At 37.4% G+C, this 144,179-nt stretch overlaps 1 protein-coding gene across 7 annotated transcripts; it reads right to left on the bottom strand.

The window, feature by feature from the left end:
* Positions 1 to 74,274: 74,274 nt before the first annotated feature.
* Positions 74,275 to 143,553, bottom strand: ZDHHC21 (zinc finger DHHC-type palmitoyltransferase 21). 7 transcript variants are annotated; one of them, XM_036021586.1, is made up of 10 exons: positions 143,392 to 143,485; positions 140,664 to 140,809; positions 137,214 to 137,344; positions 130,735 to 130,933; positions 122,942 to 123,040; positions 113,624 to 113,735; positions 110,251 to 110,389; positions 93,633 to 93,749; positions 82,804 to 82,847; positions 74,275 to 82,255 (listed from the first exon to the last, which is right to left on the bottom strand). In XM_036021586.1, the coding sequence occupies exons 4-10, from the start codon at positions 130,886 to 130,888 to the stop codon at positions 82,123 to 82,125; spliced, it is 798 nt and encodes a 265-aa protein (XP_035877479.1). In that variant the 5' UTR covers positions 130,889 to 130,933; positions 137,214 to 137,344; positions 140,664 to 140,809; positions 143,392 to 143,485; the 3' UTR covers positions 74,275 to 82,122. The 7 variants fall into 7 exon arrangements, with proteins under 7 accessions (XP_035877479.1, XP_035877478.1, XP_035877480.1 ...); XM_036021585.1 differs by lacking the exon at positions 143,392 to 143,485 and adding an exon at positions 143,106 to 143,351; XM_036021587.1 differs by lacking the exons at positions 140,664 to 140,809; positions 143,392 to 143,485 and adding exons at positions 139,579 to 139,672; positions 143,106 to 143,351.
* Positions 143,554 to 144,179: the final 626 nt, after the last annotated feature.

Raw genomic sequence — 144,179 nt, 5'->3', positions numbered from 1 at the left:
TGAGCACCAGATTGCTTTGGGTTTCTGAGGAAAATTACATTAGCCTGCCAGATGTACAAAACATGATAGAGTAGAAATCTGAGCAAATAATCAAGATTACATTAGTTTTGTTTCTTAATGAACAACTGTTGGCATTAGGGATTACAGACAAATTATGGTTTTCCTCTCTGAGCTCAAGCAGCTAAGCAGCTGTTGTGAAGGTCCCCTTCTCCTGACTACCCCTAAATAGATTGGGAGCCACTGGGGCAGGGGAAAAGCATCTAAAATTTCACATAATTTAATTTGTTCCATTACAAAGTAATCATCACTCCGAGGCCCCACAGCTAACCTCCAAATTCCCCCCCCCCACCTCTCTCTGGAATGTGGGAGCAACTCAAGTGAGTATCTGGAGCAGAAACTCAATGTGTTTTTCTTCTCTCCGGGCCTGGAGGGCTGTGGGTTACACGCCTCCCAGGCGAACCTGCGTTCTGTACCCTTCGGGCCACTTGCCAAAAGGGTGCCTGCCTAATTCCTGCTACTTGGGTGACACAGATGGAATGCTGCTGATAAGGATTATGTAGGTAACACAGTACATCTGGCTGCAGCCTAATAGGCTGGGTAAACCAGAAACTTGCAGAGCGGCAGCCATCTGAGCTTAGACCCTTGTCCTGTGTCATTTGATCTCTGTCTGTGAAGTTTCACTATAATGAAATCCTTGTCCTGCAGTGGGTATGTGGAGTGTGGCAGGGTGCTGGTGCTGGTGGAGGTATTGGTGGTGTGTAGGTTGGGGTGTTTTAAAAGCCCATGGCCCTGTTCCTGCACATTTTTTCTTTACATCAATCAGCAAAACGCAGGGCTTGACTGTGGATTTTTCTGCTCAGTGTAAGTGCCCTCACTTACAGCATGACACATTTTCCTGTTCTCTCTTGCTGCTGGGCCTTTGCACTTACTGACCTCTCTGCAGAAATTAATATTCTCCCCTCTTATTTAAATCTGGAGAAAGTATACCAGCTCCAAGATAGATGTGGTGCCTCTCTTGTGAAGTTTCACAACAGCCAATAACTCACCAACAAAGGACTTGTCACACTGTACTCTTCACTAGAGCTAGCCCCATGAGGAAGGAAATGAAGTTTGCCTTGTTCATACGCAGCACTTTTTTGTAAATGCTCTATAAAAATTTGTTGACAGAATGAGTAGATTTATGCATTTGTAAATGTGAATAGGAAGGAAAAGGTTTGGGTCTATATAAAACATTGTAAAGATGGATGATCTAAATAAGACATAGCAACAGGGTCATCAATGAAGACATTTATGTTTTGTATAAAGGCTAAGGACCTGTCCATCCATGGTCTTATGTTTTGGGGCAAGATAAGTAACAAAGGGCAGGTGTTTATGTTTATGGACACACAGCTCTTGGCTTGCTCTAGCTGGCTGAGCACAGCTGCCTTCAAAACGGAACTTCTCCACCTGCCTCCTGTCCCCACTTCTAATGATCATTCCCTACCAACTGAGAGGCCCATGGCTGGTAAGAATCTTAGCGAGCAACACCAGCCATTATTCAATCTATAGTCTAGACTCCCTAGCTCTCATCATGATCTAGTGTACAGCAGTGGGATCAGGGATGAACTGGTGGAACGGAAGACATAGGCTAGGGAGAAAGGGGAAAAGGACAAACGTGTCTGTGGAGGTCTGCTTCAGTGCTGTGGTGGTCTGCTTCAACCACCATACTCTGTCCTGCAGTTTCCAGGCTTAAGAGAGTGATGAAAAGAAATCCAAGAGAGAGAGAGTTGGAGAGAAGGGGAAACCAAGTCACAGATGAAGGAAGTTGCAGGACCACTTCCTCTCTTCCTTGCCAATGCTAGGAAAATGACAGAGAAAGGAGCTGGGGAGGAGGGAGGAGTAAATGTTACCACTGTCCCTCTTCCATACTCTTTGCACTCTCCAGGGACCTCAGGCCATATTGCTGATTATCGACCACATCCCCCCACCCCCACCTCCAATTCCTGGACTAAAGCAGTGGGGTCTACTCTCAGTCTGTGGGAGATGAGGAAGTCCTTCTCCTTCCTGAGAAAGGGGCTAGTGGAAGGAGAAAGGGCCTTCTCCTGCGTGGAAAGGTACCGTGTGTTCCTGTCTCTGGTTGCCTGGACCCATTACTGCACCTGGTGATTGTGGTTGAAATCATCTCTGTTGGGTTCTTTGAGGACCTTCTGCACATGTTATAAAATTCCCAATGGTTGTGTGACCTTTGGGATGACAACTCAGTTGTAAATTGTGTGTGTGTCTGGGGTACATCAGTGAAAAGCAGGTCCAACTTTATTTAAAATATATATATTTTTAATTAATTAATTATTCAATATATTGCCATTACATATTTATATAATTTATAAATGTTGCATACAAAGCACTAATGATGGGCTGAGAAGCTGGAACTTAAGACAAGGTCAATCCCATTCGACAAGTCTTACAGAGACACCACTGAACAACGGTATTGGAGGCATGGTTGGGAAGGGAAATCGAGATGGGAAAGGGAAGGCTAAGTAAGATCTCATGTGTTCTCCAGAAATTTACCATTGAGTTCAGAGAGAGAAAATGAAATAAATGATAATTGTAGTACATAGACAAAAATGGACAGGGGGCCAGAATCTGGGAGAATCTTCTTTGTCAGAGCAAATGATAAGTGAAGGATTTCTGGAGCTCAGTTGGCTTAGGTGGCCCTAAAGCCACTGACTTCACTGCTAAGGATCATTTCCCTAACATGCAGTTTCTTGGTGGGTGGGTGTGTGTGTGCGTGTGTGTGTGTGTGTGTGTGTTTTGTGGGCGCGGGGGAGATGCAGGAAGGAGTTGTTTAACCTTTTTTGTGTTTGTTTTTTCCTTACTTTTATATATAACTCATTTACTCATAAAACAGACCCTGCTACTCTCCCTGTATATAAAAGTGAAGGAAACTGAGGCACAGAGAAGTTGTCACTTGTCTAAGTTTATCTAGCTGGTCAATAGAATATTGGTGATATGAACCCAGGTTGTCTGGCCTTTGAAGTCCAGATTGTTAACCATGATGCAATTCTGACTGGTAATATAATCTAAGACACCCTCCAAAGGCTATTTTTATATCCTATGTTCTCTTCTATTTTAATTTTAGCTTCTCTTCAGTTCTCTAGTTTATAAACAGTATAAAATACAGGTTAGTAAGAATATAATGTTTCCATATTCTACTTTTCAGTATTGTTGCAAGAATTAAATAGGATACTATATACAAAGTCCCTAGCAGAGAACCTGGCACATAGGAGTACTTATTAGATGGTTGTGTCTGAAAAATACAATAACCCACAGATCATTAAACACAACTTGTTCAGTTAATGAAATCTTTCAAAATATAGCATGGGGTGGAAACATAACCAAAGAAGCATATTTTTGAAAAATGTTGAGAACTGTTACCTTAGTGATCCCTAAATGCTACCTATTGGCTGAGAGATTGGGATGCTATTTTTCTATTCCTTGTTTGAGGAAATGGCTTTGGCCAAAAACTTTTAAATGCTCGATGATTGTTTGCTTTACCCATTGACAGTCCTTTGGCCAAGAGTTACAAGAATATTAATCAATTCATCAGCAGTGTTTCCTTACACCCATGCTATTGTTTGGAATTCCCTGACAGAGCTTAGGGAAAAGCCAATCTGTCGCAAGCAAATGTTTTCACAGCATCTGATAAGAAAAGCACATGTGAGGGAGATAAAGTGAAGAGACGCATCCCAAACCAACCAGTGTGGCTGGGCTGCTGGGTCTGAACTGATTGATTGATTCGTTAATTAATTTATGATGGCACAAAAATAATTACAAGCTACTGTTTGTCAGCCAAATCACTTGTGATAAAGTCAAAGGTTCACATCTGCGTGCATGTCCCAAGGATCAATGCATCAAATTAGCTCTGTTGGCTCTTTTCCCACTAAAAGCTAACATGTGTCATCAATATTCCAGCATTTGCGTGTATAAACTAATTGATTGAACATTCATGCTACATTAACATGTGGTTTGTATTATATGGGGTACCATTTATAAACATCTTCAGTGCCAGAAAAATGAATAGACTCACCTAAGATAATTAATATCTTATTGGAAAAATAAAATGGCAATTTAGTGTTATTCCTTCTACTTATGGATAAAAAAGCATTGCTGTGTCTTCAAAAGTCTTGGTCATTACTGTATTGCACAGTACATACAGTAAGTCCTCACTTAACATCCTCTGGAGGGTCTTAGAAACTGTGACATAAGCGAAATGAGGAATAATGAAACCAATTTCACCAAAGGTTAATTGAGATAAACAAGAGTTAAGTTCCTGGGGTATGTTTCATCACCGAACTTCTAAATAAAGACCCAACACACTTCTAATATTCAACATTGAAATAAATGTGAGCTGTATAGACATTTAAGAAAGATGAATAAAAGAACAAGTAAGATAATTTTTCTAACCCTATTACTCTAGTTCAGGGTTGCAGCAGGTTAGAGACTGTCCTGGCAGTTCAGGGCACCAGGCGGGAACCCACCCTGGACAGGACGCCCTTCCTTCGCAGGGCGCATCACACCCACGCCCACTCAGACCCGGGCAGTTAGGCACGCACATTCACCGCGCATGCGCATCTTTGGGGGAAAACCAGAGTACCCGGAGAAAACCTGTGCAGACTTGGAGAGGACATGCCAACTCCACAGTAGCCCTGGGAGGGAATCAGTTTTTCCCTTCGTCAACATCATAATGAAACAACGTTGAACAAAATGACATTATTCAAGGATGTGCTGTATTCTATAATTCCACCAAAGCGCAAATCTGAGGAAATTTTTTGCAGAGGTTTGTGTGAGGTTGTTCAGGGCTATCAAGTACAGCAAACTACCTGTGATTCTAGAAAAATCAGTGTTTATTGTCTTTTGCAAGGAATGCTACAATGTATATGATGTGATTTTTAGTCTCAAACCACCCCCACCTGTATCCACCCAAATCTGAGACGTAAGTCCAGTTCCCTCTGCGTAATGTCCACCAGGTTAGCTGTCAGCCTCAGCATTAACCTTGAAATCAGGTGAGGGCAGTTGTAGACACCTTCAAGCCAGGGGCTCTGCTTGGGAGGGAGAACAGTTTTCCTGGTTGTAGCAGTGACTGGAGTTTTGGGAAGCAAAAGTAATGATACACAATCCATTTTTTTTGTCTCATGTCCCTCCCCAAGGGAAAGGGGACATAGAGGTAGGGGCAGGTGGCCGTCCACACTCTAAAGACTAGGCTGCATTCAGTGCTGGCATCGGCAGCCATGGTCTCAGTTTTCCTTTTGACACCAACTTAATACTGGTTGAAACAGGACCTAGTCCAAACAGATGATTTTTTTTCATTTTACATCCTTCTCAAAATCATTTAGAAGCAAATACTTCTTAACAAGAGCTTGAGTACTTTCTTGTCCACTTTCCCAAAGACCCATGTTTCTCCACATTCCACCCACTTCATCTCAGGCTTTCAGTGTTCTCAGCATGTTCCGCGATGCCCTCACCCGGACACTGAGGGTGAAAATGCCAGTCCACACCGAGGTCTTTCCTGTCATCACAGTAAAAGTAACACATGTGGAAAAATAATCAAAACCTTGAGGAGAAATAACCTCTTACATGAAATTCATTTCATCAAAATTAAGAAATTAAACCAAAATGTCACTTATTTCACCTTGCTTTGGTCACTTATCCCCAAAGATACATCAGCCTTTCCCAGATTCTCTACTTTATCAGACCCAGAGTGCAGGCACCATAACACAGTCACTACACCACAAGTGGGATTAAGAAAGTAGGAGCGGATGGTTGCCAATGAACACAGTCCATTTGTCTGCTGCCTTGCCTCATGGTCATGACCATGAGCCAGTTTACTTGAAGGGAAATACCACTTTGCTGCTTTTGCTTCAGGGCCTTCATCCCACTCTCAGCCTCAGCTTTAAAACTGGCTGCTAATTTCACCCTGATTCCTACATGCTTCCAACTCACTTAGGTGTTACCTTGGAAAGGGCAGCATGGTGATGGCTAACCTGGGCTGCAAATCAGGGTCCTGTCACCACTGATCGACTCAGGACTTGGACATCCATTGAAATCATTGTCCCCTTCAGTAAAAAGGAGTAGCAACAGCCTAGACTCAATTTAACAGTAATTCGTTCAGGGCCTTTTATGTGCAAAATGCTGTCTAACTTGGTAAACAAGACCTGGTCCCCATTCTCCTGAGGCTTATAATTTTTTCAGTTGCACACCTTAGCAACTAAATAACACAAGACAAATCTTATATCCATACATACTAAATGTCATATGATAAGGTAGGTTCATTTGTACCCGAACATGTATACAGCCTATATGCCACACAAAAACATACCACATGTGCTAGGATGCTTTAATTCAAATACTTGCTAATGATACTGTTCCTTCTAACAATCCTGAAAATAAGAGGAAAAAATCCTACTTAGAGTATAATGTGCTGTCCATCATATTATGTGAGAAGCTGAATCTTTCTCATTATAATACGTGCTAAGTGTGAGTTAAAATAATAACTTCATCAAAAATTATTATAATTTGAGTCTTCTGAGGGACAAGTAAATGAGCAAACTTACATCAGTGAAAAATCAGAGACAAACTGCAAGATGGTAAGATGGCATTTTGGAAATTTTCCTTATTTCATGACTTCCCATTAAATGTACAAAAGGCAGAGGTGGGTACTGTTATCACTACAATTGCATGGGATGTTGGTGAGCTGGTAGTGCACTGTTATCTGAAGGATTAATCCCTCGGAGTTTAGCAGGGGAATTTGCAAAGAGCATCATGTGACAGTTGAGACAGCCAGCATTTTCTTCTGTGCCTGATAGAAATTTACCATTATCTCATGCTCCAAAACACTGGCAAAATTCTGGGAAGCTTTCCTTCACCCACCCATGTTTAACACCACCAGATAATAATATGTGTACCTTCAATTCGTTTTGCATTTTACAGTTTTCAAGTCATTTATTATGTATTATCTCATTGGAGCTTCACAAGAGCCCCATGAGGTAAACAGATATCATCAAAACCTGAAAATGGAAACGCTTTGCTTGCCAATTTCTTTCCAAAAAATTTCCCCCAGATGGCTTATGACTATAGCGAGTCTAATTGTCTCGAGAAAAGATGCATGGAATCACATTTCCAAAGAATCCAGCCACCTCCAATCCCAGAGCTGCCCCATTCTCAGACAGAGCTCGAGGGTGAGCAAACCGGCCCATTGAACACACAGGGAGGGCTGGGCCTCCCAAAGAGGTCCTGCTTGATGCTGGAGGGGGAGGCAGGTGCAGAGCAGACCACGGCAAAACACCTGACCGTGGTCACAAATCATGTCATAACCCAGGTCATTGAATGAGTCTATTGCTGGGTCCTAGGGGAGGAGCAGACAACTTTTGGGCTTTGCAGATTTCAGGGTTCTTGCATCCCCTTCCCGTTTTACTAGGGAGTCCACTTCATCAAGTTGCTTTAGCTGAATCCAGTGTCCTCATCTGTAAAGTGGAGCTGGTAATTCTTATTTTACTGATACAGATTGCCTCCCAAAGTACCTGGCAAACACCTGGCAAATAGGAAGACCTCATAACCATTGATTTCTTTTACTCTTATAATCATCGTATTTAATGTTTAAAACGCAGCTAACAAGTAACATTAGCCACCGAATCTCACTAAGCACAAGGAGATACTTCTGGAGGCTTGGCTTTAAAGAAATCTGCTACAATTTGAAATGGAAAATACTGAATCTTTAGGAGTCATTTAATGTATGCAGTTCTCACAAAACAATGTATCAATTCATAAAGTCAATATGATTATGAAAGCCCCATAGAAAATGCTAGTTACATTCACTTAACCCATCCCATGTATGTTTGGAGTACCTACTAAGTGCTCAGGTCCCAGCCTGTAGACACAGCTTGTTTTAGCCCCCTTGGGTATGTGTCCTGAACTTGGTATTTACACTGCATTCACCAGGTGCCTCACCAACTCCATCTCATTCATCCTCACGACAGGTTGGAGCGACAAGTAATGAGTACGATTATCTACACTCTACAGCTGGCTCTAGCAGCCGCGAGAGGAGCAAATTCATTTGCCAGAGGTCACCAAATCTACATTTCCCAGGATTCAGCCCTGTGCTCATAAACATATCCATTATGTTATAACCTCAGAAAATGAACATAGTGGCGAGAAGTTAAAAAAATAATTGCTTTGTGAGTAAAGTCATTTTTAAGAGAGGTGCCCGATTAAAATTTATGTTAGAAAGTGAGAAATAAAAACTGTTATTAAAGCTGTCCACTACATGATATGCTAAATCTGTCCCATTATAAAGCATACTAAATATAAATTGAAATCATAATTATCATAACTAACATTTATCAAGTACTTTTTATACTCATGGGCCTTTGCTAGGCATTTAAAATGCAATAAAACTTAAAATGCATAAAGTTAATGAAATATATATTATAGCCACACATATTCCTTAACAGAACCTCTTCTGAAAAGAATTTTTGAACTGAAGGTGCATTACCCTGTCTAATTTACACATTAAAATGCAGCAGAAGAAAGTAATTCACTTTCACTAGCCTGGTATATTTTTCTATAACCAAGCTCATTTTCTCAACCCCTCAAAATACATATTACAAATCATCATACACAAAATGTCACAAAATAATCTCAAGGAATTAAAAAATTCCTAAAGGTGGTAATTGACATCATTCAGCTATGTTCCAGAAATACCCTGTCCATGACGCGTGAGCCCCACGTCTCTCTTTGTTGACTAGTCTCAACCCTGGAAACTCAACACCGTCTTTCCCATAGATAGCAGAGATAACAGTCCTTGAGAACATGACCCTTCGTGTCCAAAAAAGAACTGGAAAAGAGGATAGATGGGTGCTTGTGTTTCCTTACCCTATGATTAAATTAACAACCATCTAATCACTACTGAGACATAATCCAAAGGATATTAACTTATCCAAAGTTTATGTGTTGCATTTGTTTTGCAAACATGTAAGTGAAAATAAATCATGGAAAATTAAATAAAAATCATTCACAGGTCAGAAGGTATCTTAGAAGAACATTGATGTATTTAACCATATTTTCCATACTGCTCATTTTTATTTAAATATGCTAAAATAATATTACAAATGAAAATGCATCACTAAAGAATATAGGTATGGAAGATGTGTAATTTAAAAAAGTGCAATCTATGAGAAAACTTAAAATGTTAAAAAAAGTGTTAATGTTATTTACAAATGTCAAAGTCATTTTTTTCACTCAGACATCATCATCACTGCTGTTGTTTCTTTACACAAGGACAGATAGTAAGTTATTAGTTTTATCCACATCATTCATTGTACAGGAAATGTCTTAAGTAATGGTAAGGTTAACATTCACCTATGAATGAGGCTGAGAGTAATGGAAAGGTGCATTAACTACCTTAGACAATGAGTGACAAATCTGCAAATGTAAAATCTACATATTTACCAACATTACAGAGAGAAAAGAAATCACTCAGAAGCCTTCATTAGTATGAGTGTTCCCTGCCTCCACCAGTGGGAGCTGGGTGTGATTCCAGAACGAACAGAGAGCCTGGGGTGTCCCTGTACCTAGAACACTACATGGAATATAGTAAGTTCTTGATAAATATCTGTTGAATGAAACAAATTTTATAGTTTCTAATTCTGGAAACAGGGGCCATGTACAGACATCTCAGGAAATTAGCTGATGTGGTTGCTATCTGTATGGGGTCCATCGGCTTCAATTACATTCCTACATTCAATTATACTTCTATTGGAAATAAAATTTGAAATTAAATATAGAATTTTGAGTTTTAGACACATTTTCGCCTGGCTGGTTGATTACCATAAAAGTCTAAACATGTTTGTTAGTCTAGGCAAGGGTTTTCTCACATATGTTTTTGGCATATTAACCAGACTGTTTAGGACCCCTTTGGCTTTTAGTAATGTAAAATATAGATAAAATATTCTAATAGCAGCATTTGTAAGAAAAAACATTAGTTTTAGGATTTGGGGTTGAAAATAGTTAATAATAAACCTAAGTTCACCTCAATTTCTCAAATACTTTAGAGAAATATTTGCCATAAAAAGTCTGTTCAGTGTTTTCATACCTATATTGAAATTTGTTGTTAAATTATTTACTTAAGATTGGTAAAGGTATAGTATTTGACTTTTTTAAATACAGTAAAAAAAGGGATGAATTTGTCACCTTTTTAATATTGTGTTAAACCAAATAATAAAATTGCATAAGGTACCCGTTTAATATTTTAACACTCCAACTTCTCAAAAAGTAAATTTTTTTCAAGAAAAATAAAAAGTACATTAAAATTGGGTAGATTAATTGGTGCTCAATCAAGACTCACCTTTGTGCCTTAGATAATACGAGCTCCAGTTCAGTTTTTATGTTTACAGACCCATTTGCTTTTACTAACATTTACAAGACTATGAGAATTTCAAGTCTCATAGACCGACAACTTGTTTTTCAAATTAATTTTATGGCTTAACATCTAAATAATTACTCTTTATGACTAAGGTAAATTCACAAGAGTTCTCGCCTGCTTCTGATGGGATCGAAGGGTTAGACTCAGGAAACTCAGAGAAAAAGTGTCCGACGTGCACTGGGCACCTGGTGTTCCCAGCAGCTAACAAAGAAGTTCTAATAAGTCTCACGGAGAGCTTTAAAAAGCAGTAAAAAATAGAATGGAGGACACAAACAAATTTTTAAATTTTATTTTCCAGTAGTTCAAAAGGAAACTATGGCATCATTGATAACCATTAATGAAACAGTGCTATTTATCTGATACATCATTAATACTTATAAGTGGTGTTTTAAATAATGTGAAAGAACATTAGCACAATTCTAAAAATAGCCAACCAACTGAACTTAAACTGTTCACATGATTTTTCCCTAAAAATAGTTACATGCGAAATAATCTAAAGAAGTAAAACATATGCATTATTTTAAAAACTGCATGTATGTAGATGATATTTAACATACACACACATACACAAAAGAGTTTACTCTTCTTGTACTTGTTTATTTTTAGCTGTCTCAATAAAATGGTTTTCCTCCCTCTGTTTTACTAAAACATGCCTATCTAGGAAGGAAAACAGATGTAGAATTGGACAACTATGTCTTGTTTGGGTTTTTTCCCTGTCAAGTAGAATTTATGATCATTGTCACACAGTAAGAGAATCTAAATGAAACAGACAATAAGTCAGGAAGCAATTGCCGGGTCCTTTAACACTGCAGCTTTGGAATTCAGGATTTGGTTACTAAAATTTCATTTGATTAAACCAAATGAGGATACGATATCCTTTCTTACACAAAAACCCCAGAGTAACTGTAAAAATAAAAGAAGCAGTGTCATGGCGAGAGAAGAGTCACAATAAACTAGTTTGTAAGAACCTTAAAACACCTTTTAAAATGATTCCTTAAATCCAAACTAGGGGAGTATCGGCAAAGCAGCCACCACACACCTCCCTCTCTCTCCCAGTGTATTATTAGTGATAAACAATCATTTAGTTTAGTTAATCATGTTTTCCACGAAGCATCTGTCATTCCAAGTTTGCGATGACACATTAAATATCAATCTCTCAGACGTTTTCCCCAAATTAACAAAATTTATTACAACTAAATTGTCCTTAATAAGAAACTTACATATCATTCATGTAACCTAATAAAGACTAAATATAAAAATAATTCATCCAAAACTTTGTACTTAACATTTTATCTCTAAACCCGTCCCTGTACATATTCTGCATCCTCTCAGACAATAAAATAATGTAATTTTAACCTATAAATAATCAGCTTACACAAAGCCTTAACAGAAATATTCACAACACACCTCTTCAGAAGCTATGACCTCTCTGTGCAAAACTAGAATGATGAAATTTCAACAGTAAAATATTTACAGTGATCATCTCACTGTACCCATATGGACCCCAATTTTAAAGTAAAAAATTTTAGTGTAAAACCATACCTTTTCCAACAGAAAAATGTTTCAGTTAGTAAAAATACTGATTTTAAACTCACTTCTGGCAACAGCCTAGAATAATAATAGTTAAGACACACAGTAACTATTAAAACATCACTTCCAGGTCTTGGTACAGTCACATCAAGCAAATCTGTTACATAAACATTTTGCAATATCTGTCAGTTGTTCCAAGAGTTCATTGCACCCACAGACACACACAGTGCTAAGTCTAGTGGGAGATACAACCACAAATGAAAATCTGCCACTGTAGAGTTTGACATCGCTTTGGAATAAAATGATTGAGAGAAAGAGAAATGAAGGGAGGCAGGCTTCTGTCTCTCCTTGAGGAACTGGCCCTTCTTTCTGAGACAGTGCTCAAAACAGCAACAAGTAGCAGCGGCAGAAAAGTTTCCCTGCAGCTCACACATCGCACGCTAATGAGAACACGCACGAGGAGTGCTGCAGTGTGCAGTGCCGCCTCTCTGTACACTGGGCTCTCAGGAAGATCCTAGCAGTAACAGCGTAACATCCACTTTTCGGGAAACTCAAACACATTAGTGAGAAACCCTCTTGCCCAGCTAGCAGTGCCAGGAGCCAGGACTACTCAGAAGGCGCTCCCTTCCCTCTGGGCACTGGGGGTGGGCTGACCACAGGGCTGGCCATACCCCTCCCCACCTAGAATAAAGTGCCCATTGTCTCACACTGTACTAATTGTGAGAAAACAGCCCGTGCAGTAAGCATAATAATTATCAAAGCAAGCAAGCAAGCAAAAGGACTCAAGACATAAATGAAAGGGGCATAAGGAAACAGAGAAAGAAAGAAGAAAAAAGAAAAGGAAAGAAAGACAGAAAGAAAGAAAGAAAGAAAGAAAGAAAGAAAGAAAGAAAGAAAGAAAGAAAGAAAGAAAGAAAGAAAGAAAGAAAGAAAGAGAAAAGAAATGTTCAGATGAATTAACCCCAGAATGAATTTAATATTCATACTGGAATTGTTGCCTGCAGATTTCCCCATTCATGTCACGACTATTGTGTGCGAGAGACCATTGTCCACACACCAGAAATCAGTAGATTGAAATTTTTCATGTAGCACTTTTTTTTTGATGTGAAAGGTTTTCTTTCCCAAAACTGCCTCTTATCCCAACATTCTGATTAAAGTAAGTTACGACTTCTCTCCTCCCAATATTATTTTTAAAGTTGAATCACAGGATTCATCAATATCCTGAATTTTCATGCTTTTTTTCCCTCTTCCCCAAGTTTGCAGCTGAACAAATATGGGAATAAAAAAAAAGCAACAACAAACCCACACACATTTGCCCAACCAAAGAAAAATAATGAACTGAATATGCATATCCTCATTAACTAAATTTAATTACGCTGAGTGGCATAGTAATCAGTGGTTGCTCCAGTTACAGTATTCATTGAAAGGGAGGTGGATTCCAAATTAAGGCGAAGCGTGGGGGACAGTCGCATACTGATGAGGGAACCGCACACAACATGATACAATACACTATCAAAATCGTTATTCAGAGCAGCCGAAGAAAGGAGTACATTACTCTGTTTTAAGACTAATACAAGAACAATTAGCCAAGAAGGCTCCAGTCTCCCGCTGACTGCCCCACCTCCATACATTTCACACTGGCCAGCCTGGGGCCGAGACTGTACCGTTTGCATTTTTCTTTTTTTAAAAAAGTGAACAAAAACTCACACTGCCTTTCTTTTCAAAAAGAAGGCCTATGTCCCTGGCCACAATAGCAGGGAAATCCTATCTAGCACACTGGTGTGCAGAAGCACCCCAGGCTCCCACAACTTGAGCTTGAACTTTCCGCAGGCAGCGAACTTTATAACACGTGCATGGAACAATAAAGGAGGAGCTCAAAAGAAAGGAGGGGGGCAGTTTTGGGGGTGGGTGGAAAAAATGTTATCAGGCTAAACTTACCATCCACCAGGTCCTGGCTGACATGTCATAACATAGCTGCCATTTTATGGAGCTGTCCGATGTTTTCCCAGCCATTATGCTGTCAGCAATCTTCATCAGATGCAGCTCAATGGAAGATAAGACACCTAATCAAGGAAACATCGGCGGTTGCTTTCTGGACTACATGTAGGCCAATCCTTATCACACTGCATCATGGGAAAGCTCCTGTATTAGCAGGAGGAACTGCAACCTCACAGATAGAAAGACAAGGATCAGTTCTTTTAGCTTTTTTTTTTTTTTTTTTTTGGTCTGAAGGGATTGGTGAAAGTAGCTAGCGTTCTTTGTGTATCATGTGTACAAGAGTTAAGTATCTTGCAAGTGGGCGGCTAACTGCTTTGCTGGGCTATGCAGACTAAAGTTTATTTGCATTCTTCTCTGTTGTATATTGTTTGACATGGTCCATGGTCCTTGCTGAGCAGATGAAGGGAGGGGAGGGGTGGGAAGGACTGAGGGGAGAGGGAGCTGTAATTGCTCAGAATTAATATCTCCCCCAACAAAGACATAACAGTTTCATTGACACAGTCAGAACATGGTTCAGATGTCACTGCACACATGGGTGCGCGGGTGTGCGTGCACACACTCACACACACTCACACACAGAGTAGAACACACAGGTAGCAGCTGCAGCTGGATTCAGCCGAGGTTGCCAAAGGCTACAAACTCCATTCTCATGCTGGACATATGGAAGCAGTTTAACTCTTTGAAATCACTGTTCAAGAAGAGCCCTGCCGTCTGCAAGGGGAAATCAGCCTGGAGAAGAGTTTCTTAGTCTGGAGGCATTGGGCTTGATGCTCTCTGCCTTCTGAAGATGGCCTAGAAATATTATTTGCTTCACCTAGAGAAGACCTATTAAAAATGAGAATGGAAGGGTCAGGTTTGCCCATAATCCCAACTCTAGACTTCATTCTTCACTTAGTCTGCCTCTGTCCTATTGGAGGGGGTTCACTTTCTCCTCGGCTCTGAACATTTTTGCTTCATCCTGGGCTTTGAACTAGGTTTTCCAACCAACATACACAGAAAGCAGGAACTAACATTTGCTAATGAAGCAACTTGCTCTGAATAATCTTTCTTCCTTCCTAGCAGGTAAAAATCTTTAGGAGGAATCTTAAAGAGTCACACCACTGCAATCAGAAATTCAGGCTAGGACAAGCAGATGGATAATTCCTGATCTTTCTTTTGTTAAAATATAAAAAGGCAAGGACACCTGTATGATTAGAGATATCAACTTTCAGGGCCCCTAGAGCTCACTCCCAAAACCGATCAACCCCTCTCATGGTATTTTTTTTTACTTCAGTTTTTCTTCATTTTTTCATCAGTGTGCACTGCCAGTAGTCTCTTAATAACTTATAGTTAGAAATTACATTTGCTGCAGACAATTTAAAAGGACAAATGCCTAGCTGATTTGGTCAAAGTGAAGGGGAAAAAATTGCTGTTATTACCGGCGTTTTCTCTTCTCTGCATGCTGTTTGTGTGAGGCTGCAAAGGCAACTTTCTCCGCCTGTGAACTCCGAACTTGAATAGCAACTGCTGGGAAGAGCCGCTCCTCCGAGTATTTTTATATTCACTGGGGAGACGAGTCAGCCAGTGTCAGACAGGATAGGAGCTTACGGTGGCCTGACTCTGTGCCGGCAGCAAAACAACCTGCCTTTCTTTGCACAACCCGCTGATCCCCTCATGGCCTGGATTCTGGTTTCTCCCTCCTCGTGGATGTCTTGTTTATTCTTGGGCGAGTGGGCGGGGGAACTGGAATGCCCCACCCAGGCCTCTGCCTTTGAAGTACCCCATGGGCCCAGTGCCTCCTTTTTTTCTCTTTCCCTACTCCATTCTTCAGTCCTTACTTGTATTTTTTTCTTTTGGGCAAGGATTGGATAATAAATTCATTAATGGTAATCATAATCTGTTTTCATGTTCTCAGACAATCGCAACACCGCTGAATGCCTACTGTGTGCCAGAGATCCCATGGTAGACACTGGGGCTGCAGGGATGAATAGGGTACAGGCTCTGCCTCATTCATTTCACAACTGTCTTCACCCACAGTTGTGACAGGCAGGAGGGGGTCCAGCTGCTGTGGCAGGGCTAGGGGAAGCAATGGGCTCAGGCAGGTGTTCCTCTGGCTACCCAGGACCTCACTCCACATGCATTTCCAGAGAACTCTTAGGACAGCTCGTGGGCCAGTGTGGCTTCCACATTTCTTCCTTCTCCCCAGCCACAGTCCACCTCTCAGGTGCTCTGTGTAGAAGGAAGACCGCCCCCCCCCCATCTACCTTTCTCTGCTGCAAAGGGCTCTTTCAGGGCATAGCCTGGCTTTGGGGTGCTGGTTGGAGAACACTGTTTGAGAACCCACCAACACTTTGCTGCCTGCCTCAGAATCCAGTAATAATCTTGGCACACTGCATGGCTAATACACAGGTGTACCTGATGAGATATCCGTTGTCACTGTTGCTGTGGGGACACCTCCGTTGAGTGGCTGACAATGCAAGTAGGAAATGATGGAAGACGAGAAAGGAAGCAATCAGAAAGTCAAACCAGTGGCGGAGAGGCCACAGCATTTATGTACAAATGTGTGAACCCGGGGGGGAACAAAGGGCCAGAGTAGAAATGACAGGTCTGTGCACTTCACTCGCTCGGCTAGGGAACGCCAGCGAAATGGTGACTGGGGATCCCTGGCAGAGCTAGAAAGGAGACAAACTCAGAATTGGGGAGGTGGTCACAAGATACATGCCCAGGGGCTGGCCACTCACCAAGCGGAGTCCTGCTGGATGCCTTTCAATGAGGGCGGAGCTTCTGAGCTTGCCGATATACAGCCATACCGCAGAGGCTGTGAGTTCAGTTCCAGACCACGACAACCGCAGCAAAGCGAGCTGTAATCTTTTTGCTGGTGGAGGATCCTGCCTTCAGTTTGTAAAAAGCACAACACCTGTGAAGTGCAATAAAGCAAAGTGCAATACAACAAGGTGGTCTGTAACTGAAGAGACAGGCAAGCTGGGCTCCCAGCTGGAAGCCAGTGTGACTGGACGCGGTAGCTGAACCCATCACACCTGACACAGGCCTAAATGCCAATAGATGTTTAAAAACAGCACATGAATTAGAAACTCCCAAAGCACTAATGACAAATGAGGAAGCTTTGCAGGGAAGTTGGTAGAATATTGCTAAACCCACCTGGCTTAAATCCCTAAAACACCCCAAATCTCGGTTTTTCACCAAAATTCTTTTTTCTGTTTGCCTCTGCCCAGTGTTCTCTCCCCAGTTCCCAGTCTCCTCCCTCCACCCCCGCCAGGTTTTCAACCGTGCACCTCCAGTGCCCTGCCCCTGATCTCTGCACCTCACTGGGCAGAGTAAAAGCTTGGGAAAAGCCAGATCTTTAGCCCAAAGCAATCATCAATTATTACTTAATTATGCCCTGGGACTGCTTTGATTCTTCTCTCATTGGCAAATAAACTGGGAATCATCCTAGAGCTGAGTCAGAAGACACTAACACTCCCAGACAGGCCACCAGGGGCCACACACTGCTCTCGGTGGTTCGCAGTTGTCCCCTCTTTGAGAAGCAGCACAGGCGGTGGTCCCGGGCTCTGACTCAGAAGCTATGGGGCCGGGATTCACATCACAGTGTTTACACCTACCAGCCAGGTGTCTTGAGGTAGGTCATTTAACCTTCGTGCCTCAGTTTTCTCATCTGGAAAATGGAATTGGGAATAATGAAGTACATGTAACTGAGATGAGGTTTATAGCAGTTACTGTAAGTAAAGTGCTTAACATGGTGTCTGGTGGACAACAGCTGTGCATGTGGTTGTTACCCTCATACTTTATCTACAGATAAGGAAATAGAGGCCCACAGTCTGATCCAAATCATACAGCTAATGTTTAAGAGAGAATGAAAGCAGGAAAGGAAAAAACAACTCCCTCTCCCTGCAAAAGAGAGAGATTCAAAAACTTATTAAAAACAGATAAAGATAATCAGAGAAAAGAAAAAGTCATAAAGAGATTATGGAAAGAGAAAGAGAAAGGGGCAGAGAATAATGAGCAAAATGAAGCCCTTGGGGTACACCTGCAGCCTTTGGTAGGGACCCCCAAGCCCAGTTTGCTGGCACTGACCCTGCTCAGGGCCTTTGCTGGCTTCCTGTCCATCCCCAGGCTGTGGGGTTGGCCTTCCTCCCTCAGAGATCCCTGAACCATGAGTAGTCACTAGTCAGGGCTCCTGACCCATGGAAGCCCATAAGATTAGATGCTATTTGGAGAATCATTTTATTAAACTATTTTATTGTGATGTATGTTATTTTTAGCCTTTTAGCCCTGATGCTCTATTCTAATCTGATGTGATACTGCGCCGAGTGTGTGAACCCCATGCTCACGTGTATAGTAATAGAATATAGTGCAGCATGCAGAGCAAACAGCTCCCCTTTGGGGAGTTAGTCCTGGTTCTGGTCTACCACTTGCTAGCTGTATAATTTGGAACTAGTTACTTCAGGTTTGTGTGCCTCAGTTTCTTTACCCATTAAAGGAGATTGAAAATAGCATCCTTCAAAGATCAGTCTGAGGATTAACTAAGACCATGTAAAGCTCCATCCCAAGCTTTAGTTATTACTAAAATTTGTAAGTATTTCCAAGGTTAGGAATGGAGGCTTCCCAGAAGCCACACAGATGAACAATGGAGGAGCTAAAATTCAGCCTTTTCTCTCTCACCTCTTCATCCAGTGCTTCTTTTCTACTACCAGGGAGAGATGGGATTAAGAGTCAGTTTTGGGTTTTGATTGTTTTTGTTTTTTTTTAATATGCTGGAGACTCCGTGGGGAATAAACTGGGTTACCAAAGCTCAGAGAATACAGAAGCTCAGTGAGAAAACAGGAAAAACTGTTAATGACTAATTTCCTAAACCATATGTTCTAAGAGGGCAGGGATGACAAGGTCTGTGTCTGTTCACCCTCCAGGTCCAGGGACTGGTGCACAAACACTCAGGTACTTGTCAAAGGAATGGCTGAACTCAGGCAGTGGTGACAGGGGTCCAGAGTTGACTGTGGAGAACAGAGGGGTTGGGTGTGCAGCTGAGAGAGAGGAGTCAACAATGGCTCCTGGGTCCCAGGCATGGGGTGGGGAGGGGCGGGTCAGTCTGGTGGATCCAAAACAGAAAAATAATGGGAGAGTGGCAAATCCAGCTAATAGCAGGAAGTGAATCTTTTCCAATAGTCGGACAAAAAATCCAGTCATTTACCCAGACCTGGCAGAAAGACTGGGCTCACTCAGGTCAGGAAAGTGCAGTGAGCTCTCCACTGGGAGTAGGGTCAGCATGAGGGTAACTGAGAAGAGAATGTGTGGAATGGAAGGTGGAATGGGGCACAGAAGCAGTAAGTCATTCTGATTCTCCTCTGGGGAAGGTAGCCCCAGTTTTCCCTCTCCCTGAGGATTCCAGAGGATACCTGTGGCTATTTTATGGGCTATTTTCCCTCCCCTGCTGGTGCTGTCATATACTGAAATCCCCTCAAGTCAGAGCCCTCCTGACCGGAGCTCAGAGGAGAAGAGAGGGATTCAAAGTGTGGACCTCGAGGGTTTCCAGCCCTTAGGCCTGCACCTCCAGGACCCGCACCCATCAGAACAGCCAGCTACAATCAGCAGCGCTGTACCTTCTCCATCCTCTCTGGGTGATGCTGTCCAAAGGGGGTCTGTGACCCTGTGGCGTCTCCTCTGGAAGGAAATCCAGACTGAGCACAGGTGGTGCCTGCCCACTAGGGAGCACCCTACTCCCCACCACCCACTGCAGTGGCTTCCCGTCACCTTCCCACTGCCATGCTCCTCACCTGATTTGACTGATGCGACCTATCCCTACCGGCTCCCAAAGGAACACTCTGAGTCATGTCCAGCATGCTGGGAAAAAGGCCATTCTTGAAACAAGTAGCAAACAAGGGGATTAAGCAGTTAAAAGAATGGAAACACTGGTTATTAAAGATGGAGACACACCGATTGTGACCCACCTGCAGCTTGTCTCAAAGGCTTGTCTTCCAGAGAAAGACAATTTGATTGAAACTGGGAACAGAGTCTGAGCTTCCCCTAGAGTATGGCTTTTTTGTTTGTTTTAAGATAGGTCTAGATTTGAAGTGTGCTCATTCTAAAATTATACTAACATTTTTTAGTAAGTTTATAAAAATTGCCACATTTTCTGAACATACTCATGTTTGAAATATTTTCTTTGATGTAGCTATTTACAAGAATGTGTGGTGGCTATGGCCGCTGACATGGGAAGACTTTTTTACTTAGATTCTGGGTAGAGAAAGGGCTACTGGATAGCATGACCCCATTTCTGATGAAATACTCAACCATATTCATACATTTGTTTATGCATAGAATAAATATTAGGAGGATATCCGCTCTATTAATGTAGAGGAACCTGCATTTTATATGCCTTTGTACTTTGAAATTTTATAATGCTCATGCATTACATTTATAAATAAAAATAAAAAGTAAGGTGCAGGGTACATGGGATCTCCCTGTATAATTGTTTTGCAACTACTGGTGAATGTACAGTTATTTCAAAATAACACACTGAAAAGAAGAAAGTAAATACATTTCCGCCTAAATGTTTAAAGTTCTGAATACTAAAACCATGGATAGATCCTCTTGGAGGAGCCTGCTGCCATGAGCATGCCCAGCCCATGAGATCTTAACAGCTCGCTCTCTTCACGCTTTCAGAAGGCAGAGAAAAGATAAAAAAGCAGCAGTGAAGGTAGCGTAACAATATATTGCCATGTTGCCCCTTTTTAACAAGGCAAATCTTGCCAAAAGATAGGCGGGTTTCACAACTCAGGCTCCCCAGAACACTCAGGAAGGCGGTGCAAGACCAACACATGAGTAACACAGATAAACATGAAACCCCCGAGCCGCGATGGAAAGCAGTGATAGGCGGCCTTGAGTGCCCTCCAGTGTAAAAGTTCCTAGGGAGGAATAAAGACGGCTGCAGCTCTCTGAATCGCTGAGTCCAAGACTCCTATGCTGGGCTCCTTCAGGTCAGGGTTATCTCCCTGAGGCTGCCATTAACAGATAAATCTTTCCTCGAGTCCCCAACACCTGACCCCCTCTACTCCCCTTCTCTATTTTTTTTTACCACACACATTGTAAGACAAGTAAAAAGTGGCAATGACAAACTAACAAATGACAAAAGGCAGTCTGGAGGAAAAGAGGTGGGGGGAGTGGTGTGTATCTGGAACTAGAGGAGGGTTCACTTGCTTTTGCCAGTCATCATTTTTTCAGGAAACATTTACTGCTTACCTGCCATGTGCAAAGCACGGTACTAGGTGCTGCTGGGCAAAATTACACAGGTCCCTCACTCTGGAGTTGCCTATCATCTGTGGGGTGTGGGGAGGGTGGGGGCAGAATGACACCAGTCACATATTCACACAAGTAAATACAAAATTGCATCTACGATGAGTGCTTTGAAGGAAAAGTACAGTAGTAAGAGCTGTGGGGTAGGGAAAGCCAGAGTCAGGAAAACTGGGAAAGATTTCACAGAAAGAACCAAGGGGAGAACTGGGCACTAATCCTCTCAATGACATTAAAGGCAAGATAATTCTCTTCATTTCACAAAAGTGGATGGGTGTCAAGGCTAAGAAGAAACTAAGTCCTCTGCCCCAGAGTCAGTGTTGGAGCTTGGAATCTAAACCAGGTCTGTTTCTGTAGGTCACACCGTTATTGTCTTAGAAGCTGGCTTCATGTCCTGGGTGCTGGTCTCCCTTAGAAGCAGCTGGCAGAGTGATCACATTCCAAGATTGGAAGGTGGTGGGATGACAGCACTTCCAATTCACCATGTTCTACAGATAGTTCCTTCTTTTAAAAAAATGAAGATGAGAACTGAAAAGTTCCTCTAAGTGTCTTCCAAAACTACTTTTACAATGCACTCAGGAGGATAGAACCATAAAGATAGAACCCCTGCTACCATTTGTTATATTAATAAAGTTTCAGTGAGGTATAATTTGCCTACAGAGTCCTGTTCAAATCCTAAGTGTTGAGTTTCTACAAATGCATTCTCCTGTATAATCCACATTCCTATTAAGATGTAGAACATTTTCAATGCCCTTAGTTCCCTATGAAACTCTCCAAGGCATATCCACTTTCCCTCAGGCCAGGGACCAAACCTTTTCTAATTTCTATCACTGCATATGTGTGCCTTTTCTAGAAATGTATACTCATGGAATCACACAGTAGCTATTTTTTTGTGTCTGGCTTCTTTCACTCAACCTACTGTTTTTGAGCTTTATCCATGCTGTGTGCCATGGTTAGCTTGTTACTTTTACTGCTGAATTGTATTCTATTGTATGAGTACATCACAATTTGTTTATCTATTCTCCTTGTTGATGGACATTTGGGTTGATCCCAGTTTGGGCTATTGTGAGAAAAACTGTGAACACTCATGACAAATTCTTTTGTGGGCCTGCTTTTATTTCTCTTGAGTAAATAAACAATGGAATCGCATGGTCATGAGAGAGATGTATAATTCATAACAAGTTGCCATACAGTTTTCCAGAAGGCTTGTACCATTTTACATGCTCACCAGTAATATGTGAAAATTCTGGTCGTTCCATATTCTCGCTACCTCTTGGTGTGAGCCTTTTTCACTCCACAGTTTTGGTGAGTGTGTAAAGGTATCTCAAAGTGGCTTACTATGCATTTGCTAATGACTAATCATTTTGAGGCCTTTTTCATGTGGACATTCACATATCTTCCTTTATGAAGTATCTATTTAATTCTAATGTCTATTTTTAAGTTGACTTCTCTTTTTATTATTGAGATATAGATGTCCTTTGAAAACTCTGGATACAAGTCCTTTGTTAAATATCTATATTGTGAATACTTTTCACAGTCCATAGCATTTTATTCATTTCATAATAATGCTTTTAATTTTGATGAAATCCAATTTATCAATATTTTCTTTTTATAGTTATTTCTTTCTATATTCTATCTAAGGAGTCTTTGTGTATACAAAGCCAAAAACACATTCTTCTACTTTGTCATAGAAGCATTATACTATTATTTTTTATGTTTAGGTCTATGATCCACCTCAAATTAATTTTGCATATGCTGTGAGGTAAAAATCAGTGTTTTTGTTTTTCATATGGATATCCTATTGTTCCAGAACCAATTGTCAAATAGACTTTCTATTCTCCATTGCATTGCCTTTATAACTTTGGCAAAAATTATTTGACCTTATTTATGTGAATCAATGTCTGGACTATCTATTTGTCTGTGTGTTCTATTGCTAGATTTGTCTTTCCTTTTACAAATCCCACACTGTTTGATCACTATTTTGTTGATCACTATTTGCACATTTATCTTATAAGTAGTGTTTGTTTTGATCACTATTTACAAATCCAAACTGTCTTGATCATAACTTTGTTGATGGTGTCATTTGCACAAAGAAACCATCAATGAAATAAAAAGGGAACCCAAGGGAAAACATATTGCTAATGATACACCTGATAAGAGGTTAATTTCCAAAATATATAAAGAACTTATACAACTCAACACCAGGAAGACAATCCAATTTAAAAAAGGGTAGTGTCTTATAATTTTCCACGTGTAGGTGTTTTACATCTTTGGTTAGGTTTATTCCTAGGTATTTTATTCTTTTTGAAGAAATTGTGGATTGGATTATTTTCTTAATTTCCTTTTCTGTTACTTTATTTTTGGCATATAAAAATGCAACTGATTTCTGGATATTAATTCTGTGTCCTGCCACTTTTCTGAATTTGTTTATTAGTTCTAATAGTTTCTCAGTGAAATCTTTGGGGTTCTCTAGGTACAGTATCATGTCACCTGCAAATAAAGACAATTTTTCTGCTTCCTTTCCAATTTGTATGCCTTGTATTTCTTTTTCTTGTCTGATTGCTGTGGCTAGGATTTTGCATACTCTGTTGAGTAAGAGAGGTGAAAGCAGACATCCCTGTCTTGTTCCCAATCTTATAGAGAATGCTTATAGCTTTTGCCCATTGAGTATGATGCTGTCAGTGAGTTTGTCATATGTGGCCTTTATTATATTTAGGTATGTTCCCTCTATTCTCACTTTGCTGAGAGTTTTTATCATAAATGTATGCTAGATTTTATGGAATGCTTTTTCTGCATTTATTGATATGATCATGTGGTTTTTATCCTTTATTTTTTTCCTGTGGTGAATCACAGATAGTGATTTGTGAATGGTGTACCAGCCTTGCATTCCCAAAATAAATCCCACTTGATCATGGTGTATGATCTTTTTGATGCATTGCTGTATTCAGTTTGCTAATATTTTGTTGAGGATTTTAGCATCTATGTTCATCAGGGATATTGGCCTATAATTTTCTTTCTTTGTGGTGTCTTTATCTAGTTTTGGAATTAGGATAATGCTGGCCTCATGAAATGAGTTTGGGAGCCTTCCATACACTTGAATTTTATGAAATAGTGTGAGAAGGAGAGGAGTTAGTTCTTGGAATGTTTGATAAAATTCTCTTTTGAAGCCATCCAGTCCAGGGCTTTTGTTTGTTGAAAGTTTTTTTTTTATTACTGCTTCAATTTCACTAGGTAAAATCTGTCTATTCAGATTATCTAATTCTTCCTGATTTATATGGGAGGATTGTATGTTTCTAGGAATTTATCCATTTCATCCAGTTCTCTAGTTTGTTTGAAAGAAACTGAAGAAGATCTAAATAAGTGGAACCACATACTGTGTTCATGTATAGAAAGAATTAACATCATTAAAAGTCTATATTGCCCAAAGCAACCTATAGATTCAATGCAATTCTTATCAAGATTCTAATGACATATTTCAACTAGAACTAGAACAAATATTTTAAAAATGTAAATGGAACCACAAATAGCCCCATATAGCAACAGCAATCTTGAGAAAGAAAAACCAAGTTGGAGGAGGCATACGACCTAATATCAAACTATACTGTAAAGCCATAGTAATCAAAACAGCATGGTAGTGGCATAAAAACACATAGTAAATCAATGGAACAGAATAGAGAGCCCAGAAATAAACCTACACCTTTATAGTTAATTAATATTCAACAGAGGAAGCAAGCACATACAATGGACTAAACACAGTCTATTCAATAATTGGCACTAGGAAAATTGGACAGACACATGCAAAAAAAAATGAAAATAGACCATCTTCTTACACCACATACAAGAATAAATTCAAAATGGATCAAAGACTTAAATGTTAGATCTGAAACCATAGAAATCCTAGAAGAAAGCATAGGTAGCAAAATCTTGGACATTGCTCGTAGCAATTTTTTATTGGATATATCTACCCAGGTAAGGGAAACAAAAGGAAAAAAACAAACAAATGGGACTACATCAAACTAAAAATTTTTTGCACAACAAAGGAAATCATCAACAAAATAAAAAGACAACCCACAGAATGAGAGAACACATTCACTGATACATCTGATAAGGGGTTAATACCAAAAATTTATAAAGTAGTTACAAAACTCAATACCAAAAAAAAATCAAACAACCCAATTAAACAGTAGACAAAGGACCTGAATAGACACTTGTCCAAAAAGGACCTACAGATGGCCAATAGACATATGAAAAGATGCTCAACATCACTAATGACCAGAAAAATGCAAATTAAAACCACAATGAGATACCATCTCACACCTGTCAGAATGGCCATCATCAATAAGTAAACAAACAACTAGTTCTGGCAAGGATGTAGAGAAAGGGGAACCCTTTTGCACTGTTGGTAGGAATACAAACGGATGCAGCCACTATGGAAAGCATTGTGGATATACCTCAAAAAGTTAAAAATTTATCTGCCTTTTGACCCAGTGATTCCACTTCTGGGAATATATCTGAAGGAACCCAAAACACTAATTTGAAAGAACATAAGCACCCCTACATTCATTGCAACATTATTTACAATCACTAAGGTATGGAAGCAGCCCAAGTGTCCATCAATAGATGAGTGGATAAAACAACTATGGAACATTTACACAATGGAATGCTACTGGAAAAAAAGAAAAAAATTTTACCCTTTACCCATCCATGCAACAGCATGGATGGACCTGGAGAACATCATGCTAAGTGAAATAAGCCAGCCAGAGAAAGAAAAATACCATATAATTTCACTCATATATGGAATCTAATGAACAAACTGAACTAACAAAGAAAGTGAGGATGGACTCATAGACGGAGAGCAGGATGAGAGCTGGCAGGGGGCAAGTTAGGAGTGGAAGAATTGAGCAAAAAGGAAGAAGGACTCGTGGACATGGACAACAGTATGGTGATTGCTGGGGGGAAGGGGGTATATGGGGACTAAGGGGTAATGGAAAAAAATACAATAAAGATTGTTTTTAAAAAAGGAAAAAGGTCCTAAATAGGCACTTCTGCAAAGAGGGCATACAGATGACCAATAGGCATATGAAAAGATGGTCAATGTCACGAATCACCAGAGAGATGCAAATTGATACCACAAGGAGATATCACCTCACACCTGTCAGAATGGCCATCATCAATAAGTAAAAAACAAGTGCTGGCAAGGATATGGAGAAAAGGGAACCCTCATGTACTATTGGTGGGAATGCAGATTGGTTTAGAAACTGTGGAAAATACTATGGCATTTCCTCAAAAAATTAAAAATGGAACTAACTGTCTTTTGACCCAATGACCCCACTTCTGGGAATATAAACTTGGAATCCTAAAACACTAGTTCAAAAGAATATACGCACCTCTACATTCACTGCAGCATTATTTACAATAGCTAAGATCTGGAAACAGCCCAAGTGCCCATCTGTAGATGAGTGGTTAAAAAAACTGTGGTACATTTACACAATGGGATACTACATAGCCATCAAAAGAAGGAAATCTTACCTTTTGCAACAGCATGGATGGACCTGGAGATTATTATGCTAAGTGAAATAAGCCAGTCAGAGAAAGACAAATATCATATGATGTCACTTATATGTGGAATCTAATAAATAAAATAGGCTGATGAGCAAAACAGAAACAGAGGCATAGAAACATGGAACAGACTGACAGCTGTCAGAGGCAAGGGACAGGGTAGGGACTGGATGAAAAAAGAAGGGGTTAGCAAAAGACATGTACACATAATGCAGAGACATAGACAACAGTGTGGTGATGGCCAGAGGGAAATGGGGGTGGGGGCTGGGTAGAGGTGGGCAAGGGGGTGGAAATGGGATGGAAAGAGACTACTTGGAGTGATGGGCACACGATACAAGGGGCAGATGATGTTTTATTGAGATGTACACTTGAAACCTGTATGGTTTTGCGAACCAATGTCACTTCAACACATTCAATTAAAAATTTTTGGAAAAAATAAAGAAGTATAAGTCTATCAACTTTGTTTTTCTTAAATAAATTCAAGGTGGATAAAAGACTTAAATATAAGTCATGACACCATAAAAGCCCTAGAGGAGAACATAGGCAGGAAAATCTCAGATATTCCACACAGGAATATTTTCACTGATATGTCCCCTAGAGCAAGGGACAGAAAGAAAAGAATAAACAAGTGGGATCTCATCAAAATAAAAAGTTTCTGCATGTCTAAAGAAAACATCAGCAAAATGAAAAGAGGACCAACCGTATGGGAAAACATATTTGTCAATGATACCTCTGACAAGGGTTTGATCTCCAAAATGTATAAAGAACTCACAACACTCAACTCCACTCCACTCCACTCCACTCCATGAAGACAAACAAACCAATTAAAAAAGGAGCAAAGGACCTGAACAGACACTTCTCCAAGGAGGACATACAGAGGATCCAGAAACATATGAAAGGATGCTCAGCATCACTAGCCATCAGAGAGATACAAATTAAAACCACAATGATATACCACTTCACACTGGTCAGAATGGCTATAGTAACCAAATCAACAAACAACAAGTGTTGGAGATGATATGGAGAAAAGAAAACCCTAGTACATTGTTGGTGGGAATGCAGACTGGTGCGGCCACTGTGGAAAACAGTATGGAATTTCCTCAGAAAACTAAAAATGGAACTACCTCTGACTGGTAATATCACTGCTGGGATTATACCCTAAGAACCCTGAAACACTAATCCAAAAGAACCTATGCACCCCAATGTTCATAGCAGCACAATTTACAATAGCCAAGTGCTGGAAGCAACCTAGGTGCCCATCAGCAAATGAGTGGATAAAAAAACTGTGGTACATTTACACAGTGGAATACTCTCTCCCTCTTTTTCTCCCTCCCTTCTTCTCTAAAAATAAATAAAATCTTTTAAAAATCATAAATGAGTCAAATTTTGTCAAATGCTTTTTTCTGCATCTATTGAATTGATCACAGGACTTTTCTCTGTTAATCTCCTAATGCTGTGAATTAATAATTAGTTTTGAAAACAAAGAAATTTTGCATTCTTGTGATAAATCCATTGGTGAAATATTATATTGTTAAATTTGATTTGCTACTCTTTTAGGACTTTTGTATCTGTGTTCATAAGAGACATTCATTATAATTTTATTTTCTTGTAATCACCTGGCCTGTTTTTTAGATCAGCATGATGCTAGACTCGTTAAATGAGCTGAGAAGAGTTCTCTTTCTATGTTTTCTGGAAAATATTGTGTGAGAGTGGTGTTATTTCTTCCTTAACTGTTTTATAGAATTCACCAGTGAAGCCATCTGAGCCAGAGTTTTCTTTCAGGAAAAGGATTAAATTAAATTCAATGTCTTTAGCAGCTACAGGTTATTCAGATATCCTATTTTTTATTGTATCAGTTTTAATAAAATATGTTCTAAAAATGTATCCATTTTATCTAAGTTGTTAAATTAATTGGCATAAAGTTATTTATAATAGCCCCTTATTATTGTTTTAATGTCTGTGGGGATCTGTCAAAATGACTCTTCTTTAATTCCTGAATTAGTAGCTCCTTTTCTCTCATTTCCTTCTTTAATCAGTCTACCTGATCATTTTTATTAATTTTTTTATTAATCTTCTCAATCAACCAAATTTGATGTTTTTTATTTCCTCTATTGCTTGTATGTTTTCTATTTCCATGTGTTTCCACTCTTATTTTTAGAATATCCTTTTTAAAAATTAATTTTGGGTTTACTTTTCTCTTCTTCTCCTACGTCCTTTTTTTTTCTTTTTTTTTATTGTTGTTCAAGTACAGTTAAAGTTGACCAGAGATCATTGATTTTGTGATTTATTCTTTCACACACAGTCACTGAAATTTACCAATTTCCCTTAATTTTAATCACTGCTCTAGCTATACCCAACAAATGTAAATATATTGCCTTTTATTATCACTTATTCGAAAATATTTTCTAATGCTCCTTGTGATTAACTTTTTTAATTTCATAGATTATATACTGTGTTTTTAACTTTGAAACTATTTGGATATTTTCTAGATAGCTTAATTTTATTGATTCCTAATTTAATACTGTATGGTCACAGAACATTCTTTATGTAATTTCATTCCTTTTAACTTGCTGAGACTTGCTTCATGGTCTGAAGTAGAATACCATGACTCCTGATTTTAGAGAGGAGACTTTACAAAGCAGTATCGAAACCTCTTGCCCATCCCATCCTGTTCCCACCGTTTCCACATTCTGGTCTCTAAGGTTTTCATCTTGCAGAGACACCTGCAAGAGCAAAACTCCAATCCTTGTCTTCCTTCCAGGATTCTCTTTCTTTTATGTAAACTAGACTTTATAGTTCCTCAAAGATGTGCAATCAGCTCGATCCACTGAAAGACAGTTTTTAGAAATATATTCTAAACCTGTAAGGAAATGGTATCTGGTAGTAAGTTTATGTTTCAAAATATCATAGAAGAATACATGGACTAAGAATAATAATTATTTCTTTAACATTTCCACCAGTGATTTGCATCTTGAATAGCCCCTGAAAGAGGCCATCCCACAACAAAGAGAGTCTTGAATAATTTTGTGAGGACGTAGGTTTTGTTCACAACCCCAAATATCAGTTTACAACATAACATTTAGTGGGTTTAAGGTAAAAATACTACCATTCCATTTTCTCAAAAGTATGTTTCTGTTCCTACTTAGCTGGATAACAGTAAAATGTCTAAAAGGCTAAAATCGGAATGAAATGTAAAAATCACTAGATCCCACTGATTCCAGGTCTATTCTAATTTCTGGGCACAAGGAAGATGGCACTTCCAAGACTTCCTACAGTTAGGCAAGGCCATATAACTAGTCTGGCCAATGACATACAAGCAGAAGTTACATACATCACTTCATACTAAGGTAATAATGAATAGTTCACAGGCAGCCTTTCAACAACTTCTTTCCCTGACTTGGTGACAAATGACACTCCAGGTAATGGAGCCATTGCAATTTTAAGTTCCTGAATGGCTATGCGAATGCCCTCACCCAAGTCCAGCCACATTAGATATATAGCAAGAAGTAAACTTTATTTTGCTAAGCCACTGTGATTTCAGGGTAAAATTGTTGCAACATAACCCAGCTCCTTGCTACTCCAAGTGTCATCCCTGGACCAGCGGGCTCAGTATCACCTGGAAGCTTATGAGAAATGTAAATACAGATTATACTCCAGACCTACTGAATCAGAATTTGCATATTAAGAAGACCTCCAGGTAATTCATCTATTAGCTTGCTAGGACTTTCATAACAAAGTACAACAGTGTAAGGAGATTAAAACACAGAAAGTTACTTTCTCCCAGTTCAGAGGTCTGGAAGTCCAACATCAAGATGTTGGCATAATTGATTTCTCCTGAGGCCTCTCTTTTTGGTTTGCATGTGGCAGCCTCCTTATTGTCCCTTCATGTGGCATTTTCCTTGTGTGCATGCATCTCTGAGATCTCTTGGTTATCCTAATCTCCTTTTCTCTTAAGGACACTAGTCATATTAAATTAGAGCCTGCTCTAAGAGCCTCAGTTGAACTAAATTATTTCCTTAAAGGTGCTATTTCCAAATACAGACACATTCTGAGGCATTGCAGTTTAGGGCCTCAATATATGGATTTGGGATGACACAATTCAGCCTATAAAGATTTGTATGCACATTAAAGTTTAAGAAACACAGAACTAACCTATCTGAAATGTACAGCAAGTCCTCCTGAGACTATAAAATGACTACTGTGGTCTGATTTGTCCTTAACATGGAAATAACAAGGCTCCTTCTGACTTTGGATCTCTTACCATCCTTTAGACTCACCTTCTGCCATTTTTTTAAGAAAATAATCCTCAGATTGCCATCATATTCTGCTTCCAAGATTTGATAACAAATCAGTGGCACATCTTCTGAAATGCAGATTTCATTTTGGTAGTATGGTTTTGACATCACAACATCAATTCAAAGGCTAAAGAATCCTTATTGGATGTTTCCAAAATAAACCAAGAAGGCACATTATTTTCTTTTGCAAAAATCCAAGCTCTACCGAATGGCAGGCCTCACACAAGCTAGCTTACTGCCTGAATGTTAGTCATCCAGACTAGACAGACATCTTCACTCTGGTGCCAAAATCTACATGCTGAGGCCTAAATTTAGATTTAGAAGGTGACTATACAAAGTTTAAAAACATACTTTGCCATTCCAAACTCACAGACTCTTGGGGAATGTAAGAATGTAGTCCAATTATGTCCCAGGGCATGGGCTGGCTTCACAACACGCCCTTCAAGCAGATGCTTGGACTAGATGCACGAACAGCTCTAAGGTGAGGAGTCCACTGCATTCCAAGCCAGCCCCCTTCCCCTTCCCCTTCCCGCAGAGCTGACTTCATCTATTGTCATCCTTGTGGTCATCTCCACTGTTTCCCGTTCTTCCTCTTGGGTCATACAGATTTAGTCCTTTTTCATAGAATTGCCTTTTGTATAGTTGAACTTTGCTATTATAATATCTTGCAGTTTTCTGTTTCCCCGGTTAACCACATCTATGTAGTCTTAGAAGGGAAAAAAAGGGAAAAAATCAAATACTTTAAAAAATCTTAACACTATACTTCATTAAAATGTGAACAAAACAGGGGATCCCTTATAAAACAACCATTCTATGACTCTGAGCATCGATTCTGCATTTTCAATTGACAGGTAATTTGGCCTTATTTTAAAATGTCACAAATTGCAAGTCCAGAATGCCACTAAACTCAGAGCACTGACCACGGGTGCAAAGCGCAATGGTCTAGAGCTGTACTGTCCAGGATGGCAGCCGCCAGCCACACGTCCGACTGCAGTCAGGCAGCCCTTGGCTTTGACTCAAATTCTGCCACTTGGAAATGTTACTACTTTAACCTCTCAGAGTCTCAGTTTTCTCTTCTGTAAAATTGGAATAATAATAAAACTCACTGTATATTACCAATTCTTGTGATGAGTTCCTGTAATAATGTATATACTGTGTGTAATAGAATGAAGACATGTTCCTCATGAGGAGCAGAGAGATCAAGTTACAGGACTAACATGAAGCATAAGGTTAGGGGCAGACGATTCAAAACCTATGCAATTTCGTAACCAGAGGACCATCAGACTCGATGATCACTGATAGCCAGGGAGATAACTTGGACTCGCCAGGAGGCACCTCGGCATAGCTGGAAGCTGTCATCTAAGATACTAAAAAAATGCACAAAATAATAGAGTGGAAATGATAGAAAAGAGAGCCAAGCTGATAAGAGATGAAACAATGCAATTACAAGTGGAGTTGTAAGCCAGTGAAGGTGGGCCTAGGATGCATACAAACCTGCCATGAGCTGGAGGCCATGCAAGCAAAAGGTGGAAGTCCAGGGGTCAGTTTCCATTGTGAATATTTAAGAAGATAGCTGATAGGGCCCCTGCTGCCAGTGCAATGGCAAGCTAAGGGTTTTTCTCACTTGCACTGAAGATTAGCAGTCTGCTCTCATTATTCCAGGTCCCTTTGCTAAGGATGAATTGTGTGTGAACAGACGTAATCTCCCCACTATACCAATATCATTTCCCTTTGCCCAACTGTGCCTGAGCTAATCCACATTTACAGAAACATGCCTCATAGCAGAGAAGACCACAGGGGAAAGGGAACTAGGTTCAGAATCAGAAGAACCCAAAGTCAAGTCCTGGCCTTGCCACAAACTAGCTTGTCAACTGCATATATCGTTCAGCCTCTCTGAGCCACAAGGCCCTCGCCTGGAGGAGAATGATGTCATTCCACAGCCGTTGGCTGCATGGAGTGTTAGGAGGGCCAGATAAGCTGCACAAGTCAAAAGTTCCTGGGAGGATGGAGTTTGGATGAGGTCAGTTTGTCTCCTCTGTGAGGGAGATGGGGAGACACGGGTGTCACTAGCTGTGGCTCAGCTCTCCAAGTTCCAATGTAATTCAGGAGGCAGAGGGTCCACCTCTGCTCCCTTCTCCTGGCATCGCCAAAAACCCCAACCCCAACCATGCCTCCGTTCTTGCTGTCCCCCAGGGGACTCTGGAACCTTGAACAGGTGTAAGGATCTCTATCAAAGGACTCCACAGAAATATGGGCCCATGGAGGCTCATTTTATTTATTCATTTTACCGTAATCTTACACATGGAGCAACTCTTGGAAAAAGTCTCCTTCCCTCCCTGTCTTTATTGTGCCCCCCCCCAGGTCAAATCCATTCATGAGGCCCAGCTGGGGCCCCTGACTCCAGACATAACTCCTCCCCCATCGACTGTTAAGGTCAGCGTTTCAGAAGGGACCCATTTCCTCTGCTTTGTTTCATCCCAACGCAAAGACATGGCAGAGGAGAAAAGTGACTCAATACTGCTCCAACTAAAGTGTTTTTGGAGACAAGAGGCCAATTTTCCACTAGTTTTTTTAATGTCCATGGCTTGAGAAAGGAGCCTTTTTTCTGGTACCACTGCCCTTCAGCATTCCATCCTTCATTCTCCTCCACCTAATTTCCCCGCTTGGCTCACCTCAGACCAAATCCACAGACAGAGAATAGCAACCTCCTGCCCTGCCAGGGAAACGTCATTCCCACAGGTACAAAGGAAACACGCCCATCAGCTTGCTGTTACACAGAAGGTCACAGCCCGGACAGAGAAACTAAAAGATGCCAGAAGGCTGGCTTCTCGGTACTCTTTGTTTCCCGGGTGTCACTGTGGAGGGGAAGACACATGAGGGTCCGAAAACATGGGTCTGCCCCTACACCTACCAGCAGCTGTGTGAACTGGGGTAACACAGGTCTCCATCTAAGCTCCTCATACAAAAAGTGAGGGTGGTAATGATAATGACAATAATGATAACTATCATTTAATGGAAACTGACAACATACCAGGGACTGTGCTATGCTTTCTACACATATTTCCTCACTGATGTTATTTATCCCATTTTCACAGATACTGAAACTAAAGCTAATTGCATATGAGTAAGTCCACCCAAGGTCATGAGTTTCTTTGGAGAAGTTCAATTTGCATTCAGCTCCGTCTGCCCTGATACCTGTGTTGGAACCCTCTGTGTCTATAATCATCATTTCTTCTCTGAAGAAAGACTCCTTTGGCCTTCTCTAACCAAATTTGACCAAGTAACTGTAATGCATACTTTCCTCTGTCATTTTCACTTTTCACACTGCAGGTATGTTTGCTGGCCTGTGTCTCCTGTGAGACCTCAATCACATCCTCCTCAGGTCAGAGTCTCAACAACATATAGCCAGAGAAGCTAGCAGAGTTCTTGGTACATAATAGGTAATAAAGATTTAATGAGTTAGCAAATAGGTTGTGCACATCATATTTCAGAGTGTAAACTTGGAGTTTAAGTACTGACACCCACCATCCCTGCATAGTGGCAATGAAGCAAAACCATTCTGGGCTCTATTCCTCTGGGTTCAATTGCCCACCACCAATGAAAAAAATAAAAATAAGAACACCGTGACTACCAATGACAGCATCTTATGAAAAGGGAAGGAACTATTTATTCAAAAGTTATACAGGATTAAAGTAAGGGCAGAATTTTTCCATTAAATCCCACTCCCTTAAAAACAAAAGAAACACCCACAAACATGCACAGTCCTGCCTCCCCTTGCCAAACCAGGCCAGTCAGAGGTACTCTCTCAGGAAAAGAAACAGAAGTCTGTACCTCAGCATTCCCCCAGTCTCAGTTCAGCATTTCCGGCTTTTCCCAGTAATCTGTGCTTGGCTAGGCTCCTGCTCTTATTCTGAAACCACATGGCCCCTCCTCACAGTGGGCCAGTGGCGGTCCTTCTGCATCCTTTCAAACCTCATGGCCAAGCCCGCTCCCAAGCCACATGGTCCAGAGCTTCTCCTTCCCAAGTCACATGGTTCAGGGGGCATGGCTGTCCCACACTCAGGTTTAAACCCCAGCGCAGATCTTCCTCTGTAACCCCATTTCCAACTGCTCCCACAAAGGGTTACACCTGGCCATTCCCGACTGCCATTGTTAGTCCAGGCAGGCTCGGTCCTGTGATGTGGGAAGTCTCCTACTGGCTCAGGTGCAGTCACTGGGGGCCACCTCCCAGCTGCATCATGGGTTAGAGTCGTGTCCATCTCCCTGACTCTGAGCACAGCACGAAAAGGCACAGCTATTAGCATTACTAAAACACTGGCCAAGTTCTTTAGCTATGCAAAGTAACTCTCAATGGCCCTGCTCTTCTTCCCCTTCCTCAACCAGGTTAGTGGGGAACTTCCCATTTGGGGGGAACCTCTAGCTCAGTACCCTGTTAGTTATTCAGCCCCTAACCTTTGCTGATGGGGAAGGGTGGGCAATAAGTGGCACTCAATAATTTCTGTGTGATTAAAAAGAGAATGGTTAGTTAAAACACTGATTCAAAAGAACATAAGCACACCTGTGTTCACTGCAGTGTTATTTATAATCTCCAAGATATGGAAGCAGCCTAAGTGTTCATCAGTAGATGAGCAGATAAAACAACTATGGGACATTTACACAATGGAATGCTACTGGGCCATAATAATTTTTTTACCCTTTGTGACAGTATAGATGGACCTGAAGAACATTATGCTAAATGAAATAAGCCAGTCAGAGAAAGACAAATATTGTATGATTTCACTCATATGTGGAATCTAATGAACAAACTGAACTAACATGCAACACAGAGCCAGACTCATAGACGGAGAATACATGACAGCCAGTTGCAGGGGTGGGAGGTTAGGCTGTGGAGGGAATGAGCAAAAAAGAAAAAAGACTCCTGGACAAGGACAACAGTGTGTGATTGCTGGGGGGAGGGGATATACAGAGGCTGAATGGTAATGGAAAAAAAATTATAAAGATTACATTTTTAAAAAATGAAAAAAAGAAAAAAAGAATGTTTAGTTCAAACCACATTATTTTAGGTCACTGCTATGCACTTCTTCAATATATTTCGACTTAAAGGTGGTAAGTTATAAAGAAAAACACCCAGAAAAAATGCATAGCTGAATAAGATATGGATTTCCAATAAAAGGATAGAGAGTTAGATACAGATTGTAGAGAGCACTTCTATGAAAAATGTGCTTTAATCTGATTTTATGCGGCTTGAGGAATTTATTTCCATATTACTGCATGGTATTAAAATACCCCAAATAGACAAATCTTTGGTTACACCAAGAAAGCAGTTCAGTGGTAACTATGGGCTAACACACATCCACAGCCAGTGCAGCCATGTACACTGAGAATATAAGAAGCGTTCCTTCCCCCCCCCCCCCACCGCCGCTCCCCCTAGGCACAGTGAATGTCTACCAGGGTAGGATCACCTTCCTCTAAGCAGATTTCATAGCTCCAAACCTCAAATCATGTGTAACCATTAGGGAAAATATAGGGCAGAGCCAATTAAAAAATAAAAAGTATCCTCAAGCTCACAAAAATCACATAACTATCCTGCAACACTTAACCTTTTGATCATTTGGAAAACCTGATACCAAGGCTCAGAAACTGCCCCAAGTGCATTATAAACACGGTGCCTTTACTTGTATAAACTCTCTCTTTGAGAACGTGTTTCCACAATACCTGCATAGGGAGAGACGGGTGCAGGGAGAGGTAGAAATGCAGCAACAAATATTACTGTTATTGTCTTGATCTGAGTTCATTAACTGTTACTTTTACATTCATTGGTTTTAAAGTTGTTAAGGGAAAATTATTGTTTTACTTGTAGAAATGCCCAGCAGTATTGCGACACTTTTCCTTTTGGAGTGCCTACCTGCGGAAGCGTCAAGCACGCAAACCACTAGTAGTAATCCGAGGACCAAGTTAACACCAGACTGCCCTCTGGCCCCAAGGCATATCACTTAGTCATTTTGATGCTCAATATTCCATCCGTAAAAGGGGCTGTGTGCCTACGTCGGGATTAGCCAGAATTTGAAAATCACTCTGAAAAAGATATTTAGCTCCTTAGTCAAAACCATAATATAAATACTAATAGGTATTTGGGAGAGTTAACACTGAGCCTGGAAACATTTTCCCCATTCACTCTTTTCCCATCTCCCAACTCCCATATCAGTGCCATCCCTGTGCACTTGGTAGCATCCGCTCCTTCCGTGGACTTCTCACGTTACTTACCGAGAAAGCACGTGTCTCCTGCCAAGTGCTCTCAGGTTTCATCCCCAAACACAGATCCAGCATGGGAACCCAAGTAGAGAGAGAAGGGCGCTTTGACAGAAGTAAAGAATGAAATTGTAATGAATGTTTCATGGAGGCTGACAACCACAGGGAGAAAGGCAGCAAAGGAGAGAGACATGGAAAGGGACCCACCAGTGGAGACATGAAGGACGGTCCACACAGCAGAGGTGAGGAGAGGAGATGGAGGAGCTCAGTGCTAGGGACCGGGGCCTGCATGTGAACAATGGCTTTCGAAAAGTTAGTTCATAAAATATTACTTACAGAAATCAGACTGCATTCAGCATCTCTTCTACAAAAGCAAAACCTTTTTATTATTTCTTTCAATCCAAGTAGAGAAATGAGACAAAAGAGATAAGCAAATAATTAATAATCACCAGAAATAACCACTAGAGTATAACCTGCCAGACATATTCTTAGTTTGTTTAGGTTTTTGTCTTTTACACAAAAAGAGATCATGTTTTACCTACTGTCTTATTTTTTCACTTAACAGCACATCAAGAAGAGCTTCCCATATCAGTAAACATACATCAAGATAATCATTCTTAATGGTAGTCTCATTTTTCACTGCGTAAATGAATGAGATTTCATTTAACCAGTCTCCTGTTGGACATATAAGTGGATTGCTTTTATGGCAATTATAAATAACACCTTATCGATTAGCTTTCACTATGTAACAAATTAACCCAAGACTTCATAACTTAAAATAAAAACCATTTTTTATGTTCATGTTTCTTTGAGGAAACCTGGAGTCGTGGCAAGGCTGAAAGGACGGGGCCTCTCTCCATGGGGTCCCTCCTCCCGTCGTGGGCAAGGCTGGGCTCCTTCACCCAGCGGCCTCCGGCTCCCTGACAGCAACTCCAGTGCACGCGTGCTTTTCACACCTCTACCTCCAACACATGCATGAATGTCTCATGAGCCCATCCAGGTCACATGTTCAGCCCAGTCTGAAGGGATGGAGAAACAGATCCCACTGCTTGTGGTAGGAGAACTTGCAATGTCCCATTCCAAGAAGTGCACACATAAGGATGGAGAAATTTTTGCCCATTTCATGATCCTCCCCAGCTGCTATTAAATATCCTCTCAAATACTGCCAGGCACACTTACCTGATTATTGATATGGCATACATTCCTAAAAGATGAATTAATTATTCCATAGAGTAGGAACATTTTATTTTTAAAATATATTTTATTAATCATGCTATTACAGTCATCCCAATTTTCTCCCTGTGCTCCCCTCTGCCCAGTACCTCCATTCCCTCCAGCAACGCCCTCTTAGTTCATGTCCATCCGTTGTGCATGTAAGTTCTTTGGGTTCTCCATTTCCTATACTATTCTTGACATCCTCTGTCTATTTTGTATCTATCAATTATGCTTCTTAATCCTTGTACCTTTTCCCTGTTCTCCCCCTCCCCACTTCCAGCTGATAACCCTCTGAATGATCTCCATGTCTATGACTCTGTTCCTGTTCTGGCTGTTTGCTTACTTTGTTTTTTTAGATTCAGTTATTGATAGTTGTGAGTTTGTTGTCATTTTAATGTTCATAGTTTTGATCTTATTTTTCTTAAATAAATCCTTTTAACATTTCATGTAATAAGGGCTTGCTAATGATGAACTCCTTTAGCTTTACCTTCTCTGGGAAGCACTTTATCTGCCCTTCCATTCTAAATGAAGGCTTTGCTGGATAGAGTAATCTTGGATGTAGGTCCTTGCTTTTTATGACTGAATACATCTTGCCAGTCCCTTCTAGCCTGCAAAGTTTCTTTTGAGAAATCATCTGATGGTTTCATGGGAACTCCTTTGTAGGCAACTATCTCATTTTCTCTTGCTGCTTTTAACATTCCCTCTTTATCTTTAACCTTTGGCATTTTAATTATGTTTGCTTGGTGTGGTCCTCTTTGGGTCCAACTTGTTTGGGATTCTTTGTACTTCCTGGACTTGTATGTCTATTTCCTTCACCAAATTAGAAAAGTTTTCTTTCATTATTTTTGCAACTAAATTTTCAATTTCTTGTTCTTCCTCTTGTCCTGGCATCCCTATAATTCAGATTTTGATACATTTGGAGATGTCCCTGAGGCTCCTTATACTATGCTCATTTTTTAAAAAATTCTTTTTCTTCTTGATGTTACTTATGGCTTTCATAGAACTACAAAACTAACACTTAAAAATAAAATGCGAACCCCATGAAAGTCAAATGAACACACTAATATAACAGGTGATATTCTTTGGTTGATGCCAAATGACTGGTTTACCTCAGATGGTCCTGATGGCATGGGCAGGTGCCTTTGAGCTCCCCACGGCAACACTGGAAGGGCCTGGTGATGTCTCTGCCATCATCATTCCAAAGCCTGATGCAGTGTTGTTGGCATAAGCTCAGCACATACATATTACTACACATTTAGTTGCCTAGTTTTCTTTTCTAATTAGCCTGGACCATTTGCCACAAGCATAGTCTTAAACACTAACAAAAACATGCAGCAAAACATTAATGCACACACATGCACCAAAGTACCATGTTGATCTCAAGACAATTATAATTTTTCACTTTTTATAGGGTCATTGAAAGAAAACCAGGGATGCTAAGATTCCTGTAGAGAACTCACTTAACCAATGATGAGGAGTCACTGGGCCCCAGGCAGTTGCAGATGCTGTAGACACAGTGATGAACTAGACAGTGCACTGCCACCCACAGGTGGAACCGAGGGTTTGCTTCTCCACTGCAGAAGACATGGAACTGGGAGGGAGAAACACGTGAAAACACGACCTGGATTCTAAAGGATCTTTATACATTTTTCGCATGATAATACTTTGAAATTCTTAAATCAACTACATGCTTATTGTTAAAGAATTGCAAGTGATACAGAATTCTATAAAGTATTTTAACTGAAAGCAACCCCTCTCTCAATACTCTCTAGGCCCCCTCCCCAGTGGCTACAACTGTGTTAACATGAACCTTCCAGACTTTTCTATGAACTTGGAAAACTGAAAAATTTCATTCTATAAGCACCATTCTGTATTTAGCCTCTGGCCTTCTCCACACAGTGGTGTTTTCTAAAAGGTGTCCTTCTTACATGAGAGAATCCTCAAAGACTCAAGTTAACAGGGATCACAGAGACAGAATTGGGCAAAACTCATGTGTGGTATAGCATCATTACCATGTCCTAAGTTGTATGAAAAGGGCTAAACACACTATGTGTAAAACACCTGGCATACAGTAGGCACTTAATAAATACTGACTGCTATTATTATAATTTAAAATAGTGGTTGTTCTTGAACCCTCACTGGCTTTTCTAGGTGTCATATACTATGTTGTGATTATGATGTGTTGGCAGTTCTTTTTCTGACAATCCTGAAAAGAATGTCCTTTCATGTGGCTGCCCATTAGGGATTATATCTTTTCATAATCTTTGGAACACCACTCTCAGTCACCCTTCCATTTCACATAATATCCCCCTTGTCCTTGTAGAGGAGATGTCGGAGGGGAGGTGGAGGTTTGGCCATTTGAATTTTGAGACAGGGTGTTAGTGTCAGGACCATATTTCTTTTCCAACTCTAAAATCTAATTTCCTCAGAACTGCGTTTAACAGTTCTACGTTTACAGCTCGAGTTCCTGGCGTCCCATCCACTCACATATACTACATCACTTAGGTAATGCTTGGAAAGTACACTGAAGGAAATGGGCCCAGAAGTGCTAAGTAGAATTACATGATACGAGTCGACAGTGGGGAGCCACACGAATAGATAAAATCTCCTGTCTGCACTACATTTCATTTTCTCTGGTAGATTTTATGGACCCTTCACATGTTACACTGGAAATAAAGCAGGAAGTCACATTTTTATGAGTAATATGTATATTGAATATTGAAAAAAATAACACAGTAATGGAATGGAATATTTGCCTTCAGTTAGGTACAATAAAAATAGTCAGGAATTAAGGGTCAGTCACTTTCCATTATGTAATATTTTTAATAAATGACAAAGATGAAAATAGGAGAAGGTAGCCATGGGGGGAAACAGTTTTAGAAAACTTTCTTATTCAGGGAAAATGGTTCTGAAGCATTTTAATGTCTCTTGGTTGATGAAGAAAGTCTACTTAAAAGTATCCATCCATTTATTCATTTGTTCATTAATTAAACTTTTGCTAAATACCTTCAGAGAGGCAAATGCTGGTGTAAAGAGCATGGGACATGCCATACAGGAAGCAAGATAAATTGTGTCCTTGCAGAACACGGACAAGAGAAGTTTATGGAAAGTGTCCCTCAAGGAGGTGCTATCTAAACTGGCATATGGGTGAGTAAGTGTTCTCTATATGGAATAGGAAGGAAGGGATTTATTTCACAGCAGTGGCACAGCATTAACAAAAGCACAGAGGTGCCAAAGACATGAGAGGGTGAGGGAATGACAAGGTTTAATAACCTGGAAGACATATGTTAAGTCTGGAGGTGAGACCAGAGGAAAAAGAGCTACCCATGCTTTTGCAGAACCTTACAGGCATTGCTAAATACATGCGTACTTTGTCCCTTCTTCATAGAAACAACATATGCTAATATATATGTGAAAATGGTGTGTTCTACTCAATTAAATTCAGCAAATATACCCATGGCAATCCTGAGAACACCGAGAGGAATATTAAAAGACTCCAATGGTCTAACACTCACAATGTAGTTGGCACACTGTTCTTGCACACACCTTGGTATTCATTTCAATTACTGTTACTCTGTAGTTGGTGCCACCACTTATAAATCACTTGTAAGGTCAGGAGCAGCACAGTACATAGTCAGGTATGGGGTTCTAGAGTCAGACATCCTGAGATCAACTCCTGAGTCCCCTAAATACTAATTATGTGACTTTGGGCAAGCTAACAGGGTTTTCTCCTCTGTAAAATGGGAGTCCTAATAATTCAGTCTCACAGGGCTATTGTGCAGATGGAGTGAGACAATTCAGGCACCACACTCAGCAACTGGGAAGTTGTACACACTGGAGAAATGTAAGCCCTCCTAACAGGCACATCCAATGTGCATCGATGTTCCACTGAAAATCCATGTGGTTCCTCAGAGCATCACATGCAGCCCCATAGGAAAAAAAAACACCACTGCCCATTGTTCCTGTTCTGTGACTGCTCTGTGCTCTGAAAGATGAAAATGTATGTATAGCTTGGACATGTGTGTTCATTATCTTCTGGAGAGCCATTGTCATCCTCAGCACCCCCCATATATTGATGGAGAAGGCTACACTTTACAAGTGCCTTCCAGCTATATGTGGCTGGACATGAACCAGATACAGAGCAAATCCCAGGCCATACAGCCCAAGGATACATGTGATACCTTGACAGAAGAAATAAATTAATTTTTAAAATAAAGTAACTGGATATTACATCTGGAAGAAAGTGTTTTCTCTTCCCCCCAAATGTATTTTGCTTCTGAGTGCCTTTCCCCAATTCCATCTCTATTCTACCAAAATTGAAAGATCAGATGAGAAGACAGAGTGATTTGGGAAGATAAAGATGAAGAATATAAATAAAAGAGATGGAAAAACACTGGTGAGGGCTGTCCTTGGCCTGTACCACTGGGGAAACCCAAGGGCCAGCACACCCAGTGAAGAACTACAGAGCTCATCAGAGCAACACTACCCTGCTTCTGCACAGCTGGTGCTCCACAAGGGCAAAGGTTGGTGGTAAGTGGTTACAGCCAATCCTTGCAGCTGACTGGCCTGGGTAAATCTCTCCTATTGATCTGCCAACAGCAACCAAGGCTCTACTACAAGAGAAGGGTATACTATGCCCACACAGAATGCACACATCGAGTACCCCACTTAGGTGATAGGGGAGGCTGTGCCACTGGAACCTACAGGACACCTACTACATTAGGTCATTCTACCAAGACACAAAATCAAAGCAGCTCTACCTAATACGTAGAAACAAACACAGGGAGGCTGCTAAAATGCAGAGACAAAGAAACATGGCTCAAATGAAAGAGCAGATCAAAATACCAGAAAAAGAGCTAAATGAAATGGAGATAAGCAATCTATCAGATGTAGAGTTCAAAACTACGGTTACAAGGATGCTCAAGGAACTCAGTGAGTACCCCAGCAGCATAAAAAAGATCCAGTCAGAAATGAAGGATTCACTAATAGAAATAAATAACAATTTACAGGGAAACAACAGTAGAGTAGGTGAAGCCTAGATTCAAATCAATGATATGAAACATAAGGAAGCAAAAAAGAAGAGGAAAAAAGAATTTTAAAAATGAGGAAAGTATAAACAGCCTCTGGGACAACTTCAAGGGGTCCAACATTTGCATGATAGGGGTGCCAAAACTAAAAAAGAAAGAGACAGAAATTGGAAATCTATTTGAAAAAAATAATGAAAGAAAACTTCCCTAATTTGGTGAAGGAAATAGACATGCAAGTCCAGGAAGCACAGAGTCCCAAACAAGATGGATGCAAAGAGACTCACTTGAAGGCACACCATGACTAAAATGCCCAAGGTTAAAGATAAAGAGAGAATCTTAAGAGCACCAAGAGAAAAGCAGAGAATTACCTACAAAGGAGTTCCCATAAGACTGTCAGCTGATTTCTCAGATGAAACTTTGCAGGCAGAAGGGACTGGCAACTGGTATTCAAAGTGATGAAAAGCAACAACCTACAACCTAGATCACTCTACCCAACAAAGCTATCATTTAGAGTGGAAGGGCAGATAAAGAGCTTCCCAGATAAGAAAAAATTAAAGGAGTTCATCATCATCAAACCACTATTAAATGAAATGTTAAAGGGACTTATTTAAGACAAATAAGACTGTGCCCTGGCTGGTATAGCTCAGTGGATTGAGCACAGGCTGTGAACCAAAGTGTTGCAGGTTCAATTCCCAGTCAGGGTACATGCCTGGGTTGCAGGCCATGACCCCCAGCAACCGCACATTGATGTTTCTCTCTCTCTCCCTCCCTTCCCTCTCTAAAAATAAATAAATAAAATCTAAAAAAAAAATAAAATCAACACTATGAACAGTAAAATGGCAAAAAAATCTATCATATTTGAATCTAAGAAAACAAACTAAGCAAACAAGAAGAATAGCAACAGAATCATGGATACAGAGAGCATTTTGTTGGTTGCCAGACAGGAGGGATGTATGGGGGAGTGGATGAAGAGGTGAGGGGATTAAGAAGCACAAGTAGGTAGTTACAGAATAGCCATGCAGATGTAAAGTACATATAGGAATGGAGTAGCCAAAGAACTTAGATACGAATGGCCCATGGACATGAAAAATGGTGGGGAAATTGCCTGAGATAGTGGGGGGGGGGGGCAGAATTGGAACAACTGTAATAGCATAATCAATAAAATATAATTTTGGTGGTTGTTCAAGTATGGTTGCCTCCATTTCTCTGCCACCACTTTCCCCCACCTCACCCACACCCACCTCCCACCCTCAGTCCTACCCCTCTTGTTTTTAATTGTATTTTTTTAAAGATTTTATTTATTTATTTTTAGGGAGGGAAGGGAGAGAGAGAGAGAGAGAGAGAGAGAGAGAGAAACATCAATGTGTGGTTGCTGGGGGTTATGACCTGCAACCCAGGAATGTACCCTGGCTGGGAATCGAACCTGGGACACTTTGGTTCCCAGCCCGCGCTCAATTAATTGTATTTTTAAATATAGTTTTTAAAAAATAGATGGATCAACAGATGTATGTGACTATACCAAGAGCAAAATTTAACGGCTGGCAATGAGCTTAGGACTGAATCATTGATTCATATATAGAAAAGTAAACAATTAAAAAATCATGGCAATTGCCATGGCTGGTATGGCCCAGTGGATTGAGCACCAGCCTGTGAACCAAAGGGTCACCAGTTCAATCCCCAGTCAGGGCACAGGCCTGGGTTGCAGGCCAGGTCCCTAGTAGGGGGCACATGAGAAGCAGCCATACGTTGATATTTCTCTCCCTCTCTCTCCTTTCCTTCCCCTCTCTCTAAAAATAAATGACAAAATCTTTTTTTTTTAAATTATGGCAATTATTAACTCCAAAACAAATAAGAAGTTGTTCAAGAAAGAAAATGTAGTCATAATATACAATATGCCTCAGTGGTGGGAAACTATTTACCTACTTATATTAAAATCAGCATCAAACTTGTAACTACAATGAGAGGATATAGAATATGTGTGTTTTTCAGTCAAGAAGGAAGAAGAAAGTAAAGAATGTTTTCTTTAAAAAAATCAAAATAGGACACTTAGTTATTTTTAACTATAGGGACAAACACAAAATAAACAGCTAGCAGAGTTAAAAATTGACACTTTGAGGAAAAGCACAGGTAGCAGTTAGTTTTTCAAATAAACCTTGTAAAGTAACATTTTTTCACTATGCAAACTATAGACATGTATTAATTTGATATGAAATTATCAAATTAATAAGTGTTAAATACATTGAAATGCATGAAGAGAATTGTGTTCAGTTTGAAATGTCTGAATCAATGGTTGCACAGAGTGGTGAGGCTGGTTGAGCCCGCTGTGCAGGGCTTCAGAAGGCAAGAAAGGCAAGACACACCTTTTTAAGCAAAGGAAGGGCATGATCAGGTTGTACTCTGGAAAAACACATTTTTATACATATATAGGGCCTTTGCAGTTATAATGTGGAAAACAGATATACACAATATGTAAATGAATGGGCCAGGGGGTGTTCCAATAAAACTTCATTTCCACAAAGACACCACTGGCACAACCTGATTAAAAATGAGCAAAGGATCTGAATACACATTCCTGCAAAAAAGATATACAAATGGTCAATAAGCACACGAAAAACCCAACATTAGGAAAATATAAATCAAAACCATCATGAGATACCACCTCACAGATTAGGATGGCTGCTATAAAAAATACAGAAAATAGTAAGTGTTGGCAAGGATATAGAGAAAGTGGAATCCTTGTGCACTGTTGGTGGGGTTGTAAAATGGTACAGCCACTGTAGGAAACAGTACAGAGTTTCCTCAAAAAAATTAAACATACATTTAACATATAGTACAATCCAGCAATCCCAGTTATGGAGATAACACAAAAGAATTGAAAGCAGTGTCTCAAAGAGATATCTGTACACACAAGTTTACAGCAGCACTATTCACAATAAAAAAGTGGAAGCAACCCAAGTGTCCACTGATGGATGAATGGATAAACAAAAGGTGGTATGTGTACATACAATGGAATATTATTTAGCCCTAAACAAGGAAGGAAATTTTGACACATGCTACAACATGGTTGAAACTTTGAGGACATTATGCTGAGTGAAATAAGCAGTCAGAAAAAGACAAATACTGTATTATTCCACTTACTTGAGGCACCTACTGTAGGGAAATTCATAGAAACAAGAAAGTGGTATGGTGGTTACCAGGAACTAGGGGCAGGAGGAAGGAAGAGTTGTTGTATAATGGGCGTACAGTTCACGCTGTGCAAGATGAAAAGAGCTCTGGGGATGGCAATGATGTGAATACACAGGTCTGGCAGAAGTAGCGCCTGCTTGAGTGTGGTTAGCAGGGTAACAATACGGGTGTAATAATTTGCAGTTTTAATTTGAACAACTTCACCTCAAATGTCATATGGTATGCTTGAGTGTGATATTGTTTTTGTACAGAATCACATGCTTATGATTTCGTAATAAAAGATTTTATAGTAAAAAAGGACCATTATTTGTGCCAGACCAAGTTGTACACTTAGGAATAGGAAAGATGGTAGATTTTATGTTATATGTATTTTACCATAATTCTTTAGAAATAAATTTAAAAAACAAATAAACAGGTCAATGGCCAAACTTGTACTTCAGGCCTTAGTTTGCCACCCCCTGGTCTAGAGGTTCAGGAGGTAATGCTTCTTAGAGTAGAAATACAACATTTGCCTTGAGAGCTGGCGAAGGCAGGGCGTTTCCTAGGCCTCACTGCATCTCCAGCACTGAGTCATAGCTACCCAGTATGTATTCACTGCACTGAACTGCAGTTTCTCTAAGGCAAACTCCGGGGGAGGACTGAGTCTGGAGTGAATTAAATGGGGAGGGACAGAAGGAAAGGAGTACCAAACTTCATTCCTGTCGGAGGAAAACTGGTTTCAGTAACAGCAAGGCTCTTCTCCAAAGGTGAAAGTTGCAGTCGCCCACATAAAAAGTATCCTATGTCCAAGGACTCTGTACCAAGCCTCTGAAAAGCCATCTTGTCTGTATCCTCCACAGAGCTGCTTTGTTTTCAGCCGTTTCTTTTTTTTTTTTAAGGTGAACCTAAGAAAAATCTTTTGATAGGATTTCCAACTGTCCTGCTGTGTGGCAAATGTAAGGTTTCTTGGTTTAAAATAAGAGGACAAAGTTATCTGTGACTTGCAGGCCCACATTATGCCCACCCTCTTGGGAGCAGGTCACCTAAGGTGGTGACTGTGAGGTGAGGCGCTGGCTCGATTTTCGATTTTCGAATGTACGAACACGAGCAGCTATCATCCTTGGAGTTGGCATTCACGGCCCTCCACCCACGCCCAGGCTTCTGGATTCTCTCTGACCTCTGTAGCTGCCCACTCCTTTAAAGGCCATCTCCCACTGCAGTTTGGGAAAGATTTTACTAAGAAAAAGAGGGTGACACAGAGTCACCAAATTATCAAGAGGCATCACAGAAAGTCACTTCTGGAGGCTTCTTAGCCTTCAGTTCTTAGCCTTCCTCTCAGAAAGCCAAAGCCCAGGCAGGAGCTGGGAAACTCTCAAGTCCGTTGCCAACATCGAAACCTGCTCATATTTTATAAGGTTTAATGTTGAAAGTGAAGGTTTGCTTGTTGGCTCTCTAAAAATGGGAAAGGAAGAAAGGGGACAAAAACTGTGGCTTTTCAGGGTAAAGACTTTTATCGAAAGCAGGTACATTGTACAACTCCAAGCCACGAAACAAAGGAAGCCTTGTCTAACTGCCTCCACAGGTCGTTTTAGTGCTGCAGTGGAAGTAAGAGGAGTCAGGGAAATGGTTTTTGTGCACCCTGGAAAAGAAAGGGCAATTCATGAGAGCTGCAAACAGGGGGCTGCTCTGAGGCGTGCCTGCAGGCCTGGCGTGGCCAGCGGTCATGTTTCACGGTAAGGAGAGGAGGCCTGCTGGGAGCTGGAACCTGAGGGAGGCTAAGGTCTCCCCGTGGCCAATCGACCATTGACAGGAGAGACGAAGCAGCCTCCTTGAAAACAGAATCAGAGCAGCAGTCCAGGGGGTCCCTGTCCAGAACTAGCTGCAGTGGCGTGCCCAGCAGGAAGGCACAGGTGAGGAAAGACTGGCCACATTGCTGAACAGTCTGGTCTCTGAGGCAAACCCAGTGGAGCGCACACTCTACCAGCGCAGCCACTAGCCAAGGGCGGCTACTGAGGCGGTGCAAATGGCTGGTCTGAAATGAGGTGTGCTGAAAATGTAATAGACACACTGTAATCTGAAGAAAGGTGTGTACAAAAAATAAAAAAAAAGGAATGGAAAATGTCTCAATTTTTAAATTAATGTTGAATTTTTTAACTGTTATGACAGGCTAAAATTTTGGATATACTGAGTTAAATGAAACATATTGATTGTATCTGCTTCTTTTTACTTCTAAAAATGTGACTACTGGAAAATTTTGGATTACATTTATGGCTTGCACTGTAGTTCCTTTGGACTGAGCTACCTTGGAGAACACAGTCCGAACAGTTCTGACATTCTTGACTAATTTTCTGTTGGCGTTGGATAAAGGAGAGGCTGAGAGGAGGAGAAAATTCAAGTGAAGAATGTATTTATGGTCCCACAGCCTGTAGCGCCTGACTGGAGGTAGCTAATTCCTATAGCACTATCCATCCCCTTCCCTTCTTTGCCATTGAACAGCTGTGTCCGGTCCACACTGTGGTCCTGACACGCAGTCTGGCATGGAGAGGGACCTGCGTTTTTCTGAGGAAGGGGTGCTTTTTCTGGTCTCACCTAAGCCCCCTTATGTGTGTGGTCAGTTGCAGGTCAGCTAGATGGCTGCTTTAGGGGACTGGCTGGCTATCACCTGCAACAGTAGGGAAGACTGGGTCACATGATTCTCCTCCTCCAGAAGGCTAGCTGAACTTGTTCTTATGGCACCTGGGCAGGCTCCAAAGCAGCGAGTGGAAAATGCAAGCCCCTATGGCTTAGCCAGAACTGTACACCGCCACTTCTGCCACATTCTGTTGGCCAGCACCATCACTAGGCCATCCCAGCTTCTGCCTCTGATGGAGGAAGTTGCAAAGTCTCACTGCAAGGCATGTGCGAGGGAGGGAAATAATTTGGGTCATTTTGACAACCAATCTATCACAGGGGCCTTGTCTACTTCCCTTAGTTTTCGCTGTCCATTACAGTCTATGCACCAGCCAAACTGTAATCCCCATTTCCCAAACACGATACAAGATCCTTTCAGAAATGTACATTTTTGGACTTGCTATTTCCTTGACCTAAAATGTCTTTTTCATTCCCTTAAGCCTTCACCCATAAATTACCCTTTAAAGTATAACTTACAACTCCATGTTAAAGCGGCCAACTGAAGATGTTTCCTCCTCTGCTTCCTCATGAAAACCCAGTAATGAAGAATACTTTTTATAAAGATGCATAAACCTACAAGGGCAAAAAGAAAAGAAGAGGACAAGTGATAAAGTATTTCAACAAAGTTTGGGATACGGAAAGCGGACACACAGTGATTGACGTAGTAGACCAGAAAAGGATTGTGTCGGAAGGTGTTGGGGAGTCAAGCAACAAAGGGCATCCTATCGCAGAACCCAGGACTCAGGAACCAGGGGCTGGATGCCTGGGAGGGAGGGTGGGAAGAGCTGAAAACAGGACTGGTTGAATGTACAAGAAGCCATTCATCCCTTGATTTTCTCAGCTTCTCCACACAGCTAGGTGAATACCCTTCTTGACCAGGAGCCTGGAGATTGAATCTCGAAAAGTCTAAGCCTGAGGAACTCTAGAGCTGGAAGGACCAGGCATAGCTCATGGCAGAGCACCATTCCGGGAACAGGGATTAAAGGGAAGTCTACACACAAGAAGGTGAGAAACTCCCAGCAGTCTGCCTGGCTCATCTCTAAGAAAGCTGGCAAACAGATGTATGCATCCTAAGCAAGAAACTATAGGGTTTCTCCTTGGGAAATTGACCAACTCAAAAGACATACAAATATTGACATTTGTGAGCTGCCCAGTAAAATGTTAAGGTATCTGCCTCAGTCCCCCATTGGGAAGCCTCCAGCCACAGGATCAATCTGCCAAGGTCAAGAGGCCTTTGAAGGAAACCTCCACTATGACAAACAGCAACACAACCAACATCCAATCAAAGAGATGGGCAGTAGGGGTGAGGCAATAAGAAAGCCAAGTCCACACTTCCATAGATATGAGCGAACACACAATACTTACCTTTGAAAAAATAAGTGGCATCAAGAGCATAGTATTTAGAAATAGATATGTGGCAGAACTAAAACTAAAAAGTGCTAGAAATCATTGGCTCTGGGTGTGGGACTCTAGGGAGGAGAGAGCAGGGCTTGGCTGGTTTACATACTAAACTATATGCATGTATTACTTCGTTAGGATAGAAAATTAGTATTTTTCAATAAACAAAACCTACTTAAAATGCCATCTCTTATTGAAAGACTTCTTCACTTCCCAAACAAGTCTACTGCTCTACCTGATGTTTCCACACGACTGTGTCGTAGGACTAGCTTATTGGAACATTCATGAAATAATACATTGTTGAGAACACATTCATGACATTAACCATATTTTATCTGGAATGTATCTGTTTGCTTGTCCATCTTCCTTCCAGGCTATGCTTCTGAGGTCAGTGCTAAATCTTAATTCAATCCCGGGCAGTCAAAAGCCATGCCCCACCTGTGAGGGGTGGCAGTCGTGATTAAATCACAGTCAATTCATAAGGCAAAATTTTCTCTCTTTATTCACTGTATTTTTACTTTATTTATTATTAATTTATGTATTCACAGTTACATTGTTCCCAAAAAAGATTTTGGGAACAAGGGTAATTCCCAAAATTTAAGTTGACTTATTAAAACATATCCAATTATAAAAGAAATAAATGAGGATATCAGGGCAAATGGAAGCCTGTTTTTAACAGAGTCACACCATCATATTATTTAAAACAAGAAAGACAAAAGGCAGAATGGAGAGATTAGAAAGGAAAGGAGGGAGGGAGGGAGGGAGGGAGGGAGGGAAGAAGGGAAGAATGGAGGGAGGGAAAGGAAAGAAGGAAATTTAAGTAACTCAAATGACCGAAAGAATCTGCACGATGCTTCCTTGTTCCCAGCTCCACCCTCTACCCCTGAAATCTCACGGCCACATCTTCACTCAGGCTGTCCTCTTGGCTGATGAGTGTCCTGTAAGACGAGGCCACTCAAAGTGTGGCCTGTGGATTTATGCCAGTCTGTGAACTGTTCCATTTCCATCCATGTTGGGGAAAATTATAGTATTTTCTTTTTTAAGGCTGCATAATATCCTATATGTTCACATTTTCTTCATCCATTGGTCTGAACACTTGAGTTGTTTCCATATATTAGCTATTGTGAATAATGTCACAATGAACATAGGAAGGCAGATATCTCCTTGAGGATCTGATTTAAATTCTTTCAGATACAAACCCAGGAATGAGATCGCTGGATCTTAGGACAGTGCTATTTTTAACGCTGGAGGGTAATTCTCACACTGTCTGTCCACAGTGGCTACACCATTTTATCTTTCTACCAAATGCACATGAAATATAAGTTCTGCACATTCTCCCCAACACTTATCTTTAGTTTTGTTTCATTTAGTATAGTTTAGTTTTGTTTTTTTTTAAATAGTAGCCATCCTAATAGGTCTGAGGTGATATCTCACTCTGGTATTGATTTGCACGTCCCTGGTAAGAGACGGTGAGCACCTTTTTACATACCTGTTGGCCGTTTGTATGTCTTTGTTTTCCAGCATAAAATTTTAAATCCCTTTTCTGTGTTTCATTTTGTGTTGATTTCACAGCTTAACCGTGTAAGGTAATGTTACTTTCCTGATTTTTGAGTTTGGATGAGCACCTCACTTTCGCCCTCCTGTACTAGGATATCCATTTCCTAGTATCGCTCTGAGGAATGTATCATACAACATATGTAGAGTACCTGGCATACAGTAGGCTTTAAATATATAGCTTGTTTAAGGGATGACAATATTAGGTTTGTGTGCTGTAACTTCCTCTTTCTGTGTCTGAGGCAGACACTGCTAAACAAGACCCTTAACAACACTTTCCTACTGATGGAAACACACTGGAGGTTCCTGTTCAGCCACCTCCATTGCTGAGAAATGGAAATACACACCTTATTTTTCATCCTCAGTACAAACCCTGTAACCCCATGATTTAGGCTAATGCTGGAGTGATAACCTCAGTTCCACTAGTGAGCGTAGTGAGCAGACATTAGATGGTATGGAAAAGTAAGGACATACTTCTCTTCGGATTTTAGGTGAAAGAACTGTCACATTACTGAAAGAGAGGCAAGTAGGCCTTCCAGATGGTGATGTAGCCTCTTCGTCTTTAAGGCACTAGAAGAAATGTAAACAGATCTAACCAACAAATGCATTTCCCTCAAGAGGGAAGACTTGGTAAATACCCGTCTCCCAGCAGCTTTGCTTGACAAGGCAGGAAATCTTTGTGTTGGTCCTTAGGACGAGGCCTGGAGACTCAGTGGGTGTTTCTAGTATAAGTTAAGTGAAAAAATACAAAATTACATTAGGCTGTGAGTACAATTATATAGTAAATATGCATAGAAAAAAATGGGTGGGAATACGTCAAAATAAAGACCATGTTCTCTCATAGGAGTAAAAAAGTTCTAAGAGGATTTTCTTGGATATAGTAGGAAAATGAAGAAATACAAAGTAATTTAAATATCCAAAAAGATAGACATTCCAGTCTAAAATTTATCTTACTAGGAATAAAGATTCATTTAGTCAGAAAAAAAATATTGTAGTCTCCCTTAGAACACAGTTATGCTTTCTTTTCTTTATTTTTTGGATCTTCTATCATGTGATTTGGTTAAAGATAACATTAAAAATTAATGAAGTGACTGTTTCACATTTTACACTTTTGTAACTAAAAGGCACATGTAGGAATAGAGCAAACGGGGGCTGCTCACCTTGCAAGGGCCTGGTGGAGGAAGAGTGGCTCCCAGGCAAGGAGCCCTTGGTTGGTTTCTGGTTCTTGGTCTGCAGAGATGTGAACCCGCCAAAATCATAAAAAACTGAGGCTTCCACATCTCCAGGAAAGAGAGGTCGTGGTGCCTCCAGGAGAGAACCGCGTGCGGACTGACTCACTCTGCACCCCACTCTAGCTCCGGCACGTGTGTGTGTGTGTGAGTGTGTGTGTCACTGGAGGTCAGAGGAAAGTGTGGGTCATCTGGAATCAGAGTCTCTTCTTTGCTTAACCTGCTTTCATTCCAGAAGCATATGATAGAGATCCCGCCTCCATACAGCTTACGAACTGTTTGTGTATCTTCTCCAGATATTCCAATATTGCTCTGAGTGTTTTTGAAAGGACCCATTTTAATCTACCATCACTGTAACATGTTATGAAGACAACAGCTTGAAAAATATAAAAAGGGAAAACCTTTTGTTGTAATCTGTTGGAAGAGATGAGCTGAATGCTTTGAAATGAAGCATTCAATAAGAAAATATTGAATACTGTGTCCCTATAAGGAAGCTGTCTTGTTTATCTACCAGATAAGGACCATGTGGAACCAGGTGCATTATTAACTATTTCCAGAAACTTAGTGTCTGGGTTGAAAATGACTTGAGCATTTTTCCTCCCAGAGGCTGTAGTTTTCTCCTCTCTAATTATTAGTGGAACGTTGTATGAAAGCCAAAGCTGTGATCTTAAGTTGCAAGTTGATCTCCAGCCCATGGTATTGAATTTTTCTTGCAACCTCTTTATAATAACCACCTTACACATCTCCTTCACACTAATTCCTAACACTTTTTAAAAAAATTTCTCCAAATCTCCTGAAAATGCAGATTCATACATTAAAGTGACTTCTATACCCTTTGGCTTGCGTGCAGTATGCCATTTCACACTGAAAAAATAAAATTAAATCCATCTTGTCCCCTGAATTTAATGACAGACTTGAGAAAGTTAGCAGCCAGTTCAGTCTGCCTGGTCGGGCTCATTCACCACCAAGCCCTCCTCACTCACCACCACTCCAGAACCGAGCTCGCTCTTGAGACCTTTTCTCGGATTTCAACCTCCTTGACTGTCCATTTTCTAATGTTAGCCATTTTTCCCCCTAGAAACTCTTTTTGGTTTTCATCATTGTATTTTCTTGGCTCTCCCTCTACCTTTCTACTTACTTACTGACCTCTTTCTTGTAAGATCTCCTCATCACCTGCCTGCCCTCTAAAAGTAGGAATTTCCAAAGGTTATGGCCTCTCCCCTCTTTTGCGCCCGCGTCTTTGATGGCCCAACCCATTGTCACCTTCATTTGAATGCCTCCTCAAAGTATGTATTCAATAGCATCATTTTCCACTCAACTTGACATATTTCAGCTTTCATAACCTGTCCACACCTCAAAGTTACCCTGTTCCAAACTGAGATCAGTATCTCTCTTCCTAAATTAACTCTTCTTTCTTAATTCCCTCTTTTTATTTATGACAACACAATTCTTTTAGGAACCTAGGCTCAAACCCAGAACTGCATTTGACACCTCACTCTCTGGGGTCCTCACCATCTAGACAGTTGTGAGGTTCTGCCAACTGTATGTTGTAATGTTCTTTTGAATTCTCCTCTTCTACACCTTTGACACTGGTTCCGATCCTCCTACTGTCCTAAGAACCACTGCAATGGCCACCTCCTTGTCTCCCTGTCCCTGCCACAATGATCTTCCTTAAAGGGTAGCTTTGATCATGACACACTCCTTGCTCAAAAACACTCAGTGGTCCCTGTTGTTCAACAATGTAGGGACAAACTTCATACTTGCCTTCAAGCACACATCACTCTCTAGCCCAGGCTCCTACAGCCCCTGTGTTCACCTCACGCTGTGGTGGATTTACAGGAGGGGACCTATTGCTTTCAGAACTCTCTGTCTCCTACTTGTGCTCATTCCCTTACATTCATCTGAAATATCTTTACTGCATATTTCTGTTTCTAGAAATCTTATTCATTCTATTAGGCCCAGTTTACTTCCATTTCTATTTTCTTTCCTATTCTGCCTATGAGTACAGTTGTCTGGATACTTGTTTACTAAGCTGGTCTTTCCTAGACTGACTAGAAACACATCATCAGCAGAGAGGGGCTTGATTCTCAGTTTAGCTGTGATACCAAGGGCAAGTCCACACCTTTTTGAGCCTGGGCTTCCTCGTTTATAACGTGCAGATAAGGACAACAGTGATTAAGACTTTGGGCTCTGGAGAAAGGCAGAGGTGAACTTTGACCCTAGCATTGCAATGTAGGTCGCAGCAGTTTGCAGCAGTTTGCAGCAGCCTCATCTGCAAAATATGGGTGTGCATAGGACCTACCAGCTATTTTAAGGATTAAGTGAGACAATAGGAAAAGCTCTTGGTATGATGCTTGGCACATGCTAAGTACTTCTTAAATATTGCTCATATGATTGTTATCAATTCCTTCAAAATATTGTTGTGACAATTATGTGCAAAATAAAAGTACTTCCTTAGTTACCATCAAGGTGCCCACAAACACAGGTTATTTGTAAGCTCTGTAAAAGTAACATAGGCTACAAGACAGAGAGCAGCTCTGGAATCTATGCTGCCAGATAGGATGTAGACGTACGTGTAATTACAAACCACAATATGCTGTACAAATCAGGTCAGATCTTGGTCCACCTTTGCCTTCATACCTTCTGAGGTGGCGTGGCAGTGAAAAGAGTAGAGCCTTGGATTTTTTAAAATACTAAGACAATGAATTCTAGGTGTCTCAGTTTCATATTTGTAAAAGACAGCTAACTGCATCAATCACAGAAATTAAAAAAGCAAGTATAAAGTTTTTATTTTGGTATTTAGTATAAAGTAGCTGCTGAATAAATGTCAGGTTTCTTTCTCTTACTTCTTCCCTTTCTCAAAGTGCCTCACACTTAGTATAAACTTACCAAATATTTTTTAAAGCTAATTGAAGTGAAAAAATACAAGAGTAAGTGCCTAGAATGTGTGTGTTTGTCACAGGGACATTGGTGCCCTGGCTGGTTAACAGGCTGACTCCCACAGAAGCCAAAAGTAATCACTTTAGAGTTTGTTGAAAAATAAAATTTCTCTTTCATTAAAACTGGCTTCTGGAAGAAAGTGTTTGAGAGAGATACACAGCACAGTGAGAGTTAAAGGAAACAGCCGGCCCTGGAGGGAGGAGCCCCAGGCCCTTTCTGTGCCTAGATTTTGTGACGGCTGGTTGTAGAGCAAGGCAGTCTCCTGTGTCCCCGCAGGATTCAACAAAACAAGCCCCTCATCAATATGGTCATCTTTTATTTCTTTTAAATAAGTTTAGACTTTCAACATTTTATTGAGAGACTGCTAAGTGTTTTATATGGACTATTCCATGTCATCCTCGAACTGCCATGAGGTAGAGCCTATGATCATCCAGCCCCACATGAGAGATTATGGAAATAAGGCACAGAGAGGTAATGTGTCCAAGTCATACAGCTAATGAGTGGCAGAGCCAGAATTGGGCTCTATCTGGGGACCTTTCTTGTAACTGTTAGATACAAAGAATGCACTTAGTGTCCCATTTTAGAAAGCACTAAGGAGTAGTTCTCAGCCCCACTGCACATCGGAGTCACCTGTAGACTGACTGATACAGGGATGCGGATTCCCAAGCTCCCACAACACCTACTGAATCACACTCCCCAGTACCGTGGAGATCTGGAGGCATCACTGGGAAATTTTTAAGGGTGGTTCTAACACGTGGCATGCTGAGTCTGGGGCAGAAAAAGTCTGGGGCTATAGACAGCATTGAAGGTGGCTCTTTACAGCCTCATTTCCCGTCATGGGCCCCACTCAGGACTGGCAATACAACGGGAACCTAGACCAACTGTTACACGCCATGTCCTCTAAGGTGCAACTGTCGGGGACTCTGCAACGTGTGTAAGATGAGTTTCACACACACAGCGTGAAAGGCCATGCTGGACACTCTCACTGTGCCCACATAGCTTCCCATGAGTGCTTATGCCAGACATAAGGCAATGCCAGGTGCCTGAGAAATTCCCAGAATTCAGACACTGGCACCTGCAGACGCCGTAAGACGTGCTGCTGGGAAGGGCTGCTGCCAGGTGAGCCTCCACCTCCTTGACTGTATTTTTACCTTAATAGGTTGTGAATGCTTTTCTGCTAGTAGGTTTTTTGTTTTGTTTTGTTTTGAGGGGCTGAGGAGAAGGATGGAAAAGGGTATTTATTGTTGTATTGCTGCTGCTACCAAGAGGCAAAGCTGACCGTGACTGCCAACAGCTTCTGCCTTTTCCTCTTTTTGTTCGCTTGATCTGTGTGGACCAATGCACAAGGAAAAAAGACAGACAGTAGGGCCCTCCAAAGTTGTGCTCTGTTTTAAAGCTGATAAAGGATGTGTTTCCCACAGCTTAGGAGAAAAATATATTACAAAGTGCCTGAGCAGTTAAACAAATGGTATTTGCAAACATGTGCCGTCCAGCACTGTTGCCTGTGTTCAAACAAAGCCTCACAGCGTCTTTGGCAAACCAGGGTGAGAAAAGCTGGGTGCCATTTGCTCAATGAACTCATCCAGATTACAATTCTGTGGCCTGAGGGAATTCATTCAAATCCACATGAGGAAACTAATTCCCAAAGAGGTAGTCATTCCCTAAGAGAGCCAAAGAAACTAGGACCTAGAGTAAAGTTGGCAGTGAGTCAATCAGTGTTTTGTTAACCTCTACTAGGTCATATTTATTATTTATGTCTGAATCACAGAATCCTAAAATTAAAAAGACTCCCAAGGGGAAAACAAGACCTCTGCCTGAGAATGGTTCCTAACAGCACCACCACTTCCCCTGCAATTTCTCCCACTGATACCCATGAACATACACACACCTGAAGATGAAAACTAAATAGCATCACTGAGACTGAGCCAAATGTACAGTCTGGGAAAATATAGCACTAGTAGTTTAAAATGTGGACTCTAGGTCTGGATTTGGCTCCACTATTTAGTAGCTGAGTAGCCTTAATATTCTCACCTGTAAAATAGGATAATGGGGACAATTTCGTAGGCTTGTTCTGAGGATTAGAGAGGCTAATGCCTATAAATGTCCCAGCACCATGCATGCACACAGCAAGTAGTCAGTAAGGGTTCATTACTAGTAGCACAGGTTCTTGGTTAATATTGTTGTCATTGTAAAACACTATTGCCCCCTCCCCATCATCCTAGAATTGTAGCAAATGCAAAAAGTAATGGCACAAAATGTTCTAGGTTTACTGAGAAGTGCGGTTTGAGTCTTCCTAACCCTTAGCCCTAGGCCCCCAACTAAGTTTGGGGGTTCCCAAGACTCCATTTTTTTCATTAACCAAGCAGTTAATGACCATCCTTCCTCAGAAGGTGTCTGATGAGGCTCCAGGCCAGGTGAGTGTCTAATGTGTTCCTTGGGCTTAGGGAAACGCATGGGAAAGAGATCGTGCAGTTGAAGAGTGGCTAGAAGTGCTCACGTTTCCACTGTGTTCATGTCAAGGCCGCAAGAAGTTTCCACAGTTGGGCAGGGTGGACACCATCTAGAGGTAGCCGGACTTTTTTTATTTCATCTGTATCTCAGTGAGGAGCTCCATCTACCTAATGCAAAGGCATTCCAGCTACAAGAGGTTGCTGGGACTGTCTTTCAGTGATATCAAAAGAGAGAAAAGAGGCCAAGCTGAACCCTGATCCCTCCAATCAAGGGCTCTGTGGAAAAGTATCCTTTGTCTTTCCCACAGTCCTCCAAAGAGACCCTAGAGAGCAAGCAAGTGGAAGTGACCACATGGAAGAGTGGCCAGGCAGCCGAAGCCAGAGAGGCACGAACAGACAATAGCAGAAGGCCAGCCTGTGTCTGTCCTTATTTGCCACTAGAGTCTCTGGGTGGGAAGCAGCTCTAGGGTCCAACTCTAGCTGGATTTGGGGTAGGGATATAGAAAGAAAAGGCAAAATGTCATTAAGGGAGTAACCACTTAGTGGTGGAAATGACCATTAACAGAGCACATTTTTTTAGGAAAACTTGTAGGGTGTTTTTTTTTTTTTGCTTCGATGTGTTTTAGAGACTTCACTTCACAGCCAACCCTGGCTTGGTTTCATAAAACAGAAATAGGCTAAGTAAAGGGTTCCACATGGTTCTGTCATGAGTCCACTCCACCCACTAGGAATTGCTCTATGAAAACAATTTTCCCTGCAGTCCTCATCAGCATCATCTTGCAACCAAGTAGGCAATGAATAAAAAAGAAAAAAAGCCTGGCTTAGAAATCAGAGGGCCAACTGTGGTGCTGCCTAACACCTGCAGCCCGCATTCACAAGGCACTGGGAAGAGGGGTCCGTGGAAAGAGCCTTGACAGAAATGCACCCTGGTCCTTGCACGTCTCCACACCTCCTCTGCCTTCTCTGGGTTCAGAGTACTGGAGAAACACGTGCAGAAAGAAGCAACTTTGAGAGCAGGAGTTCACTAGCTCATGTCTCCTGGCAAGGAAGAATTGGAATGGAAACAATATATACTAATATATATATTAGTATATACTAATACACTAATACAATATATACTAATTTGTCTTTCAGATAAAGAAGATCATGTCAGTGAGTCAAGTGAAGACTCTGAGTGGTCGAAATAGAGATATATCTAAAGAATGAATTCTATTAAAAATAGAAAATTTCAAGTGATTTAAAAGCCACTCGATTCAAGTGTGATTAGCACATAAAAGAAGGTTCATATTTAATGTTCAGAACTCAATGAGTCTGAGGATTAGGATATACCTGTGAAACCACCACCACCCTGAAGGCCATAAACAAAGAAATTTCACCATTTGTGACAACATGGATAGACTGGAAGGATATTATACTAAGTGAAACAAGTCAGATAAAGAAACACAAATATTGTATGATCTCACTTATACGTGAAATCTGAAACAGTCAAAGTCATAAAAGTAGGCTAGAATGGTGGTTGCCAGGGACTGGGGCTGGGGGAAAGGAGAGGTGATGTTAAAATAGTACAAAGTTTGAGATTGCAAGATATATAAGTTCTGGAAGGATTTGTACGGCACAGTTCCTGTATCTAACAATACTGTATTTCATACTTAAAATTTGCTAGAAGGGTAGATCTTATGTTAACTGTTTTTACCACAAACACACGCATAACACACAAAATAATAAATAGTGGATGTGTTCGTGGCCTTAATGGTGAAGATTTTAAATACTTAAAAAGTAACACTGGTCCTCATTACAACTAAAAACCTGGACAAAATGTATGAAACAACAGTTCTCAGACACTGGCTAACAGGCAATATAGGACTGTGACCCTTAAAAAAGGGAAAACAGATGAGGCACGTCTTAAAAAGTCCCCTGAGATTTCTGCTTTGCGGTTGTTTTATAGACTGCAGTTTAAGGAGGACAATCCCAAGCAGAGCATGGTTGTCTCACTGAATCAAGGAGACAAGAGATGGGAATTTGGGGAGGCAGAGAAAGCTAGCACTTGCAGGTCAGTGTACACAAGTAAAAGTATCACACAGAACACTCCATGGGGATTTCTGAGACTGTTGCTGAACAATGAGCCACACCTATGCAGGGTGAGACTTTGCAAGGCTGAGCAAAAAAAAAAAAAAAAAAAATGACTGGGAAATCATGAGTGGAACAGATTTTCAGAACTCACATAGGATTGGAGATGTTGAAGTGGAAAACTCAGGCATTAGTACTATGATCAAATTAGCCTTTTTAAAAAGGTTAAAAACAGCCCTGGATGGCATGGCTCAGTGGATAGAGCACTGGCCTACAAACCAAAGTGTCACCAATTCAATTCCCAGTCAAGCCACATGCCTGGGTAGTGAGCCAGATCCCCAGCAGGGGGTGCATGAGAGGCAACCACACAATGATGTTTCTCTCCCTGTGTTTATCCCTCCCTCTCCCTCTGTCTAAAGACCTTTAAAAAATTAAAAAGGTTAAAAACAAGCCTCAAGGGTCAAGCTGACCTGAAAGTAATAAATAGCCTGTCAACAAAATCCTACACTCTTAAGGACAAAAATACGCATTGCTCAAGAATGCCGAATTCAAAAAGTCCAGCATCCAACCAAACATAACTAGACATAGAAAGAAGCAACCTCACAAGATGAAGAAAGTTAGTCAATAAAAATAGATGTAAAAATGACAGAAATGATGGAATTAGCAGACCAAAACCTAAACCTAAAACCTATGTTTTAGGTTTAAAACATAGTTGCTATAATCATGAATAATTACTTAAAATGAATGATATAAAGAATTTAATAAAACTTCTAGAAATGAAAACTATAGCATCTAAAATGAAAATCTCACTGTATGGGACTAACAGATTACTATTAATAATGTAGAAACACTGTATAAGAAAAAATACTGAACCTAAAACATCAAATAAACTATCCCTTCAAGAGGACAGAGACAAAGAAAAAAAGATTAAAAATATCAACAGAATCTCAGTAACCTGTGGAATAATACCAAGTGGTATAGCATATGTTGAAAGTAATGAGGTGGACCAAATATGTAAAGACACAACAGCCGAAGTCTTCAAAATCTGATGAAAAGAATAAACCCATAATTAAATGTATTCAATAACCCCAAGCTGAGTAAACAGAAAGAAAACTACACCAAGATACATTATAGTTAAACTGCCAAAAATCACAAAGGGACCATTCTAACAAACATAAAAATGACACACTGGGTACAGGTGAAAAAAATAAGGAATAATAACAGACTTCTCACCAGAAAATATGCATGCCAGGAAACAATGGAATAAAAAGGCCTGAATCCAAGGGGGGAAGCCCCCAGTGACCAAGAAGTCTATATTCAATAAAAATATCCTTCAATAATGACAGTGAAATAAAACTTTTCCAGACAAACACAACCTGAGTGAATTCATTACCAGCAGACTTGAATCACAAGGAAATTCTCAGACAGAAAAGATATATATGGAAACCAAGGTCTACAAAAGGCAAGAAAAGTACCAGAAATGATATACAGATGGGTAAATTTAAAAAATATTTTTCCACTTTGTTTGCTAGCTTATTTCTTTCATTAGCTTCCACATGAGTGAAATCATATGGTATCTGTCTATCTCTGACTGGTTTATTTCCCTTGGCATAATGTTCTCCATGCTATCACAAGGGGTAAGATTTTCTTCATTTTTATGGCTAAGTAGTATTCCATTGTATAAATGTACTACAAAATGTTGTATGATTTTTATATTATGCATGAAGTAGAATGATAATATTTAAAAGTAGAGTGATAAATGGAACTGGCATCTTGTAATTCTGAGGAAAACTATTAAAAAAGTAAAAGAAGTATAGTTTTCTTCATTTTTATGAAGTAATTTTCTTCATTTTATGGCTGAGTAGTATTCCACTGTATAAACAGCTGTCAGAGGGATGGCTGTGGGGCTGAGTGAGAAAGGTGAAGAGATTAAGCAAAACAAACAGAAAAACTCGTAGACACGTTAACAGTATGGTGATCCCCAGAGGGAAAGGGAGGAGTGGGGTGGTTGAAGAGGGTGTAGAGGTGATATTGGTGATAGAAGATGACTCAGTTTGGGGTGGTGAACACACAATACAATATACAGGTGATGTATTATAAAATTGTACACCTAAAGTGTATGTAATTTTATTAACCAATGTCACCCCCAATAAATTTAATTTAAAAAAATGAAAAAATGAAAATAAAAATAATAAATATTTTTTCTATTTTTGAACTTCTTTAAAAGATAATATACCAATAAAAGGAATAACAATGCAAACAAATATTTGAAAAAAGAGTGATACATGAAACTGGCATCTTGTAATTCTGAGGAAAACCATTAAAACAGTAAAAGAAGTACAGTTAAACCAGTAGAGGAGATGGAGTGGAGTAGTGAGGATACATTAATTAATCACTAATTAATCCCCCCAAAACACAAGAAACAGAACAAAGACAGGACAAATAAGAAATGTAAAGATAATAGATTCTAAGACAACCATAACAATAATTAGATCAAGTGTAAATATATTAAATCAGCAGTTCTAAAACTGGTCAAATCAACACAGAAGATCAAACTATACTAATAATCACTGTACATTATTCCTCATTACTAAGTGTGTAGGAAAAAAGTTAGTTTCACTTAAGAAAATCCTTCATGAAGCAATAAAGATTATTGATACTATTAAATTACGACCCTTTAGTACACCTCTTTTAGAAAATATCCCTCTTTGTATATCCCTGTAGTACATTTCTTGACATAAAATCTATTTTGTCTGATATCATTACAGCTATTCTAGTTCTCTTATGATTACTTCTTACATGTGTATCTTTTGTAATCCTTTCTTTTCAATCTATTGATGTTTTGAACATAAATTTTGTCTCTTATAGACAGCTGCATCTTGCTTCTGTATCCAGTCTTATGATCTGTACCTTTTGATTGGAGTTGTTATTCCATTTAAAATGCTGTTGATGCAGCTAAATTTACATGTGCCTTTTCACTGTTTGTTTTCCATGACTCATTCTTTTCTCCTCTGGTCCTTCCCTACTGTTCTCTTTTGTCTTAAATATTTATTTTTAGTTTACCACTTTAATTTAACTACTGATTTTAAACTATATTTTATGAAATTATATTCTTAGTGGTTAGTCCAGTGATCACAATACCCACTGTAACTCAACACAATCTATTATGAATTAATGTTAACTTACTCCAGTAAAATACAGAAACTTCATTTTAATACAGGTCTATTTCCTTTCCTCCTTTGTGTTACTTTATTATATATTATACAATTATATGTAATGCATATATAGCTATTTATAACAAAACATAAAGGAGAGAAAATGGTTTACATACATATAAAAATTTATATATAATTATATATGTGCATATATATAATTTTATGTGTGTATGTATATATATATATATAATCTAGACCAAACATCATGGCATATAATCAGAAAGAGATAGCAATTATAAATCCATACTAATCTAACAATACAGCCATAAAATAAATGAAACAAAAACTGAAACGGTTAAAAGGAGACATACACAATTCAACAATATCTGGAGATTTCAATACCCTAATCTCAATGACTGGTAGAAGAACTAGAGACAGACCTACTAAGGCATAGAGAAGACTTGAGCAAACACACCAGCCAACTTGCCACGACTGACGTATTTATAGAACACGTGCCCCAAACCGGCAGAATGCACATTCTTTTCGAACACATTGGGAACATTCTTTACGAAATATCATGTGCTAGGCCACAAATAAATCTCCATAAAGTGAAAGGTTGGACATCACACAAAGTGCGTTTTCCAACCACAACAAAATTAAATTCGAAATCAGCAGTAGAAACAAATTTGGGAAATTGTCATAGTCTTGCAAATTAAACAACACATTTCTTAATAATCTATGTTCAAAAAATAAATCTCAAGGAAAATTAAAATATTTTGAAATGAATAAAAACAGAATACAGCATATCAAACTTATGGGGTACGGCTAAAGCAGCACTAAGAAACTCACTGCTCTGAAAGTCTCTATTGGAAAAAAGTCAAGGTTTCAAATCAGTTAATTTAAGCTTTCACCTCAAGAATCTAGAAAAAGATAAGCAAATAACTCAAAACAAGCAGAAGAAAAGAAATAGAGGAAATAAGATATTTTGGTACAAGTCAATGAAATAGGAAACAAAAATAGAGAAAAACCAATGAAAACAAAACATGTCTTCTAAAATGATCACCAAGTTGACACAGTTTTAAGTAGACTAACAAAACATCAAAAAAAAGAAGGCAGGTTATCAAAATTTGGAATTAAAGAGGGGCCATCACTACTGACACTACAAAAACTAAAAAGCTTCTAAGTAAATACTGTAAACCAGGGGTCCCCAATCCCTGGCCGCGGATCCAAGCGGGCCAGGAGGGAAGCTCACTTGAGCTCCGCTGTCCGCCCTGCTCAGGGAAGCTCAGCCCGCCTCCCATCTCCCCTGCCTCACACACAGGGGGCGAGCTTGAGTTCTGTGCCTGCTCCGTCGTCCACAAAGCAGGTCCCTGGTGCCAAAAAGGTTGGGAACCGCTGCTATAAACAACCTTATGCTAACAAGTTGCATAAATTGAATAAAACAGATTCCAAGAAAGACATAAATTCTCAAACTTAAGAAGAAATATAAAATCCAAATAGAGCTAATTTTTAATGAAATTAGTAATTAAGAATCTTCCAGCAAAGAAAAGCCCAGGTCCACTTAGCTTCACTAGTGAAACCTACTAAATATTTAAAGAAATAATACAAATCCTTAATAAATTTCAGGAATAGAATAGATAAAAAGCAGAACAATTCATACCGGAGAATACCACTCAGCAACAAAAAGAAACAAATTGATACAATGTGAATGAATCTCAGAAACATATTGAACAGAAACCTGTCCAAAAAAAAAAAAAGGACATACCATATAATTCCATTTAAGTGGAGATCTGGGAAAGGCGAATCTAATCTATAGTGAAAGAAAGCTGGTCAGTGTTTCCTAGAGTAGGCAGTAAGCTGTCCCACAGAACATTCAGGAGTGACTGAGTATTCTATATCCTGGTGGTTTTGGTAGATACAGAGGTGCATGTATTTGTAAGAACTAATTAAAATATACACTTAAAATGAGTACATTTTGTCGTATGTAAGGTATACGTCAATAAAATTTATTTTAAATGGAAGATAGAAAATAATGATCTGACTATAAAATTTTAAAATATATGCATAAAATAGAGGGGAACAGGGAATAAAAACATAAAAATATATTTCAAATGGGTGAAGGTATTTAAAAACTCCATTTCTTACATGAAGGTTACAATTAGAAAAATAAGGTGAATGCTTCTCAAGTTCTCACCAATAATTAATAGAATTAAATACATATTATGTACCTTAAGAACATAGTAACATTATAAATCAGATGTGAAAAAAATGAACTTTGCAGAAAATGTGTTGGTGATATGTTGTATATCTAAAAAAATTTAGTTTCCCACTATGCACTTATTGCAAAAATAAAATTTTATAGAAATACACAAAACATTGGAGTTTAGTAAATTAAGGTTGCATTGGGGTTTATAAAGATAAATTCCAAATGGATCCAGCAACAAAGAAAAAAGAACAAAACTATCAAAAGATTTTTGAAAAAAAGAGAAACTACATAATCTGGATTTAGGAAAGGCCTTTTTTAAAACAAGATAAAACCCAGAAGTCTTACATAAAATAATTAAAATTTTAAAAAATATATTTTATTGATTACGCTATTACAGTCATCCCAATTTTCCCCCTGGCTCCCCCTGGGCCATACCTCCATCCCCTCCACTATTCCCCCTACTTAGTTCATGTCCATGGGTCGTGCATAAAGTTCTTTGGCTTCTCCATTTCCTATACTATTCTTAAAATCCCAGTCTATTTTGTACCTACCAGTTATGCTTCTTAATCCCTGCACTTTTCCCCCCATTCTTCTGCTTCCCCATCCCAGCTGATAACCCTCCAAATGATCTCCATATCTATGATTATGCTCCTGTTCTTGTTGTTTGCTTAGTTTTTGGTTTTTGTGTGTGTGTGTGTGTGTGTGTGTGTGTGTGTGTTTAGATTCAGTTGCTGATAGTTGTGAATTTGTTGTCATTTTAATGTTCATAGTTTTGATCTTAAAGGAGTATGATGAACTCCTGTAGCTTTACCTTGTCAGGGAAACACTTCATCTGCCCTTCCATTCAAAATGATAGCTTTGTGGGATAGAGAGATCTAAGTTGTAGGTCCTTGTTTTTCATCACTTTGAATACTGCCTGCCAGTCCCTTCTTGCCTGCAAAGTTTCTTTTGAAAAATCAGCTGATAGCCTTATGGGAACTCCTTTGTAGGTAACTGTCTCCTTTTCTCTTGCTGCTTTTAACATTCTCTCTTTATCTTTAACCTTTGGCATTTTAACTATGATGTGTCTTGGTGTAGTCCTCTTTGGGTTCAACTTGTTTGGGACTCTCTGTGCTTCCTGGACTTGTATATTTCCTTTGCCAAATTAGGGAAGTTTTTCTTTCATTATTTTTTTCAACTAAGTTTTCAATTTCTTGCTCTTCCTTTTCTCCTTCTAGCACCCCTATGATTTAGATGTTGGTGCGTTTGGAGGTGTCCCAGAGGCACCTTATATTATCCTTGTTTTTTAAAATTATTTTTCTTCTTGCTGGCTGGTTGAATGCTTATTTCTTATGTTCCAAAATTGCTGATCTGAATACTGGCTTCATCCCCTCCATTGTTAGTTCCCTGTAGATTTCCCTTTATTTCATTTAGTGTAATCTTCATTTCTTCCTGGGTCTTTTTATTTTGTTGCACTGCTCAATGAGTTCTGTGAGCATCCTAATCACCAGTTTTGAACTCTGCATCTGATAGATTGATTGGTCATCTCCATTTTGTTTAGTTCTTTTACCAGAGTTTTGTTCTGTTCTTTCATTTGGGCCATACTTCTTCATCTCCTCAGTTTGGCTGCCTCCCTGTGTTTGTTTCTGTGTATTAGGTAGAGCTTCTTTGACTCCCTGTCTTAGTAGTGTGGCCTATTGTGGAAAAGGCACCCATCAATTGTGTGGGGTAGAGCCTTAGGTAATTGTCAGGGATGGGCAACCCGCTTTACCACTTTGTGACTCTTAGTGGGGAGACTCCTCAGAGAGGGGCCAATGCTGTGGCTCGGCTTCTGGAGGATTTCCCAGCACTCACCCTGCACAACAGGCACCATTCCAGCTGTTGCCCTGGTGCAGAATCCCAGAGGGGGTGGGTTTGCGTACATTCTAAACCCATACAGGCCCTTTAAATGGAGATTCCTGAATATCCAGTAGTTCCTTCTGCCATCTCCACTCCCACTTGCTTTTTACAGCCAGAAGTTAATGGGAATTTATCTTCCTGGCACTAGAACCCTTTGCTGTGCTGTCCAGACTGGGCCTGGGATCACTTGCTCCCTAGGTATCCCTCCCAGCGTTTATCCACCACATGCGAATGTGGGACAGCCCGTTCCACTGCTGCCACTTCTCCACACCACACTGCATCTCTGTGCCTCTTCGCCCGTCTCTGCCCCTCCTACCTGTCTGGATGAATGTGGTTTCTTTTGTAAATCCTTGGTTGTCAGACTTCCATAAAACTCAATTTTCTGATGGTTCTGGGTGTTATTTGTTTTGAGATCTAGTTGTAATTCTTTTTGTGGTTGCGTGAAGTGTCCAAATTACCTACACCTCAATCTTGACCAGAATTCCTTAAATAATTAAGATTTAAGATAACTTAATTCTTCCTTAAAACATAACAGTTGTCGTGAATTTTATTTTCCATAGACATCCTCAACAATACCTCCCTTGCCCCATGCTTTTCTCTTGAAGGTGCCTTGACATTCACCTCAAGGAGTGGACTCTCCAGGCTCTTTCAGGGAATCTGGGCTGGCTCATGATTATAGCAGGCTTGAGATTTCTGAGCCCAGGTCACAGACGGTGATAGAGATTCTGCCTGGTTCTCTCGGGCCAGCCACTCTTTCCTGGAAGCCCAAAAAGACACATGGGAAGGCCCATGTAGGTGTTCTTGCTGACAGCCCCCGCTGAGGTCCCAGCTGACAGACAGCCAGTATCAACCATCAGACATGTGAGTGAACGAGGCTTCAGCTAATGGCAGTCTGTAGTAACCGCTCCGTCAGCCTTCCAGTATTTTTAGCTGAGGCCTCAGACACCACGGAACAGACAACAACTGTTGTGCCCTTTCTGAATTCCTGACCCATAAAATCTGTGACCATAAAAGAATAGGGCTGGTTGTTTTATGTCACTAAGTTTGGGGTTATTTGTTACACAGCAATATTTACCAGAAATAAAAAATCACCATAAAGAAAAATAAGAAACCTGAGCTAAAATTTAGAAACATACTGAATAAAAAAACATAATATCCAGAAACTACAGAATTAGTAACATTGAACACAGAGAAGTGAATAACCCAAACAACTTAAATAAGGAATTTAGAGAAGACAAAAAAAATGAACAGATGCTCACTTCTATTAGACTGACACAAAGTTTTAAAATTAATAGTATCAAGTGAGACTGTGTGCAAATTAAAGAGTTTTGAGGACAGTCTGGCATTTCCTATCAAAATTAAAATGTACAGATCCTTTGATTTATCAACTTCACCTCTAGAAATCTATCTACAGAAATATTAGCAAGTGGCCATAAAGATTTTCGTATGAGTGTTTACTATAGCAATATTACTAATAGAAAAAAATTAATAAATCTATTTGATGTGTTGTTAGAGTGCCATGGTTAAATAAATCATAGCCTATTGATATGATGACATCTACAAAAAGTTAAAAAAGAATGGGGTAGACTATTATTTCTTGATATGGATGATCACCAAGATATATTAAGTTAAAAATGCAAACCACAGAAAAGTTAGTAGTTTCCCTAGAAAACCAAACAACTACGCATGTCATATATAGAATAGTAGATGCCAAATTAATGCCAGCAGCTACCTTTGGGAAGGACAGTGGGAGTGGGGGCTTTTCACATTTTATTCAAGATGGTAAGTGCTATGGAGGGGGAAAAATAATCAGGAACTACTGTGAGGAGGTTTATATAAAATGTTTGTCATATTTATACACAACACATAAAAGTATAAAAACACGTATGTGATGGTAAGTCCTAATTTCAGAATAGCGTTCAATCCAGGGAGGGAAGGGGAGAGGATGCTACAAGGGTGCGCACACCATGAGGTGGGGATCACTGAAGGCCCACTTAGAGGTGGCCTACCACAGTGACCACTAAAATTATTAAAACTGTTTTCAAAAACAAAAAATGAACATGGAAAGTGAATAGCAAAAATTAGAACGCTTTAGATAAGTTATTATCCATATTTTGGCCACTTTTTCCATGTTGAAAATATTTGAGATACTTTCAAACATTCAAGAACTTTCTAAAAATAGCCAAGTGTAGACCACCCATAAAACTTTGATATGTTACTTCTAACTGCAATTAAAATATGAACCTGTTCAATGGAATGAGGGTATCTGGCTTGAAGCTATACAACTTACACAATTTATAGAATAAATTTCATTCATTTGATATTCATCACTTATTCATCAAGGATTACTCATCCCATAGTTCAACTATAAAACCTCCACATCATATTAGATCCTCAATCATTTGTTTTTTGTCAAAAATCATCACAAGTTAGAGCTAGGGAACACTTATGTTATTTGAAGAGCAATAAGCCGGTCAGAGAAGGATAAATACCATACGATCTCACTCATATGTAGAATTTAATGAATGAAACAAACCGACTAACAAGATGAATGAACCAGAGGTATGGGAACATAGAACACATCGACAGATCTCAGAGGGGAGGGCTGTGGGGGGGGGGGCTGGAAGAGAGTAGCCCGAGAACATACATGCATACACGCAGAGCCCATGGACACAGACAATGATGTGGTGAAGGTGTGGGGGTGCTGGGTGGAGGGCTGAAAGGGGGGAAGTGGGGGATATCTGTAATAGTGGCAACAATAAAACAAAAATTTTTAAAAAGAACCATGTAAAGAATTGTGAGGAATTTAAAAATGTGTGTGTGTGTGGCATAGTACATTTCTGTATTAAGGATAACATTGTCCAGAGCATGCCACAAGTAAGCTACTACTACTGACACACTTCAAGTGCATTGTACAAGCAGCATCTGAATGTTCGGATATACATATTCCACGTTCTGTATTTCCTGAATTGTTCTGGCTTTTGTATGTGCAAAACATTGTTATTTGGGGGTTTGATCTTTAAGCAGAGATGCTCTTTTGTTTGGAAGAGAGGGCTAATTTGAAAAATACTAGGCAAGCCAGACGATATATAAAGAATGTGCTGTGACTGATAAAAATATTTTTTTTAGTAAGCTTAGATGTATTTTTTTCAAACTAACACATCCTCTACCCTTCCTCAGTCCTGTTTGCTCAGCTGGATGTCCACAGGGTCCAATTCTCCCTCCAACTGCCCTTGCATGCTAATGTGACTGCAGCTCACAGGGTAACTGGTCGGCCCAGAGCAGCATCTGTACGCATTTGTTCATCCACAGTATCTGGCAGCTTCTCCCATGATTTTGCAGTATTAAAATATTATCATGTATTTTTAGTTTTTGTCTCTTTATAACAAAGCTAAATAGATATGAATCTTTAAGGATGCTATATTTTAAGTACTTCAAAAGCCAGAATATTCAAATGCAAATAATATATTTAACAATACCCTTGATAAATCAGTAAATATGATTAACTTCATTAAACCTTGAATTCTGATTTATTTTTAACATTGTTTAACAACATGGGCAGTACACAGACCATTTCCCCTGCATTCCAAAATAGGATTGCTTATTTTTTAGCGTAAGCACTGGCGTGGCTGTTTGGGGTGCGAGCTGAACCAGCCATGTTTTTCCTGGAACCCCGTTTTTTACTTGAAAGAATAGCTGACAAACTATGCTTTTTCACATGTACATTTGGGTACATTTTCTCAAAAATGAGTGAAGTGAATGTGTCACTTAAAGGAAAACCACTGACAGTATGTGGTTACCACTGATAATATTCAAGTCTTCCAGTGAAAAATTAGAATTTCGAAAAATGTAATGTCATTATGAGTTTAACAGATTTCCAGTACTTACTTGTCTGGCAGGAAGTGGTAATATTAATTTTTAAAATTTAATTTAATTTAATCTAATTTTATAGAATGAAATGTATCCACACTGGGAAGACCTGGATTACTCCACTATTTCCAAATGACCAATGAATAAGGCCACAAAGTCATGTATGGGTTAAGAGAAGTTACCTAAATAAAAAAAGAGACTAATAGATTTTAATGTAACAGAGTATGAAACACTTCTTGGAATTGTTTCTGGTCCAAAATTGCAACTAAACTTTGAAAACACATCACATGTTGGGTTCTTGTGTTATATTACAGAAGTGCAGTCACCTGAAAAGACTATTAAAACATTCCTTTTTGCCCTGGTTGGTGTTGCTCAGTTGGTTGGAGCATTGTCCCATGAACTGAAAGGTCGCAGGTTTGATTCCTGATCAGGGCACATGCCTATGTTGCAGGTTTGGTGCCTGATCACGGTGTGTACGAGAGGCAACCAAATCTATGTTTCTCACATTGATGTTTCCCCCCCTCCCTCTCTCCCTGCTTCTACAATCAGTAAGCATGCCCCTGGGTAAGGAGATATATATTTATATATATATATATATATATATATATATATATTTCCCTTTTTCCAACTGAAGATGATCCCCGACTTAAGATTTTGCATCTTTAAGATGGTGCAAAAATAATACACATTCAGTAGAAACTAGCCAGGCTAAACTAAGATATTTGGTAGTTTATCTGAATTAGATGCATTTTCATTTACAGTATTTTCAACATATGATGGGTTTATTGGGACATAACCCCATCATTAAGTCAAGGAGCTTCTGTACTGTATTTGCATGAGACTGGTTTTCTCTAGAGAGTTCAAACAGAAAAACAATGCAATGGATTGAATGCAAAAGCAGTGTAAGAATGCAACTTTCTTTTATGGAGGCAGATATTAAAGATTTGCAAACAATGTGAAATCATGGGTCTCTAAATAAAACTACATTGTTAACATGTGATGGATTTATTATTATGTTCAAATAAATTAATGAATAAGCATTTAAAATACATCCATTTTAATTTCTAATAAAGTCAATATTGATAAAGACAGCCTACATAAGCAAAAATTCTTTGGATCCTGAAATCACTTTTATGTGTAAAGGGACCAGAAATTGAGAATCATAATTTATCATCACTAACAACTCATAATTAGTGTAAATGCTGCTTAGAATCAGAGCAAAGGAAACTGGAAAAGGAACAAGTTTTAAAGGTTTATAATGGTTAAAATTTTGTCAGAAATGCAACCATATGCTTTGATTTACCAATGCAACAAAGTTTATACTTGTATATGCAACTCTGCCAGGTCATTTAATTTATGCATGAATCCAGAATATTTATCAAGATTACTCTTACAGCAATAAAAACTTTGAAAATAGAGTCAAGCCCTATCTTTCCCCCTCAGGGCAGATTTTGCTCTTTCACTGTTTCTAGACACAATGATTTCTCTTTTCAGATGACACTGCTGACGAATTAATACTAATTAATATGCACTTTGTGACAACTCCCTGTACACATTCCGATGCTGGAAATGTGTCAGTAAAAAGATGTGCAGAACCGCTTAGAACATAACTCCATGAGAGCAAAGGCTTTAAGTAATTCGATATTTCTACATCTAAAATGATACCTAGATGTACAGTTCAACTCTACACATTTTATTTTATGTAAGTTACTCCTCAAAAAGCAAATATTTCCATAATATAGTGTTTGACACAATAAATGTTAAATAAATTGTGTACTAACTCTAGCCATTTGGGTCATCTCTAAGACAAATACGCCTCATTCAGAATATTGAGTTTGTTGACTTTAAACCAAGCACATATACCTAATTCTTCTTGAATATGTAACAAATTTTAAGATTACAGAGTAACATCCTAGGGCTATAATTTTGAATGATCATCCAAATTGCATAAAACTAAAAAAAAAAACAAAAACAACAAAAAAAAAAACAAAAAAAAACTTGGCCCATTACACTGATAGTGCTAAAATCTAGAATTTGGTTTGATTTTAATAAATAAAGAAATGGGGGAAAAGACAGTCCTTTGTTTTCAAAAAATATTTATTTAAAAATAAGATTTCTAAAAATACATTACATAATACATTTCAAGAGAAGTAAAAATTCCATGATTTAAATTAAAAACAATCTGCAAAGAAAAATAGAAATATTACATGAATAAAACTAAATCACTAAAATAAATTAAAAAGCAACATTATCCTTAAGGTAGATACATAGCTTGTTTTTCATTTTAAGAACCAGTGTTGACTCTTCAGTTAAACAAGTATTATCTCAGATACACAGCTCACACTTGTACATTTTTCCCTCTCTCTTCTCGATCTAGTCTCTTATTTCTCAATTACTATAACCCATATTACCATTAGCACTAGAAATTTACTGAAGATTTTCTGTAAATGATCTTAGGGGAACAGACAAGGAAAAACAGTGCAGCAGAACAGCACTCAGGTGTAAACATATGCACTGAATGAAATAATCACCTAATTTAAAAGCAAGATATATGGCACTTGGAACATACCATATTAAAAGTTTTCTGTTTTAGGGATATATAATATTAGACAAAATTTGAGGTTGATACAAAATTTTAGGAGTCTGTACATATCACAGACTTTGCACATTCATTACACTTGTTAGTCAGATTTTTAAAGACTAATTGCAGGGACAATAAAGCTCATACGAGCTCAATAACCTGGGCTCAGTCCGCCCAAGGCCCGATCTTTCCCCCTCAGAATTGCAGCTCACTTGTCCAAGTATCTCTGTGGTGGAAATTCTTCCTATTATATCACTTACTTGCTTTACTCTACCTATGCTAAAGTAGAAATTTCTTTTCATTATTCATCTCTGTAGACAGAGTAGTAGAGAACTCTCTACTATCCAGTAACTTGAACAAATATTGCATTCAGCCACATTAATTTAAATAATACATAAACAAGCCAAATAACTCAGTACTGATACTGTGGCAGTAATATGGGGAATACATTGTTGACAATTAGACATAATGTTGCTTCTTCCCATTTTGTTTTCAAATTTTGCTTTTACCTCTAACAACACGTGTATCTTTATTTCTATGTATCATTTACATGATCCTAAGTCATGTTTACTGTAAGCTTCAGACTTGATTTCTTTTTTCTGTTTAGAATTCAATGCAAAACCATGTAACATATCTACATTCAATAAGGGAATTTCTGAGTGAAAATGATGCAAAACATTCTGAAATGGGACTACTTTTCCTATACATATACAGTGTTACCTTCTTGCCAGGATTTTTAACCATTTCGGCCACAGTTTTAAGGATACTCAATGAATGTTTTTAAAGTTTACGGGGAAAACAGGAAACCAGAATAGTAAACATAGCAATATTACATTTGGACAATTACAAGTACCTCTAAAGGGTTTTTTCTCTCATTTGTTTATAAAATGAATCACTAAACAGAAGTAGTTTTTAAAATACTCTTAACTTTTTATGTGAAGGGAGAAACAACATAGAGAGACCTTTTTTGGTTGAGTTCAATTTTCTATTACAGTTTTGTTTAAATCAAGTACATTTGCATTTCTTCTTGGGAAATGTTTATATATATGTATATGTATATTTTTAAAGTGTTCTTTGTTTGCAAACTAGACAAATGACAATATCATTCTTTAATGGCATTAAGGATTATACACACACAGAGATGCAGAATTCCTCACTTGTTATAAGAAAGGCCCTGATCTTTTCATTTTAGCATTTTGTTTCAGCATTCATGAAAAGGGCCCAAATAAGCTATTCAGTTCATTTACAGAAATAAAAGTATACCTTTTATTACTTCTCATGTATTCCTGCAGAAATAAAGCACAACCAAAATATCTTGTGGGAAGATTATCTTTTGCAACTTCAACCCATTAAACTACTTTTTAAAGTAGCCAATCTATATAAAAATACCAAATGATAAAACATACTAATCTGCCTAACTCAGAAAAGAAGTTCAAATGGGAGACATTTAAAACCAATTAAATTGAGGCAGCAGTGTGTAAAAACTAAGACCCAGTAATCAAAATTGTTCTCAGTAACATTAAATTTTACCTTATAAACACAAGGATGTGAGATGAAAACTCTCAGTCAACCAAAAAGAAAATCAACTCTTTGGTACAGGAAATAAAAACGTCACTCAATGCTAATGAGTAGCACCAGGATGTTTTAGTTGTTGAGGCTGGAGGACACTAACTTCAGGCACCGGCAGGTTAAACTATCACCGGATGAACACTGGCAAGAACACAGAGCTTGTGATATGCAGCCAACCTCTCCCTGTAGTTAACAATCAATGCAGTTAAACCCTGTATTTAGTCAAAAAGGCAAGCAAAGCCACAACAAGAAACATACCTGTTTTGTTGCCATTTGATCCACACTACTGTTTATACATAAAACTATCGGCACTGAGAAGAACAGAGTGTTGAACAACCCTGGCAAGCACTACATTACATGTCACAGGTATTCACAACAATACTAACTGGTATGGAGACGACCGCCGAGGTATCAAAAACTCCAAAATAGCACAATTTTAAAGTGAAAATCACCCCTTAACATAAAAACTCATCACAAGACTTGTGATAAGGGTCCCAGTTTTTTCAAACTTTGGGCAACCTCTGCATTTCTCCTCAGCACTAACTAGCTGTACCTTTCTTAACAATTCCTGTTACCATACACTATGCAATTATAATATTTAACATTTAAAATAATTTCTCAAAGGCATCTGACCAGCTGAAGAGAATCAGCAATATAAATTCCTTAGATAACTCAAACTAAAATGCTCACGTGCATTAAGGACTCTGAGAGTAGAATGTTATCTGCAAGAGATAAGGCTAATGATCATAGCCGGGGGATTTCCTGGCCTCACAGACATTTTATAGTCTACCCTGTTGCTGAGATGCTGATTCCCCATGCTCTCTGTCCAGCCTTCTCACCATCTGAGTAAGTTCCCTTAATTTCTTTCCACAGTTTTGGCTACTCACTACTCACTTGTACTCTATGTCCTCTATGATGGACTAGGGGAAAAGGACATGATAGTAAAAAAATATAATGATGGTGAAAAATATCAGTAATACCCAGAATTTAAGAATTTTAAATACCATTGTTATTTCTATTTCAAATTAGCACTAGCTAGCAGTCACCATTACGACATCTAAAGAACAGACAAAAACACAGTAAATTTTGTTGTTAAAAACTGCACGATAATAATAAAAGGGGATGTCTGAAGAAAGTCATTTTCCTGAAGTTAAACCAGCATCATCCTGAAGGCAGCAGAAGTGCTAAATAGTAATACATAGAATAACAACATTGGTTCAAAATATTTTAAGCAAACTGATTCTATTTTTTCTCACATTCTACTGTAGATTATTCTAGAATTCAATTGAGAATGACTGAATTCAGAAGATGACATTTGTTATTTAGATATAAATTCAGAGGGCGCTTCTTAGAATAGAAGGTGACAAGTGTGAACATTAAATAATAAACTAATTCATTTGTTAACTATAGGTTAACAATTCTAGAAAGTAGAACATACTAAATGTGCATGACTTACTAACTACCTTCACTAATACTTACATTTTTGAAAGCCACAGTGGTAGAACTGGGTAAAAAAACTTCTATTTGTATCTATTAGTAAATTATTTAATGTAAGTATAAATTCACCAAATAAATTCTATATAGATCTATATATATTGGAGGTCATGTATAAAACTTATGTAATGAAGCAGCAATAGTAGAGTAAACTTGAGCTAGGTGATCTGTTTCTCCATGAAGCATAAGGGAAGTAGAGAGACCAGAGAAAAGTGTGGGGGAGGCTAGCAGCTTTGTTAGTATTAATGCCACTGGAAACCAGAGCTGGACACACTGTGGTTTTATAGCAATTCACTTGAGAACACTCAAACTGCCCCACAACCTAACACATAAAACACTGTGGCCATACTCTAAATTAATTACTTCACACTTCCTGACTAAAGTGTTGTCCTAACTTAAGTCTTCATGATTAGCACTCGGAATTATTAACCCCTTTCGAGTAAAACGTATTTTCAACTAACTGCTTGTATGGAAGTGACTTAAAAAAGCATGATGAGGAATAGTTATAATTAGCTACCATCCTTAGAGAAAAATACCTCTAAATATTAGCAAAAATTTACTAATGTTCATTCTCACAGAAGTTTTAACTCCACTTTTATACTGAATTTTATGTAACTTATGTTCTCTACTCCTATTACTATTAAAAGTAAACTATGCTTTCTTCTGTTACAGAGATTAATACATTAAAAATTTAAATATAGCTATCTCTTATGTTAACCACAAATATTTTTAATACATCCCTTAAGCAAAATAGTACTTTTCTTATAATGTAACATCAGTTAACTTAATGTTCTTAAACTGTCAGTCTTGGTCACAAAGTACCAAAAGCGCATTAGCTGAATGCCTACTGTTTGGGGGACAGTGAAATCAGTCAATTTTCCCCTACAATCTTGAGCCCATTAAGATTTTTGTTTAAGGAAAAGAACAACAACAAATATACTTGTTCAAGAGGTGTAACGTACAATGTCTAGTTAAAACTCATTTCCAGAGGCCAAATTAATGACTTTGCTGATGTAAAACATCCTTTAAAATATATTTTGCTTATTAAAATGGAATAAAATATTTATGAGAAACTACTTTATCCAACATATAAATTACACCAGTTACCTCATGACTCATAATTATTTTCTAACACTCAACTCATTATTTGTTATTTTCATGGTTATACAGAATACATAATAAATTGGCTACTAAAGCTACAGCTATGACTCTAAGCAGGAAAGTTAAAAAAGAATGGGAAGTATAAAAAGAATCATTAATCTCTTACTATTTTAGTGCAATAGAATCAGCAAAAAAAAATCATTCCACAACTGAGATTAAAAAAACTAAATGCATTTTTTAGATATTCAATAAGACCCATTAGATACCTCCTTGCCAATGTAACTATAATTATTTCTGTGCTTTCTAAAAAATAGTAATTTTAAAGTATTGTCTTTTCTAATTCTAAGGACTCAATTTGCCAAACGAAGAACTCACAGACACAACAGTGTGGTGAATGCGGGGGAGGGGCGGGGGGAGGAAGAGGGTGGAGGTGGAAGAAGGTGTAGTGGGGACAAATGGTAATGAAAAAACACAACAAAAATAAATAAAAATAAAAGTTTAAAAGGTAAAGTAAAATTCATGAAATGGTTTACATTTGTTTACCCTGATCTGATCTAAATGTGTAAATGACAGTAAAAAATATAATATACATAAATAAAACAAAGTAGTCATCATTTGTATGAACTAGATATGACATCATAAACACAGACCATTAATTTTCATAAAATATAACAGTTTTGTACGTACACTCCCCCTAAGTCTGTACCTCTGACAGGTTCTGATTTTGGCTACACAATTTACTTGTGGGGCAGTAAGTCTCTAGACCCAGTATAATTACATCAATTAGCCAAAAGAGGGCGCAGAGAGAACACTAGAGTTCATGCGCTCCCTAGGAACAACTGCCCGTTGGTTTTTTCTCGTCTAACAAGGAATAACAAAACCCAGTTAAGCATGCTAATTTGGGGATATATACGTATATCCCTTAATACAGAGTCTTATATAAATATACTGATATATTGGTATGTACCATTTCTGCCATTCAAACAAAATAAATATATACCTTGCCTAGTGTATGAGTTTGTATTGCAGTACCAGAGGAATCAGGCACAGAGGGATCAGGCTAGTGAGGGTATAGAGAAAAGAGGGAAGACAATGTGCTCTAGAAATGGTGAATCCAAGAAAAACAAAAAACTCGTGGGGTGAGAAAGGGACACCTCTGGTTCTCATTACTGAGGCAGAAGTTGGCTCTGAGCACCTCCCAGGTACGTTTCAAGGTCGCTCCTGCTACTATATGAAGTATAACTGTGTCTATAAAGCTCTTTAAGGGATCTTCACTTCACTTTCCTGTTTCCTCAAGGTCCTCATTTGAAAGGAATGTATACAGCTAGGTAGGGCATTCAACAGATATATATCTGTATATTACCTATACATTACTTCCTTGTAACAGTTCTGTCACCAGGCCAAATTTGGTCAACAGGTTAACCTGCACAAAATCCAACCCATTTCCATGACATGAACATACTAATGTGGTTCATTAAGCTCTACAAATACATTTCTCATATTAAATTTACTATGCATCTTACCAGCACCAATACATATTTTCACCTGCCATGTCTACACTTTTAGGTAATAAAACATTATATAATCAGAGCATGTAAGACATGGCACTTGTATCTCTGAGAACAGCTTATTCCATTATTTTAGAAGATATTTACAATTTCTGAAAGAAGTAACCACAGTAGAGTTAACCCACTGACAACGGTAGCTGTTGCTTGATATCTCAGGTATGATTCCCTACTATCTAATTTAAGTAAAAGAAAACTACTGATATGCTACAAGTAAGTAGAGTCCTTCAATCTTCTCTTCGAGGGCAAGACTGAATACAAAAATTTTCAAAAAAGATACATGGACTTTGCAATATTCTAATGGAAAAAAATGTTAAAGCTGAATTTTTTTCAAAGCATGCTAAAGATCTTTTCGAACAAATGTTCTGTGCTTTCCAAGAGACCATCACTCTGAGCAGTTTAAATCTGTATAAGGCTAACGATAAATGTAGATTATTATTTTCTTACTTTAAGGTCATTTCCTAACATTAGCTACAAAAAGGTCTTTCAATCCAAATTATAGTTAGCTAACTAAAATTTAATTTCATTTTGGGTAATTTAGGTATACAAAAGTTATTTACTTATTTTTACTAGTAATTTCCTATGATAAAATTTCAGGAATTGGCCAATATTTATTATAAGTAAACCTTCAATGTGTAATTTTAGATCTACTAATAGGTACTATTAAATAAAAGTAAAAAGTATATGTATTTTTTCAAAAGAACAATATTCCTCTTTATACTGTACAGTACACATTATCTGGTTATACCAGCATTTTAAAGATTCGCATTCTGGCCTAACTGCACCAGAAAAGGTATTTGTGGAATTACTGCATATTTGCTTTCCTTTTGCTCAACAAAATCTGAAGGTAAAATACGAATACATTCCCACTTAGTCAAAATTTTCTACTCGAAGCAAATATATTAACAACAATCAAAATTACAGCAGTATAGGGAAAAGAAATGGGAATGTTAACATGAAAAAAATTAATTTTTCCTTTACAATAAGGTAGGTAGTTGGTACTTTACTTTAGTGGTGTTTTTGTTTGGGGGGAAGAGAAGAAAACATCAGAAACCTACTTCTAAGAAAACACTGCCCTTTTGTTGTTGTTCAATCCTATGCTGCACTTAATAAAATCCTGCAACATATATAAAAGAAAGTATTAACATTTTAAGCTGCATTTGAAAAAGAAAATTTACATATAAGGTGTAAAACCTTTTGTAAAACCTGAAGAATTAAATTCAGATTTGGTTAGTACTGTTTAAAAGTGAAAAATTTAAATAAACATCTGAAAATCCCCATAAATTAAAATCTATAATATTGTCAGTCCTAAAAGAAATTATGTACAATTATTTCAATCCAATCACTGCCTTTTGAGTTTAATAACAAAAGCATTTTAAGAAATCCCTGTGGAAAGCTAATTTGAAAGTAAACATGCTTTAAAACTTAAATATAGATCTTGTATTAGTCCCACAACAGGATCAAGATCACTATTAAAATAAAGCCTGGGGCACATTATGATGCCTAAGATTGGTGGGTGGATTTTAATTGACTTGAAGACTGTCATCGTTCTATTATCAGAAAACCTGTAACGCACTTCCAGCATGGAGGACCCATCTGTGCCCACCATCCATCTGTTTAGACGTGATTGGCAAAGTGGTAGGGAACTCGCAGTGGTTGTCTCTGCCTGAAAGGAATAAACCACAGGATCTTCCAACGAGTGCCAAAAACTTCTGAGAAGGTCTGCTGCCATGGCTTTCGGGGCCTCGATCTACAGAAGACAGCATTATTAGTGAAAGACAGCACTCCCATGGTGCACTTCAGTCAACTAAAACAATACAGGTTGGCTGGGGATCCATTACTGGACTCTGATGAATTGTGTCCCAGCATCACAAACACAGCTTTTCTTTCATTATGGCATGCAGCTGAGTTTTAACTCTGGATAGCAGATATTGTATCTGTGTCGTCAATCAACCTAGAGCAACTTTTGAAGCACAGGAAAATCTCAGGATTAACAGAATGTGTGTCAACAACACAGTAGCAAATCTCTTTTGATGTACTTTCAGGACAAATAATTTAATTTACTTTAGTTAGACCAAAAACAAGAATGATCAGTCCTTATTTTCTATGAAAACTAGCATGGCCAGAAGACCCCACTGTAAGATGGGGTCATGACTGTCCAGCTCAGGCCTTAGACAAGGCACCAAGAAAAAGCCATCATTATATTATCTTCCTACTACATGTACACATTACTTTTCAAATGTGGCCAGTTATTTTCATTTTTATTAAGAACACTACAGACCTTACTTTTATACTTACATTTCTTCACAACAGTTTGACATCTTTTCAATAGATGTTGTATCCTATTAAAAATTAAAAATATATACTCAGATAAAGTTCTAGAAGCTTTGTTCTATAGTAATTTTACAATGTTTTAAAGTCATATCCAGAGAATATATTGAAGATTTAAACAGTTAATACATGAGTACTAAGATTTCTAAATTATCTATAGACATTGCCAAAATTCCAATGGAAGAAACAAAATCAACATCACCTTGTACCCCTCAACATTATTCAATGATAAAACCTAACTAAAATTGTAGGAGTCTCACTTCATTCATGTTACTTTTCATTATACTTGCCCCCTTGACAACTCTTTTAAAATACATAGTATCTCCCATATTCTGCCATGTGTAATGCACACGTGGGTATAATGCACATCCACTTTTTATAATGCACGCCCAAACTTTCAGGAAAAAGAAAACTTTTGTTTTAAGTTCTTAATTCAATCTTTTATTTACTTATATTCAGAAACAAAACAGATTATCATATTCCAGAGCATTATTTTACATGTGAATATCATTATTATTTTCTAGAGTTATGCTTTTATTGCATAAGCATAAATGAAAGAATTAAACACACTTACATAGATAGGGAATTAGTACTACCCATGTATAATACACATCCTTATTTTTCCCTCCAAATTTGGGCAAAAAAGTATATATTATACATGGCAAAATATGGTATTTTTAATTCAACTGTCAGTGAATATGAATTAAAAAATACCAAAAATGACAAATGAAAGATACTACTGAACAAAAAACTTCCAAGAGCCAAAGAGAGCTTCTGGTTCTGGATTTCTGTAAACACAATTCAACACAGCAACCCATGCATTTGCCTACTATAACACCTAGTACTCTGAAAAGTCAAGTGAACTCATTAGTGTTCTTTGGCAAAAAATAAACACATGCACAAAAAACTCTTTCCTTCATTCCAACAGAAAAATCAGTCTCTTCACAGTAATACAATTTCTAATGTCTTTTTCTATAAGGCTCAAACAAATGCATAAGAAAAACAATTCAACCAAAAAAGGTTGACTTGCTGGTTTATGTTAACAGAACATCTATCATTAGATTGAGAGACTGTCATGATAAATACCTAAATAATCAAAATGAATGACATAATCTCAGTTTAGATATACAAGGTCTGTCCAGAAGGTATCCAGCCATGTAATATCAAAAACAGAAACATTTGCTGAACATACAAGAAACAGTGTACATAGGACAATGATGCCTCAGTCCCCTTCAAAGTAGGCACCTTAGGACCTCACACAGTTCTCTCAGTTGCCATCAGCTGCCCCATTATATTTTCCTGATTCTCACTAATGGTCTGAAATCTCTGCCCTTTCAAAGGTGATTTGAATTTTGGGAAAAGCCAGAAGTCACAGGGCACCAAATGTGGGCTGCAGTGGGGCTGAGTCACCTGGATGACTTCATGTTTCATCAAAAAACTCTGCATGAGACATGATACATGAGTGGGTGCATCGTCGTGATGAAGCTGCTAATCACAAGTTGCCCATAGCTGTGGCCTTCTGAATCATCTGGTAGTTTCCACAGAGGAATAGTCAAGATTTGATGCAGATTCCTTGCTCTGCTCACTCAGTCACTTTGAATGCGACAGCCACACAATATACATGCTTACTCAATGGCATCTACTGCCCCCGCTAACTAGCACAGTGAAGTTGTCATTGTTCACACATGTACATTCCAGTCCACTCTCCTTGGCTGCCTGATTCCACTGATGTTGTGCAAACTGTTTTTGTTATATTAACAATGGCTGGACTTTTTCCAGATAGACCTCGTATATTTATATTTTAAATACACTTTAAAGTATATAAAAATATCTTTTTATTTATTTTTTGAATCCTCATCCAAAGATATGTTTATTGATTTCAGAGAGAACAGGGGGGTGGGGGTATGGAGAGAGAGAGAGAGAGAGAGAGAGGAAGGGAGGGAGGGAGGGAGGCAGAGAGGAAGGCAGGGAGGGAAAGAGGCAGGGAGGAAGATTTATTCGCCCTGACCGGGGATTGAACCTGCAACCTTGGTGTATCACAATGATACTCTAACCAACTGAGTGACCCAGCCAGAGCCTATCTTCTTTTAAATACACCAAAAAGTCAGAGAAGTGTTTCTCCTCTTATCCTTTACTGGCTTGCTCTTATACACCAAATGGACTATACTATTACTAAGCAGTAGTATTCACGCAAATACTTGTGGTTTCAACTGCAATCCCAGGAACTTCTCTGGTTGTAAAACTTTCCTCTAATGAAAATAATAAAAAGCACCTTCACTTTAAAAGACTCTTTATAGAAGTTGCATCAACAGCTATAATATTAATTTCTTACATATGAATAGTTGAATAAGTTAGCCAACATATGAAAAAATAAGTCTTTTTTTTAGATGTGTAAGTAGCAAATAACAGGTTTCTTTCCAGATTACCTAGGAATTTGGAACAAACTGTAGATTTGCAACATATTCTATATTAATCAGTTTTCCTATTACACTTTGAAATTCATGGTAACCGATGACAATTTTATTTATAATTAACCCTTCTTGGTTCTGTTGCATAATTTCCTCAAAATAATGTTTTACTCTGCGAAAACACAGTCTGCAAATACATGACAAGACTGATTAGGAACTTAGCCGAAAGCTCCGCCTCTGGTTTCATCTGTATAGAAAGTGACTGATGTAATTTTAATGGTGTCTTAGAAATGCTGAGTGACAGGTTGTTCCAAAACAAGTAAGACAGCTTGTACAAAAATACAAAAAGATGAGACAGAAGTCAAGTGCTATTTGGAAAGGTATATATAAATGGCGTATATACATGACAACAATTGCAGTTGTGAATGATACTTAAACACTGGGAATTATTTTAGGATTGAAAATGCAATCATAAGGTCAGCCTACTTTAATGATCTAATATTACAGGAAATTTTTACTATGCAGAAATTTACAACTTGATTATAACTTTGAGGAACTTATTTGTGGAATAAAAGAATCAACTTGAAAGACTTCACATGAGAAAACTTTTATTTTCAAGTGCTTTTAACACCTTTCTAGAATCTGGTTCAAGAAAAAAGGGGACTACTACCAATTAGGTCATCATAAATAGATGGTCATTCTATCAGAGGGCATGACATCTACCGTGATTTTATGAACACAGTCTGTGAGGGTAAATGTTAGGGCTATTTTTTTCTCTAGTAACAGCAGATGCTAACCTGAAACTCAGCTATCTTGAACACTGTTACACAAAAAAAGTATAATATTTGTATGTGATCAACCAAACATGTCATGCAGTTTTTGAACTGACATTTATACAACACACTCAGAGCAACACAATATCACCTTTGTAAGCACAACAGACACAGCAAACTAGAAGAGGAAGAAGTTACGACTGGCTGGAACACTGAAAGTGTATAAGTTATTTTCAACTGCCAACTTAGGCTTAATATGCTTTTTGTGTTTTATAAAGCATGAAAATGTAGAAGATTTTAAACTAAGAAAATTAAAACAGATTTTGGTGCACACAATTCTATTCAACTTAAAAGATTCAATACTTTGAGTGACCATTATAAAATGACAAATAAAATAACTGCTACCTTTAAAGAGTATACATATAATTTATTAATTCTTAATTTTATATAAAATTCAGCTATCCATCCATAAATATTCACTGTTCAAGAATACAAACCAAGTTTTTATTTTATGTTGCCTACAATCAGAATACCATTATTTCCAAAGAAATATTTGTCTTGATTACAGTCTAGTGATCAGAGCAGCTAAGACTTTCTTTAGTAGGCATATGTAACTAAGAGATATATGAGAATGCTTTCCCATTTTAAAACTGAAAGTTTATTTTCTAAAAATAAGAATAAACTAGAAAAAGCAAGATTTACAGAGATACAAGCTTTACCTATTTTATCCACCAATACTTTATACTTCCGCTGATGGCTGCTGACCTTACCCTAAGAAATGATCTTTCAGATTCAGCCTAAGAAAATATGATTGATTTTAAAATAAAGCTGTATCCTAACTAATAAGGTTATACCTAAAATAGAAAAAAAAAGTTCTTAGCAGAAAAGAAGAGGGAGGTAGTCACTGCCTCCTAGAAATACTGGGAGGGTTGAGGAGCAAAGAGGAAGAATTTATCACCAGACGCTTCCTGGTTAACAGACCTGAGAATTTAGTCCTCTTGGAACACATACTTTGATGATACAATCCATCCAACTATCTGCTTTGAGTTCATTCTCATCAACCAACACTTCACCATACATGTTGTGATAGGGGAGAAAGGATGTGAAGAGTCCTTTGACACACCTGACGTAAGGGACTAAACTGTCAACCTGGTTTCCATGACTATCACTTTCAAGTTTGGAAGTAAGGGTCATTGTTTCTCAGCCTAATTAACTCTGGAAACATTTTCAATTAGTAATAATCTCACCTTGAATAAACCTGATTGGCTACACTACTGCCACTGTGCAAAGCTTGGAAACATTTTCAAAATGGAGTTTCTAAGACCTGCCAAACCAAAGACCTGATGAAAGTTAAAAACATTCTCTCAGAAAGACTCCTTGAAGACAAGTCACTCTAACCTCACTGACTGCCTGCACTCTTTACTTGCCATTGTAGATCTTCTCAATGCTTCTAACTCTGCTACACATATCTAATTCAATGACTGTTAATTTCATCTGGAGTTAAAAAAAAACTATTCAAAAAAACTTTTCACAACTACATTATATTATACCTGTTTTATCTATTACTAATTTCTACTAATTCTAAGACAGACCTTTTCTTGCCTTCCTAGCACCTCTGCTCAACACATGGTCAGCATGAAGCTCATTTAACTTTGCATCTTCCACAGCACCTAGCAGCATATTTTGTTCAAAGTGAGTGCTCAGTATACGTTTGCAGCACTAGACTAACTGAACATAGAAACAGCATGATTGCTTAATTTATTCCTACAGTTCAAAAACAAAAAATTTCCTGTTAATATCAGCTATTTCTCCTCTGAAGTCAGAACTCACTATATTCTTATATGAAATAAATGGTTCTTAAAGCATCTATCTCCAACAAAGGACCAGCTATATCTTTTATTAGAGCTCTGAAATTCACATGAGGATTTAATCAATCACAGAACGAATGTGAGAGGGCAGGAGATTTTATGTGATATAGTCACTGAAAATCTCTTTCCAAAATAATTCCCACATATCAAGCCACTTTCAGGAGATAAAATCTTAGGAAAATTATTAAAACTCCCTATCTTAATTTTCAAATTATAATACTTACCTCGAAAGGTTTTTTTGAGGGATTAAATAAGCTAATATAAATCAGAGCCCTTAAGAAACTCCTCAATCATTGGCAGACCTCGTTCTTACTTTTATTACCCACTAAACACTTTCTGAAAGACTCAGAGATAAAAATTTCAATTACATAAGAATGTAACTTTCAAAAAATTATATTTAAATGAAAATGTGCATTTTACAACAAAAGTTAAAATGATCAGGACTCCGGGAGATTATACACATAAAATTTAATATCCAAGAAGGGGCTTATAATCTAGTTGAAAATCAAATACTAAGTACATAAAACCAAGATTCATTTACTCATTTATCCATTTATCAAAAATGTACTATACTTATTACGACACAGTCCTTGGCATCAAGGAACTTACAGTCTAGTGAAAGCAGTCAAGTATACTAGCAATGATTATACAGAAATATAAAGGATGCCAGAGAGAATAGTGATACACAGTAATGTATTGTGTAAATAAGCCTTACACTAAATATTAGAAACAACTAAAAAGTTACGCTTGCAATCAACATTCCAAGTTAACTACTCTTACATTTTTTATACAGAATTATACTTCCAGTAAGGTTTTTGGTTAATAGTAGAAGATGAACGAATGTGCCCTCTGGCTGGGACATGGGCTGTAACTGATATATTGATGAAATGTAGCAGAGAAAAGCATATGAATCATTATGGAAAAAGATCTACAAGTTAACTATAAATGAGTCACTATTTCCTCCAATCCCACAATGTTTTAAAGTCAGATCAAAAATTGATGAGGGGAAAACTGAAAGTAAAAAGAAACTTGTAAATGTTTAGCTTCCATTTAATCACTCAAGAAACGAGTAATGCTTAAAGCAAGTTAAAGTGCACTATTCCCCTGTACTATTATACAAATAGATTTAAATTGTTTTCCATATTTGCAATGGTGGTTTGGAGCTGAATGCTACAAATTCACCACATTGATTCAGTAGGATACTTGGCAGATTTTAATTATAAGGATTAATAATCTCAGCACTACATTTATGGGTATTTTTTAAAGGCAGGTAAATCCACTAATTGTCTCATAATGAGAATGATATTTAATAGATAGTCTCATTTAAACTAACTTAACATTCTGAACATAAGATACCTTTCACTGCATAACATAACCAAGTTAAAAATAAGTCAATCCTGCATTTATACTTCTTTCCATATTTATTTAGGTAACCACAAGCCAGTATTAGGGGGAGGGGAGCATTTTCCCCTTTTATTTTGAAAAGCTTTGCTTTAAGCTACCTTTAGTAATTCAAGCAGAGTCCCACAACAGTACCTGTGAGACCAAATGCAAAAGCTCAATTTTTGCTTTGAGAATTTAAAGCCTTTTACAAAACTGCTAGTAAATATATCTTTTCCACCCTACCATGAATCTCACCACAACTGAGAAAAACACTGAGCTCTAGAGACACCATCAAAAGCTTAAGCTATTACATAAACTCCATGGTGCCCAGAAAACAAAAATGCTTGTATACAAAATTCAGATAAACTGTCAGAGCAGTGTCACAGTGCACAATAGCTCACTGTCAGAACCGCACCAGAAGGCGCTGTACCAGCTGTTACAGCACTTCTTGATTAACTCTCTCCAAGCCCAGTGACTGAAAACATGACTAACACAATCACCCAGCACTATTGGTATTGCTGGTTGTCAGAATGGACATTATTCTTGGCTGTGTGTGAACTACTGCTCAATAGGAAATCCTGACATCAATTACATTAATAACAACATCACTATCCATTTCACTTAGAAGCAGGAAAAAATGCTAAATAGTCTAATAAGGAATAATTAGAATAATCTGTTCCCTAAATAAAGAATGCTTTAAAGCTGATTGCTTTGAAAACACTTTAATATTAATTTTAGTAAAAATACACAAACACATGCATTTAAATCCTGTTTGAAGTTAAATCTAAAAATAATCAAACGTAATCCTTTAAAATTGGGTTTAAGATTAGTCTAGTCCACAGAAACAGCTGGTTGTGTTGACTTTTAACCTCAGAAATGAGATTAGGAATCCACTGTTCTTAAATTTAAGTAATTTCTAATTATTTTATCTGAGTCAGATAATCTGTTCTTGCTAGATCTAAAATGACATCAGATTATCATTACTGATTATCCTTCTACTATCAATAAGAAGATGGTAATTTTCGTCTTACACAGAAATGATTTATTTATTCTAAGAAAGAATAGTGGGAAAAAATTGCTGAATATTGATATGTTGTTTCCTCAAAACTTCAATCTAAATCTAAAAAAACCCAAAAAGATAGCATTTGGTGTTTGTATGTTGTCTAACAGGCCTATATTCAAACTATGTAATTACATACTTTATATAATGAAATGATATATTCCTACCAGTGTTTTCCCAAAATGCCTCCTGCTCTTTGAGTACAGGAGTATGGGAGGGAGGAAGACTTCATTGGAAAGATTAAGTTTACTGTGTTTCCTTCCCTCCCTTTCTTTCTTATGCTACCTGACAAATATATCACTTCTTTCACAGTGTAAAGAGAGATCAACAGATTCAGATTATGACAAAAACATGGCCAGGTTTGAAATTTCCTGTAGGTAGTCTTAATTTTTTCATGAAAATGAAAACAGCAAGCATGTTTTAGAAAGAAAGAAAGCAAAATCTACATTTTTTTACTTTAATTAAAATATTTACTATGTCATATAAATACTAATAATTTATTAGACTTAAAATTAAATACTAAATGCATAATAACTTTAAATAATTAAACCTTAAAGAACCTTAAATCAAAGTGGGAAGAAATGTATTCTGAAAAACCTTAAAAAATTTTTTTCTAATCCAAAAATGTGATGCTTGAAGTTCACTATGAAAGCCCATGAAAATGGAACTGGAATTTATTGTAATTATTCAGAGAAACTGGATTCAAGAGGAAGTATATTGACTACAGATTGAACTAACAAATATAATACAGTCTTTGTCCTTCTGGCTCTTAATACTTGCATTGTTTCTTTAATGTTTCACAAATGTGAAACATACATCAGACCTCTATACTACAGAGTATTCTGAGAGGGTAATGTATGTATACAGAAAGAGATGAAACTTTGGGAGAGAGCATTATTTAACAAATGTGGTGTCCACTCAGTTTTAGAAATAACACAATGTTAGAACCAATCTCCCTACGTTAAGACAATGAAATGTTCCATAGTATAACAAAAAAGAACAATTGTGCAATTTGAAAATTAATATTAACCTATTGGTAGTGTGGCATCGTCAGAACAGAACCTGATATTATGCAGCAGTCCCCCATTATCCACATGGTATACAGTCCAAGACCAAAAATGGATGACTAAAGCTTTGGATAGTACAGAACCCTATACTTACTGTTTGTTCTCACACATTCAGACACTCTACAGCTACTCTTTGGCATATCTGAATTGCCAGCATCACTACTCTTGCATTCTGGGACCATTACTAAGTAAAATAAGGGCTACCTGAACCCTGGGACACCATGACTGTTGATCTGAAAACCATAAAAAAAGGCTACTAAATGACAGACCAGCGGGCAATGTAGGTAGCGTGGGGATGCTGGACAACGAAGATTCAAGTCCAACGTGGGACGGAGTGAAGCAGGAAGGTGCAAGATTTCATGATACTCAGAATTTAAACTTAAGAATTGTCTACTTCTAAAATTTTCCATTTTGATACAGTATTTTCAGACCATGGTTGACCATGGATAGCTGAAACCACAGAAAGTGAAACTTCAGATTAGAGGGGACTGCTATAAATCCTTTAAAAACCAAAAAATATGATAAATTTAACTTTATATCCAACTCAAAGGTAAATGCTAAGAAGTTTGGAGGAGGGATTCTTAAAAGATCTTGAAGCGTTGGTTGCCAAGCCCCCCTCTCTAAGACTACTAGGGCTGCTAGGTGAAAAAGAAATTGTTACCCTCAGCTATAAACCCGTGACAGCCCCCACAAGTAACTTCTACTTGTAGCAGCAAAGCTCCCAAATGTCATTTCCAGTCATTATTCAGAAGAACTTGGGGAAATCTGAGAAATCCCATTCCAGGGGATATAAATGTATACCAATGATTTTAGTAAATTCAAAAGTGAAAATTCAAAATATGCGAGCATAATCTGGCAATTTTGACAATGACTTATGAACAGACTATGAAGTAATTGTGAATTATATATTCTAAATACAAGTCTCTTATCAGATATATGATTTGCAAATATTTTCTCCCATTCTGTGAACTGTCTTCTCACTTTCTTGATAGTGTCCTCTAAATCACAAAAGTTTACAGTTTTGATTAAGTCCAGTTTCAATTGTTTTCTTTGGTCATTTGCACTTCTGGTGTCATATTTAAGATATTAATGCCTAACCCAAGATTTATCCTTGTTTCTTCTAAGAGTTTTATAATAATTATAATTTTAGATCTTACATTTAGGCCTATGAATAACTTCAAGTTAATACATGTTCGTGGTGTGAAGTAAGGGTCTCATTTAATTCTTTTGCATGTGGATATCTAGTTGTCTAGAAGCATTTCTTGAAAAGACTTTTCCTTCCCCCACGGAATAGTCTTGGCACACTTGTTGAAAATAATTTTCCGTTAAGTATGTCTATACTTTTAGACACTCAATTCCATTTCATTTATCAGCATGTGTATCCTTATGCCAGCATCACACTTTTTTTGATTACCTTAAAGTAAATTTTGATGCATTTTTTCTTACTACACATTTCTTTCACTGAATACATTCTTACAGTCACTTAAGTTTTCATATACAATATATACATTATACATAATAATATAATAATGATCTTTAACTTACATGCTTACTTATATACAAGTAAATAGTCTCTACAAAATAAGTTTATAGTGAAAGAACTGTGCATTTTAAATTTGATAGACACTGAAAATTTGCCCTTCAAAAAGGATATACCAGTTTACACCCCCACCAATAATATATAAGGTTTATTTACCCTAAGTCTTCTATAACTCCATGTATTATCAAACTTTCAAATCATTACTCAATATTTTTCTTACTTTTAGATCTTTCCTGTTGTGTGTGCTAAATCCCATTTAGCTAATAACATACATTCAAAAGAAAGATTTAATTACAAAGAAAATGTTTCTATCAGCAACTCCACTTTTTTGGAATTTACCTTATATAATAGCTTAAAGAAGAAAAAGAGAATTTCAAAGTAATTTTATTTGTAATACAGAAAACAATAATTGCACATTAGATCCTGATCAACAGGAAAAGGTTAACTATGAAGTCTACAGGTATATAAAACTACTTTAGGTTAATTTTTAAAGGCAGAATAAAAAATTATATATACACTCTATACACTGATCATAAATAACTACCTTAAAAATTACAAAGGCTTATGAAAATGGGAATAAATGACTACGGATAACTTTCTCCTCTAATTTCTAAACTTTCTGTAACTTCTTAGAATTAAGTTCATACTTAGGGAATATGTTCATAAATATAATACTTTACATTAAAAATATACTTACTGTGATAATGCCAATTAGTTGAGTATAAAAGAGTCCTGTTATTCCAACTAACATAGTAATGCCCATAAAGGCAGCTAGTCTCATTATGGCCAATTCATGTCTAACAATGAAGAGGTCCTGTGAGAATGAAAAGAAGAAAAGTCTTAAAAACAATTTAAAAGTTACTTATATATCTGCAATAATAATCAAGAATTCAGCCATAACATTTTCCCTTATTACCTTAAAAGAAATACTCTCCCCTTCTTTTGAGTTTATTTCATTTAATCAACATATAGTTTTAAATTTCAAAAATATTTTTTAAATTCATACCAGCAACCTGAAAAATAGGATTTTACTATTCTATTGTGTCAAATACCTCAATCCAAAGGTTATATAAATTGGCCATGCTTGCTTTCTATTTATAGCAAAAAACCTCCAAAAAATCAAAACAGATGGTGTAGATTCACTGTTTCCATAAAAGTAAATTTTATTACTGCACTGCTAAAACCCTTAAAGTTCAAGTGATCGAGATACCTAGTAACTGAGTCAAAATGAAGGGGAAAAGTAAATAAAATGACAGGATCATATATATGGACAGCGCTCTTCACGCTCACTTTATTCATTCACCCATTCACTTACCCAGCCACCACTTCAGGCACTATGCTATGGAGTAGAAATGTGACATGATAATGATATGGTCCGTGCCCTCAAGAAGCATGCAGTTTATTTAGAGAGAGTCCAACTTTGCAAAACACAATGTGGTATATGCTACAGCAGGGACTCATGCCCAGAGAACTGCAGAAATATAAACGCCCAGATGGGAAGGAGAAACAGAAATGCTGTGCATGGTTCAGGGCATAAACATGAGGATCTTAAAAGTTAACCCCCAAAGTTGTGGTGAAAGGACAGGAAAACAAGGGGAAGCACTTCATTCACCTTCACTGTTACTAACCACACCTGCCAGAGGAGTGAGAGAGAATGAGAGAACAAAGACTTCTCCCAGAAACCTGCTTTGCTAAACTTTGGTTTAAAACAGCTACAGTGGAAAAAAAGTAAGAAATAAATGGAAAGGATCCCCAAAACATAACCACCCACATGTTTTTATATTTTTGATTCAGGTTATGGCTTAAAGGTATCCTGGCAGCAATACCAAAAGCAGGGAGGTCACTGAACATAATGCACTTGCTTGAAACAAAAGAATTGATGTTTTCTCTGTGTATCACAGTGATCATCCACCAGGCTCAAGCAAAAATCTGATTCCACACCCAAGTCACTCAATTAACTAGCCTGGGAAACCTTGAAATTTACCAAGACATGTAAAGTGGTGTGTAGCAGTCAAATATCAGGCAGTCACTGCAAAAGCACAGTAAAAACCGCCTGATACAGAATGCTTACAACACATAAAAATGAAAAGATAGGGCTACAAATGATTTTAAAAATTACATACAAGTTCTGCTGTCTGGAAACACAAATTTGTTCCAATTAAGCAGTAATCTGAGCATTGCAAGCATTCTGTATTTACTTATGCATGATTTTATCTGTGAAAAGCCCTAGATGAACACAAAAAACTGCAGCCAGCTAAATCAAACCATGTTGGAATACACAAACCCCCAAACATTCACTAGCGACTTCAATTTATTGTGAGCCACGCTCATCTACATCCCATTTCACGACTTACCCTCCACTTTCAGATGGCACTCCTCCCAGCACTTCACAGAAACTCACGCACTGCAACCCTCCTCATGCCCACTTCCACAAGAAAACTTCAGCTAATTTTTAAGGTAAACTGCCATGATCATTATAGATTTTATGTATTTCTTAACAATTTAACATGCATAAAACTGTGGTGCTCTTTTTATTAAGTTCTTAGCTTTTCAAGTGTCACTGAAAAGTTTTTGAGTGTTGTGCCTCCATTTTCCCATAAGCCCTTTGCTTTTCACTGCATGACTTTGCATAGTGGGGCGAATTTTAGTAATATAGAAATTGTGTTACAGTAATAAAAATACAAAATACAGTCAAATCAAATGCATCCTCTCTTCTCCCAGTAAAAAGATTGAAAAACAATTTTTTTGCCAACTCGAATTTATAAATGTTAGGGGTGAAGACTAAAATATGTACACATAATATTACATTTATTCACTTAAGTTATACATTTATAGTTAAAGGAATTTATAAAAAAACAATACTATCATTTAAGTTGAAATTGCTTTTTAACACTCTCCCATTTTCAATAAAAGTTGTACTCCAAGTTCACACCTACATAACCACAGCTTGAGTCATTCAGCACAGTTTTCCAGAGCACAACACCTTTACTTATAGCTTAGATTTTTTTAGACGTAGCACTTTTTAACCCAAAAACTGGCTTGGGAAATTTTATCCAAAATCACAAAAACCCATGTGCTAGTTAAGATCTTTACTACATAAACAGTGTTGTGGCTGAACTGTGTCTCCGGAAAACCCCTCTCAAATTGTCATTATAATTGGAGACAAGGGCCTTTAAAGAGATGACTAAGTTAAAATGAGGCCCTAGGTGAGCACTAATCCAATCTGACTGGTGTCCTGGTAAGAAGGGGAAGTTCAGAAACAGAAAGGGATACCAGGAATGCTTTAGCATAGAGGAAAGACTATGTGAGGGCACCGCACCAGGTGGCCATCTGCAAGCCAAGGAGAGGCATCGAGAGAAACCAAAACCTGCTGACATCTTGATGTTGGACTTCCAGCCTCCAGAACTGTGAGAAAATGAATTTATGTTGCTTAAGCCTCCCCATCTCTGGTATTTTGTTATGGCAGCCCTAGCAAACTAACATAATAACTGTATTTGTGTTCATTTCTTCTCACTTTTTTGATAAGAAATGTGTTTATATTCAGATAAATGCATAAAACATAGGTTTAGTCTAGAGAAAAGTGAGACCACCCTCTCAAGAATGAGAACATTTAAAACCACAGAACCTTTCCTCTGTGCCGCGCATTCCTCCCCCATCGCATTCTCTCCCTCTAAAGGTAAATATTACTGATCCCTTCTTCGCACACGTATATCTCAGTCACATATTGCAAACATCTTTCCTAGTCTGAATCTACCTTTTCACTGTCTTGATGGCATCTTTTGATAACCTCAAGTTTCTAATTTTAATGAACTCCAATTTATCGATCTTCTCCTTTAGTGTTTTTTATTTCCCATTCAACAAATCCTTCCCAACCCTGAGGTAATAAAGGCATTCTCCTATATTATCTTCTAAAGCAGGGGTGTCAAACTCATTTTCACTGGTGGTCACATCAGCCTCGTGGTTGCCTTCAAAGGGCCCAATGTAATTTTAGGGCTGTATGAATGTAACTACTCCTTAACTAGGAGCAAGGAGCTCTACAATAAGCCCTTTGAGGGACCTTGAGGCTGATGTGGCCCCCTGTGAAAATGAATTTGACAGCCCTGTTCTGAAGCCTTTAAAAACTTTATAGTTTTGCCTTTCACATTTAGGTCATTAATTCACCTGAAACTGATGTATACATCATTTTTGAGCACTGAAATACAGGGGCCTGAATTTATTTTTACTATATGGATATTCCATTGTTCGAGGATGGATTATTTAAAGAGCTGTCCTTTCCTCAGTGATCAGAGGTCAAGTATCCATACATGCATGAGTCTGATATGGGCTCTTCCTTCTGTTCTCCTGGTGTGTTTATTTATCCCTGCACCAATGACACATGCCTTAGTGACTGGCTTTGTAGTAAGCCTCTACACCTAGTTAGCCAAGTCATCCCACCTAGTTCGTTTTCAGGAATGTCTTGGTTATTCTAAATAATTTGTATTTCCATAAAATTTTTAAAATTAGAATTTGAAGTTACAATACATCCTTAGACATGCACACAAAAATAACATTATATTAAGCTTCACAATTTACCCCTATAGGTATTATACTTTTCTGCCAGAATTATTTCAAGAACTTCCTCTTTCTTGATTCTATCAGGAACAGTTTTGCTATTAATTTCTATTATATAAAACATTGTTTGTCAGCATATAGAAATAGAACTTTTTAAATACTGTATTATAGCTACACTTCTTAAACTTTCTTAAAAATCCAGAAACATCTATGGATAAATCATTCACACAACTATACAATCTAAAAGCAATGAGGGTTTTATTTCTTTCAGAAGTGATGCCATTTTTTGTTTCTCTTGCCCCACTCCACTGACATGAACCCCTAGCACTGTGTGTGAGAACGACCATTGTAGGAGATGCCGGGAGCACCCAGCGCTTGTCCCCCAGCATGGAGGAGTGTTTTGTGGGGGGTTTAAAAACTTTTTATCTTATCAAAGCAGTTTTTCTAAGTCTAGTTTGCTACAATGTAAGTAACATGAATAGATGATGAATCTTATCTGTCTTCATACATTGATACATAGTCTTCACATGTACGATTTTTTTCCCTTATCTGTTTATGTAATAAGATATACTGACTGCTTTTCTAATGTAAAAACTTTTCATTCCTAAAATAAATTCAACTTCATCAGGCTGGTTATATATAACCAGATTCAGCTTGCTAATATTTTGTCTGAGTTGTTTATCTATGTTCATAATTAGACTAGTCTATAATTTTCTTTCTCTTTTATCCTTGATAGGTTATGCATCAAGTATATGCTAGGCACATAAAATGAATTTGGGGCAGTTTTCTTGTTCTTTTAAACAGTTTGTAGCCCTGGCTGGTATGGCTTAGTGGATTGAGCACGGGCCTGTGGACCAAAGGGTCACCGGTTCCACTCCCAGTCAAGGCACGTGCCTGGGTTGTGGGCCAGGTCTCCAGTTGGGGGCGCACAAGAGGCAACCACACATCGATGTTTCTCTCCCTGTCTTTCTCTCTCCTTTCCCCTTTCTCTAAAAATAAACAAAATCTTTAAAAAGCAGAAAATACTGTAATTATTGTTACTATTACATTTGATAGAGCTAGAACTCACAGATAAATCTATAAATATTAATATTCTTTGTATAAAATGTTTTAACAGCTCATTATTATAATACTACCCGTGTTTCCAATTTCTTATTGAAGGACTTTTCTTCTCAAAGCTGTACTATGCTTATGATCAAGAAAGTCAGCAATGTAAAGATGTCAACTACCCAAACTGACATATAGGATACCATTGCAATAAAAATTCTCCACTAGTGGAGTACCTATTCTACTGGTGGAAGTTTTTTTAGTTTTACTATGTTTTGATTTGCAGAAATTGCTAAGTAAGCTGTTTCTAAATTTCATAGGAACAAACACAAAGAATAGCATACCACTCCTATAAAAAACATAAACACACACACAAGGCTCTACTGCTTGCATTCTCAATGGGGTAGTATCCCCCTCAAGACGAAAAAGTATCGCTTCTTTTTTTTTTTATTTAAAAAAATTTTTTAAAGATTTGATTTATTTATTTTTAGAGTGGGAAGGGAGAGAGATAGAGAGAGAGAGAGAGAAACATCAATGTGCGGTTGCTGGGGGTTATAGCCTCCAACCCAGGCATGTACCCTGGCTGGGAATCGAACCTGCGACACTTTGGTTCGCAGCCCGAGCTCAATCCACTGAGCTACGCCAGCCAGGGCTAAAAGATCCCTTCTTAATGAGAAAAACAAACTTAGCTGTCACAATGGTTTGTGATCACATACAAATCAGTACTCCCTGACAAAATCTTATTCCTTAGTATTTAACTTCATAGAAGGGAGGAGAGAAAATGTTTAAAAAGGCTCCTTAGTGGAGCAATGACAATGCAAACCAAAGTTAAAAACACTCCTCTACTGGATAAGATATTTATAAAACTACAGTTATGATAGTGTGATATAACCACGAGGATAAACAAATACACCAATAAGCTATAAAATAACCAGAAGCAGATACACATCCGTACACATCTATATGGATCTTGGTTGATGGAAAAGATGGAATGTCACAATGAAAGAATTATCTTCTCAATGAATGGTGCTAAATCAATTAGATACCTATCTATGCAAAAAGTAAACCCTGACTCCTACCTCATAAGAACCATAAAAATCAATTCCAGGTAGGAATATGAAAAATATAATACTTGGAAGACAATATAGGAGAATTATATTGATAACATGGGGATAAAAAAGACTTCTTAAATTGAACCAAAAAGCACTAATTCAAAAAGGAAGAGAAAAACAAGTTGGAGGACATTAAAAATAAAAACTCTTCATCAAAAAAATAAATAAATAAATAAAATTAAGAGTGAAAAGATAAGCCACAGCGTGAAAGATAGTTACAACACATAAACAAAAAAAGGCATAAATGTAAAACATCCTACAGGTAAAATGTACTTTTTCATTCTTCTTAAATCCTAGTAAATTGGATAAAATTTAAAAAGTCACTATTCATACCTAACAGCTATCACTGAATGTTTAGGATTATACATTAAATTTTGATACTGATACAAATGAAGTTTTCTTTCTAGGGGAGCAAATTTCACTGGCACCTGACTGCCAGGTGCATGAGTGAGGATAAAATTTTTGTTTTCTCTTTTGTCTGCCTTCCCATATTTCAGCAGCAAAAACTCTAGAAAAGCTGGGGGGATTCAGAAAGAAAACAAGATAGTGTATTTCCTTGCTACATTTGCCATTTAATACAGTGCTATAGTGCTTAGTAAAATATGAGTGAAACAACAAAATTTCTACCAGGGTAACACCATTTAAATTCAAAGTGACTGAGACATTCTTATAGAGAAACTGCTAAAATTTTTATGCTAAATGCTATAATATTCATAAATAATTAACTATATAAAATAAATGTAATGAGGACACATTCAACAGACCTGGTATTGCATGGCAAGGTCAACATTTGTTATAAAGTTTCTGTGTTCCATTTGTAACGAAAAGCACAGGAATATATTGATACAAAGAACTCACAATTTTTGAAAAATAGGGTGTTTTTAAACAGGCTTTTCCCCCCTACAAATATAAACTAATTATATATCTGACACTATTCCTTCCAAGGAAGGGAGGAAGGAAGGAAGGGAGGGAGGAAGGAAGGGAGGGAGGAAGGAAGGGAGGGAGGAAGGAAGGGAGGGAGGAAGGAAGGGAGACAAATTTTACCAAGGGACAATCTCCACTGGCATTTCAGGATACACGAACAAAAATGCCAAATTAACTTAGTACTAGCATTAAAAATAATTTTCATTTCATATTTATTTTAAATCCACACTATTCTTGGCTATTCTTGACTACTCTTGCCAAAAACACAGAATACTACACACATTTCAGCAATTATAGCCATTCTAAGGTGACCACAATGAATGAATGGCCTTATGTAGCTATAAAAAAATAGGTTATTGAGTAAAGCCTAAAATATTTTTTATAAATAGCAGTAAATAATAGAAGTACTCAGGATACTTCAAGATTGATTGTATAAAATATTAAGATGAATTATAAAGAGATTTACCAACATGCAAGCTATCTGCAACCAGGTCTTATTGCTATTTTTATTCTTTGTTAGCCAAAAAACTAGGCAAATAATTCTGTGGCATGGTTATATCTGACATCAAATCCCTAGCAACATTATTAGATATGAGCTAATTGGAATAACAATAATGTACCTTCATAGCTGAAAAGCTGGCTGGACTGCTAAACATTATTTATTTTCCTCTTCTGATTATTGGCAGCATGTCCTTTATTCAAATTCTCTCTCTTCCTTCCCTCCTTCTGTCACTCTCCCCATAGTATTAAATGCAGTCAGTATATTAGTTTTTGACTGTCACATAAAAGTAAGTATAAAAGAATCAATTAGAAATTATCTGAATCTATTTCACTTAAAAACAATTGAAGAGATGTAACTTCAGAAGTAAAGTGGTATGTCATAATGATTAGTCACATAATCTCCACACTAGGAGCCACAAATTATTAAAAAAAAACACACACACACACAAAACTCTCCTATTTTTGAAGGTAGGCAGTATTGCCTACATGTGACTGCCAGCAGGTATATATTTTTAAAAATATTTTTAATATACTAAAATGCCTTTACAAGATGTATTTTGATAATCTTTACATTAATCTACTAAAAATGGTCACCTGAAAAAAAGCGAAAACAACAAAGTATAAATTTGACAATCAGGAGCTTCAATGAGCTTTATCTGAAGATTAGATTTTGTGATACTTGAGCATCTTTAATGTTTTTTTTTTTTTTAATGAACATTGCTACAAAAGATGGAATAGCAGCCTGGTGGTACCGCTGAAGAAACACTGACTTAGAGAATAACAGAAACTGTCCCAAATCACACCTCTGCCTAGTGGAGCTCTTTGAATCTAGGTCACCTTATCTGTCCAGTGGGAATCTACTACTTATCCTCTATGTTTTCAACTCTTCAAAGGCTTACAAATCCAGAATAATATAAAGTAAAAATTATGAAATATATGACTAATGAAATGTTCATGAAACAACAAATGAAGAATTTCAGAAAGTATACTCTTTAAGTATAGTGATACCTTCCTTCATATTTAATTAAAAAGTTATAAAGTTCTAATATTGGTTTTGGCAAACAACTGGCATATATTAAAATGAACTACATTATTATAATTTTATAATATTCCATAAGGCAAGACATTTGCTTATAAACATTTCAAATAACTCTGTGAAAAATAATCAAATATGGACCTTAGTCAAAGAAAATTAATTTTTTTAGTATCGACCTCTTTCATTCATTAAAAATAACAAAACACTTTATAAATGACAGGTTTTTATAATTTTTTAAATGATTTTCTCCTCAATAACTAAACCAAGACATTAGTTTCAAGAGAGGTTTAAGTAAAATTTAACATTACATTGGTATTACACATGAAATGATGGTAGAACTAATTTGACATTTATCATCTGAAAAACTTCTCTAATTGTCTCAAAATGTACAATCTTTATTGAGTCTGGATTCTGTGATTCTAACTAAAAATATTTAATTTATCCCAATTATATAGACATCTATTCCTTAAAAGTTTCTGAAGTTTTTGTAGATATGAATTTTTTCTTACTCTTAATTGAGAGTTTTGAGATTTTTTAAAGTTACTATTTACAAAGAAGATTGTAATATTAATTCTTCTTAGATTTGTAGGCCTCTTATGGTATACGACAGAATGTAAATCAATATTTATAGCTTAAAAATAAGTCCTTACTTTGGGCAATGATTCATGACAAATAAATTCCTTATCTCCTATGACTCTTACTACCTCCTTCTGTCATCAAAGGATATATTAAGTATCTCCTCAAAACTTCGCAGAGTAAAAACATATAAGTCCCTAAAAATATGAGAGAGGCAGCTATTTTAAAAGTATTACGAAGAAATCTAAAAAGCATTGTTACTCTGAAAAACAGTGGGCCACTGCAAAGCGATGAAACAATTCACCATAGAAGGAACTCCCCTGAAAAGAAAAAGCTAAGAGGAGAGAGACATGGAAGGAAATCAAGGGTCCCAAACCCTTCATTTCCCAGAGTCTGTGAACAGACTGCTTTCTTTCAACTTGCTCTTTCCCATTAGCCCAACCAAAATGTACCAGTTTTCTACTAAATACAGGTTAAGTGCCATTACAACAAAGTTTAAAGGGCAATTCATTTTTTCTTTTGTTTAATGAATAAATGCTTTCATCTTAAAACAAAACAAAAGAAAAACTTGAGTTGTTAACACTTTCTTTTCCCACCTAGAGAATAACTGCTCAAGTTCAGAATTGAAAGATGTACTAGCAAAGATACTATGCTGCCATCTATCTACCCAAAAGGGTATAAAGAAAATGCAGACCAAAGCTTTCACTTCCCCTGGCTGACAGAAGAATATAGGGTCAAAGTCAATGGCATACTTTAATTGTACCATTATTGCCACAAGAAAGATACACAGTAGTAATTAATACAATCTCCAAAGATAATGAGGATCACTGGAGATCTTTATGCCATATCCCAAATAATGAAAAGAGTAACAAGGAGAGTGAATGAGATTTCTGACACTATGCCAGCTTTACAAACCAAACAAAAGAGCTACATACAGGTTTCTGGTTGTTTTAGAGAAAAATGAGACAGACACCGGGAAGGACTCAGAAAAAAAATTATAGAGCAGGACTGTTTGAAGAATATTCCAGTATAAAAATTTATTCTTTTAAATGTCAATGGTGACTTTTATACTGAAATTACTGATATTTTCTACCTTTATAATAAACACAATAAATGTCATCATCAAAAGAACTGCTATAGTAAGCACAATGTTCTATTATGTAACCTTAAAAATATTTGCTATACAGTATTACAGAACAGATCTGACCTTAAGTAAAACCAGTCATTTCAATTACTGTCCCAAGGCTTTTTTTGTCCAGCAACACCTTCTTCCTTCATCTCTTCATCTGGTTAATCTCTACCTAACTGTAAAGTCCATCACAAGTCTCATTCCCTACAGTGCAGATCTCCAACGTTACGACTACAGTACTGCTCTGCACAACTCCACAGGATACTGTTTACCCAGGCTTTGACTGTGTTGCATGCTGGAGTTGTGAAGTTGGGTACCACTGATTAGAACTATTGCGGAAGAAATTTTTAAACAAAATGTCCTTGCCAGTGATACCTATGAGGAAAGAGATTATATGAGACTAACCCTCCCAACAAGAACACTACCAAAAGCCAGATAAAATCTAATTAATTGATAAATAAACTGCTTGACTGAAGACACTGGAAAGTAGCCAAAGTAGCTAGGACTTAAAGGGCCAAGATCTCAGAGAGCAGAAATGCATTAAGGTGATCCCCACATTCTGCACTGCTTTTTACCTGAAGGTACTTGGCAATTCACAAACAGTACCTATGAAAGACTTGAGTGAAAAAGGAGGCTCGGAGCCTTCCGCAATATCACAGAGCTGGGGAAACAGTAACAAGACACAACCTATAATAAACACCTAAGTTTTTCAGCGGAGAATCCTAAAGGACTACATCATAAGAGAAAAGGCAAACTAAAACTAGTCTTTCACAAAGACAAAGCCCAATAATCATAAATCCTTACAAAATTTCAGTATGACAGAGATGCCAGCAAGGACTCAGAAAAAAAATTATAGGGCAGGAATGTTTGAAGAATATTCCAGCATAAAAATTTATTTTTTTAAATGTTAATGGTGACTTTTATACTGAAATTACTGGTATTTTCTACCTTTATAAAAAAATCATCAAAAGAACTGCTATAGTAAGCACAATGTTCTATTATGTAACCTTAGAAATATTTGCTATACAGTATTACAGAACAGATCTGACCTTAAAATCAGGTATTCCAATTACTGTCTCAAGACAATAAATGTCATCACCAAAAGAACTGCTGTATTAAGACCAATGTTCTGTAAATATTTGTTATATATACACTGCTGACTGAATCAAGATAACTTTCTTCCATTGCATGCCCAAAAAAGGGGGAATAAATAGAAAAAGAAAACCAAGCCAAAAATTAGAACAAAGAACATGGCAAAGAGCAGAAATAAATGAGAGACTAAAAAGATGGAGGGAAAATATCAAAGAAACTAAATGCTGTTTTTTTGAAAAGATAAACAAAATGGACAAACATTTAATTACTCAAACAAAATCAGAAATGAAAATGAGACCTTTCATCCAACTAAAAAGCCTCTGCACAGCAAGGGAAACCTTCAGCAAAATAAAAAGACAACCTATGAAATGGGGAAGGGGGGAAGTACTTGCAAATCATTTGTCTGATAATTGGTTAATATCCAAAATATGCAAAGTACTACAATGCAAGAGCAAAAAACTTTTTTTGATTAAAAAATGGGCAAAGACACTGAATAGTCATTCTTCCAAAGAAGTCATACAGATGGCTAGCAGGTACATGAAAATGTGCTCCATGTCAGTAATCCCCAGGGAAATGCAAATCAAAGTCATGAAGTATCACCCCACACCCATTAAAATGGCCATCATCAAAAAAACAAGAGATAAGCGCAGCCGAAATATGGAAACAACCTAGGTGCCCATCAGCAGATGATTACGTAAAAAAAGATGTGGTATATATACACAATGGAATATTATTAAGCCATAAGAACATTTGCAACATGGATATATCTTGATGACATTATACTAATTAAAATTTGCCAAAGACATATACTTCGTAGTATTATTCATATGTGGAATTTATTTCAAATTTTTTCTAAGTTCAAACTCATAGGAACAGAAAGGAAAGTAGCTGCCAGCAGCTGGGGTTGTGGGAAACACAGAGAGGTTGTTGAAAGGATAGTACAATCTTTAGCTATAAAATGAATAAGGCCTGAAGATCTAATATAAGACATGACGACCATAGTTCGTAACACTGTATTGTATAATTGAAATTAGCTAAGAGAGTAGAATTTAAATGTACTCACAAAAAAAAGAATAGATAAATTTGTAAAGTGGTAGATGTGTTAATTAACCAGGTGAAGGAATCCTTTCACAGTGTGTATGTATATCAAATCACCATAATGTACAATTTAATTATTTATATTTTTATGTCAATTATACCTCAGTAAAGCTAAAATAATTAACTAATTAACTAAATCATAAAATCAGCCAAAGAAAAGATACATTATTTCAATGAAGTTATAGTAAGACTCACAACTAACTTTACAACAGAAATAATGAAAACCATGGAACAATGGGATAACATCCTTAATAACTCCACCCTGTAATTCTATGCCAAGCAAATAAATTCTTCAAAAATTAAAAAGAAATAAAAATATTCTCAGGTGAACCCAAACTAGGAGAATTTGATACAGTAAATATGCATCAAGAGGCAAGGAAAAAAATTCCTAGAAGGAAGTCTAGAAATTTATGAAGTCATGAAGACCTAGGAAAAGCATCCATATTTAGATAACTCTAAATGAAAACTAACTTCATATAACATATGCATTATAACACATAATACATAAACAACAATAATAATGTCTTATCGTGTCTTTTAGCTCTACATTTTACACCCCACAATACCAAAAATGATGATGATAAGGAGGTATTCTATGGCAACTGCATTCAATATCTGAGCAATGACCAAAATACTAATTTCACTAAACTTCAAAAAATCAAGGAAGAATGTTTTCATCTTTGGAAAACCATTAAAAGAAGAGCAAAAAAATAAAAGCCATCAGAATGAGATAAATTGGATTTTCTAAAACTGAACATTCCAAAGCAGGCAAAAAAAGGAGAAAAATGGAAAATAACAGATGGGTCAGACAGAAAATAGTAAGATGATAGAATTAGTATCAGTTATACTAAATAAATATATACCAAGTATTCTAATCAGAAGACAAAGATTCTCACACTGGATTTTTAAAAATGAAATAGTTGCTGTCTACAAGACACAAAGACAAGACATAGCAACTGACAAAGGCTGAAAGTAAAAAGAGAAAATACTAACCAAAAGAAAGTTAATCTAGCAAACTAATAACAGAAAAAAATACTTTAATAAAAAATCATTACTACAGATAAAAAGGTATTTATAATGATACAAGAGTCAATCCATTCAATCCAGAAAGATATTAGAATTCTAAAATTGTATGCAGCTAGTAATATAGCTTCAAATTATCAATATCTAAATCAATGAAATGACTACAATTTATTTCAACAAATGTTCAGTGCCTATTGAACATTTGGTTTGCTTCAGATTCTTGGAATACTTGGAGATATATAATTATAAAATATTGCATTTTCTCCAAGCTTAGTTATGATTCTAGTCCTAGAATTTAGCTTTACTCTGGTAAACTTAAGTAGGTTAGAAACACCAATAAATAAACATTCTTTTCATGAATGTAAAAGAGTCAAACAAAATTGCCTTTTTGAAAGGTTCTCAACATACTTAACTTGATAATACATAAATCACTACATTCATTCAGAGAATATATCATAAACAAGATTAAAAGATATTAGATTCCTCAACATGATCTTAGAAATGTCATAACATAACCTCTCTGGGTTTCAAAAGTTTCACTTTCTCTACACATGAAGGTAATTATGAAAGCACCCTACTCAATACAGTAGGATACTCTATGACTTCAGCTAAGAGAACAGTTCCTGCTCAGCACTACTAGAATAACCCTGCAGGTCCCCAGACCTATTTATAACTTATTGCTTACTATTTATGGAGCTTATTTACAACCAATATGAGCGAGCTAATTATTTGATTTTTATTAGTAACCCAATTGGATAATATTTTTATGATTTTTTAAAAATTAAAAATCACCTGTATTGCTTCTACAGTTGATTGCTGTAAGGAAAATCTGGTTTAAATTTTTCAAACCCAACTTATACATATTTTTTAATATTTTCCTCCTACATTATAATCTCTTAATAAAGTTTTACTATGCTGCTATTATTCTGTCAACATCCAAAATGCATACAAATATAATATATATTTTTTAAGTATTCAAGTATTATCACCTATAGTCAGTTCTTCCACTTAAAAAATCAATTGGTAGTAATAATTTCTCCAGAGTTTCCACCTTTCATTTGGGGAGGAAATTATATTTAGTGATTTCAAATGTCTAATCCTTCAGTTGAATATTAACACTGTATTGTTGAGTATTGAAATGTTTCTAGTATATGATAAACCTCCCACTAATACTGTTAAACTGTCTGTAAAATTTTCATTAAAAAGGCCAAAGAAAAATTGTTCCTTCCATCTGATAGCTTTCATTAAAATCAAATATAACACAGATTGAATGTCTATTACACACCAGATACTTTTACATGTGTTATCTATCTCATTTAATCTCACGATTATTCACATTTTCAGAAGAAGACATTGCAATTCAGGAAGACTAAATGATGTGTCAAAGGTTATACATATAAGAAAAGCCAGGCTCTGAACCTAGGTATGTCTGTATACAAAGCTGGTCCACTACCATGGATTGTCGAATATAAAGATCTGGACAGTTAATATTTTAGGCTTTTCGGGCCATATGTCTCTGTTGTGATTACTCAACATGGCTGTTGTAGCACAGAAGCAACAGCAGATGACAGGTAAACAAATGAGAAAGTAGCTGTGTTCAGTAAAACTTCATTCACAAAAATAGGTGGAGGGTCTAATTTAACCCAACACCCACAGTTTGCCAATTCCTCCAAGATCATACAACGCATTCCCTCCTAGAGAACCTCTATTAGCTTTTCATTAACATCACTAATTTTTTTCTCTCCCACTGTTTAAAAAATTATGACCCTAATCTTACTGGGGAATTTTACTTGAATACTTTTTTTATTAGGCTCAATTATTTGAAACAGGTTACTCTTGAGGGAATATGTATAATATTTTATATAATCTAAGTATAGTACAAATTATATCAAAATTATTCTACAGATAAAATAAAACATTCCTAAAATTACAGTACTATCATGCACAAAATACCAAGTGAAAATGTTAAACATTGACATTTAAGTTCTACATATTGAACTTTTTCAGTTACTAGTAACTAATTTTAATTGATTGAGCTATATTTAATAAGCATAATCACAGCCCAGAAACAACAGCAAATATCCTCTTTAATTATACAAAATGATCATGTGTACGAAAAGATATAAATACATAGAACTTAAAGACCTCTTGCTCTCTCCCTTATTCTAAAATTTAATTATATGTACACCACTAAATTTGTTTTTAATATAAGAGATTTAAATAATATATGTAAGAAAGAAAAATTTCCCTTTTCCATCAGGATTTCTTTCTTTCTTACCTCTCACCTCCCCTTGTTTTCTCATATGCACATTTGCACACCTGTGCCTTGTTTCTCGCTGTCTCTCTCTCTGACATACACACACACACACACACACACAGAATATTTTAAAAACACAATCAAAGTCCAAATAACATACAATATCAGGCTCAAAAAACCCAGCTCTACACACAAAACACATGAGGTAAGATTCAGAAAACACAAGATCAAGTTCAGACCCCAACTCCACAACTAAAACCAGCTGAATAATCACTCCTTAGTTTTGTGTCTTTAGTACCTACTTATTTAAAGTGTTAGTCTGTTTCCTCATCTATAAAAATGGGGAAAAATTGTACCCACTTCAAGTAGTTGTTATGAGCATTAGGGAATTAAAATGACATGCTCATACCATAGTGTTAATATGTACTCAAGGACTTAAAATTCCCAGGTGCTCCTATTTGGGCAGGTATTACTAACATCTGTTGTAGTTCCTCTACAAAACAGGAAAAGCACTGCCCTGCCTAAAGTTGCATGTACAACAGCTTTCTGAAGCATCTTACATATTGCTACTGTTAAAAGTTGGGCAGGGAAGTCCTCTTCCTCATCCATTTCAAGTTCCTTTGAAAAACTTGAAAATATTAAGTATATTTTTATTCCTGAAAAGAAACAAGTTAACATTTTTCACTTTGTTTTTCATTATTGTAGATATTTTAAATCAAAACATACATACCAGAAGATCTATTATGTTGCTTTTTAAAGGAAGTCATTCAACATTAATAAATAATCATAAATGGATTTGGTGAAAAGGAAATGTCTAATTAGGGTCTACTTCTTCAATCCCGTATTTTAAAATCTATTACTTTGGGGGTTTACTTTTGTTGCTTTTCACCCTTCTGCACTTAAAGAAACCATAAGTTGATAGCTGTATGCCATAGCTGCTCTAACATAGTGGACATAGACATTTCTTACCAAGTTACGCTTTTTTAGTGGAAGAAAGTAATAATAGTGGCAGAAAGAAAACATCAGTGCGTAGCAAGTAAGAAGTTCAGTGTAGAAACACAACTGCAGAAAGAGCCAATGATTATCTTCACCAACACAATTGTTAATCCTGAAGAAAAAATAAAAAACAAAATTTTAAACTTTTATAAGATGTTAATTTCAGAATTGAAAACTAAATAGTAAATAGTAAACTAAAAATAAACATAAAGAACTTCTTATATGCTTAACTTCATAGGCTGAAGTCACTCAAAACTGAAAGCAAACAGTACATGAAAAAAGATATAAACATGTCATCTCACATTTGTACAGCACTTTCTACTGACACTTTACAAAAAGAAGCCCATGATCCCCCCTCAGCTCACAACCACCCAGCCAGGCAGGAAGAGCAGATGCAGTCTCCTTGTTCCACTCCTGTGGAACAGGAACAAAGGAGTTAAACCTACCAGAGATGGACGAAGTTAAGACACTTGCCAGAGTACGTACAGATAGTCAGTGGTCAAGAAACCAGAACCCTCTTCCATATATTGCTCTGCCATTACAGCATTCTAGCTTCGAGAGCAATTTGAATGAAAGTAAAATAACTTAAACTTGCCAATCTGACATAACTGCTAAGCACTCACAATTTTTCTTACTTTAAAAGCTATCCTTGGTTACTAAAAATACACATATCCACAACTATTTACAAATTCAACACAACAGTACAACAGTGAGGAACCATAACTAGGAAAAACAATTAATGCTATAATCCCAAAATTTTCAAAGCTAATGCAAGCTGAATGTTTTATTGTTCCAAATTTTATTGTACCTAAATTTTCAAAATATTTTACAATTACAGTAGAAAACCCTAGTTCGAAACTATAAGTTACCCTGAACAAATGTTTTTATTTCAATATAGTATTATACTGCCACTGTTTGAAAAAAAAAGTTCTAAAATAGGCTCAATTTCTAACTTAAATTATTTTTTAAAATCAGATATAGAACTGAACATAAAACCTTGTAGAGGCATTTCTTAGACTTAAGAGCTCATGCTTTACTAACAAGAGAATTTCCTGTGTTTTGTTATCCACAAGCAGGGCTGTCAGAAAAGTGTGTTTACACATACACTCAAAAATACTCTCCAACAGATACTGCTTAACAGATGGCCTGTCCTTGTCCTTTCCTTCTTGTCCCCCTAAATTTGAGAAACAACTGCTATGATCATGGCAGTCTCCTTAACCTGAGGGCTTTAAGAAACACTAGGTACTCAATCTATGTACGTTAGAGTTCATCTGGTAACAAACTACATAGAGTAATCACAACCAGAAATAGAGAAAATCTTAGGCTGATCTGAGAACTGACCTCCAAATCTAAAGCTGTTAGGCATTTATAACGCAGTTTCTGAAAATACCAAAATTTCTCCTTGTTTCTCATTTACACTGTACAATTTCCCTCACTGAATATCTCAACGGTGCTCTGGATTAGGGAATTCAATCATGAAAACCCTAAATCTATTTAGGCCCCCCTCATCTCCCCTCCTTTCCTATCCTCCAACTCATTGTACTTCTTCTCTTCTTCCCACCAATACTCTGAATAGTTGACTGAATTGGAAGCAAGAGGCCTAGAATCAGGGAACTCATCCCAGTCTTAGAGTGTCAGGTACATAGAACTTTATTTTCTCACTGAGTTAATCTTCATTCCGTAAAAGTAAATAAATAATATCATGAAGCTCTATAGTACCAAAACATTTCCTAATTCATTAGTTATGTTTTAAGCTTAAACTACTGCATACTTTTAAAAGGAAGTATCACTATCCCACTGTATATGAACATTTATTATATTTTTAGTTAATCAGAGCATTGCTCTAAAAAGTGTATAAAATTGAGCTTTTCAGTGTGATTGGCACTTAGCAGTTTACCAGCTTTTATTAATCTATTACTATCGTAATTGCAGACATCACTGAGGTGTAGAAAACACTTGAGAATTAATCTGTTTAAATTCAAGGCACATTTTTAAAGACCAATTATGTGTTATACACTATACAATCCTATTGATGAAATATATATATATATACAGTAACAGTGCTTTTGTCTCAAATGCTTTTATTTTTCCTAGTCTCAGGAAACTACCCCCTATTTAAGTAATCAGTTTACAGTAAAACCCAAATTTCCACTAAAATCTTGCAAATAACTTGTGCTATTGAAGTAAGTTATCAAAAAGTAAGGGAAACTCTAAATCGATTAGCATTATTAGGCAAAGCTAAACTCTTCCCTAGAGTCAACTTTAGATAAATGCAATTGTAAACTTAACAAGCCCATTATATAGCTAACTTTGAATACATGCATGTGTGTACAAACATATAGATGTATACACATATATTTATAAATGCTAGACCTACTTTACCACTTTAAATATTTATAGAGATTCCACTTTAGAAAAACAAAATTAAATATAATATCTTGTTCACAGATTTTTGTGAAAGCTTTGAAATGAAATACAATGCAGAATTCTCATAGCATTTGTTTGAAAAATTCTATTTCTCAACTAAACATTTTCTTTAAATATTACAAGAGTGACCCCTATTGTCCAAAAATGTTGGCAGATTAGCAGAATCAGTTACCACTTACACATACCCAGCATGTGTGTATGTTAATACCTAAAATACTTAATACTGAAAAGGCTTAAAGGGGAGAAACGAGGTATTTCAAGGTACCTGAAATGTGTTAAACAAATGGGGAAGGAAATACAAACAATGGAATATGTATGATTCATTACAGTTAGAAACAAGAACTACTATTTAAGTACTTTCTAAGCCTTAGATACTGTACAAAATGCTTTATATACATCATCTCATTTAATATAATTACCTTAGTTTGAACGTGCATATTTGTGATGCACATTAATTCTTAGCTTTCTAATCAAATATCTCCTTGTTAGAAAAGACAGAATCTCTCTGAAAAAATGACTTTGGGAGTTCACAGACAAAGGTATGCTTATTAAAAGATGCTTTTAAACTATATCACCTTAATATAACTTTTGTTTAAATCTGCTAAGTACTACAATTTATTTTATAGTTCACTTTATGTTTTAATCCTCACCCAAGGATATGCTTATTGATTTTTATAGGGAGAGGAAGGGGGGAAGAGAGAGAGAGAAACATTGATATGAGAGACAAATATTGATCAGTTGCCTCCCCTACACACCCCAACTGAGAATTGAACCCACAACCTAGGTAGGTACCCTGAGAGGGAGTCAACTTGCAACCTTTCAAGGTACAGGATGACGTTCCAACCAAATAAGACACCTGGCCAGGGCATGATATAATTTTAACTAGTTTTTTTCTAAAAGTAAATTATTCATTTCTTACCATGGACAGTGATGATCCATTCTCCTAACACAGTGGCCGCAGCGGCTGCAATGATGGGAACGCTTTGGTCTCATCAAATTACACTTGTTACATAATTCCCAGAACTCCCTTTCTAGAGAAAAAAATTAAAATCCATTTAATGAAGGCAAACGAATAATGTTGAAATTTAGCAACAACTGTTTGGAAGATTTTATAGAAAGCCTTCAATATACATGTCTATGAAATTTTTCTTCTAGTCTCCAGTATAAGTGAGTTTCCCATAAATGTTGCTGCTCTATTCTAGGTATCTCTGATTCTGTATGTTTCAAATTTTAAACACTATAAAAATAAGACACTACTAATAGTCAAACTAAGGGATAGAAGGCAGTGTATTTGGACTGCCTTTGGACATATTGCTCTAAGTAGAATTTAATGACAAAACCCTAACGTAAAACCAAATTACTATATTAAAACTGAACTTGTATTAAACTAATTAATTTATAGAAATTATCTGAATGCTCTGACAAAGGAATAATGCCAAGTTCTGGTTTCAAAATAAAAATCAATTATATAACCTCAAAAGAGAAACAGATAGCATTCCTACCCTTAAACAACTTTATTTTTTGTAAATTACTGGGTTTGCTGGAAAATGTTTATTGGAGATATTTGGAAAAGAATTTCAGATGGGTTTAGGAGGTATTACAATAGTTTCAGAAGTGAAAAGTTATAAGAAATAACTATTGATGGAAGTAAAGATCTTTACAAAACTGTTCTAACACTAAGAACAATTTCCTAGGCTACAGTGAAAGACCATACAAATAAATTTTGTGCTAAAAACTTGAGTTTAACTGATAATAAAGAGAAAAGTCACCTTTTCATTATAAATTATTCTAGTCAGATCCATAAAAATTATATGGGAAAGCAATCTACCAAAGCAACTGCTTTATTACACAGAATATATCATTTTAGTATTTGTTAAAATAAAACTTTATTTCTACAAAATTCTTAAACTTTCCATCACTTATGTTTAAACTCTCACATCATTAAAAGTCTGGGCATAGGAAAATCACCTAGCTCCACACTTAATGAACATTAGATATTGAAAGGATGGCCCTTGTACACAGCACGAGGTCACTAAATGCTTGGTAAGGTATAAAAAGTTTAAGTATTTTATAAATATAAGAATCTAAACATAAGTAAAAGAAATAATAACAGGTAGTGTTCAATTTTTAAAAATAAAATATTATTTTAATTTCATTTTTTAAATTTAGTGGCCAGGCATAAAGTCAACATGTTGGAATTTTATATAGTAAAGTACTGGAAACACATTCTGCTATAGATGTCTCTGAAGAAATCAATAAAGTACACATAAAACCTCTATCAACATGTTTATTCCAATACTATGAAACTTGAGCAATTAGGTTATACATTAAAAAATCTCATTTTAAAATACTTTTTTTTTAAGATTTTATTTTACTTATTTTTAGAGAGGGAAGGGAGGGAGATAGAGAGAGAGAGAGAAACATCAATGTGTGGTTACTGGGGGTTATGGCCTGCAACCCAGGCATGTACCCTGGCTGGGAATCGAACCTGGGACACTTTGGTTCCCAGCCCGTGCTCAATCCACTGAGCTACACCAGCCAGGGCTTAAAATACTTTTGTTTATCGTGAATACCATTTCCCCCCTTTGCCCCCCATATCACACCATCTTGTTTTATTATTTTTTTAAATGTGTATTTTATTGATTACGCTATTACACTTGTCCCAACGTTTTTATCCCTTGCCCCCCTCCACCTGGTACCCCCATTCCCTCCAGCAATCCCCCCTTTAGTTCATGTCCATGGGCCATGCTTATAAATTATTTGGCTACTCCATTTCCTGTACTGTTCTTAACAGACCACTGTCTATTTTGTACCCACAAATTTATATTTCTTAGTTCCTGTACCTTCCCCCCATACCCCCCTTTCCCCTCCCAACAGCTAGCCCTCCAAAGGATTTCCATATCTATGATTCTGTTTCTGTTCTGCTTGTTTGCTTAGTTATTTGGATTCAACTATTAGTTGTGAATTTATTCCCATTTTAATGTTCATTGTTTTGATGTTCTTTTTCTTATATAATTCCCTTTAGCATTTCATATACCAGTAACAATGGCTTGGTGGTGATGAACTCCTTTAGCTTTGCCTGGTCTGGGAAGGACTTTATCTGCCCTTCCATTCTAAATGATAGCTTTGCTGGATAGAGTAATCTTGGATGTAGGTCCTTGCCTTTTATGACTTTGAATACTTCTTGCCAGCCCCTTTTGGCCTGAAAAGTTTCTTTTGAGAAAATCAACTGACAGTTTTATGGGAACTCCTTTCTAGGTAATTGCCTGGTTTCCTCTTGCTGTTTTTTTGATTCTCTATCTTTAACCTTTGGCATTTTAATTATGATGTGTCTTGGTGTGGTCCTCTTTGAGTCCATCCTGTTTGGGATTCTCTGTGCTTCCTGGACCTATATGTCTATTTCCTTCACCAAATTAGGGAAGTTTTCTTTCATTATTTTGAATAAGTCTTCAATTTCTTGCTCTTCCTCTTCTCCTTCTGACATGCCTATGATTTGGATGTTGGTACATTTAAAGATGACCCAGAGGTTCCTAAGCCTATCCTCATTTTTTTTTAATTCTTTTTTCTTCCTGCTGCTCTGACTGAATGCTTTTTCCTTCCCTGCATCCCACATTGTTGATTTGATTCTCAGCTTAATCTCTCCACTCTTGGTTCCCTATAGACTTTTCTTTATTTCATTTAATGCATCCTTCATTTCTGCCTGGGTCTTTTTCATGCTGTTGAAGTACCCAATGAGTTCCTGAAACATCCTGATAATAAGTGTTTTGAACTGCGCTTTTGATAGGTTGCTGATCTCCATTTCTTTTAGTCCTTTTTCTGGAGTTTTGTTCTGTTCTTTCATTTGTGCCATAGTTCTTTGTCTCCTCATTTTAGTAGCCTCCCTGTGTTTATTTCTGGTATTAGGTAGAGCTGCTTTCACTCTGTCTTAGTAGTGTGGCCTATTGTAGAAAGGTGCGGCTGTTACATTGTATGGAGCAGAGGCTTAGGTAATCACCAGAGCAGGGCAACCCATGTCACTGCTCTGTTGCTGTGGGGGGCAAGGGCTTGCAGAGGGGACAATGCTGCTGCCTAGCCTCTGGAGTGTTGCCTGGGAGGAAGCTGTATGCTGGCACTAACAATTCATTTCCTCCCCAGATGCCACTGGAGCTTTTACAGCTGTTGCCTTGGTGCTGAATCCCAGAGAGGGTGAGTCTGCATGAGTCCTAAGTCCATTGCAGGCCTTAAGTCTCTTGAGAATACTACAATTTTTTTCCATTACCCCAACCCCCACTGGTTTTTACAGTCAGAAGTTATGGGGACTTATCTTCCTGGCACTGGAACCCTGAGGTGTGTGGTCTGGACTGGGACTCCTTGCTCCCAAGGCATCCCTCCCATTCTTTATCCACACCACACATGGATGTGGTACCACCCGCTCCCATCTCCATGCCTCTCCATGTCTCCACGCCTCTCCGTGCCTCCACCTATCTGGATGAATGTGACTTCTTTCAACCCCTGGTTGTCAGACTTCCACATAGCTCGATTTTCTGACAATTCTGGGTGACACTTGTTTTGTGGTCTAGTTGTATTTTTTGCTATAGTTGCGTGTGGAGGTGACGCATGTTTACCTACATCTCCATCTTGACCAGAAGTCCTAAAATAAAATACTTTCATTTCTTAACTACAGTTCTTTTAAAGAAAACATATCAAATGAGAAAGCAACAATAGTAAAACTTCATTTAGATAAACTAGTATTATTTGTTTGTTTGTTTGTTTGTTTGTTTTTAGAGACAGGGGAAGGGAGGAAGAAAGAGAGGGAGAGAAACACTGATGTCAGGGACCTGGCCCACAATCCAAGCATGTGACCTGACTTGGGATTGAACTGGCAGCATTTTGCTTTGCCAGACAATGCCCAATCCACTGAGCCACACCAGTCAGAGCTGAACTAGTATTTATTAACTGTAAGTGAAATGGAAACTATTTTCATATGTAGAAAAATACAATGTCACAAGCACATCACTTCTCCCCCACTTAACTAGGAAACCCCAAACATCCCAATGTTAAAACCTAGAATTCATATACTGCAAAAATACAGTCAAAAAGGAGATTTTCCTCGATAAGCCAAATTTCATTAAAAGACAACATAAAAACTTTAGTTTTAAACCAGTCCCTAAAACATATAGTGTACTCATTATCAGCAATTTTATATATAATATTCTAGAGACTAAAATTCTTTATTTCATATTTAACATGTTATATCCTCAGAAAAGAAGAGAGCATGTGGCTACAGTCAGGAGTCTGTAATTCTGTGGTCTAGACCACAGGCTGGCACACTACAGTCCACAGGCAAATTCAGGCCACTACCTGTTGTTGTGTGACCATTAACGTAAGAACAGTTTTGACAATTTTAAATGAATGATTATAATAACTTGTGGCATGTAAACATCATGAAAATCAAATTTCAATGTCCATAAATAAAGTTTTATTTGAACCCAGATATGCACATTCATTTACGTACTGTCTATGGTTGCTTTTGTACTAGAATGGCAGAGCTGAGGAACTGTTGAGGCCATATGGTCCATAAAGCTGAAAATATTTTATTATCTGGCCCTTCAAAATAGAGTTTGCTGCTCTATGGTCTGGACCATAACTTTATTTTTAAAAAGAGCTTGAGCCATTCCTCTGGCTACATTTAAGATACTATACAAGTACCTAAAATGAGAAATACCTATGAAAGCTCATTTCCATACACATGCATATGCACACACACATGCTTATGTATTGTAAAAATCACTATTGTAAAAGTCTAGAAATTTAATTAAAGTATCATCTCTGTTTTTGCTTGAATGGCAAGAAAAAAATCCATCCATCTTAACCTATCCTATATATCTATAAACCATTTCTTATCCTTCTCCCTTTAATTCTTTCTTCAGGGTTTACTCATACCCAAATAGGAGCTTGTTGACTGACACAACCTAATGTCTGATAACTACCTACAAGACTTTTGTACTAGCCATCTAATAAATGTTTTATAAAATAAATGCTTATGGGAGAGAAAATCCAATTGCTAATTTATGGTAGCTATAAAAAAATTTAAAACTCACAGAAATATTTTTAAAGGGAGAAAAATCAAAACATGAAACTAAGCAAAGAAAAAAAGGCAAACCATAAATGAGGCTGTTTAATATAAGTTAACAGCATCACAATCTTTAACATGGATCCTTATTAATGTTGTAAATGCATGAATAAATATAAAGCAAGGTTTTGCTTTGTTTATACCTCAGAAAAGAAGGAATCACCTTTTGTGCGAGTTTTTAAAAAGATTTGTATATTCAGGGTCCTTTCCCATTACTGTATTTCAAATCACAAAGTAATGTTTTAGGGAAAAATATAACTTGAACTACCAAAATCAATACAATGTCTGGGTCTTAATAGAGGTTCACTGACAGAACTGGTTGTCAATGTAGGAAATAAACGTAAGTCTCCCATAGATCACTTTTAAAAAGCTATACAAGAGAGAGGTAAGACGCAAAACTATGAGTGAATACACAACCCTCAGCATTAATAGTACATGCATCTCTACAGCTTGGGTTAATTTTCAAGGGAAAGCAACAAATTTAAAAGATGATACATTTCTTAAAACTTAAAAAAGAAGATTTTGCTGTGCAGCAGTATGTCCAAAAGTAGCTTCTCAAAAAACTAAAAACGGATCTGCCTTTTGACCCAGCAATTCTACTGCTGGGATTATACCCTAAGAACCCTGAAACACTAATTCAGAAGAACCTATGCACCCCAATGTTCATAGCAGCACAATTTACAATAGCCAAGTGCTAGAAACAGCCTAAGTGCCCATCAGTAAATGAGTGGATCAAAAAACTGTGGTCCATTTACACAATGGAATACTACACAGCAGAAAGAAAGAACTTCTACCCTTTGCAACAGCATGGATGGAACTGGAGAGTGTTATGCTAAGTGAAATAAGCCAGGCGGAGAAAGTCAAATACTGTATGATCTCACCTGTAAGTGGAACCTAATTAACAAAACAAGCAAGCAAGCAAAATATAACCAGAGAAGTAGAAATAAAGAACAAACTGACAGTAATCAGAGGGGGTGGGGGTAATGGGGGAAAGAAGGGGAAGGATCAAGTCAAGGAACAGGTATAAAGGACCCAAGAGCAAAGATGACAGTGGTGGGGGGAGGACTGAATGTGGGAGGTGTGGGATGGGTAGAGCAGAGGAGAATAATGGGGGAAAATGGGTACAACTATAATTGAACAATAAAAAAATTTTTTTAAGTAGCTCTAGTAATGACAAAAAACACTGAAGTCAAAATTAAGAACGAGCTTGACGTGAAAATGTTCTAAGACTGTGGTGATGGTGGCACAGCTCTATGAATACACTAAAAGCCACTGAAGTGTACAGTTTAAACAGGTGAATTATATGGCATATAAATTATAATCAATAAAGCTGTTTAAAAAATTTAAGAGATTGAATAAAATCATTTCACAAAATTTGAAAGTGACAAAGGTAATATTTCTATATTTTGGACATGTGTGAATAATTTGAATAACAAACATTTAATGATTTCATTTGACTATTTCCTCTACATGCCCAAAAGTTTATAAAATCAAATTCTAGGGACCTTTGCACGGGAAAGTGGAAAATTCTCTTATATTCAAATTGTCTCATATATGAGGAGTTACATATTTCTTCTGTTTTAAAAAACAGGCACTATAAAACATTGCAGAGTAATTAAATTTAAAAATTGTTTGAAATCATAAAATTATTAAGATTTCATTTTCCTTTTCTAAAGAACTGAATTTTATCAAATTCCTTAACTTTAAAACAATGCTGAATAAATGTCACTACTCTACGGCCCCAACTTTTTAGTCATGCTATATTATTGTTCACTGTTAAATTTTTGTATTTACTAGTTAAAACTATATTTACAAAATAATCAGGTAACCAACACAAAAAACACTTGATAACTTCTAATTTTCCCCACAATCAAATCAAAGGTGAAAACTGAGCTAAAATTATTACTCTGTATATACACCCATGGTAAAAGCTGGTAGATACAAGGATCTGGGCCTCAGATCAATTCTGTAACAAGCTGCTGTGTGACCTACAATGGTTAATCTATGCTCCTGATTCCCCAGGCTACCTCACACAATTACCGTAAAAATCATACGACATGAGATACCACAAGACTCAGTAAACATTAAAATGTAATAAATTAATATATTTTCTCAATTGGGAAAAAGGGAAGTCTTCTGAACTCAGTGAAGAAAAATAGTTCAAATGTCAGCTGGAAGTTGATACAATACAGACATCCAAAGAGTCAGCAACATGGTGTCCTCCACTGCTCCAGTCCATAACACAGTGGTTTCATGTAAACTCAATTAGGCCCACAAATATAATCTGTTCGGTATTCATTTAAAACCAATGTTTTAAAATTTTGAATTAGTTGCCAATATAGTTTTAAATATATGAAATTTCTCAGAAAAACTGAGATTCCCTATTTTGACTACAAAAATGGTAGATTTAAGAATACTAGAACTACATGACAATTTCTCTATAGCTGAGGAACAGCCTCTCCCCTCACATAAGATGTGAGATTTTCTCTCCCCCCGCACCCACCACCACACATGGCCTCAAATGCATAAGAAAAAAGAGAGAAAGAGAGAGACAGAGAGAGAGAGTGATGTGAAATTTTCAACAGGAAACCTTCACTGGCCCCATTCCCTGATTTGCAGTATCTGACACATGTAAGTACAGGAGTGTCAGACCACTGCAAAGTAAAGATTTTATTAGAAATGGGTCCTAGGTTAGGAATAGCCTGCCACTCTGATTTTCTGGAAACACTGGGTTTTAAAGTTAAAATAGACAATTCCTTTATCTGTATTTTAAGCCTCTGGTTTAGGCTAGTTGAGAAGAGGGATTTCATACAAACTGCAGAGCATCACCCTCTCTGCCCAAACACATGCTTGTGGGTGCATGCACACACACAGACATACACACTAACTGCTAAGTGACAGTGATACTGTTTCTCTAAGTTAATAAAAACTAAATATTCAACATAGTTTTCAGACATTTCTACAGCTGTGTAAACATCAGTGTTATATCATTCCCATTTAATCATTAAAACCTGCAATGCCAAGTAAGCAAGCCTGGAAATGATAGGTCTCAAAAAACAACAATCAGGGATTCAAGGGAGGCTCTAAAGTGGCTTGCCACTTAATCAAATTTTGAAAGGAATTACTGGTTCCCCAAGTTTGCTACACACTGAATCATCTGTGATCTTTGAAAAATATTGATACCTGGCTCCCACCCCCACACATTCCAATTTAATTAACATGGAATGTGATCTGGACACTAACAGTTTTAAAAGCCACCAGGTGATTCCAATGTGCAGCAAGTTTGGAAACCATTGAATTACTCTAAAAAGTATTCTGGTTCTATAATATACAACAAAGACATAAATTTCTTAATAGAATAAAGTTCAGAGAGTTCTCAAAGCTTACAGGACAAATGGTCAAGAAGTAAAACTCGGTAAAAAGTGTAAATGAGGTTTACTATATCCAGCATGTAATAAAACAAGCAATACTTTTCAATTTATTTTTGTGATATGAATGGTTACCATGTAATAAAGTGATTAAAAGTTACCTTCAGTTCACACTAAATGCTTTCAAACTGTTAGAATTTAGACAAATACAGGCAATGTTATGATAATACTGCATAATTTACTATAGGCAACATTATATTTATATCATGAGGTAAATGGCACCATCAAAAATTCTTTCATTAAATAAAAATATAATTTCTCAAATAATTATATGCCACTCAACAAATATTTACTCAGTATTTACTAAGTGACATAGAGAGACTGTTCCAGACACTAAGGATACAGCACTGAACAAATGGAAACAAAACAACAAAGCTGCCTGCCCCCTCACAGAGGTTGTACAGATCTAGAGTGGAAGGAGAGGCACACAAATACACAAACTGAAAAGGGGAGCAGGGGAGCAAGGGTATGAGGAATCAGCTGGGATCTGCAATTTTAAATAGAGAAGTCTGCAAAGGTAAAATCTGAGAACAAAACTTGAAAGTTGTATTAGCATATACAACTAATATACGTATATAATTAAAATGCATATATAACATATTAACTATATATGCTAATACAACTAAAGGCAATAAATACATTAATAAAAATAATAATTCTGGCATAGTATAAGTGGTAAGTCTGAAGAGGACCATACCTCCATGTGGGATCTTAGGGTTCTCAGGGAGTCTTCCTGGATCAGTTATTGAGGCCCTTATTAAGGCGACCAGACAAAATATGGCAATGCCATAGAATACTAGAAGAAAAGTGAAGGGGAAAGGGGAAGAGAAGGGAGAAAATTAGTCACTTACCCTTTAAAACATTTTACCAATAAGCATATTTTAAAGTTTAAATGTATATTTTAATTACTACCACCAGATAAATACAAGGAGGACCCCAAACCCAGTACTTATAAAAAATTATATATTTACTCTTTTGTGATTTAGTATTTACTGTATTATTTTTTCCATTACCACTTAGTCCCCTTATACCCCTTCCCTCCCAGCAATCACACACTGTTGTCCATGTCCAGGAGTTCTTTTTCCTTTTTGCTCAGTCTCTCCACCTGCTATCTTCACCTTCCCCACAACAAGCTGTCATCCTGCTCTGAGTCTATATTTTCCTTGTTCAGTTTGTTCATTAGCTTCCACATATGAGTGAAGTCATATGGTATTTGCCTTTCTCTGACTGGCTTATTTCACTTAGCACAATGTTCTCCAGGTCCAGCCATACTGTGCAAAGGGTAACATATTCTTTTTTACAGCCAAGTAGAATTCCACTGTGTAAATGTCCCATAGTTGTCTTACCACTCATCTATTGATGGACACTTGGACTGCTTCCATATCTTGGCAATTGTTAAGTAACACTGCAATGAAAATATGGGTGGCTATGTTCTTTTGAATTAGTGTTTTGGGTTCCTTTGCATATATTCCCAGAAATGGGATCACTGGGTCAAAAGGCAGGACCATTTTTAGTTTTTTGAGGTATCTCCATACTGCTTTCCACAAAGGCTGTAGCAGTCTGCATTCCTACCAACAGTGCAAAAGTGTTCCCCTTTCTCCACATCCTCACCAGCACTTGGTGGTGGTGATATATTGATGATAGTTGTTCTTTTGATTTTCTCTGATGATTACTGACATTGAGCATCTTTTCATATGTCGATCTGCCAACTTTATGTCTTCTTTGGATAAGTGTCCACTTGCCCATTTTTTAATTGGGTTGTTTGTTTTTCTGGTGTTGAGTTTCATAAGTTCTTTATAAACTTTGGATATTAACCCCTTATCAAATGTATCGGTGAATATGTTCTCTCATTCTGTGGTTTCTCTTTTTATTTTGTTAATGGTTTCCTTTGCTGTGCAAAATCATTTTAGTTTGATGTAACCACATCTGTTTATTTTTTCTTTTCTTTCCCTTGCCTGGGAAAGAAAATCTGATAAAATATTGCTAAGAAGCAATGTCCAAGATTTTGCTGCCTATGTTTTCTTCCAGAATTTTCATGGTTCCAGTTCTAACTTTTAAGTCTTTACTCCATTTTGAATTTATGCTCTTGTGTGGTGTAAGAAGGTGGTGTAGTTTCATTTTTCTGCACATAGCTGTTCAATTTTCCCACTGCCATTTATTGAATAAACTGTCTTTAGTCCATTGTATTATTTGCTACCTCTGTCAAAAATTGACTATAAAGGTGTAGTTTTTTTCTAAGTTCTCTATTCTGTTCCATTGATCTGTGTGTCTGTTTTTATGCCAGAACCATGCTGTTTTGATTACTGTGACCTTACAGTATAGTCTGATATTAGGTAGCATAATTCCTCCAACTTTGTTGTTTTTTCTCAGGATTGTTGTTGTTATGTGGGGCCTTTTGTGGTTCCATATACATGCTTGAACTACTTGTTCCAGTGCTGTGAAATATGTCATTAGAATCTTGATAGGAACTGCACTGAATCTATAGATTGTTTTGGGTAGTGTGGACATTTTAAGGATGTTAATTATTCCTATCTGTGAACATGGTAAGTGCTCCCACTTAACATATTTGTATCTTCTTCAATTTTTCTTCAGTGTCTTTTAATTTTCTGAGTACAGGTCTTTTACATCCTTGGCTAGGTTTATCCCCAGGTATTTGATCCTTTTTGAAGCAACTGTGAATGGCACTGTTTTCTTAATCTCTCTTTCTGCTTGTTTCTTATTGGCATATAAAAATGCAACTGATTTCTGGATATTAATTTTGTATCCTGCTCCTCTGCTGAATTTGTGTATCAGTTCTAGTAGTTTCTTGGTAGAATCTTTGGGGTTTTCTACATACAGTATCATGTCATCAGCAAATAAAGAGTTTTACTTCTTTCTTTCCTATCTGGAAGCTTTTAATTTTTCCTTCTTGTCTGAATGCTGTGGCTAGGACTTCCAGTACTATGTTGGTTGAATAAGAGAGGTGAAAGCAGACATCGCTGTCTTGTTCTGAATCTAAGGGGCCTGCCTGTAGTTCTTGCCTGTTGAGTATGATGCTGGCAGTGAGTTTGTCAAATATGGTCTTTATTATGTTTAGGTATGTTCCCTCTATTCCCACTTCGCTGAGAGTTTTTATTATAAATGGGTGCTGGATTTTTATCAAATGCTTTTTTGCATTTATTGATATGATCATGTAGTTTTTACCCTTTATTTTGTTTATGTGGTGAATCACACTTATTGATTTTCAAATTTTGTATCAACCTTGATTCCACTTGATCATGGTATATGCTCTTTTTGCTGCATTGTTGTATTCAGTTTGCTAATATTTTGTGGAGAAATTTAGCATCAATGTTTATCAGGGATACTGCCCTATAATTTTCTTTCTTTGTAGTGTCTTTATCTGGTTTTGGAATTAGGATAATGCTGGCCTTGTAAAATGAGTTGGGAGCCTTCCCTCCTCTTGAATTGTATGAAATAATTTCAGAAGGAGAGGTGTTAGTTCTTCTCAGAATGTCTGGTAAAATTCCCTTGTGAAGCCATATGGTCCAGGACTTTTGTTTGTTGGGATTTTTTATTACTGCTTCAATTTCACTAGGTTTAATCTACTTATTCAGCTTCTCTGATTCTTCCTAGTTTAGTTTTGGAAGATTGTATGTTTCCAGGAATGTATCTATTTCATCCAGGTTGTCCAGTTTGTTGGCATATAGTTGTTTATAATATTTTCTTACAATCCTTTGTATTTTTTTGGTGTCAGTTGTTATTTCTATTTCAATTCTGATTTTACTTATTTGGGTCCTCACTCTTCTTTCTTGATGAGTCTGACTAAAGGTTTGTCAATCTTGTTTATCTTTCAAAGAACCACATCTTGGATTTACTGATCTTTTACATCATTGTTTTAGACTCTATTTATTTCTGCTCTGACCATTATTTCCTTCCTTGTAGTCACTTCTGGCTTTGTTTTTCTTTTTCTTATTTTTTTGAGATAGGCCTGTAATGCTGTGAATTTCCCTCTTAAGATTGCTATCTGTGTCTCACAGATTTTGGAATGTTGTGTCCTCATTTTCCTTTGTTAAGGTATCTTTTAACTTTTTCCTTGATTTCATTGTTGACCCATTTGTTGTTTAGTAATATGTTATTTAGCTTCCATGTCTTTGTGTGTTTTTCAGTGTTCTTCTTGTGTTTGACTTCTAGTTTCATACCATTGTGGTCAGAGAAGATGCTGGATATGATTTCAAACTCCTAAACTTATTGAGCCTTGTTTTGTGTCCGAACATGTGGTCTGTCCTAGAAAACACTGTCCATGCATTTGAAAAGTGTGTCTATTCTGCTGCTTTTGAGTGAAAGGCTCTGAAGATACCAATTAAATACATTTGATCCAGTGTGTTGTTTCAGGCTGCTGGCTCTTTGTTGATTTTGTCTGGAAGATTTATGGGGTTTTGAAGTCTACGGGGTTTAACATCCCTGACTATGACAGTATTTCTGTCGATCTCTCTCTTTATGTCCATCTAGATTTGCTTCACATATTTGGGTGCTCCTATGTTGGGTGTGTAAATGTTTACTAGGGTTAAACATTTCTGTCATCCAATTCTGTTGTTGGATTATTCCCTCTATCATTACGTAGTATCCTTCTTTGTGTCTTATTATAGCCTTGATTTTAAAGTCTATTCTGTCAGATGTAAGTACTGCCACCCCAGCTATTTTTTCTTTTCAAGATATTTGTATGAAATATCTTTTTCCATCCCTTAACTTTTAATCTGCTTCTTTCCATATGAGATGGGTCTCTTGGTGGTAGCATATATGTGGGTCTTGTTTTTTTATCCATTCAGCTACCCTCTGTCCTTTGGTTGGAGCATTTAAGCCATTTACATTTACGGTTATTATTGATAGATATGTATTTAGTGCCATTTTATGTTAGACTATTTTCCTCTTTTTTTCTTTCTCTTTTTCTTCCGTGTCTTAAAGCAAGCCCTTTAACATTTGCTGCAGTACTGGTTTGGTGTTAACAAACTCCTTTAGCTCTTTCTTGTCTGGGAAGCTTGTTATTTCTCCTTCGATTTTAATAGCCTTGCTCAGTAAAGTAGCCTTAGTTGTAGATTCTTGCTTTTTATCACCTTGAGTATTTCACATTACTCCCTTCTGGTCTGATATGTTTCTGTTGAGAAATCAGATGACAGTCTAATTGGTGTTCCCTCGTATGTAACTACCTGCTTTTCTCTACAGCTTTTAGGATTCTCTTGTTTTTAAGCCTTGTCATTGTAACTATGATATGTCTTGGGATAGGCTTCTTTGGGCCCAACTTGTTTGGGACTCTGAGCTTCCTAGACTTCTATTCTTTTTCCTTCACCAGATTAGGGAAGTTTTCTGTCATTATTTCTTCAAATAGGTTCTCGATCCCTTGCTTGCTCTCCTCTCCTTCTGGTATTGCCATAATGTAGACGTTCTTCTGTCTCATGGTGTCCAAAATGCTTCTTCTCATTTTTTTAAATCCTTTTTTTTTCTTTTTTCTGCTCTGCCTGGATGTTTTTCCTACATTGTGTTCCAAATCACTGATTCAATCCTCTGCTTCATGTAACCTACTTTTTATTCCTGCCTGCGTATTACTTTGTAATTTCTATGTCTTTTTCTATGTCTAATTTCTATGTCTTTTTTCATGCTGTTAAGTATTCTTATAATCATTACTCTGAACTCTCTATCTGATAAATTGCTTGCCTCCATTTTATCTAGTTCTTATTCTGGGGAATTCTCTTCTTTCATTTGGGTCTGTGTCTTTGTCTTCCCATTTTGGCTGCATCTTTATATTTGTTTCTATGTATTAGATAGATCTGCAAAAACTCTGATGTAGGCCTTTGTCATGTGCTACTTGTGACTAACCCTGGTCAAACTGTTTGGGGCCATAGCACGTGGCTCCCTTTGCTGGGCCTCTCTCTTGTGCAAAAAGAACCTGGCCATGCATTAGGGCCAGGCTATATCAGCACTGGGTCCAGGGGGAAGGTCAGCTTCAATCTCAGAGCTCCCAAAGATCCCCCTTAGTTGTTAAACTAATCAATGATATAGCCTCAAGTTGTAGCCAGCAGTCTGGCTTAAGCTCCACAGGGTGGGACTACTGCTTCCCCTCAGGCTGATGCTACTTGGCGGGAGTGTTCTGCCAAGCAAAATGGCCCCTGCAGTATGGGGAATAACTCAGCACAGGGATCCTGGCAGCTGCTCCTTCAGTTCCTTCCCCAGAGCCACCAACCCCTGACTCTCCTCTAGTGTCTCTAGTCCTCCCTGCCCTCCCTTGCCAGAGCCCAGGGTAAGTGGCTACAAACAATATTTTGCATGTTGGTCCTTTAAAAGGCTCTCTGCATTTCCAGCCATTTCTCCCTGTCAGACAGAAACCCTGCAGCTTTTCACAGCTAGATGTTACCTGTATTCAGTTCCTCTGGTGCTGTAAACTAGGGAGCCCAGCTTGCGGTTTAAACCCCCCATTACTCAGGGGAAACCCCTCTGCTGCTAAAATATCCTTCCGGGACTTCAGCTGCCACCCATGGGAGCCCAGCCAGCACTCCCACACCTCCTCTGCACTCCTAACACTCATGTTGTGGTGAAGTGGTTTCTTCTGTCTGTCCTTGGTTATAAAGCTTCTCTCCAACTAATGTCCAACTAATGTTGGTTATTCGGGATGATTTCTGTACAATTTAGTTGTAATACCAGACTAGCCCTGGGAGGAGGTTAGTGTATCTTCCACTTACTCTTCCACCATCTCAGGGCCTATGGGTTCCACAGGTGCCTGTCACCTCTCTCACAGGCTGGCATGACCTTTGGCCACTGTCTTTTCTCCAGCTCTCACATGAAAGTAGGAGTCATTGTGTATTTATTCTTACATGTTTAAACTTCAGTCACCTTCAAAGTACTCTCCATTTGATGCAATACACCTACTGAGACATTTTTCCACTGCTCAAGTGTTTGAACTCATCTATTTTGATGCCTTTTAGTGCTTTTGCTGTTTTTCATTTCACCTCTTCTATATCAGCAAAACATTTCCCTTTGAGGACTTCTTTTATCCAGAGAAACCAAAAAAAAAAGTCATTCAGGGCAAGATTGGGAAAATAGGGACAGTAGGGCATGGATGTCATGCTGTTTTGGGTCAAAAACTGCTGAACACTCAGCATGGTGTGGTTAGGTACACTCATAAATCACCCATCATGACATGGGCAAACCAGATGAAAGAGTCTTCAAAAAAAATTCACTGAAGCTGAACGCAGCCTCTCACAATAATGCCAGCTGGTGCAATGATACTGATGGGTTCCTAGAATACTCACCTAGCAGGGTAAGCCTATATTACAAGGGTCCCACCCTCCAGAAAAAAATTCCAGGTTTTGTGGGGTGTCCCCCTTATAATTTTCAAAAGATGGAAAAATTAAATAATTCATTTCATTCATCAAATAATACTGCCAAGAAGACTACCTTAAATTTACCACTTTTAAATGTTACTCTGAATAGCTGATAAACTTGTTATAAATCAGGTTCTTTATTTACAGAGGTTCCCTATAAATAATTATATAAACGAATGAGTTCCCTTTTAATGACTACATGGACTATAAATGAATTAAAGTAGCATTTTAAAACATATTCTACAATTAAACTTTTTCATTAACTTTAACTAGCTATCTTCAAAATTATTTTGAGTTAGTGATGTTAAATTATTGCTTTCAACAGATCTTAAGATATTTAATTTGCAAATAAAGAATCTAGGAACTTTTTACAAGTTTTAAAATACAAAACTAGTCAAAATAACAGTAAGAGAAGACAGATTCATTCATCACAATTCTACCTTTTAAGTGAATAAAAAATAAGCATTCTGTTGGGGGGAGGGGTAAGCAGGCACTACCTCTGTAACAGGAAACTTAATTCTTAAGTGCTAACTCCAGGGCTGATTGCATGGTATTGTTCAGTGTTATCATTTGTACATCAGAGATTACATTTCCCACAGCTCTTGCAAGGTCAATATAACATAATGTACATGGAAACTATAAATGCCATGTACATGTAAAATATGTCACTTTGAACTTAATCATAGCAAGCCATTACCAATGAACTACAGCAGAAAATATTATATAGTGGTTCAAAGTGTTATAACAAATATAATAATAATATCTAAATCATAAAAATCTCACTTCTCATTAATGTATACCATCTTCATTCTTAAAACGCCTACATTTGCAATAAGTAAATACCAGAAATATCAAAAATTTACACACAAGTTAGCACTACTGTACCAGTTTTTCTTTTAAATAAAATGATCTTTATATATTTTCCAGAGTTAGATACAGAGATAATCACATTTACCTAAACCTGCCAAGTAGTATATAAAGGCCATCATGTTTTAAAACTTGCATAATTTAGAAATAACTTAGTATTAATAGCACTAATATTAAAAGTAAGGTTATCATAGTAATGCTATATTCCAAAAACATTCACAATGAAGGAAAATCTTTAATTATATAAAGAAATAAAGACCTAGAAACTTACTTATTATTAGTATGCCTGGAATATGTCCTTCTTCATAGTGAGGAAAGAGGACAATTTTTGGAATTATGACAATATTGTATAACCAGACAAAGACAATCACACCCATGCAGCACCAACCATGTGGGTCAACAACAAAGTGAATCCGGAGACCCATTTTGCAGTCCTACAACTGCCTGCTGACCCACAAGGAAGGATGATCCTAAGGAGAGGAAAAAAAGAAAAAGTTATTTATATTAAAAATATTATTTGACTAAAACAAAACTACCTTAGTGGCAACTATAAAATGATACTTTTTGTATTTTCTTTGTATATATTTTTAAAGATGTTAGTAATGTATTTTTAGAGAGAGGGGAAAGGAGGGAAAAAGGGAGAGAAACATCCATATGTCAGAGAAACATGGATTGGCTGCCTCTCACTGGACCCCCACGCCTGTGAGAGGCCCCCAGACCTGGCCTGCAACCCAGGCGTGTGCCCTGACCGGGAATCGAACCTGTGACCTTTTGGTTTGCAGGCCTGTGCTCAGTCCACTAAGCCACACCAGCCAGGGCATCTTTGTATATTTTTGACAAAATAAAACATTTTAGAAAATAAAGCAGAGTTTTAGGATATTCAAATTTCACCATAAACTTCAAATAATTTAATTTCAATTTCCTTTATAAACTCGTATCATAGAATACAAATTGGTACTAATTTCTGAAGTTAAACACAAGTCTGTCCTTAACCTTAACCTAGCAATTCCATGTGTAAACCCAAAAGAAATGGGTACACATATCCACCAAAATAGATATATGTGTATATAAATGTTTAGTAGCTTAAAGCATAAGACTAAATGATGATCATCCAAGTCAAAATAGTAATTTTGTGGTAGGAGGGGTATTTATTTACTGTAAAGAGACACAATGGAACCTTTGTGGGACTAGAAACGCTCTCTCTTTACATGGTTAGTGCTTTCTGGATATAAACTTACATAAAAATTCACTGAGCTGTTCACTTAAGATTTGTGCAATTTAGTTTATTTTAAACCATAGTAAAATGCTTTAAAAACTATTTTTGAAAAATCATAAAAAGTGAAAAGTAATTACAAATTGCCAAAAATATTTAAATTCATGGACTAAAGTCCAACTTATCTTACTATCAACTCAAGAAGACTCCTGTTTAAATGGGGCTTTTGTCAGTTGAGTATTAGCAAAACGCAAACAGGCGTCCCAATGAAGTACTTAAAGTGAAGATACTTCTATACCTGTGGTACCAAAAAAGTAACTTTAAAGAAGTCCATACTTTAGTAGACATAAAGCTTAAACAATAAGTTACTTATAAGGTCTAGGGGCACTTTTACATAAAATGGAATAACACAATGATAAACTAGGCTGATGTTTCTGAAACCTGTAAGTAAATGAGAATCAACTCAGAAGCTTTCTAAGTATGCTATTTCCAGGTCCCACTACAGATCTATCAAATCATAATTATTTTTGGAGTACAGTTCAAACACCAACAAAATGTTTAAAATTATCTCCAACTGTATGACACAGCTGAGTGGTACCCAGGAATCTGTAATCCAGGAGCGTCAGCAATGAGCTGAACTCAGGTTCAACAAATATTCATTGAGCCTCCACTACATAGCAGTCACCTGCAAAGCACTGTAGGTACAGTGATAAATAAGACATAGTCTTTGCTTAAAGAAACTACCCATCTAATGGGGAAAAGAGTCATAAAAAGGGTTTAATATAGTACGGTAAGTTCCAGAGATGTGGACAAGTTGTTACCAGAGGCACAAAACACAGGGCTAGTTAAATCAGGGTAAGACTTCCTACAGGGGTTGAAACCTGAGGTTAGTCTTAAAAGATGAGTAAGTTACCCAAGCAAAGTGACAATACTGCAAACAGAGGGGAAAGCAAGAGGTACCCAAGAGTAAGAATTATAGGAGGTACCACAAATTACCATCATAAACCACAAGTCTTCAGTAGAGAGTGAGTGGTGAGAAGGGGCTGTGTCATGAAGTACACAAAGATGCCGTGTTAGAATGCTTAGACTTCATTCTGAGGCATTAGAAAGCTATTGAAGCAGGGGGTTAACATAAGATTTATACCTTAAAGGAATCACTGAAGCTCTGGTGAGGAAGGTGAAAAGATCAGTTAGTGTAAAAGATGACAAAAGCCAAAATTAGTTTTGGAGAAAAACCAACTAAAGAAATGGTTAGAATCAAACCAGTACTTTTACTAATTGACTGGACATTAGGGGTCACAGAGGAAACAGTCAAGGATGATGCCCAGATTTTCAGTTTATATCCCAAACTACTTCATTCTAAGAATAATTTATCATTAATTGAAGAGCCTCAGGGTACTATCTCTTACAGACCTTGACAGTGTTCTTTAAAGCTACAAGGCTACCAGAGAAAGAAAAAAAAAAGATTAAGGATTATTTAATTTTAAAAGAATAACCTTATGTTATCATCCCTAAAACCTACAAATGTTGGGGATGCAGAAAATAAGACAGGAACTCAAATGCAACACCACTCAACTGCTTCCATCAGATAGGGTCTAAATTAATCCTTACCTAGGAAGTCTAAAATATGAATAGACCCTAGGTCTTTAAAAAAAGTAAAAGTTGAACTTTATTACCTTTTAATTAGAAAATTCAAATACCTATCAGTATCATTTAAGCAAGAAAGGTCAGAGAGGATAAAATATGCTATTTAACTTGCAAGATATTATTTTAAAAACTAAAGGAGCTCAAATAAAAATGATAAGCTATCTACATAGCTAAAAAGAGAAACACTAAAAAGAATATTTATATTTACAGTCTTGCCAACCATCAAGTGCTAAAAGAAATGACAGAAGACTCTGTCTCTCGACATATTCAATATTATTAACTTCATGTATTTTCATGTACTTTAATGTTTCAGTTCCATTCAGGACTAAACAGATTACGCATTACAATAATTATACAGAACAGGGTAATTTCATTATTTATTTCTAAATTCGTTAGTATTAGAAACAGGAGAGTAAACAAGCCAACAAAACAAGTAGCAAAATTATCAATTACTCATTCACATTTCCAACTTTATTTTTATTCTCCTCTTTCAGAGATTAAATTTTCCTTATCACTAAAAGAGAGAGATTCCTCACAACAGAAAACATTAGACAGTGAAAAGTAAGGTTAAAATGTATCTATTTTTCCCGGATATAAACATACATAGACAACAAATTGTCTATATATCCTCACGGATATATAGGAACAGATCCTCAAGAAAAAGTGAGCAAAGGATAGAAAAATGAAACAGTAAGGAGATAAGATGTTGAATATTAAAAAAATACCTGATTAGTGAAAATCAGTGCCACATCACCCCTACAATTAGATCATAGAGAAGAAAACAATGGTCTTCCCAGAGCTCCAAAGCAGATCCCCACCAGAAACCAGCGCTGCAGGACCACTGCACTCGGGTAACATCCACCAGGCGTGGCTCGTGGCTGAACAGAAACTATTACACATCCTGAGCAACATCCGAATGCAACATGATGCTGCTATTCCATCTTGAGGGTGGCATTTGTAACATACTTTCATTAGCCAGAGATTCCAACATATTAATTTGCATATTAAATGGTGAGCTCATAACTCAAACTTTGATGTAACTCGTGGACATACTGGTACTGCAACATTTTTTAAGATTGATATCTGGTAACTAACTATACTTGAGTGCTATGACTAACTTCATTAATGATGTAAATTACTACTGCACAAACTTTTTTTTAAAGAAATTATAATTCAACTCTAATAAACTGGACTACATAAATATTTACAACGTTCAAACTACTCTGGCAGCAAATTACCTTTCCTTTTTGCCTTTTCAGGCAGCTAAACTTCACATTTTCCTCAGGAGGAACATTCAAGTCACTATAAAAAGAAAGTGACATAAAACTATATTATCAGAATGCAGATTTTAGAAAATGATAAAATCCAAAATAATTGACAAGAAATGTAGTAAAATATATATCTCTAAAAGTACAGTTTTATCAGACTTTCCACCTCAGCCAGTGGTCTTATTACTGTTCCCATGAATATGGAAATATACCCCATCTCCCATTTCTCCTCTCTGAAATGTTCTCGCCATTTTGCTTACTCTAACTTCAATTCATACTTCAAGGTCAATGTGAATCTCACTCTCCACATAAAAATTTTGCTGGCACCTCAGTTCATAGTGATTTCTCTTTCTCTTCTAAATTCCAAATAAAAAGCAAAGCTAGTAGAAGAAAATAGCAAGTGGTTTTATAATCTTGGAATGAGGCAGGGCTTCACAGATGGAACCCATAAGCCAAGTTTGACCACGTAAAGGAAAAAGTTCTAAAGCCCGGGACACACCAAAAACAAGGTAAAAGACAAAAAGCATCCCTGGAAAATAACAACACATAACTAATAAAAAGCATACAAAGTAAATATTTAGAGAGACAATTCATAAAAGAAAAAAATCCAATGGCTCATCACTAGTGATTAAGAAAATGTGAAGCCCTGGCTGGCGTAGCTCAGTGGATTGAGCGCAGGATGCAAACCAAAGTGTCGCAGGTTCGATTTCCCAGTAAGGGCACATTGATGTTTCTCTCTCTCTTTCTCCCTCCCTTCCCTCTCCAAAAACAAATAAATAAAATCTTAAAAAAAAATGTGAAATAACTAGGCATACTTTTCAACCCTTTGTACTGACAAAATTTGGAGAGACGGATAATATCCAATGTTCAGAGGACAGACAGAAAAGGCCACACTGGTGTGCATATAAATTGATACAATCATTTGGAGGACAATTTGACAGCATCTATTAAAATACCAAATTCTTTGACCCAGCAGTTTTATTTCTAGTAATACCTAAAAAATACTCATTATAATATACAGATATATGTTGTATATAACATGGTCTTTTCCCTCACCCAAGGACATTTTTTCATTGCTTTTAGAGAGAGGAAGGGAGAAACAGAAACACTGGTGCGAGAGAGAGGCACTGATTGGTCACCTCCTGTAGGAGCCCAGACCAGAGATCACACGTGCTCCGATGGGGGACTGAACCTGTAACCTAGAAATATGTCCTGATTAAGAATCAATTTGGCAACCTTTTACTAATGATGCTCCAAAGGTGGTGAGCCAGGGCATACAGCACTTCTGTAACCACAAAAATACAGCACAACCTAAATGTCCATGTAGAGGGAGAGGAATGACTAAATAAATTATAATATCCATAGTGTAAACTATTTCCAAGTCACTGAAATTTTAGAATAAAAAAAAAGTAGGGGGAGAAGGTAGATCTAGATCTCCATATAGTTATCCACATATAGTATTGAGTGAAAAAAGAAGTTACATAGGCAAATCTATTGGGGAATGAGGGTGGGGGCCTTAACAGTGGTTTCCTGAAAGGGGAGGTGGAAAAAGACAAGCCAGGAAAGGGTAGAAAGGAACTTCTATGGTGCTGATAAAGACCTCTACCTTGATATGAGTTTGAGATACACAGGTTACGAATAGTCAAAACTCAGCCAGCATACACTTAAGACTGTTCCATTTCCTGATATGTAAATTTACCTTTAAAAAATCCCTACAAACCAATACTGGACTCTAATTAATAATATGTATGCTGAAGTACTGGAGAAAGAGGAGAGGAAATGATTTTTGGTTCTGTTAGAAAAAAAGTGTAAGTAATTTCTGTATATGAATAGGAAAAATGTGTGAAAGAGAACACCCCTATAAAACTCTTAACAGTGGTTATCACTGGGCTGAGCAAGAAAAGAGCAAAGAGAAAGAAGGTTTTCACAGTTTATGTATGTATTAATGTGTTCTTCTAAGTTTATTAGTTAACATATGTACTTCTAAATTCTTTTTAGCCAACTGAAAAATAAAGATAGACTAGGGGGTCTGATTAGACACTACAACCTTACCAAAAAATGTTTAATTTAAGCCTCTCTTTATCACTATATGTTATCCTTACTTTAAATATTTTTAAAGTTAATATTTTTAAAAAATCTATGCAGAAGCATCAGCTATAAATCCATGTAAGACTGATAATCCAGAAGGATGTTTCTAAAACTTGTATTACTTACAGATTATATTTCTCTATTAAAAAATGTCTTATTTAAGAAAATATTTAGTTAAGCCCTGGCTGATGTGGTTCAATGGACTGAGTGCTGGCCTGTGAACTAAAGGGCCACTGGTCCAATCCCCAGTCCGGGGTACATGCCTGGGTTACAGGCCAGGTCCCCAGTAGGGGGCATGTGAGGAGCAACCGCACATTGCTGTTTCTTTCCCTCTCTCTCCCTTCCCCTCTGTAAAAACAAATAAATAAAATCTTAAAAAAAAAGAAAATGTTACAATTTAATATGAATAATTTTAAATAAAGTATAACTTTTTTGCAAAGAACAACTATTAAATACAACTAAACATAAGAATTAAGGACACTATGCCACACAATTCAAAAACTTATTCCCATGTAAAATTAAACACAGACTCACCACTTGCAAATTCACTGTGATGTGTTGTAATTTTTCTGGTACTTGCATTTAGAGGTTTGATCTTGATTCATTCTTTTTTTACTGCATTCCAACAAATGGATTTCTCTTCAATGACAGTTTTCCATAAGACTCTATTAATGGTTTAACAAATAATTATCTCTCACAAAGATGAAAACCATAAGCAGCTAAATAACTTAACCTTAAAAATGTCAGTTATGAAGTTATAAATTCAGAAATTAGATGACTCAACTCCACCTTATTCTGTGTTTTCATATCCTACACCACCCCTAAAAAATGTGCATTTGATTCATGATTATGCATGAAAAGTTCTCTCTTTTGAAACCACTCAGTTCCCATAAAACAAATCAGCATTATGCATCCAGCATTTGGGCTTCGTCAAACTTCCTGATCACAAATCACAAAATGACAATTAATTCTGAGGTCACTGATGGGACAAAATGCAATGTAATGTCTATCATAATGTAAGGCTAGAACTATCTAATCATAACTGATAAACATAAAATTAAGAGTCTAAAATAGAAGCAAGTCTTAGTTTAAAATGTATGGAAAAAAGTTATACTTTTGTAATAAAACCATTAAAAGAGCAACCATAAAAGTTAATTTCTACAGCTCAAGCTTAAAGGCTTAATATTGGTAAGAGTTTTAGAAGCATACACTGATTCAATGTTCCCTTAATTTAATCAACATCTATTGACTCTGTATATGTGCTTTGGTGCTGGATATAATACCAGAGAGGGACCCTATCCTCAGTGGAAAAAGAGTAGTAAACACATAAGAATAACGCCATGTAAGACAAGGTAAGACAGAAGGCAAGGGGGAAAGAAAGCATCTCATATAGGTAGGATATTGTTTCATGGACCTTTTTTTCACTTATGTGGGAATTTATGTGTGTACTAGGTTGCAACACAATATGTACTTACTATGGTAAACTGCCAGCAGGGAAAGATTTCTGGAGAGGGTGAAATCTGTGAATTAGCTAAATTGAAGAATGGACATTCTTCTGAATGAGGAGCAAATAAGCAAAGGTATAAAAAGTCAAAAATCCAATTAAGCTGAAATGGCACAAGTCACTGCATGTGGAAAGATGAGGCAAATTATGTCTATCCTCACCACAATCCACTCTAAAAAATGCTTTTCATAATGTTACTAGTACACACAAATATATAAGCTTTATAAGTATATATTGCATGTATGAAATATATAACTGGAAAGGTTTAATGAAATATTTACCCCTATTGTATGCAATACACTCTGGTATTATTTCATGACCCACAAGCAGAGTATGATCTAAAAGTGAAAAACACTGTTAAACCATGTCCATGAGTTTGGATTTCACCCTAAACGCAGTGGGAACCATTAAAGAATTTTAGACATAAAATGCCATGACGAAACTTGCATTTTGGATAAAAGGGCAGTATTTTGAAAAATGGACTTAGGTGGATGATAAGGCTCCAAGACTGACTAAATGAAATTAGACAGGCTTACCGGTCACCCACAAGAAACATGAGGGCATACAGTAAGCACCCCCAAAGTGGTAACTTATAAGAGCAGTGGGGAGGGGTGGAAGTGAGGATGGAACACTTAAGATAGGAGGCATGTTGGAAAAGGAAAATTAAGAACATTTTTTTTACTTATGAGTAAAATTTATAGGAGTTGGTGAACAAGTAGAAGCAAAGAGCACATGCTAGGATGGTTCCCAAGTTTCAGCCTAGGGACTGGGTGAAGGATGGACCCATTCTCCAAGACAGGAATTAAAGGACAATTTACATGTTTGTTAAGTATACTGCTTACCGTAACAATGAGAAACTGTTACATACTGAGGATATAAAAAATACATCAAAATAATTATCATTACATTTCCATTCCCCTTAGAGACTTGTTTTAAACTATTACCTCCCAGAGTCAATTTTTCTATGATCTATGATTGTTAGATTGTCAAATGTAATTTATTTCTACCCTAACTTTCTAAACTGAGTTAAAGTGGTCTCCTTGGCTGTATCTTTGTTTCTTAAAGACAAAATATGGAATTACCAAGTAAAGAAACTGTTGCTTTACAGTTTCTCTAGAAGAAATGAATTTCTAGAAGAAATGAATTCATCTTCTTCTAGAAAAAAATCTCAAGCAGAATTAAATATGGCACATCAGAATGTGGCACATATTCTGAAACATGGCCAAGGTCAATAATGCCATGAAGACTATGACTCTACAATGGCTTTCCAATGTTTCGGCACAGCAGTTCCTGTCAGTTACAGTATTAGGTAATAACACAGGTCAACCATCCATGAGTCAAACCCCAGTCACTCCCTGGCTTAAAATCAAGAAAGAAATCCTACTTCACACTTACAGATAATAGAGCTTCATTGCAGCCATAATATACAAAATGAGATGAAAACTTCATCTAGTTCAACAACATCACAACCATTGTGGAATCGAATCTCCTCTATGTGGTATAAAAGCAATGTTAGCCTTAAAAACCTAGGAAATTTAGTATAACAAAGAATATCTCAAACTTTCATAACTATAAAATGTTAACTAAATATTCTTTTTTATTTTATTTTTTTTATTTATTATTTTTAGACAGAGGGGAAGGAAGGGGGAGAGAGAGGAAGAGAAACATCAATATGTGGTTGCTTCTCATGTGCTCCCCACCAGGGACATGGCCTGCAACCCAGGCATGTGCCCTGACTGAGAATCAAACCAACAACCCTTTGGTTCACAGGCCAGCGGTGAATCCACTGAGCCACACCAGCCAGGCCTGTTAACTAAATATTCTTAACATTGCTGTGTCTAAAAGAATATAATCAACAATTTATAGGGCACACCAAGAAAGGAAAAAAGTTTTCCCCATAGGGTCAAAAGAAAATTGTTAAAATATATATGAATATATAATATGTAAACCTGTAATTCAGCTCAAAGTTCTAAAAACAAAGTTACAACTATATACCTTTAAACATATATTTATACAACTATTTAACTTCTGATTTTTATCTACTCTGAAAACTGGTCAAATTAAATAATTCTATGTAAAATATCATTAATAATTAGCCAATGAGGTATTTAATTTTTTGACTATCACATCAGTATTCAGTGTATATCAGCAGAAGAGGAAATCAGTTTAGTACCGATAGCAAAAAGAGAGCCACATTCAAAGTATGACACAGCCTCTTCAGTTTCTTTTCAAGCTTCAGTTAACCATATGTAAAATGCTGATAAAAAATATTAATTCATCAGGTTGTCCTTAAATGGGAAAATGCCTAGCAAATAAGCACCTCCAAAAATGGTAACTTTACAGGGGGATGCGAGAGGGGAAAGGAAGGGAAACTTAAAGATGAGTTTTACTTCTAGTCTTATAAACTCCAGAACAAAAAATGATTCTGGATCCCCATCATTACAGTGGTGCCACAATTTAATCATACCCCAGTTACCTACTTTCTCTAACACTGAAGTCGGAGAACTATCTGTCTCAGATGAGAAACCTCAGATGGTACAGCCCTTCAGCTAGTATCATTCTGTAAGCATGTCGGGAGGTTGACATGAAGTCTCTTCAAGCAGAAATCCCAAAATAGAGAAGTAATCTAAAATAGAGAGAACTGAATTGAAGCCTGCAAACTAAATCTCTTTCAGGTAAAAACAGAGGCCTGGTAAGTTACAGAATGAAGCATGAAGAAAAAATCATGACCTGATTTAAGGAGCTAATGAGGAATGCATAACCGAAGTAAGGAATTCTAGTTCAACTGCTGAGTTCTCCGGGAAGATTTTGTGAAAATGAGAGCAGTGCTACTTCATGTCTATGAAGATGGGCTTTTCAAACTAGAATGACCCAATTTACCAATGATTCTCAACCAAAAAATCACTGTTCTGACAATAAGAATGACTGGTGTTTCTCCATTCTTGTTTTTCACCTATATTTTTTACTGACTCAAACTAGTTCAAACATTTTCAACTTCAGCAGTATTAATGCACTGCTTATTCTACTAAATGCTAAAATGCCATTTATATTTAGTGCATTTTAAAAGTTGAATCTGAGCCCTAACAGTTTACTAAATAAAAAGTCTTCATTCTTTAATACAAAAGTAAAACTGAGTTCAGGGAACAACTTTCTGGTAATAAAGATAGCTTTTCCTCTGCCTTCCCTGTTATGTATGCCTGGTAGTACTGATATCACCACTATGTGGCCTTCTAAGCTGAAAAAGATTTTGACTCACACTCAATTACAATGCCAGAAAAAAGCTCCATAGAGACATTCATTCCATTCATTTCTTCACTAATACATGGCACTATTTTATCCATGCTTGTTCATTCATTTCTTCACTAATACATGGCACTATTTTATCCATGCTTGTTTCAAAAGTTCTGAATCAGTCCCCATGAATTAAAGAAATGACTCAGTGGGCAAACAAGTAAAAATTTTACAATTCATTGATTATCTTGTTTCAGAACCTACCTGTTAAACCAATGGTTATGAGTATGCATTTTTAAATGCTCATTACTCTTATTAAGCAAAACAACCTAGAGAAAGGGAATGTAACACAATTATCACCATTTGGTCTATTTCATATACTCCAACTACAACTTCTAAAGTATGTTAGGCTTAACAGAAATCACAACAGTTTGAAGGGTCCTAATATAATCCTATTGCTTTACATTTAAAATGAGGAATTCTGGGAAAGCACAATACTCCACAAATCATTATTCCAAAAGTATGGAATTATACATTTTTAACTTACACTTTGATGTAATTTTACTAACATTTCTTCAAGTAAATGTTTTAAATGCACCTTTAACCAGTTAAAGGGTCTTAAATTATTTACAAACATACCTGTGCCAAGTAAGCAAGGAAAAGCGAATAAGCCTTACTCAAAGAACTCAGCCTGACTCCCTAGCACAGATGAGGAAACAGCACAGGTCACTGGCCTACCCAAGACCCCACAGCTGGACTGTGACAGTAATGACACAAAAATCCAGAAAACCAAATCTCATTTCATTCCTTCTTTCTGGTTAATTTCTCATCTCATCTCATCTCATCTCATCTCACCTACGAAAACCTTTTTGACATTAAGACATAACTAAACAAAAGAAAGCACCTCCCTGGGTTTTATCTTTAAAATAAATCAAATCTAAAAGTTGGAAGGATTTAACAAGATATTACATAAAAAGCATGTTAGTGCAGGGATGGCATATACTACCTTATCATCATCACCATTACTGTTATTACCACCACAAGGAAAGTTGTGATTTTTTTTTAAATACACATATTAGCATATGAGGCTGGGGATCCATTTGGCCCGTTTTTAACTTTTGCTTAATTATCCTTAGTCCTCTTTACTTTAGACTGCAACTTTACACTATGATTTATTACCCGCCCACAATGACCTTGATTTTTTTCTTTCTTGTACTTTTATGGACTACTATATTGCAATACTTTCAAGTAATAACTAGTCAGGTTCTCTCAGTCCTAGAGATTACAGACATACTCCACTGGCCCACACTGGATCATAAAACGTGACCCAAATATAGCCTGAGAAAGACCACAACTTTGAATGGACTCTCCAGTTAAATTCCAGCGACCTGTTATAGTGACCGGTAACAAGTGCAAACTGCTGCCATTTAAAAGCCAGTTTCTCAAAAATCACTCTAGGATCTAAGAGAGGGAGGCAGAAGGTCAATAAAGGAGTAAATTATCTCCTCCTGCTGATCCTATGCAGTCTCACCACAGCGATCTGGAAATGAATGAAAGGCTATGGTAGCATAAATCCGAGACCCCTGAGCGCAGGTCTTGGATGCGGGATTCAGAGAGGTAAACAGTAGTTCACAGGCGAGAAACTCATGGCACAGACTTAATAAATTAAAAAAAAGAAAGAAAAACCTTACCCAAACGACCTCGACTAGAGCAGGAACCCTCTCATCACCAGTTAATGGGAGGAGCAGTTGGTGGACGGTCGCAGCTCTGGCTGAAGATGCTCTGAGGAAGGCCAGGCCAGGGGCGAGCAGGGCACCCAGAATACCCGGGGCTCTGCACGGGTGCGGGAGACAGGTGCAGGGAGGGGGCTGGGCGCGGGGCGGGAGCGCGGCCAGGTGAGCACGGCGGGGCGCCGAGAAGCTGCGGGCGGGGCCCAGGGGAGGGTGGCCTTGTCGCCCCCACACCTGCACCACTCACAGACGCCCGCTGGCTCTCCTCTCGCCGCCTTGGCTCTAGGGGCCGCCAGCGGCTCCTCCTGCTCCTCCTCCTCCAGTACCTCTGCCGCCCAGGCTGGGCCGTGCTCCTTTTCCGCTTCCGGGATCCCGAACTCCAGACCGGCGGGGTGAGTATCCGCCCGCGCAGCGGAGAGCTGGGCTACCCCCGGCGCTGTCCCGCTTTGCGCCCGAGAGCCGGGATGGGAGCCGCCGAGGGTCGAAAGACCAGAAATCGCGGGGCGGGAAGAGACGCACCCAGACCGAGGTCGGCCGCAGGCCTGGCCGGACCTCAGGTCACCCAAGTACTCCTACCTGAAGCACCTGGGCGCCTCGGCCCACCCCCACCTCCAACCCGTGCCACCCTCCCAGCTCTGCCCGGGCCGACCTTCTCTTTGTCCCCACACCCTCATTGGCTCCTTCTCCCGCGAGACAGGCGAGGAGCCTTCCTTAAAGGATTGCATTTACCCTCTTCCTTTAAGGGGAGTTGCTCAACCGGCCTGTTTCCTTCCGAATGTCCTGTGGTATCTTGCTCCACAGTGCAGTCCGCAGCATCTGCATCCTGTGGGAATTTGTAAGAAATGCACAGTCTTAGGCCTGCTTACTTAGTATCAGAATTTAACACGTCTCCAGATGATTACTACATCCGCACCTTAAAGATTGAAAAGCACTGGACTCCAGTTAATGGTCTTGCCCACTTCAGACTCTCTATGGGGCAAAAACCAATGTTACCCAACCCAGCCAAGATTTTTTCTTCCTCTCAACAACCTAAAC

This window comes from Phyllostomus discolor, chromosome 3 (assembly GCF_004126475.2).
Source record: "Phyllostomus discolor isolate MPI-MPIP mPhyDis1 chromosome 3, mPhyDis1.pri.v3, whole genome shotgun sequence".
Lineage (NCBI taxonomy): Eukaryota > Metazoa > Chordata > Mammalia > Chiroptera > Phyllostomidae > Phyllostomus > Phyllostomus discolor.
Note: the sequence above shows the minus strand (reverse complement) of the source record. Positions and strands in the feature narration are given on the sequence as shown.

Coding starts and splice junctions, on each gene's coding strand:
- ZDHHC21 (XM_028517964.2), bottom strand. CDS start 130,888: ATGGGTCTCCGGATTCACTTTGTTGTTGACCCACATGGTTGGTGCTGC. Junction 110,390..113,623: donor ATGGATCATCACTGTCCATG/GTAAGAAATGAA, acceptor TTTTTTCTTCAG/GATTAACAATTGTGTTGGTG. Junction 82,256..82,803: donor TCAAACTGTTGTGAAGAAAT/GTAAGTATAAAA, acceptor TGTCTTCTGTAG/ATCGAGGCCCCGAAAGCCAT.